The sequence below is a fragment of the Pinus tabuliformis genome, chromosome 5_1, assembly GCF_031772625.1.
Source record: "Pinus tabuliformis cultivar Carrire ecotype Pingquan chromosome 5_1, CPIR1, whole genome shotgun sequence".
Lineage (NCBI taxonomy): Eukaryota > Viridiplantae > Streptophyta > Pinopsida > Pinales > Pinaceae > Pinus > Pinus tabuliformis.
The window spans coordinates 873,259,823-873,404,001 of NC_142305.1; the positions used below are offsets into that span (position 1 = coordinate 873,259,823).

The window sequence follows — 144,179 nt, forward strand, 5'->3', positions numbered from 1 at the left end:
GATAGTGCAACATAAGGAAATCTGCCATGTTGTGGGATTATTGTTGTCTTGTTTCTATATTAGTCTCTTAGTATACATTAGAGTAAATTTAAGGTAAAAAATAGGCTTCAAAATGAAAAATGTACGAATAAAAACAACTTTAAGAGAACCAATAGGATTCAAGATGATGATGCCATCCATAAGGGAGAATAATTTTGGAGGGAAGATAAGAAAACTACTTTTTTAGCCATATGTTTTACTTATCTCCTTGTAGGTTTAATCAAATTTCAAGTATGTACACTCATTGGATACAAAATTAGATTTCACATCCAACAAGTACCCACTCTACATACTTTTGAGTAGATCCACACCAAGAAAAATTCAAGATACATGAAAAAACACATTTAAAACATGTTTTTTCATGTATCTTGAATTTTTCTCACTCTAGATTTACTAAAAGTTATGTAGAGTGGGTACTCGTTGGATGTGAAATCTAATTCCACATCCAACAAGTGTTCATACTTGTAATTTGAGTAAGCCTACAAGGAGATAAGTTGACAATAGAATAAAAATGTAGTTTTTTTCTTTTCTTTTAAAAATTCATAAATCTTATTTTATTATTTTTACTATTATTTTATTATTTTCCTTAAGAGGCCCATTTTAGACTAGAAGATCCCCCTAATGCGGGTAAAATATGCCCCTGGACAAGGCACTAACAATCAAGCAAAGTTTCTTTCTTTATGCATGTTCCTCGCCATTGCTTCACAAGAAAAGGTAAAAAAACATTAGGTTATTGGACACTCAAAATTCATGATCGATTGGGCCAATAACAATATCAATTTAGAGAACATTTATATTTAGCACATACTTCAAGATATTAAAGAAGCACTCTCATCCTTTGATTGGTTATCTTTTACCCACATCCTCAGAGAACTCAAATCCACTACCAACAATAGACTTTCCATAGATGCACTAGATCTACCAACAAGGACCTTTGTTATATTTGACTTCATATATGGTGAGGAACACGATCAAATGGTCATACATGTTTAACATGTGCATAACTCTAATTATACTCGACTATCAATTTATTTCTAAAACGATTTTAACAAGCTTAAAAAAAAAAAAACTTCTATAGGTATACATACTAATTAGGGGAATTTTGAGGTCTAAAATGGGCCTCTTAAGGAAATTATAAAACAATAGTGGAAATAATAAAATAATATTAGATTACATCATCAAATTTTAGAGGGAAAAAAGGAAAAGCTATTTTTTTTCAACACGTATTTTCAGCTTATCTCCCTATGGGTTTACTCAAATTTCAAACAACAACTCTTGTTGGATGCGGAATTTGATTCCTCATCCAAGGAGTACCCATGTTGCATACTTTTGATGAACCCTCCTACATGAAAAATCAGAAATGCATGAAAAACGTGATTGAAATCACATTTTTTCATGTATTTCTCATTTTCCATGTAGCAGGGTCCATCGAAAGTATCCAACATGGGTACTCCTTAGATGAAGAATCAAATTTGCATCCAATGAGTACTCCCGCTCAAAATTTGAGTAAAACCTTAGGGAGTAAGATGAAAATACGAATTGAAAAATTAGTTTTATTATTTTATTATTTTTAATTTTTTTACTTTTTTACTCCAAAAATGGTGAATCATCCCCCATGGTTGAAATCATCATCTTGAATCCTATTGGTTCTTATAAAGTTCATTTTTGTTGTAAATTTTTCTTAGGAGGCCCATTTTAGACCTCAAAATTCCCCTAATTGGCATATTTATACAGGGAGGGATGAATAATCAAAACCTAATTTTCTTTTATGATTTTTAGGTATTAGATGGAGAGATGTAGTCTTCTAAAACAATATCCCTTTTCATATAGTTACTTTGAAGCAAAGAAAATGTGTATTCATACTTATGAATATAAATTTTTTGTTTCCATCTAACAAAATTTTGTTCTATAAAAAATGGCAATTGCCTTGAAATTTACCAAAGAAACCTAGGTCCACAGATATTCAAGATAGATTTGGAATCCTTATGTAGAAAGCTAATGCATGTCATGGGATTTCCAATAAGCATAAAATGCATGAAAATAGTACGTGGTTCTTGATAATCTCATGTATGTGTGCGGTAGATATAGTTGCAAAATATTTTCGATACTTCTACTTTAGCATTAGGGGAGGGAAAATATGAACAAGAATGTTTGAAAAATGATGTTCTCAATAATGTTACTATATGAAGTTGGTTTGTTTTATGAAAAAAAGAACAATATTAATGCATTGTCAATGCATATGGAAAATGGTGCCACTTTTGTTTGCCTTTATTTTTAGCAACCTCCTTTCAATACTTATTTAGGATGTAATAATTGTTTATGTTGTTCTTGTCGATGCTACTAGAATGACACATATCCCTTGTAGCTTTCGGAATGTTTCCACTTTTTATAGTTTCAACAGTTGCATAAGAATCCAATTAGAAGTTTCGTGAAACTTACATGTAAACTGCAACTTTCCATTGTTGAGAAGTGATATTAGAAAGATTAGAAATTGTAAGGAAACCATTCAAGGGGTGTCGGTTATGTGTTATATTCTTTCCATGACTAGCTCCAGGTGGACCCAAGGATGGGGGGTAGACCTAATGGTGGTGGGTGGACTTATCCATGGTTTTTCACATGGTTTTCATTCATGGCTTTGGGAATGATGGTTATTTCCCATGGTATTTTATAGATTCGATCAAGGGAACTACGATTATGTTCTAATCCAGGGTTAATGGATTGGGGTTTATGAATTCTTCAACATGTATATAATCAATTGTAACATTGAAAGCAATATAATGAAAAATCAATCTAGTTTCCCCAATTTCGGTTCCAGGAGAAAATATCTATGTATATTTATGTTCTCGCCATTGTATATTTTTTTGTTTTAAGAATTCATTTGCAGGTAATTTCTATATAGGGTTAAAACCTACAAGGGGCCCATTAAAATAAGTCAAATGTTTCCTTTCTTAAGAATGTTGAGCAGTAAGGATAATACATACATCAACCTCCAAGAGAGAGAAAATAAAGCTAGTTTCTATAATTTTAGTGGACCAAAAACTCTTTTAGTGGAGAGATATGATCCAGGATGATATTCACTTTCAACATTTTAAGGAGGTCCCAATTTCTACTTTGAATTTCTCATAATGAAGAGCTTGCAGAAATTTTTCCCACATAATTTTAACATTGTCAAATGAACTTTGTATGCAAAAGATTTGGGTCATTGAAGTTTAGAGGAAAAAAAATAAAAGTAAAAATAATAATAATGATACTTAACTTATATGCTTTGTAATTATAATAGGAAAGAGCACATGGCATTGGTGTCATAGCTACGTAACATAGTAGTTTTCTTGTAAGAAATAAATTTTGAAATATTCATAACATAGTTGATATCTTTTCTCACTATATCTCTTGAATGTGCCCATATCCCAATTTATTAAATCTATGGAGTTAATATCTCAATGGTTCATTGAGGTAGTTTTCAATAATAAAATTACTAAATTCCATTTTTCCTTGGGAAGAAAAGAAGATACATAAGTTATTTGAAAGAAAACAAACAAGGAAGATTGCTTTTGAATTGTTAACCATTTTTGGTAAGAAATAGATAAACCCATTTTTGGGAGATATTTATAAGCCTTTTACTAGGAGAACTTTGTAATCCCCTAAATGGAAAAGAAACCTATTACTAGGAGAACTTTGTAAGCCCCTTAAAGGGAGAATAAGCCCCTTAGTGGGAGAATAATCTCCTTACTATAACAATGAACCACTTATTGTGAGAATATTTTACCCTTTGTAAAGGAGAGAACCTGCCCCTTATTGGAAGAATATTTCAACCTTTTTTTGTAATGGAGAATCCCTTTACAAAAAAGAATTAATTAATTGGTTCATTGATTGAGCGTATATTTTCCAATTAAAAAATGGAAATGGGAGGTAGCACCTACTAATTTTATTATTAGTTTACCAACTACATCAAGGAAACGTGATTCTAAGATGGTTATCATCAATAAGTTATCCAATCTAGCAAAATTTATCCCTATTAAATCCATCATAAGACTAATGAATTTATAAACATATTTATGAGGTAAATAATTAGATTGCATGAGTTACTTAAAGCAATTGTATTTGATAGGAATACCAAATTTACAACTAACTTTTGGAAGAGTCTTTTTGAAGACATGTGGACCTAGATGAATTTTAGTACCAGTACCATACACAGACAAATGCACAAATTGAGAGACTAAATCAAATAATAGAAGACATGCTTCACATATATTGATCTAGGAGGATCTTTGTATCAACAAATTTAAGTCAACTCTATTTTCCTCCATGATTTCAACACAAGAAATAACTCATAGCAAGCTTTGTAATGCACTTTGAATGGCGCCAGGAGGATTTCATGTGTGAATGATATGACTTGTTGAAGTTTTGGGGAAAATAGAAAATGGATAAAATGAAATGATTTATACTTATTTAAGCTTTGGTGCTCATGTATTATTGCATATGCCAGTTTAATTTGGAACAAGAAACTAATGTAAAATGTGAGAACTATGTAGCTCTGTTGCAAAAGATACATAACATTATAATCATTACGGAAACTTTGAGGCATAAAATAATAGTTAAAACAATAAAATAAGAGCTATGATTTTTTAAAAGAAAAGAGAGAAAACTATTTTTTCTTATTGTATTTTAAGCTTATCTACTTATAGATTTACTAAAAGGTCAAGTGTAGGCACCCGTTGGATGCGAAATTAAATTTCACATCCAATAAGTACCCACTCTACATACTTTTGAGTAGTAATTTGTACACTTTTGAGTAGACCCACACTGAAATAAATTGAAAATACATAAAAAAAAAAAATGTTTATACTTGAGAAACAAGTTTTTTCATGTATTTTCAATTTGTTTCCATGTGGGTCTACTCAAAAGTATAAAAAGTGGGTTTAATCTACATATCTTTGAGTAGTATCCACTCTACATACTTTTGAGTAGACTAATACAGAAAGAAATTGAAAATATACGGGAAAAAACATGTTTCTCAAGGAATGTGTTTTTTTTTTGTATATTTTCAATTTCCTTTGATATGGGTCTACTCAAAAGTATGCAAAGTGAGTATTCATTGGATGTGCAACTTAATTCTACATCCAAAGAGTGCATATTCTTGGCATTTGAATAAACTTATAAAGAGATAAGTCAAAAATACAATTAAAAAATTTATTTTTCTTCTTTTTCCTCTAAAATTATTTACCCCTAGAGATGACATCATCATCTTGAATGTTATTGGTTCTTTTAAAATTGATTTTTTAGTACATTTCAATTTTTGAGGTCTATTTTTGACCTCAAAATTCCCTTAATATTCCTAATGTCAAGGGAAAGATGAGAGTTTCATGGAAAATTAAGATCTTCATGGAGAGTTGAGGTTTTCATGAGCAATGTTGAGAGATTTACTCAAACCAATCATTTGAATAGTTCTAGATACCAAATTGTGGGATATTGAGAGTTTTCTCTCCTTGATATGACGAGGTAGTTCTCAAATTAAGAATTATTTAAACCCTTTCCTAGGAGAAAGGGGTGGATTTATTAAATCCTTTGAATAAGAAAGAAAGCAAGTTTTATTCTTTCATATGTATTCATTTTCCGAATGTAAAGGATAGGAAATATGTTGAATGCTTTCTCATGAATCAATTTTCCCTTTGGAAAGAGGAGAAAGTAATTTGTAGGATTGATTGTGAATCTTCATCCCTTTTTTGAAAAGGAAAGTCCTTGTTTTGAAGGAGAATCATTATAGTTGGTTAGTGTATTGATGTAGACCCAAAAACATAGCCCATGCCGATGAACTCCATTATCAATTAGTTGAGTATTTTGTCTATTTCATTGCTTGTTTATTGTTCTTGAACATTTGATTTATGCGAGTGTGATAAATTGAGATACTTTTTAAATGTAATGAATTAGTATTGAAGGTTGAAGAACTAATTTTAGATCATGTATGTGATGCACAACCCATCTACATATGAAGACTATTTACACTTGGTAGAGTTCTCATATAAAAATGGGCATCATACATCATTGAAAATGAGCGCATTTTAATCTTTATATGACAGAAGATATAGGACATCATGATCTAGGATAATTCAATAATTAGTGCTCAGGCAATTTTCTAAAATTAGGTAAAATTTAAAGGAAGACCAATATAAGAATAAAATATATGGAAATCAAAATAGAGTACATAAATAATTCCACGTTAAGGATAATGTTTTCCTCTAATTGAAGCCAAAGAAGAGTTCCTTAAAACATGGGAATTGTGACAATCTAACACTAAGATATTATAGGTAATTTGAAGTGATTAATAGGATAGGGCTTATTCCATAAAATTGCATTGCCAGCTAACATAAATATAATGATTTTTTCCATGTTTCCTTGCTTAAAATATGTTAATGATGACCCCAACCATATGATTTATTGATATGTGATCTAGATGAAACCATAAGAGAGTTCTAAACAAAGCCATTGTGCATCACCAATAGAAAAGTAACATTGCTTAGAAACGGATCCATCAGATAGGTAAGGTTACAAAGGAAACATTTTGGTCCCTATGAGACTACATGGGAGTTGGAGAGTGTCATGAAAGATACAAACCCATTTTGTTCTAATTTTGAGCACCACTAAGATAGGACTATACCAAGGGGTCGGAAATTTAATGCCCAATTTTTGACCCTCATAATGTATTGTATTACATTATTTAATTGATATAAATATTGTATTATTAAAGTGGATATGAAAGTTGATGCCTAACTGGTGAATGACCAAGAATGCATGATGTAAATATACATATATGGGCCATACCTTAAGAATGATATTATGGATCGAGTCTATCAAAATATTGATGCTGGAATATAATATATATTGGTCCAAAATGGTTTTTTAGATGATTTATATTATATCATTATATTATTTTTCATTATATTGATTCTTTCAGAGTGGAAACATATGAGGAATCAATTTTCAAGGTTATTTTCATTGTGAGGTCCTAGCTTGGAGCATTGGAGCATGAAACCTTCTAGAGTGGTTTTGAGGAATTAATTTATTTTTTTTTGTCCCAAAGATATCTATTATGCCTTACCCTCTACATCTATTCTAAACTCATATACATTTCCAACAATGCAAGAATCACATCAGAAAACGTTTGTATGCAAACTTTATTCCCCTCGCAAGTTAACTTATTTTGTTGACCACCATGGTATAAGTGGATGTCATGTCAAACCTTGTTACTCATGTATATGGGGTTAGAGATATGTGTACTTTGAAGAAAACTCTATTTGAGGTTGGGGAGTCAATCCTTAAACATAGTTGGCTATCAGACTATGTTAAATACCATGCCACTAGGAGGAGTAGTGGTTCCATCATAATTATATTCCATAGTTGAGAAAATAAACTGGGAGTATGAAGTCATAAGCATAATATAAAGGCTTATGATTCTATAACAACATTATAGGACATAGGTCTTAGGTAACCTTATATATGTACCTCTTTCCTTGTACTTGTACCATTTTCATACCACAGAAAATAGAGTAGTGCAACCTCAACTTCTAGCAAGGTTTTCACCCGTAAGGGTTTCCTAATGTAAAACTTGTGCATATTGTGGATGGTGTGTGTATTTATTTGTTTTATCTATTTCTTTGATTGCAATTGTTTCATTTATTTAAGAAGAAAATCATTTAATTGCAGAACTTGAAATCTAAAGGGAAAATTAATTAACATAGTGAATCTATTTTGATTAATTGTTTCAATGAAATATCCATGGTATTTTACATATCATTAGAACATGGGAAGGGTTATGATTCCACCAAAGGGAATGGGAAAATGGAACCTATGGAAAAGGGGGACTTAGTAATTGCATTACCAAGTGTCATCCTTAGAACTCTCCCCTTTTCCACCATTTTCCTTAAATAAAGCTACCTTCCTCTAAAATTTTAAACCAATCATTGGGTGCATGTAAAAGGTTGGTGGGAAAATATTCTCACATAGTTATGAAAGCATGGGCTATGTAAAATCATTATAGGAATGGTAATAGGCCTAAATTCATTTCACCAATAATCTCATTATTATCAACTTTAGCATTTATTTTGATATTCCCATGATTATGCTCCATGTTTTTCATGTGATGTTCTCCAATACCATCTACGTAAAAATATATAAACGAATTTTAATTACCATTGTTAAAGGAAAATCATAGGCATTTGATAAAAGAGTGATGGTTATAGGTGTGACACCAATGTAAAAATATATAAATGGATTTTAATTACCATTGTTAAAGGAAAATCATACACATTTGGTAAAAGAGTGATCGTTATAGGTGTGACACCAACCTCAATTGTTAAAGGAAAATCATAGACATTTGATAAAAGAGTGATGGTTATAGGTGTGACACCATTCGTCAAGCAAAGCAATGTTTGCAAAGAAATATAACACAATGTTTGCATTCCATGATATAATATTTCATTTAAGCATTCTTTTAGAGAATTTATGGTGGATGTTAACACCCCACACATTTTACATACATGTTTACAAACCTTATGCCCACAATAATAGATTCAAATCCACTTCTTATTGTATAACCATGGACATTCTTATTTTTTTGTTAAATGAGTAGGCAAGCACATACAGAAAGGACACTTAGCATCATGGGATTGGATTTTATTCTATATATTTGCATTTCATTGAAGAATTCTATCATAGTGGAAGAGTTGTCATGCTTTTGAATTCTGATGCTAGGTATGATTGAATGCACTCTAATAGAGAATAAAAAAAGTGCACATATACTTTTGAAATACACAAACATAAAAAATATGATTAATAAATTTAAAAAAATAAATTTAAAAACTTCTTAAAATATAAATACAACTAGTAAAATTCTAAAATTAATTATATATTAGTTAAATAAAAAAATTAAAAAAAATTAAAACAATAAAAACATGTAAATTTATAAATTTATTTAAAATCAGAAATAAATTTAAAATGGTAATAATTATATACCACCCAATAATATAATATAACAGAAAAAGTGGTAGAAAACTCTTATAACTGAGATTCTTCAAGTGGTGTAATGAGGCATTTGACTTGTAAATACTTTTCAAGGTCATTAGGTCCATATTCTTTCCCAATTCCACTAGGACAATCAGCACTTCCTACAAGGTAACAATTAAGCCATACCACTCTAGCATGCAAAGATCTAATAAGTCTATTAGCCACATCTATGTTTTTAGTAACAATTCCAACTCCCAAACAATAAATTGTTTTATTTCCTCTTTCTATTGCTTCATCTATATTCCTCTATTACACAAATCAAAAACTTTATTAATTTCAAAATTACAAATTATTTTGTTATATATTATGCTATATATTAATTATTTTTAAAAAATTAATAAAAATAAAAATGTTATAAACTTTTATATAAATTCATAATTGCTTATACAAATTAATAAAATCAAGAGTAAAAATTGTAAATTATTTTATTATATATCATAATAAAAATTCTATAGTCTTACTTGAATTTCAAAATGGACATCATTGGTCCAAAGATTTCATGTTGTGCAATCTTCCTATCATCCTGTAATATATTTTAAAATAATAAAAATCTCCAAAGCATATTCATAATATAAAATATATTTATAATATAATTTTTTATATAAGTATTATTGATTGAATATAAATTAAATTCAAATCACCTGAACATCAGAGAATATTGTGGTATCAATATAAAATCCTGGACCACCTAAACAGCTACCTCCAGTCACTAAATTAGCTCCTTCGTCTTTTCCATGTTGAATATATTTCAGCACTTTTTCCAATTGCAACTTGTCGATCTGAAAATAAAAAGTAAAACTACCACGTATATAAAAATTCAATCGTGTAATATCATCTTTCGAAAGCATAAAATACACCTTCCAAAGTTATCACAATCAGAAAAATTCTTAAACCATCTAGAGCCATTTATATAAGTGGTTTTTTATAAAATTATTGTAATTTATCTGGTTTTTAATTAGTTTTTTTGGAATTTTTTCTAATAGATTTGTCTGGTGACACTAAAAAATATTCCTTAAAATTTTAAAAAAAATAACATTCTACTAATTATATATTTTTTTAAAAATATTATTATAATAAAAACCAAATTAATAATAATTTATTGTAAAACTAAAATAGAATATAAACTAGTTCTTTTAACTTATAATTGAGTGAATGTCAAATTTATTAAGAAAAATATTTTAAAGTGGGAGCAAGTTAGACTTTTTTAAATTACTCAACATATCTCTTGAGTCAATTTTAGTGGATGGCATTCTCAAGTAGCTGAGAAAGGTGAAAGCACAAGACATTGGATTTGAAATTTGAATTCACTTAGACAAACTCACACCACTGTATTTGACTGCAAGTTTTTACACATTTTCATAGAACTGCTAATTTTATCTGAGACAGTGCAATTTATGAGAAAGGTGCATGCATTGTTTACCTGAGGGCCTTGATGGGCCCCTCTCTTAAAAGGGTCTCCGACCACTTGCTTCTTTGCTATTTCCATTTCTTTCTTTACAAATTCATTATAAATGCTTTCTTGAACAAACACCCTTGACCCTGCTAAGTATATTGTTTCTTTCTTTACAAATTCATTATAAATGCTTTCTTGAACAAACACCCTTGACTCTGCTAAGAATATTGTTTGTATAGTCACCATGTTGGTAACTACTGCTAGATGGGCAATATCCACAGCTTCATCAATATCAACATCCTCCATAACAATGAGAGGGGATTTTGCACCCAATTCTAATGTCATAGGGTTCAAGTTTCTCTTTGCAGCAGCCTCCATAATAAGTCGCCCAACTTGAGTTGACCCTGTAAATGATATCTGAGTACAATCCAACACAGAGTTACAAACCCTTCATACTCTTTCACCATATTCAAATCAATGAACCAATGATCCCTAAATGAAGAAAAGATATCATTTGCCATTAATGTATTAGCTTACCTTATCAATATCCATGTGGTTGCTCATGGTAGCACCAACAGTTTCACCAAAGCCAAAGAGCACATTAAGTGCCCCAAGGGTATTCCTGCTTGCAATTACAAATTATGGAGAGACCACCTCCGATTAAACAGTTATTGGATTGGATCTGCAATATCTTGACCCTATTAAAATGATAATATAAATACCTCGCTGGCTAATTGTGCACAATAAAGTGCAGTTAAGGGAGTCTTCTCTGCAGATTTGACAACCACTGTACATCCGCAGGCCAATGCAAGATTGACCTTAGCGAAAAACATCATCAATGGAAAGTTCCACAGTATAATCTGACGAGCAAATCCGATGGGCTCATGCAAAGTATGGGTCTAATAAGGTCCATTCATCTTCAACGTTAGTCCATGGATCTTGTGAGCTGATCCTGCACATATTGGACCTTATCATCTTCAACGTTAGTCCATGGATCTTGTGAGCTGATCATGCACATATTCATAGATACAAAATTAACAATATCTTTAAAAGGAAAATGCATCATTTGGCTTTGAACATGATCCAAATCTAGATGTGTGAACGCCAATTTCCATTACATTATTTAATTTATTACCATTACATTATTCAAACTTAGATTATAAAACTTCAAAATACTAAGAAGAGAAGAGAAGAGGAGAGGAGAGGAGAGGAGAGGAGGGTTGTCCAACTATATTGCTTGGAAGGAAAGTATCAAGTTGGTCTTGCAGGTCAACAAGATTTGGGATTTTGCCGAGAAAGAGATCAGGAAGCCAACCAACCCTAAGGAGATGGAAATATGGGATTATTTGGATGCGAGGGCGAGATTGATCATCCTAGATAGTGTGAAAGATGCCCTAATATCTCATTTGTCCAGGAAGAACAATGCACATGAGATGTGGATGGCTCTTCAGAATTTGTTCCAGAATAAGAACAAGAACCGGGTACTGGTATTGGAGGATAAGTTGAAGTTCGCCAAGATGATAAAAGGTGAAAGTGTGACCTCGCATCTAACGAGATTGTCTAAGGTCGAAGATAAGATTCCTGCCATCGATGTGACTATCTTAGATGGAGATATTGTAATGATTGCCTTGAAAGGGTTCACCGAGGAATGGAAACCCTTCATCAAAGGAAACATTGCTAGGGATAAGCTGGCAGACTGGGATAGGCTGTGGGATGACTTCATTTAGTAAGAGTTGCGAGACGAGAATCTTCATCCAAAGAAGAAGTCTTTCGATGATGGCATGGCACTTGCAGAACGAATAAAGGGTAAGAAAAAGAAGGACTTAAGTAAAGTCAAGTGTTTCAACTATGGCAAGATGGGTCATTATTCATCAAGATGTCCAATGAAGAAGAAGGGAGCTAATGAGAAAATGAAAGGAAAGTAGGTCGTTGGTGTTGCCACTTTAGCTGAGATAGATGATATCTCTAGGAGATTAGAAGAGGAGGACTTTGCTATGATTTCTCATTTCTCACATGGTACTATCAATGAGGATGGATGGTACATGGGTATTGGTGCGATGAAGCATATGACAGAGTCATAAGAGGTTTTTGAGACTCTAGCTGAATGGGACTCGAAGTTGCACATGGTGTTGGGTGACAAGAGTCAGTTGGAGATCTGAGAATCAAGTGTTGTACCATTCAGGATAGAGATAGGACGTGTGATGCGGGTCTAGGATGTATTGTTTGTACTAGGACTCAGATATAGCATGATTTCTGTCTCGATGATCGAGAGGAAGGGGTTTGAGGTCTTGTTCCAGGATGAGAAAGCAAGACTCAAGCATAGAGGCTCTAAGTGTGATGGTATTGTACTTGGAGTTAGATAGCATGGTCTCTACAGGTTGATGGGCAAGCCTATGGATCATGGAAAGAAGTAGGTGGAATAGGTGTAGGTTCCAGAGAAACAGGATCAGGTGAAGGCGCAGATGTAGGCTTCAATGGAGTAGGTACAGGTTCCCGAGAAGAAGGTACGCCTTCTCGAGAAGGTCCAGGTTCGAGAGACTCAGAGGGAGTCTAGTTCGAGAGGGAGCTTGCAGATTCAGAGGGAGACTCTGCATTCCAATAAGAGTGCATGGTCAGTGGGGAGAAAAGGTTCTACTACAATTTCCAACAAGGAATCATGGAGAGAGTGGAAGATGTTACAGCATAAGAAGAAGATGCATGGTGCTTCCAATAGTGACAACAACATTTCCAAGAAGGGCATAGTTCACCATACAGGGGTTGCTATGATTGTGAGCGCCAAGAGCTGGGCAAGTGTTGCGAGTAGTGATAACGAAGATAAAGTACTTCCTAGTCTTGGAAGTACCTCCCTTGATAAGAGGGAGTGTTGATTTGTGTAGCTTGGGAGGTACTCCAAGCCCTACGGTTCAGGGATCGGAGGGAAAAGCACCACAAAGGTAACTTATGGGCTTGGAACCCAAGGATAGGGTTTTGCACCCAATCATGTTTGGGAAATTCAGGAAGCACATTTCTACATGTGATAACATGAGAGGACAGAGGGTGAAAAGGAGAATCCAACACTTCAAGAATGGTCAAATTCTAAGTTGTAGAAGTAGAGAAATGCATTTTTGAAGTTAAAAAGTAATTATTTGTTTTCAACTCATGTAGGCTCGAAATAAATTAGTCCATAGATGTGTCTCTTCATCTATTCATTGGAGCCCCTCTTTTGGCTCTAAATAGAGGGTGATGTGATGTGTTGAGAACATCCATTTGTGCAACATCCTCCCAATTATCCGGATTTAAATAGGAATGCAAAAAACTAAAGATATAACCATAAATATAGAGATGAAGTAGAAATAATACTTCATTTCATTAATGTAAAACACTGAAATATGCTTACAAAAAGAAATGGAAATAAAACAGCTTGGGTGATGGTAGCTTATCTCTGAGAAGAGATGTGGCGGCTACATGCCCCTGAACTATTTTACAATGAGGCTTGAAGGCCTATTTATTGTTGAGAAACAATGGAAAACCCTAAACATCCAAAAACCTAACCCTAGGAGATGAAACACCAAACTGTGGGCCCTGTTTGGGTAAATTGGTACATCAACTTCGCAGGGTCGTAACTTTGGCATATGACTTTGTTTGACACGCACAATACCTCATTAGAAAGATCTATCCAAGGACTACAACTTTGGAAAAAGAAACATCGGTCCATGGACCGATGTTGCTCCCATTTTTCCCAAAAAACGTCATTTCGGACCGCAAAACGACTCCGGAAGTTCAGGACCTGAAAAACTGCTAAAAATAGTAAATTATGCTACAAATAAGGAAACCAAAAAACTAAAAGAGACAGTTGTGGGGGTCCAAGTGGGATAGGTGGGTGGCCACCAACATCCACCTGGATCATTCCTCCCCACTTAGGAAGCAATGGTCCCCATTGCGTTGAGTTCCTCAATGAGATGAGGAAACTTCTGTTGAACTTGGTCCCTGGTGAGATGTTCTGCAACCTCTGATGTGTCCAATAATGATGGGAAGCATGGTCGAGGGTAGTCCACATTGAACACTCGGTGCAAGCGAAGGAATGGAGGAATATTGTGCTCCAAAGCATTGTTCCCCATAGCCTTGGTAATGGTGTAAGGACCATGTCAAAGTAGTCTAAGCTTCTGATGGGCTCTTGTAAGGTGTTCTTTTTGCAGATACAACCAGATTTTGTCACCCACTTGAAACTTATGCTGTAGCTGATGTTGATCATGTCGCTAATGGATTGGCGATAGATAGGCTCATTGGGTAGAGGTGCTCCGGAAGTCAGATCGGCCGAATGCTTGACCTGACAGTGCAATGGTACCCCTGAGGGTGAGGAGAAGATGTCCATGTCTTCTTTCATGACCATATCCATCTGTTGTTGCTTCTGCGTGAAGGAACCCTTCAAAGGGGTCATGGATGTGGTGATTGTATTCCCCTTACTTTGGCAGTGAACCAGACAGAAAATGAATTTCCTAGTCTCAGAGGTGATCTTGTTGCATTTCGTAGCAGAGATCATAAAGATGACGATAGGTTGGGATACCTCTAGTATCATGTATAATGAATTACAAAAAGAAATAATAATAGAGTGAGGCCTTGACTCATACACAACATGTCACCTCCACAAGTATGGTTGGCCTAATAATACATCACAAACATCCAGAGGTGCAATATCACACAATACCTTGTCTATGAAGGGTTTGATGTTGTAGGGAAGGTGACACTGCTGGCAAACTTGGAGATCCCATCCTTGGTGAAGCTACCCGATACTGTACGGATGTGGGTGTGGTGTAGTTGGTAGGTCCAACCCCTTTATTACCTCTACTAAAATGAGGTTCTTTTGGCTCCCACTGTCAACAATGAATTGCAGTGGCAAACCTTTCACCCACATCTATGAGTGGAAAAGGCGTTGCCCCTCCTCTAGATCTTCGGGCTCATTCTTTTGGATCTTGGTGGTGGCAACAGTGGCGCTGTGCTCTGCATCAATGATCTGCTTCCCTTTGTCATTCTTCTTATCAGGTTCTGACTCAGGGTTGGAACATGCATCTAATTCTAAAGCCTTCAACTTGGCCACCAACGACTGCTTGGTCCGACACTCACTTGTGTTGTCAATGGGGATCTTATGGAACTCACACCACTTTCTTATGTTCTTCTTTGACTTCGTGGCATTGTTATTTTCCTACAGCTTTGATGATTTGTCTTGGGTCACACCATCTTGGCTTTGTCCTTGGTGTTGCGGTTTGAGGAAGCCTTTCCCTATTTAAATTTCTTCTCGATTTTGGCAGCATATCGGTACACCATGCCAAGTGAGGAGATGTCCAGGAGCTCCATCTCATCCTGGATGTACTTGTGTAGGCAGCAGCAGTACTTGAGTACCAAATTCATCTCAGAATCCTTGATACCCAACTTTGTGCGAAGGGTATGAAAAATATTTTTGAACTCCGCCACATCTTGGTCCCTTCCCTGCCACAGAGTGGTCCACTTTATGTATTTATCCTCATTTCTTTTGATAGGGTAGTACTACTCCTTAATGGCAACCCAGAATGAATTCCAAGTGGGAGTGGCTAAAAATAGTGAGTTTGTACTTTCATCCTTTAGCTCGTAGTAGGTTTCCCACCAGTCCTTGATGTGGGGGGCTTCTTTGAGAAGAGCGAAAGTAATCTTTTCCTAGCTGGAAAAATCGTGAACGGAAAAATACCCTTCTAGCAGATTTAACAATTTATCTACGACATCTGCATCTATTTGACCCTCGAATATGGGGACTTCAAGGTTAACTTGTACCTTAAATGGTGTGGTGCTTACAGAGTGGTTGTTGGAAGTAGATGCATTGCCCATGGGTAGCCGTTGAAGGATCTGGGCAAAGTTGTCCATCATCGCATTCCTCTGCCACTCAAGGGCTTCTTCAAGCAACACTTTGGTAGGATCTCCTGCCCGCTCGTCTTTCTTTTCAATCGCCATGGGAGGCTATCAGGGTTTGCGAGGATGGTCTTACAAAGGTTCGACTAGTTCAAGCCCTAACTCCTTATATCCCAACCTCGTTGGGGACATGCAAAGAAACACAGAGAAAGAGAAAACCACTCTGATACCACTGATCTAGATTTATACAAGAACGCAACAAACTACATATATAACCATAAATAAAGAGATGTAGCAAAAATAATACTTCATTTCATTAATGTAAAATATTGAAATATGCTTACAAATAGTAATGGAAATAAACCAGCTAGGGTGATGGTAGCTTATCTTTGAGAAGAGATGTAGGGGCTACATGCCTCTGAAATATGTTACAATGAGGTTCGAAGGCCTATTTATTGTTGAGAAACAATGGAAAACCCTAAGCATCCAAAAACCTAACCCTTGGAGATGAAATGCCAAACTGTGGGCCCTGTTTGGGTAAATTGGTACATCAACTTCCCGGGGTCGTAACTTTGGCATATGATCTTTGTTTGACATGCACAATACCTCGTTAGAAATATCTATCTGAGGACTAAAACTCTGGGGAGAGAAACATTGGTCCATGGACCCATTCTCCTCCCAATTTTGCAAAAAACGTCGTTTAGGACCTCAAAACAGCTCCAGAAGTTCAAGCCCTTAAAAACTACTAAACATAGTAAATTGTGCTACAAATAAGGAAACTGAAAATATGAAAGGGGCAGTTGTGGGGGTCCAAGTTGGATAGGTTGGTGGCCACTAACATCCACCTAGATCATTCCTCCCCCCTTAGGAAGCAATGGTCCTCATTGCGTTGAGTTCCTCCATGAGAAGAAGAAGCTTCTACTAAACTTTGTCCATGGTGAGCTGTTTTGCAACCTCTGATGTATCCAGTAATGGTGGCAAGCATGGTTGAGGTAACTCCACATTGAACACTTGGTGCAAGTGAAGGAATGGAGGAATGATGTGCTCCAAAGCATTGTTTCCCACAACCTTGGTAATGGAGTAAGGACCATGTCGGAGTGGTCTAAGCTTTTGATGGACTCTTGTAAGGTGTTTTTTCTATAGATGCAACCATACTTTGTCACCCACTTGAAACTTATGTGGTAGCTGATGTTGATCATGTCACTAATTTACTTGGAATTTTCCATAATGTAGTGGTGATAGATCGGCCTGTTGGGTAGAGGTGCTTCGAAAGTCAAATCAGATGACTCCTTAACCTCACAGTGCAATGGTACCCCTGTGGGTGAGGAGAAGATGTCCCTATCTTCTTTCATGACCGTATCCATCTGCTACTGCTGCTACATGGAGGAACCCTTTGCAAGGGTCATGGATGTATTGATGGTCTTCCCCTTACTTTCGGAGTGAACCAGATAATAAATGAATTTCCTAATCTGGGAGATGATCTTGCTGCATTTCTTAGCAGAGATCAAAGAGGTGGTGGTAGGTGGGGATACCTCTGGTATCTTGTATAATGAATTACACAAAGAAATAATAATAGAACGAGGCCTTGACTCATACATAGCATGTCACGTCCACAAGTATTGTTGGCCTAATAATACATCACAAACATCCAGAGGTGCAATATCACCCAATACCTCATCTGTGAAGGGTTTGATGATGTAGGGAAGGCAACACTATTGGCAAACTCGGAGATCTCATCCTTGGTGAAGCCACCTGATACTGTACAGTTGCAGGTGTGTTGTAGTTGGTACGCCCAACCGCTTGACGACATCTACTAAAATGAGGTTCTTTTGGCTCCCACTGTCAACAATGAATTGCAGCGGTGAACCCTTCACCCACATTTGTGAGTGGAAAAGACGCTCTCTCTCCTCTGGATCTTCTGGCTCATTCTTCTGGATATTAGTGGTGGTAAAAGTGGCACTGGGTTGCGCATCAATGATCTGCTTCCCTTTTTCATTCCTTTTATCAGGTTCTAACTTAGGTTCGGAACATGCATCTGATTCTAAAGTCTTCAACTTCGCCACTAATTACTGCTTGATCCGACACTCACTTGTGTTGTGAGTGGGGCTCTTATGGAACTCACACCACTTTCCTGTGTCCTTCTTTGACTTCGCGGTGTTTTTATTTTCTTGCGGCTTTGATGAGTTGTCTTGGGTCACACTGTCTTGGCTTTGTCCTTGGTGTTGTGGTTTGGGGAAGCCTTTCCCTTGCTTTGGATTCGCAGATCCAAAGTCTCGCTTCTTTTGTTTAAACTTCTACTCGATTTTAATAGTGCATCAGTAAGTCGTGCCAAGCAAGGAGATGTCCAGGAACTCCATCTCGTCCCGGATGTACCTATGTAGGTAGTCGTGATATTTGAGTACAAAATGCAACTCATAATCCTTGATACCCAACTTTGTGTGAACGGTATAAAAAATATTTGTGAACTCCAGCACATCTTGGTCCCTTTCGTGGCGCAGCGTGGTCTACTTTATGTATTTATCCTCATAGCTTTTGACAGGGCAGTACTGCTCCTTAATAGCATCCCGGAATGAATTTGAAGTGGAAGTGGCTGAAAGCAGTGAGTTCGTACTTTCATCCTTCTGCTCGGAGTAGGTTTCCCACCAGTCCTTGACTTGGTGAGCTTCTTTGAGAAGAGCGAAAGTAGTCTTTTCCTAGCTCGAAAAATCATGAACGGAAAAATACACTTCTAGCAGATTTAACCATTTATCTATGACATATGCATCTATCTGACCCTCGAATATGGGGATTTCAAAGATAACTTGTACCTTAAAGGGCGTGTCACTTCTAGAGTAGCTATTGGAAGTAGATGCGTTTCCCATGGGTAGCCGATGAAGGATCTGGGCAAAGTTGTCCATATTCGCATTCCTCTGCTACTCAAGGGCTTCTTCGAGCAATATTTTGATAGGATCTATTGCCCCCTCCTATTTCTTTTCATCTGGCATGGGAGGTCATCGAGTTTTGCGACGCTGGTCTTGCAGAGGTTCGACCAGTTCAAGCCCTAACTCCTTATATCCCGATCTCATTGGGGACATGCAAAGAAAGACAGAGAAAGCGCAGACCGCTCTGATACCACTGATCGGGATTTAAATAGGAATGCAACAAACTATAGATATAACCATAAGTACAGAGATGCAACAGAAATAATACTTCATTTCATTAATGTAAAATACTGAAATATGCTTACAAACAGAAATGGAAATAAACCAGCTAGGGCGATGGTAGCTTATCTCTGAGAAGATATGTGGCAAATACATGCCTTTGAATTGTGTTACAATGAGGCTTTAAGGCCTATTTATTGTTGAGAAACAATGGAAAACCCTAAACATCCAAAAACCTAACCCTAGGAGATGAAACGCCAAATTGTGGGCCCCGTTTGGGTAAATTGGTACATCAACTTCTCGAGGTCGTAACTTTGGCATACAATCTTTATTTGACACGCACAATACCTTGTTAGAAATATCTATCCGAGGACTGATGTTGCTTCCAAGTTTCCAAAAAAACGTCGTTTCGGGCCTCCAAATGGCTCCGGACGTTCAGGACCTGAAAAACTACTAAAAATAGTAAATTGTGCTACAAATAAGGAAACTAAAAAATTGAAAGGGACAGTTTTGGGGGTCCAATTGGGATAGGTGGGTGGCCTCCAACATCCACCTGGATCATTCTTCCCCCCTTAAGAAGCAATGGTCCCCATTGCGTTGAGTTCCTCCATGAGATGAGGAAACTTCTGCTCAACTTGGTCCCTGATGAGTTGTTCTACAACCTCTGATGTGTCCAGTAATGATGGGAAGCATGGCCGAGGGAAGTCCACATTGAACACTCAGTGCAAGTGAAGGAATGGGGGAATGCTATGCTCCAAAGCATTGTTTCTCACAGCCTTGGTAATGGTGTAAGGACCATGTCGGAGTGGTCTGAGCTTCTTATGGGCTCTTGTAAGGTGTTCTTTCTGTAGATGCAACCAAACTTTGTCGCCCACTTGAAAGTTATGTGGTGGCTAATGTTGATCATCTAGTTGCTTGTACTTGGAATTTTCCAGAATGGAGCGACGATAAATCACCCCATTGGGTAGAGGTGCTCCAAAAGTCAGATCGGATGAATCCTTGACCTGAGAGTGTAACAATGCCCTTGTGGGTGAGGAGAAGATGTTCCTGTCTTCTTCCATGACCATATCCATCTACTACTGCTGCTGTGTGGAGGAACCCCTCATAGGGGTCATGGATGTGTTGATGGTCTTCCCCTTACTTTGGGAGTGAAATAGACAGTAAATGAATTTCCTAGTCTAGGAGATGATCTTGTTGCATTTCTCAGCAAAGATCAAAGAGGTGGCAGTAGTTGGGGCTACCTCTGGTATCCTGTATAATGAATTATGCAAAGAAATAATAACAAAGTGATGCCTTGACTCACACATAGCATGTCGCATCCACAAGCATGGTTGGCCTAATAATACATCATAGACATCCAGGGGTGAAACATCACACAATACCTCATCTGTGAAGGGTTTGATGCTGTAGGGAAGGCGGCACTGCTGGCGAACTCAGAGATCTCGTGCTTGGTGAAGCCACCTGATATTGTACAGTTGTGGGTGTGGTGTAGTCGGTAGGCCCAACCGCTTCACGACCTCTGCTGAAATTAGGTTCTTTTTGCTCCCACTGTAGACAATGAATTGAAACAGTGAACCCTTCACCCACATCTGTGAGCGGAAAAGACATTCTCCCTCCTTTGGATCTTCGAGCTCATTCTTCTAGATCTTGGCAGTGGCAATAGTGGCACTGGGCTCCACATTAATGATCTTCTTCCCTTTTTCATTCCTCTTTTTGGGTTCTGACTCAGGGTCGTGTTGAGGGCCCTGAAATCGGGTCAACAACAAGGGGGATACCCACCCAGTCGGGAACCTGGTTGGCGGCTCCGTGCCCGTTTGGTGTAGCGGGTCCGACTGGGGATAACGGGACCAGCTTCCCGTTCTAAGGGGGTGTGTGTGTGTAGAGTTTGGTGATGTGTGTGTGTGTAAGATTTGATAATAAAAATATAGAATTATTTCTAAGCTAATCTAGTTCTAAACTTCTGAGACTAAACTCTATACTACTTTAATCTATCAAGAACAACACATCTAATCTATGCTAACCCGGGATAGAACTTTTTCCATTATGCGATCTAGAAAGATTTCACACAATAACTGGTAATGAAGATTATTCAGCTATCATGAGAATATAAATCAATTTAGATGAACCATCCTGCATAAAAAGTTAAACAAAACGGTTGTGAACAGCATATCGCATAATCAGTTATTCACGTATTAAGCATAAATCAATGACTCCACCGTACAGAAGTGCCAAATGGTAGTCTACTCATTCATACGTTAACATATAAACAACATCAGCTGTATATTACTCTAAGAATGCAAGCAGAAACTCGTCAAGAGATAAAAGTACCATTTATGACTGACTTTATACTCACATACCTGAAGCAATAATGATCTATTTCTACTTAATTCTAATGCCTACTAAGAGTACAGAAGTGCAACATCAGTAGCAGGTATTAAAATGCAAACATAAATAAATCTTGATCCGTCCATTCATCAAAAACCCCCTCCGAGGGTGCAGAAGTGCATGTTCTGAGGACAAGTTTTTTGACAAATTTCCGGACCCTTCTCCAATGCAACGAGAAGGGTTAAATACTACTAACCGGCTAATTTTAATTACACAAATTTAAGGAACGGCTTCAAATGACCGCCCTTCTACTAAAACAAATTTATTTCTAAAAACTGAATCTAATTTCTAACCATTTCTGTATCTGCTCCTTAGTGCTGTAAGCGATGCGTTGTTCGCCGTGACAGAGTTGGTTGCTTGTCCTTTCCTTTTGTTCAAGCTTGAAAATTAGAAATAACAAGAGCTGGCACCTCTTTCTGGCAAACTAAAGGATATTTTTGAAAGTTTTCTTCTAGAGGAGTGTCTTCACGGCGTGTATACTTAGTACAACTCAGATTTGTTTCAAACTGATTGTGTTGTTGCTATTTCGGTTTCCGGCCGTGCGAATGACTCAATGAGCTGGGGATTTTGTTGCCTGAATGATTTTCTCAATTGAAACTTGTTTCCATTCTTTGTTCCAGGCTTTTCTGAGACGTCTTTCCCCTTAAGCGTTTTTCTTTTTGCTTTACCCAATTTGGGATTCAGGATCTTTCATAAACGCTTTGTTTTTGTGCGCCTTTGACTCTGAGTCCTAGATAGCCTATTTCCATCAGCATTTGTTGAGTAATACTCTGGGATCCGCGGTCCTGCTGTATGCGGTATCCATCTGTGACGTCATCTCCTCTCTGTTCTTCTAGTTCTGGCGCTTTTCCTTAGATGTTTCCTGCATATAGATTTATATCAGTTGCTGACTTATAGTTCACGTAAATGAAAAGAGACAGAAGAAAAGATTGACATGAAAGCAATTAAGTTCTAATGAATGCATAATCATGTCACCCATTATGACTTGACTCTTCGAAAAACGCAACATAATCATCTTTGGATACATAGGCGTACAATCATTAATTTCCCGTAAGGTGCGCGCCTAACTTTAGGCTCCCAGATCATGCCGAGGAATGCCTGCGATGATTGGCTTCTGCGATTTGCATCGCAGCATCGAAGATTGCGAGGTAAATAGGTGGCATCGTAGCGATTGATAGTCTCATTTGTCGCACACCATAGATCGCAGGTCGTAATATCACAAGGTCGCGGTTTTGCATGGTCGCAGATCGCATATCGCAATATCGCAAGGTCGCAAGGTTTTTTGCTTTGTCACTTTGTGCTGCTTATGCGACATTGCAATGTGCGACGTCGCATATCGGCCGTCGGCTGCTCTTTAGGTTCTCCTCTTTTGAGCGCCTTTGATGCACGCGATGCGATGAGTTCTCGCGTCGCTCTTCCTTGGTGTGTTTGTGCGCTTTGGGAAAGCGCTCCTTTTTCCTTCGCGACGCGATATAGCTCTTAGGGAGTTGATACAAAAGATTTTTTCAAACAAAAATATTTTTTGGATTTTTTTGGTTAAGGGTCCCCCTTTGCTCGATGTTATTACTAATATCAAACAAAGAGGGGGGTTGTTGGTGACCACAACAATGGCGATTCACTGTGAAGAACCAGTTATCTCTGCATTTCTATTGACCGTTCACTTTCGAAACAGCAAAAATTTTTATATGTCTAGATTTTTTTATGGACAGATAGACTAGATTGCCTCTCACCTTGTCGACGATATTTTGTTTCAACCCTTTTTATATCTCAATTTCTTGCTTCCTCAGGTTTCTTCTTGCATTTGCATCAGACATTACTTGGTTTTGATAAAAGATAAAATAAGGTCTTCTCTGCGTACTGTCTTAAAAGTATGCTCATTTGTCGTAGGTAGAGCCTTTGCTGCCCGCAAGCGTCCATAGCCTCGACAGGGTTACCATGTTATCCAGCAATGTTCCTTTCTCCTGCTTGAGGTTACTCGCAACATTTCAGAGAAAAATCATTTTTAACACACTTTTCCTTTTTTAATTCTCTAAAGAACAATGTCTTGGTTTGGTGGCCAAATTATGACACAGTCATTCACTTGATTTACACTTGTGCTGAACAAGCCGGCTCGTGATGAGACCTCTTATCTTTTGATTGCAACAATCTTAAGTCGTTGCCCTGTTTTGATAGACAGTATTGGCAAAGTCAGCAAGTTATAATATCTGTGATCATGATAAGTCGGTTCGTGATGAGACCTCTTATTCTTTGAGATATAGTGTTTTGCTTGGATTGTTTCTCTGGATGCTGTAGTTTCCTTTTAGCAGGGAGGAAGTCATTGTTTTTCCTTAAGAAAGCTCTGGACGACAATAATAGAGTTTTTGAAAACAACAGCTTTGCAGAGAATGCTTATTTTATTATTGATGATACCCTTCATGGTGGTGATACAAAACAATTCTTTTACCAGAGGTTGCCTTTGTCAAAGTTTTTTAGAGGTCGAAACGAGTATCGTAATCAAAGTGAAGTTAACTCTATTTGTCAATAATAAAATTCAGCTTTTCAAAAAAAAATTGTTATTTGTACAAGCGAAATCAAAATCTGATAGAGAATTGGCATGCTCTTTCATGAATCCTTTTTAAATGATCATCTACAACGGGTTTTATTCATAAAAGAGAAAAACAAAACAAAATAAAAACTAAAAACTAAATCTATCCTACAAAAATTAGAAGATTTCTCTTCTATGGAAAATATAATTAAAGAATCAGTCCATTCACAGGTAAAGAATCTCTCCTTCCTGCCAGATCCTGCAACACGAATGTAGATGGGCCTACGACTTCCACAATCTGAAAAGGGCCAAGCCGCAGCTTCTGAAATTTCGTATGTTTGCCCTTTTCTTCATGAGCCTTATCCCATTTCAAAACTAAATCACCTATCTGAAAGTTTTTTCTGGTTATGATGGCTGAGTCAAAAGAAGATTTTATTAGCGCTTGGTGATGAGCATGGGTTTTCCTAGCTTTTTCTCTTTGTTCTTCTAGTTTGGTTATTTCCATTTGTCTTAATTGTAAAGAGGAAGTAGATACTTCATCGATATATTGCACTAAAGACAAAGAGGGAATGACTAGGTGAGTTGGAAGAACCACTTCTCTCCCATAAACTAAATTAAAGGAAGTGTCGATTGAAGCTTTCTTTGTGATTCTATCAGCCCATAAAGCACTTACCAGCGCTTTGCGCCAATTCCTTTGGTTTTGGTCGACTGTTCTTTTGATAATTCTGATTAGGTTCTTGTTTGTTGATTCAGCCAATCCATTACCTTGCGGATAGTAGTTGGCAAAATATTTCAGTTTGAAACCTCTTTTAAGCGCAAACTCAATCATAGTATTTCCAGAAAAATATGAAGCGTTATCAAACATTATTGCTGTTGGCAATCCAAACCTAGTGATGATAAATTGATCTATGAATTCAATAATATTTTCAGAATGAACTGTCTTGAGAGGAACTGCTTCTACCCATTTGGTAAAATAATCAGTTGCCTTAAGGATATACTTATGCTGCTTAGAAGAGTGAGGAACGATCTCATCTATTATGTCCAAGCCCCATTGACTGAATGGTTGGTCGATGATGACTAGTTGTAGCGGCATGGCAGGTTTCCTTTGTTTTCCTGCAGCAGTCTGGCAGACTTGGCATCTCCTCACGTGATTGTATGAGTCTTTGAATAGCATGGGCCAATAATATCCTGCACGCAAGATTTTATGTGCAGTCGCATCTCCGGCATAGTGTCCGCCCGCTGGTCCATCATGGAGTTCCTGCAAAACCTTTTCGGCTTCAGTTTTCTCAAGACACCTAAGAAGCACAGAATCGTAATTCCTTTTAAACAAGACATCATTTACGAGCTGGTATTGTTTAGCTTTTAATCTCAGAGCTCTTTTCTTGGTATGATCCAGACGTGATGGAGCATACCCGTTCTTAAGAAAATAAATGGTGTCAGCATATGATGATTCTACATCGTTTAGGCTTACCTCGTACGTTTGTACCTCTTCAGATGAGTTCTCCGGGATTTGCGATGCTCCGGCTAACATCTTGCAGAAGCCTTGACCTCTTACGATGTTTGCTGGTTTGATCTCAAGATCATATTCTTGTAAAGCGGTAATCCAATTAGCTCTCTTTTCACCCACGTCTTTCTGCACTAAAAGGTTTGTTACCGCCAAAAACGGTACTACGACTTTAGTGTGGGCTTTAAGCAAGAAAGGTATGAAATATTTGATCGCTTTGAAAACAGCGTATGCTTGTTTCTCTACGTCTGAGTAATTAATTTCAGCACCTTGTAAGTTTGAGCTGAAGAATGCGATTAGAGCTTCCGCTTTCTCTTGATTTGTTTGGGTCAAAATCGCGGCATAGGATTTCTCTGAGGCAAAAGTGTATAAGGTAAAAGATTCTGAAAATTTTGGGGTGGCCAAAGCTGGAGCATTGATGATAGCTTGTTTGATTAAGTTGAACGCTTCGTGCTCATCTAGACCCCATTTGAAATTTGAATTCTTTTTTATCATATTTTGTAAAGGAGAAATAATACGTGAAAAATCGGGGACAAATATTTTGACAAAATTGATCTTTCCAAGGAAGGATTGCATGGCCTTCTTGTTATGGGGTATGGATATTTCAGAAATTTCCTTGATTTTGTCGGGTTCTATGTGAATACCAGATTTCGACACTATGAATCCGAGCAATTTTCCTTCGCTTAACGCAAAGAAAGATTTCTTTGGGTTGAGCGAAATCCCATACCTCAAGCATCTTTGAAAGATTTGCTTCAAATCTTTAAGGTGGTTGTTTCGTTTTTTGGAGTACACTGTTATATCATCCAGGTAAATCACCACTGATTTATTGACTAACCCTTTAAACGCGATGTCCATGGCTCTCTGAAAGGTAGCTCCGGCATTGATCAGACCAAATGGCATCTTCCGATATGCATAAGTGCCCCATTTGGTTCGGAACGTAGTCTTTAACTGATCATCGGGATGCACCAGTACTTGATTGTATCCTGAAAATCCATCCAGGAATGACATTAATTCTGAGCCTGCTACTGCCTGTAATATTTGCTCCATAGGTGGGAGGGGAAAGTTATCTTTCTGACAGGCTTTGTTGAGATTTCGGAAATCGATACAGATTCTAATGTCTCTGTTTTTCTTCCTAACGGGCACCATATTGGATACCCATTTAGAATTCCTTACGGGGAAAATTATTCTGGCTCTCAACAACTTATTAAGCTCAGTTTTTATCTGATTTTCTAGGTTAGGGTGTATTTTTCTGAGCTTCTGCTAGACAGGTTTTTCATTGTCAATCATAGGGATAACATGTTGAATGATAGAAGTGTTGTATGTTTTTAGTTCATCGTAATTCCAGGCAAAAACGTTTTTGTATTGTCTCAGAAGACGGATATATGTTGATTTCTCTTCACGGGCTAGGCCGTGACCTAGGTTAACGTTTTGTGGCTTCTGATCGGTCCTTAGGTTTACTAATTCATAGTTCATGGTAGAACTGCAAAGTTTAGCATTAGCGGACCTTTTAAACCGACTTTTCAAATCATATAAATCTTCTAGCTTGACCACTGATTTCGGTATAGCATTGTCGGAGTCATTTTGCTGTATTTGATGATCGTGATGGTCTTCGTCGATTATCTGATTTGAGTAGGATCCTTCAGAAGTAAGGAAATTTACGATGTCAGGATCGTCGTTGAACACTCTCCAATTGGTGATATTGTCAGGGATGGATGGTCTAAAGATTAATTCTATTGAAAACCTATCAGGACTAAAATCTTCAGAAGGGATAAGTCTAGAGGTTACGTTGGCTAACAGGTCTGCGCTTGCGTTTTGAATTCTTGGAATTGACGAGATGTTGAATGCTACGAAATGTGCAGTGAGATCTTGAACTAATGATTGATAATGCTTTAAATGAATTGACAGGCAATGTATGGTGTTACGTACCTGTTTTACGACGATCTCTGAATCTCCAAAGACTTGAAGATACTTAACGTTCAATCCGATTGCTTTGTATAGGCCTTGAACCAAGGCTTCGTACTCCGCTGTGTTGTTCGTGCAATCGAACTCAAGTCTGCATGTGAGCATAGTCTTATTCCCATCTGGGTTAATCAGAATGCATCCTGCTCCTGCCCCCTCATTGGATTTTGATCCGTCAAAATATAATTTCCAAAATAAAGATGTATTTACAGAATTATCTAAAAAACTAAAACATTTTGAGTCATCAGTTTGGGAGAAATTTTCAACTTGGGATAAAACTGAATTCTCTAAGTATGGTGAAATATGAGCATTGAAATTACCTTGGAAAGAATCTATCGCGTAATTGCCTACAATGCTGCTATTGTACGTTATGGCCTCATTTTCTCCTTCCAGTTCTATCACTATGTATTTTTGGTGCAATTCTCGTTCAACCTTTATCTGATTTGGTTTACCATTGTATGGTAACCACATGTGCGACCAATCGGTTGAAAAATAACCGTGGAGTTTTTCCGACCAATCCCTGCTAAGAATCAAACCATAGAATTCAGGGATATCAGCTACTAGAATGTCGATAACCTGACACACTTTTCGGTTAGACGACAATCTTATGGTCACCTGATTGAGTTCACCAATCACTTCAACTTGGGATCGATCAAGTTGAACTATACGTACCGCAGATTTTTGAGGATGCACATTCAATTTGGCACATATTGACCTGGGTAAAATGTTCGTTGAAGCACCAGAATCGACCAAGCAATTGTGCACGTTTTTGTTGAAGATTTCATATGTGAGAAGAAAAGGAGGAGTATGAGATCTTGATCTTCCTCCAATCAAGGCAATGTCATTTGGATCAATTTTATTGATCGTGTTGGTTGGAGGCCTTCCCAGATTGTGGGAAGCTACAGCTGTAGGTAAAGATGTAGTAGGCACAACATGTAATTCTTTCATCATTATTTTCCGCTGGTGTTTCAATTTACTCAATTCATACAGAGTGATATTAGCCCTAGTCTTCTTCATGTCATCAATGATGTTATACTCCATTTCATCCGACACTATTAGTGTTCTTGATGGAGGTGTTTGATCAGATTGGACTGGGCTAATCTGGGTCGCTTTAGCAGTTGTCTTTTTTGTTGCGACCTTTTTTTTTGTTGCAGGGCTTGCACCCTTTTGTTTTTGGGTAGTTAGGGGAGGATCAAGTTGATTTCTGCTTCTCGTGTTAACAGGAAATGCTTCTTGATCCTCTTCTTGTGGGAGGATGAAGTCCCACATTCCTTGTAGTTCTACGACCTCTTCCTCGTCGGTCTGTCCTTCAATGGTATTCTCTTCTTCTTCGTCTTCTTCAGATTCAACGTTTGAGACAACACTAGGTGGTCTTACCTCCATGGGAGGGTTTCTTTTAAAAGTCCTAAAGGGCTTTTTCGAAGAAGTCTCTGCTACTTGTTTCTTAATATCAATCATCTCATTTGACATGGCTTTCAACACTTTTTGTAATCCTTCCAAATCGAAAGGATCTTTCATTTGCTTCTTCTTGGTGTCTTCTTTGAAAGAGATCTTCTTAGATTTGCGTTCTTCTATAGCGGATCTCTTTTCTAGGGCTACCACACGTTTTTCCACTGCTAACGCTTCTGTCAAGTTGTCAACTAAGGTGGTCTTGTTTGCCCTATCTATGAAGATAGCCAAGTTTGGAGGTAAAGCCGTGATGTACCATTCACATCTTACTTCCTCGCTGGGTTGTGAGGCAGCGGGGATTTTGTTGAGGATCTTATTAAACCTTAAGTTAAAATCTTTAATGGGTTCTCTAGCCTCAGCCTTAAGATTAGATAGGTCATTGATCAATGTCGCCGTGGATCTGTCATCACCAAACTTGGTGAGGAACTGGCTTTGAAAAATGTCCCAGCTTGTGATGGATCCGGAAGGTAACGAAAAGTACCATGACCTGGCTGTTCCTTGCATTGTATAAGGGAAAAGCCGGACAACAGCATCTTCGTTAGTGACTCCGTTGAGATTAACGGAAATCATGAAATTATTGATATGTTCCTCGGCTAGCATTCCTGCTTCTGGATTGAATTTAGGCAGCCATTTCTCAAGATGGGCCGGTATAGGGCTCAGGGGTGGAGGCATTAAAACCGCCCCAGGATTGTTCCATGGAGACTGAGCCATCGTTGAGCTGCTAGTTAATGGAAGTGCAGAAGACGATCTCTGATGCTGAGAAGATGAAGATATTAAGATCTTTGATGTTTGAAGAGGAAGGTTTGTAGCAGATGGGTGAGTGAGTTGGAATGAAAGAGTGGGTGGTTGACTTCGCGGTGAGGGAATTGATATGGACGAAGTGGATGAAGGAGTCTGACTGTCAGACTCTGGTGGTGTTTTCCTTGCTCTTTTCCTGCTGGGGAGAGGGAGTTCACTTGGTTGTATGCCAAATTTTTCACTCTTTGATCTGGTAAGGGGATGAGCATGGTTATACTACGAAGTCACGCTGCTTTTAGATTTATCAGACTTCTGGTTAAAAATAGAGAATCCCTGGAGTTTACGAATCAAAGTTCAAATATCAGGGGGATCAATGATAGATTGGTCTGATATGTTCGAATGTGTAGCAGTGGTAGATACTCGAGCAACTTCAAATTCCGGGTTTAACCGTGTTGGAGAAGTCAAAGGAGTTGATGAGGGTGTATTATTCTCAGAATGGTATTTTGATATTTCTTAATGTGCCATTCATAGTTCGTGCCCTCCTTCTAGCGCCAAATATGTTGAGGGCCCTAAAATCGGGTCAACAACAAGGGGGATACCCACCCGGTCGGGAACCTGGTTGGCGGCTCCATGCCCCTTTGGTGTAGCGGGTCCAACTGGGGATAACGGGACCAGCTTCCCGTTCTAAGGGGGTGTGTGTGTGTAGAGTTTGGTGATGTGTGTGTGTAAGATTTGATAATAAAAATATAGAATTATTTCTAAGCTAATCTAGTTCTAAACTTCTGAGACTAAACTCTATACTACTTTAATCTATCAAGAACAACACATCTAATCTACGCTAACCCGGGATAGAACTTTTTCCATTATGCGATCTAGAAAGATTTCACACAATAACTGGTAATGAAGATTATTCAGCTATCATGAGAATATAAATCAATTTAGATGAACCATCCTGCATAAAAATTTAAACAAAATGGTTGTGAACAGCATATCGCATAATCAGTTATTCACGTATTAAGCATAAATCAATGACTCCACCGTACAGAAGTGCCAAATGGCAGTCTACTCATTCATACGTTAACATATAAACAACATCAGCTGTATATTACTCTAAGAATGCAAGCAGAAACTCGTCAAGAGATAAAAGTACCATTTATGACTGACTTTATACTCACAGACCTGAAGCAATAATGATCTATTTCTACTTACTTCTAATGCCTATTAAGAGTAGAGAAGTGCAACATCAGTAGCAGGTATTAAAATGCAAACATAAATAAATCTTGATCCGTCCATTCATCAAAAACCCCCTCCGAGGGTGCAGAAGTGCATGTTCTGAGGACAAATTTTTTGACAAATTTTCGGACCCTTCTCCAATGCAACGAGAAGGGTTAAATACTACTAACCGGCTAATTTTAATTACACAAATTTAGGGAACGGCTTCAAATGACCGCCCTTTTACTAAAACAAATTTATTTCTAAAAACTGAATCTAATTTCTAACCATTTCTGTATCTGCTCCTTAGTGCTGTAAGCAATGCGCTGTTCGCCGTGACAGAGTCGGCTGCTTGTCCTTTCCTTTTGTTCAAGCTTGAGAATTAGAAATAACAAGAGCTGGCACCTCTTTCTGGCAAACTAGAAGATATTTTTGAAAGTGTTCTTCTGGAGGAGTGTCTTCACGGCGTGTATACTTAGTACAACTCAGATTTGTTTCAAACTAATTGTGTTGTTGCTATTTCGGTTTCCGGCCGTGCGAATGACTCAATGAGCTGGGGATTTTGTTGCCTGAATGATTTTCTCAATTGAAACTTGTTTCCATTCTTTGTTCCAGGCTTTTCTGAGACGTCTTTCCCCTTAAGCGTTTTTCTTTTTGCTTTACCCAATTTGGGATTCAGGATCTTTCATAAACGCTTTGCTTTTGTGCGCCTTTGACTCTGAGTCCTAGATAGCCTATTTCCATCAGCATTTGTTGAGTGATACTCTGGGATTCGCGGTCCTGCTGTATGCGGTATCCATCTGTGACATCATCTCCTCTCTGTTCTTCTAGTTCTGGTGCTTTTCCTTAGATGTTTCCTGCATATAGATTTATATCAGTTGCTGACTTATAGTTCACGTAAATGAAAAGAGACAAAAGAAAAGATTGACATGAAAGCAATTAAGTTCTAATGAATGCATAATCATGTCACCCATTATGACTTGACTCTTCGAAAAATGCAACATAATCATCTTTGGATACACAGGCGTACAATCATTAATTTCCCGTAAGGTGCGCGCCTAACTTTAGGCTCCCAGATCATGCCGAGGAATGCATGCGATGATTGGCTTCTGCGATTTGCATCGCAGCATCGAAGATTGCGAGGTAAATAGGTGGCATCGCAGTGATTGATAGTCTCATTTGTCGCACACCATAGATCGCAGGTCGCAATATCGCAAGGTCGCGGTTTTGCATGGTCGCAGATCACATATCGCAATATCGCAAGGTCGCAAGGTTTTTCGCTTTGTCACTTTGTGCTGCTTATGCGACATTGCAATGTGCGACGTCGCATATCGGCCGTCGGCTGCTCTTTAGGTTCTCCTCTTTTGAGCGCCTTTGATGCACGCGATGCGATGAGTTCTCGCGTCGCTCTTCCTTGGTGTGTTTGTGCGCTTTGGGAAAGCGCTCCTTTTTCCTTCGCGACGTGATATAGCTCTTAGGGAGTTGATACAAAAGATTTTTTCAAACAAAAATATTTTTTGGATTTTTTTGGTTAAGGGTCCCCCTTTGCTTGATGTTATTACTAATATCAAACAAAGAGGGGGGTTGTTGGTGACCACAACAGGTCGGAACATGCATCTGATTATGAAGCCTTCAACTCATCCACCAGTGACTGCTTGGTCTAACACTCACTTGTGTTGTGAGTGGGGCTCTTATGGAACTCACACCACTTTCCTGCGTGCTTCTTTGACTTCGTGGTGCTTTTATTTTCTTGCAGCTTCGATGAGTTGTCTTGGGTCACATTGTCTTGGCTTTCTCCTTAGTGTTGCGGTTTGGGGAAGCCTTTCCCTTGCTTTGCATTAGAGGATCCAAAGTCTCGCTTCTTGTGTTTAAACTTCTGCTCGATTTTGACATCGTATTGGTACGTCCTGCCGAGCGAGGAGATGTCCAGGAACTTCATCTTGTCCTTGATGTACTTGCGTAGGTCGTGGCGGTATTTGAGTACCAAATGCAGCTCAGAATCCTTGATACCCGACTTTGTGCGAAGGGTATCAAAAATATTTGTGAACTCCGGCACATCTTGGTCCCTTCCCTACCGCAACATGGTCCACTTTATGTATTTATCCTCATAGATTTTGACAGGGTAGTACTACTCCTTAACGACATCCTGGAATGAATTCCAAGTGGGAGCGGCTGAAAACAGTGAGTTCATACTTCCATCCTTTTGCTTGCAGTAGGTCTCCCACCAGTCCTTAACGTGGGGGGCTACTTTGAGAAGAGGGAGAGTAATCTTTTCCCAACCGGAAAAATCATGAACGGAAAAATACCCTTCTAGCAGATTTAACTATTTATCTATGACATCTGCATCTGTCTGACCCTTGAATATGGGGATTTCAAAGTTAACTTGTACCTTAAAGGGCGTGGTGCATCCAGAGTAGTTGTTGGAAGTAGATGTGTTTCCCATGGGTAGCCGATAAAGGATTTGGGCAAAGTTGTCAATCATCGTGTTCCTCTTCCGCTCGAGGGCTTCTTTGAGAAATATTTTGATAGGATCTCCTGTACCCTCGTCTTTCTTTTCATCTGCCATGGGAGGTCGTCGGGGTTTGCGAGGCTGACCTTGCAAAGTTTCGACCAATTCAAGCCTAACTCCTTATATCCTAACCTTGTTGGGGACATGCAAAGAAAGGCAGAGAAAGAGCAGACCACTCTGATACCACTGAACTGGATTTAAACAAGAACACAACAAACTACATATATAACCATAAATACAGAGATGCAGCAGAAATAATACTTCATTTCTTTAATGTAAAATACTGAAATTTGCTTACAAACAAAAATGGAAATAAAACAGCTAGGACGATGGTAGTTTATCTCTGAGAAGAGATGTGATGGCTACATGCCTTTGAACTGTGTTACAATGAGGTTCGAAGGCCTATTTATTTTTAAGAAACAATGGAAAACCCTAAACATCCAAAAACCTATTCCTAGGAGATGAAACGCCAAACTGTGGGTCCATTTGGGTAAATTTCTACATCAACTTCCCGGGGTGTAACCTTGGCATACAATCTTTGTTTGACTCACACAATACCTCATAGAAAGATCTATCCAAGGACTACAACTTTGGGAAGAACAACATCAGTCCATCGACACATGGTGCTCCCAGTTTTCCCAAAAAACGTCGTTTAGGGCCTCAAAACAGCTCTGGAAGTTCAAGGCCCGAAAAACTGCTAAAATCGTAAATTGTGCTACAAATAAGGAAACTGAAAAACTGAAAGAGATAGTTGTGGGGGTCCAACTGGGATAGGTGGGTGGCCACCAACATCCACATGGATCATTCCTCCCCCCTTAGGAAGCAATGGTCCCCATTGCGTTGAGTTCCTCCATGAGATGAGGAAACTTCTATTGAACTTGGTCCCTGGTGAGCTATTCTGCAACCTCTAATGTGTCTAGTAATGGTGGGAAGCATGGTCAAGGGCGATCCACATTGAACACTCAGTGCAAGCAAAGAAATGGAGGAATGTTGTGCTCCAAAGTATTGTTTCCCATAGCCTTGGTAATGGTGTAAGGACCATGTCGGAGTGGTCTCAGCTTCTTATGGGCTCTTGTAAGGTGTTTTTTCTGCAGATGCAACCAAACTTTGTCTCCCACTTGAAACTTATGTGGTAGCTGATGTTGATCATGTCATTGCTTGTACTTGGAATTTTCCAGAATGGAGTGGCAATAGATCAGCCTGTTGGGTAGAGGTGCTCCGGAAGTCAAATCGGACGAATTCTTGACTTGACAGTGCAAAGGTACCCGTGTTAGTGAGGAGAAGATGTCCCTGTCTTCTTTCATGACTGTATCCATATGTTGCTGCTGCTACATGGAGGAACCCTTCGTAGGGGTCATGGACGTGGTGACATTCTTCCCCTTACTTTGGGAGTGAACTAGACAGAAAATGAATTTCCTAGTCTGGGAGATGATCTTGCTGCATTTCTTAATAGAGATCAAAGAGGTGGCGGTAGGTGGGGCTACCTCTGATATCCTGTATAATGAATTACACAAAGAAATAATAATAGAGCAAGGCCTTGACTCATACACAACATGTCGCCTCCACAAGTATGGCTGGCCTAACAATACATCAGAAACACTCGGAGGTGCAACATCTCACAATACCTTGTCTGTGAACGGTTTGATGTTGTATTGAAGGAAGCACTGCTAGCGAACTTGACGATCTCGTCCTTGGTGAAGCCACCATATATTGTATGGCTACGGGTGTGGTGTAGTTGGTAGGCCCAACCACTTCATGACCTCTATTGAAACGAGGTTGTTTTCGCTCCCACTACCAACAATGAATTGAAGTAGTGAACCCTTTACCCACATCTGTGAGTGGAAAAGACGCTCTCCCTCCTCTGGATCTTCAGGCTTATTTTTCTGGATCTTTGTGGTGGAAAAAGTGGCAATGGGCTCCGCGTCAATCTTCTTCTTCCCTTTTTCATTCCTCTTATTGGGTTCTGACTCAGGTTCGGAACATGCATCTAATTCTAAAGCCTTCAACTCAGCCACCAGCGACTGCTTGGTCCGACACTCGTGTTGTGAGTGGGCCTCTTATAGAACTCACACCACTTTCCTGAGTCCTTTGACTTCGTGGTGTTGTTCTTTTCTTGCAACTTCGACGAGTTGTCTTGGGTCACACTATCTTGGGTTTTTCCTTAGTGTTGCAGTTTGCAGAATCCTTTCCCTTGCTTTGGATTCGTGGATCCAAAGTCTCGCTTCTTCTTTTTAAACTTTTGCTTGGTTTTTACAGCGTATCGGTATGCCGTGCCGAGCTAGGAAATGTCCAAGAACTCCATCTCATCTTGGATGTACCAGTGTAGGCAGCCACCGTATTTGAATACCAAATGCATCTCAGAATCCTTGATACCCAACTTTGTACGAAGGGTATGAAAAATATTTTTGAACTCCGGCACATCTTGGTCCCTTCTTTGCCATAGTGTGGTCCACTTTATGTATTTATCCTCATAGATTTTGACAAGGTAGTACTACTCCTTAACGACATCTCGAAATGAATTCCGAGTGGGAGCAGCTGAAAATAGTGATTTTGTACTTTCATCCTTCCGCTCACAGCAGGTTTCCCCCCAGTCCTTGACATGGGGGGCTGATTTGAGAAGAGCGAAAGTAATCTTTTCCCAGCTCGAAAAATCATGAACGGAAAAATACCCTTCTATCAAATTTAACCATTTATCTACAACATCTACATCTATCTAAACCTTGAATATGGGGATTCCAAAGTTAACTTGTAACTTAAAGGGTGTGGCGCTTCCAGAGTAGCTGTTGGAAGTAGATGTGTTGCCCATGTGTAGCTGTTGAAGGATCTGGGAAAAGCTTTACATCATCGTGTTCCTCTGTCGCTCGAGGGCTTCTTCTAGAAATAGTTTGATAACATCTCCTTCCCCCTCATCTTTATTTTCATCTGCCATGGGAGGCCATCAAGGTTTGCGAGGTTGGTCTTGCAAAGGCTTGACCAGTTCAAGCCCTAACTCCTTATATCCCGACCTCATTGGGGACATGCAATGAAACACAGAGAAAGAGCAGACTACTCTAATACCACTGATCTGGATTTAAACAAGAACACAAAAAACTACATATATAACCATAAATACAGAGATACAAAATAAATAATTCTTCATTTCATTAATGTACAATACTGAAATATGCTTACAAACAGAAATGGAAATAAACTAGCTAGGACGATGGTAGCTTATATGTGAGAAGCGATTTGGCGGCTACATGCCTTTGAACTGTGTTTTAATGAGGCTTTAAGGCCTATTTATTGTTGAGAAACAATGTAAAACCATAAACATCCAAAAACCTAACCCTAGGAGATGAAACACCAAACTGTGGGCCTCGTTTGGGTAAATTGATACATCAACTTCCCGGGGTCGTAACTTTGGCATACGATATTTGTTTGATGTGCACAATACCTCGTTAGAAAGATGTATCCAACGAATACAACTTTGGGAAGAGAAATATCAGACCATGGACCCATGTTGCTCCCAGTTTTCCTAGAAAACGTCGCTTAGGGCCTCAAAACTTCTCTAGAAGTTCAAGACCCAAAAAACTGCTAAAAATAGTAAATTGTGCTACAAATAAGGAAGCTGAAAAATAGAAAGAGATAGTTGTGGGGGTCCAAGTGGGATAGGTGGGTGGCCACCAACATCCACCTGGATCATTCCTCCCCCATTAGGAAGCAATGGTCCCCATTGCGTTGAGTTCCTCCATGAGACGAAGAAACTTCTACTGAACTTGGTCCCTGGTGAGCTGTTCTGCAACCTCTGATGTGTCCAATAATGGTGGGAAGCATGGTCAAGGGTGGTCCACATTGAACACTTGGTGCAAGTGAAGGAATGGAGGAATTCTTCACTCCAAATCATTGTTTCCCACAGCCTTGGTAATGGTGTAAGGACCATGTCAGAGTGGTCTGAGCTTCGGATGGGTTCTTGTAAGGTGTTCTTTCTGTAGATGCAACTAGACTTTGTCACCCACTTGAAACTTATGTGGTAGCTAATGTTGATCATGTCACTACTTGTACCTGGAATTTTCTAGAATGGAGTGGCGATAGATCGACCTGTTGGGTAGAGGTGCTTTGGAAGTCATATCGGATGAATGCTTGACCTGACAATGCAACGGTACCCCTGTGGGTGAGGATAAGATGTCCCAATCTTCTTCCATGACTGTATCCATCTGTTGTTGTTGCTGCATGGAGGAACCCCTCCCAGGGGTCATGGATGTGGCGACAATCTTCCCATTACTTTGGGAGTGAACCAAACAGAAAATGAATTTCCTAGTCTGGGAGATGATCTTGCTGCATTTCTTAATAGAGATCAAAGAGGTGGCCGTAGGTCGGGCTACCTCCAGTATTGTATATAATGAATTACACAAAGAAATAATAATAGAGCAAGGCCTTGACTCATACACAACATGTCGCCTCCACAAGTATGGCTGGCCTAACAATACATCAGAAACACTCAGAGGTGCAACATCTCACAATACCTTGTCTGTGAAGGGTTTGATGTTGTATTGAAGGCAGCACCGCTAGCGAACTTGACGATCTTGTCCTTGGTGAAGCCACCAGATATTGTATGGCTGCAAGTGTGGTGTAGTTGGTAGGCCCAACCACTTCACGACCTCTATTGAAACGAGGTTGCTTTGGCTCCCACTGCCAACAATGAATTGCAGTAGTGAACCCTTTACCCACATCTGTGAGTGGAAAAGACGCTCTCCCTCCTCTGGATCTTCAGGCTTATTTTTCTGGATCTTTGTGGTGGAAAAAGTGGCACTGGGCTCCGCATCAATCTTCTTCTTCCCTTTGTCATTCCTCTTATCGGGTTCTGACTCAGGTTCGGAACATGCATCTGATTCTGAAGCCTTCAACTCGGCCACCAGCGACTGCTTGGTTTGACACTCACTTGTGTTGTGAGTGGGGCTCTTATAGAACTCACACCACTTTCCTGTGTCCTTTGACTTCGTGGTGTTGCTATTTTCTTGAAGCTTCGATGAGTTTTCTTGGGACACACTATCTTGGGTTTTTCCTCAGTGTTGTGGTTTGCAAAATTCTTTCCCTTGCTTTGGATTCATGGATCCAAAGTCTTGCTTCTTCTTTTTAAACTTTTGCTTGATTTTTACAGTGTATCGGTATGTTGTGCCGAGCTAGGAGATGTCCAAGAACTCCATCTCATCCTAGGTGTACCAGTGTAGGCAGCCACAGTATTTGAGTACCAAATGCAGCTCAGAATCCTTGATAGCCAACTTTGTGCGAAGGGTATGAAAAATATTTTTGAACTCCGGCACATCTTGGTCCATTCTTTGCCGTAGCGTGGTCCACTTTATGTATTTATCCTCATAGATTTTGACAAGGTAGTACTACTCCTTAACGACATCTCGGAATGAATTCCTTATGGGAGCAGCTGAAAATAGTGAGTTCGTACTTTCATCCTTCTGCTTGCAATAGGTTTCCCCCAGTCCTTGACATGGGGGGCTGATTTGAGAAGAGCGAAAGTAATCTTTTCCCAGCTCGAAAAATCATGAATGGAAAAATACCCTTCTATCATATTTAACCATTTATCTACGACATCTACATATATCTAAACCTTGAATATGGGGATTTCAAAGTTAACTTGTAACTTAAAGGGTGTGGCGCTTCCAGAGTAGCTGTTGGAAGTAGATGTGTTGCCCATGTGTAGCCGCTGAAGGATCTGGGAAAAGCTTTACATCATCGTGTTCCTCTGTCGCTCGAGGGCTTCTTCTAGAAATATTTTGATAACATCTCCTGCCCCCTCATCTTTATTTTCATCTGCCATGGGAGGCCATCAAGGTTTGCGAGGTTGGTCTTGCAAAGGCTCGACCAGTTCAAGCCCTAACTCCTTATATCCCGACCTCATTGGGGACATCCAACAAAACATAGAGAAAGAGCAGATTGCTCTAATACCACTGATCTGGATTTAAACAGGAACGCAACAAACTACATATATAACCATAAATACAGAGATGAAAAATAAATAATTCTTCATTTCATTAATGTAAAATACTGAAATACGCTTACAAACAGAAATGGAAATAAACTAGCTAGGGCGATGGTAGCTTATATGTGAGAAGAGATCTGGCGGCTACATGCCTCTAAACTGTGTTACAATGAGGCTTTAAGGCCTATTTATTGTTGAGAAACAATGTAAAACCCTAAACATCAAAAAACCTAACCCTAGGAGATGAAACACCAAATTGTGGGCCTCGTTTGGGTAAATTGGTACATCAACTTCCCGGGGTCGTAACTTTGGCATACGATATCTATTTGACGTTCACAATACCTCGTTAGAAAGATGTATCCAAGGAATACAACTTTGGGAAGATAAATATCGGTCCATGGACCCATGTTGCTCCCAGTTTTCCTAGAAAACGTCGCTTAGGGCCTCAAAACTTCTCCAGAAGTTCAAGACCCAAAAAACTACTAAAAATAGTAAATTGTGCTACAAATAAGGAAGCTGAAAAATACAAAGAGATAGTTGTGGGGGTCCAAGTGGGATAGGTGGGTGGCAACCAACATCCACCTGGATCATTCCTCCCCCATTAGGAAGCAATGGTCCCCATTGCGTTGAGTTCCTCCATGAGACAAGGAAACTTCTACTGAACTTGGTCCCTGGTGAGTTATTCTGCAACCTCTGATGTGTCCAATAATGGTGGGAAGCATGGTCAAGGGTGGTCCACATTGAACACTCGGTGCAAGCGAAGGAATGGAGGAATTATTCACTCCAAATCATTGTTTCCTACAACCTTGGTAATGGTGTAAGGACCATGTCGGAGTGGTCTGAGCTTCGGATGGGTTCTTGTAAGGTGTTCTTTCTGCAGATGCATCCAGACTTTGTCGCCCACTTGAAACTTCTGTGGTAGGTAATGTTGATCATGTGACTACTTGTACCTGGAATTTTCCAAAATGGTGTGGCGATAGATCGGCCTATTGGGTAGAGGTGCTCTGGAAGTCATATCGGATGAATGCTTGACCTGAGAATGCAATGGTACCCCTGTGGGTGAGGATAAGATGTCCCTATCTTCTTTCATGACTGTATCCATCTGTTGTTGTTGCTGCATGGAGGAACCCTTCGCAGGGGTCATGGATGTGGCGACAGTCTTCCCCTTACTTTGGGAGTGAACCCATCAGAAAATGAATTTCCTAATCTGGGAGATGATCTTGCTACATTTCTTAGAAAATATCAAAGAGGTGGCGGTAGGTGGGGATACCTCTGGTATCCTTTATAATGAATTACACAAAGAAAAAATAACAAAGCGAGGAATTAAATCATACACAACATGTCACCTCCACAAGTATGGTTGGCCTCATAATACATTACAAACATCCAGAGGTGCAATATCACACAATACCTCATCTGTAAAGGGTTTGATGCTATAGGGAAGGTGGCACTACTTGAGAACTCAGAGATCTCGTCCTTGTTGAAGCCACCCGATATTGTACAGTTACAGGTGTGGTGTAGTCAATAGGCCCAACCACTTCATGACCTCCACTGAAATGAGGTTCTTTTTGCTCCCGCTGTCAACAATGAATTGCAGCATCTAACCCTCCACCCACATCTGTGAGTGGAAAGATGCTCTCCCTCCTCTGGATCTTCGGGCTCATTCTTCTAGATCTTGGCAGTGGCAATAGTGTTGTTGGGCTCTGTGTCAATGATTTGCTTCCCTTGATCATTCCTCTTATTGGGTTCTGACTCAGGTTCGGAACATGCATCCAATTCTGAACTCTTCATCTCAGCGACTAGTGACTGCTTGGTCTGACACTCACTTGTTTTGTGAGTGGGGCTCTTATGGAACTCACACCACTTTCCTGTGTCCTTCTTTGACTTCGCGGTGTTGTTATTTTCTTGCGGCTTCGACGAGTTGTCTTCGGTCATACCATATTTGCTTTGTCCTTGGTATTATGGTTTGGGGAAGCCTTTCCCTTGGTTTGGATTCATGGATCCAAAGTCTCACTTCTTCTATTTAAACTTCTACTCGATTTTGACAGTGTACCGGTATGTCGTGCCAAGCGAGGAGATGTCTAGGAACTCCATCTTGTCTTGGATGTACCTGTGTAGGTAGCCGCAATATTTGAGTACCAAATGCAGCTCATAATCCTTGATACCCAACTCTGTGTGAAGGGTATGAAAAATATTTGTGAACTCCAGCACATCTTGGTCCATTCCCTGTTGCAACGTGGCCCACTTTATGTATTTACCCTCATAGATTTTGACAGGGTAGTACTACTCCTTAACGGCATCCCGGAACGAATTCCAAGTAGGAGCAGATGAAAACAGAGAGTTTGTACTTTCATCCTTCTGCTTGGAGTAGGTTTCCCACCAGTCCTTAACGTGGGGGGCTGCTTTGAGAAGAGCGAAAGTAATCTTTTCCCGATTGGAAAAATCATGAACCTAAAAATACCCTTCTTTTAGATTTAACCATTTATCTACGACATCTGCATCTATCTAACCCTCAAATATGGGGATTTCAAAGATTATTTATACCTTAAAGAGCGTGGCGCTTCTAAAGTAGCTGTTGGAAGTAGATGCATTGGCCATGGGTATCTACTGAAGGATCTGGGAAAAGTTGTCCATTATCGCGTTCCTCTTCCACTGGAGTTCTTCTTCGAGGAATATTTTGATAGGATCTCCTGCCCCCTCATCTTTCTTTTCATCTTCCATGGGAGGTCGTCGGGGTTTGCAAGGTTGGTCTTGCAAAGGTTCGACCAGTTCAAGCCCTAAATCCTAATATCCTGACCTCATTGGGGACATGCAAAGAAAGATAGAAAAAGAGCAGACCGCTCTGATACCACTGATTCGGATTTAAACAGGAACGAAACAAACTATAGATATAACCATAAATACAGAGATGCGGCGGAAATAATAGTTCATTTCATTAATGTAAAATATTGAAATATGCTTACAAACAGAAATGAAAATAAACCAACTAGGGTGATGGTAGCTTATCTCTGAGAAGAGATGTGGTGGCTACATGACTCTGAACTATGTTACAATAAGGCTCGAAGCCCTATTTATTGTTGAAACAATGTAAAACCCTAAACATCTAAAAACCTATTCCTAGGACATGAAATGGAAAACTGTGGGCCTCATTTGGTAAATTGGTACATCAACTTCCTGGGGTCGTAAGTTTGGCATACGATCTCTGTTTGACGTGCACAATACCTTGTAAGAAAGATCTATCCGAGGACTACAACTTTGGGAAGAGGAAAATCAGTCCATCGCCCCAATTTTCTCTTATTTTTCCCAAAAAACATCGTTTAGGGACTCAAAATGGCTCTAGAAGTTCACGACCTAACAAACTACTAAAAATAGTAAATTGTGCTACAAATAAGGAAACTGAGAATATAAAAAAGAAAGTTGTGGGGGTCCAAGTGGGAAAGGTGGGTGGCCACCAACATCCACCTAGATCATTCCTCCCCCCTTACGAAGCATTGGTCCCCGTTGCATTGAGTTCCTCCATGAGATGAGGAAAATTCTGCTGAACTTGGTCCCTCGTGAGTTGTTCTACAACCTCTGATGTGTCCAGTAATGGTGGAAAGCATGGTCAAGGGTGGTCCACATTGAACACTCGGTGCAAGCAAAGGAATGGATGAATTTTGTGCTCCAAAGCATTGTTTCCCACAACCTTGGTAATGGTGTAAGGACCATGTCAGAGTAGTCTGAGCTTCTTATGGGCTCTTGTAAGGTGTTATTTTTGCAGATGCAACTAGACTTTGTCACCATCTTGAAACTTATGTGGTAGCTGACGTTGATCATATCGCTGCTTCTACTTGGAATTTTCTAGAATGGAGTGGCGATAGATCATCCCGTTGGGTAGAGATGCTCCAGAAGCCAGATCGGATGAATGCTTGAGCTGATAGTGCAACGGTACCCCTATGGGTGAGGAGAAGATGTCCTTGTCTTCTTTCATGACCATATCCATCTGTTGTTACTGCTACGTGGAGGAACCCTTCGTAGCGGTCATGGATGTGGCAATGGTCTTCCCCTTACGTTTGGAGAGAACTAGAGAGAAAATGAATTTCCTAGTCTGGGAAATGATCTTGCTACATTTCTTAGCAGAGATCAAAGAGTTGGCGGCAGGTGGGGCTAGCTCTGATATCCTGTATAATGAATTACACAAATAAATAATAACAGAGTGAGGCCTTAACACATATACAACATGTCACCTCTAGAGGTATGGCTGGCCTAATAATACATCACAAACATCCAAAGACGCAACATCACACAAAACCTTGTCTGTGAAGGGTTTGATGTTGTAGGGAAGGCGGCACTGCTGGCAAACTCAAAGACCTCATCCTCGGTGAAGCCACCCGATACTGTAAAGCTGTGGGAGTGGTGTATTCGGTAGGCCTAACCAATTCACGAACTCTTCTGAAATGAGGTTCTTTTGGCTCCCATTGTCAACAATGAATTGCAGCGGCGAACCCTTCACCCACATGTCTGAGAGGAAAAGATGCTCTCCCTCCTCTCGATCTTCGAGCTCATTCTTTTGGATCTTGGCGGTGGAAATAGTGGCGCTGGGCTCTATGTCAATGCTCTACTTCGCTTGATCATTCCTCTTATCGGATTCTCACTCAGGGTTGAAACATGCATCTAATTTTGAAGCCTTCAACTTGGCCACAAGTGATTACTTGGTCTAACACTCAATTGTGTTGTGAGTGGGGCTCTTATGGAACTCACACCACTTTCCTGTGTCCTTATTTGACTTCTTGGTGTTGTTGTTTTCTTACAGCTTCAACGAGTTGTCTTGGGTCACACCATCTTGGCTTTGTCCTTGGTGCTGCAATTTGGGGAAGCCTTTCCCTTGCTTTGGATTCGAGAATCCAAAGTCTCACTTCTTCTGTTTAAACTTCTGCTCGATTTTGACAGCATATAGATACATTGTACCAAGTGAGGAGATGTCCAGGAACTCCATATCATCCTGAATGTAGCTGTGTAGGAACCCGCAGTATTTAAGTACCGAATGCAACTCAAAATCCTTGATACCCAACTTTGTGGGAAGGGTATGAAAAATATTTGTGAACTTCAGCACATCTTGGTCCCTTCCCTGCCGCAGCGTGGTCCACTTTATGTATTTATCCTCTTAGCTTTTGACAAGGTAGTATTGCTCCTTAACAACATCCCAGAATGAATTCCAACTGGGAGCAGTTGAAAATAGTGAGTTTGTACTTTCATCCTTCTACTCGCTATATGTTTCCCACCAGTCCTTGACATGGGGGGCTGCTTTGAGAAGAGCGAAAGTAATCTTTTCCCGACTGGAAAAATCATGAACGGAAAAATACCCTTCTAGTAGATTTAACCATTTATCTACGACATATGCATCTATCTGAACCTCGAATATAGGGATTTCAATGTTAACTTTACCTTAAAGGGTGTGGCGCTTCCAGAGTAGCTGTTGAAAGTAGATGCATTGCCCATGGGTAGCCGCTGAAGGATTTGGGAAAAGTTGTCCATCATTGCGTTCCTCTGCTACTCGAGGTCTTCTTTGAGCAATACTTTGATAGCATCTCATACCTCCTCATCTTTATTTTCAGCCGCCATGGGACGTTGTCGGGGTTTGTGAGGCTGGTCTTGAAAAGGTTTAACCAGTTCAAGCCCTAACTCCTTATATCTCAACCTCATTGGGAACATGCAAAGAAATACAGATAAAGAGCATACCACTCTAATACCACTGATCTGGATTTAAACAGGAACACAAAAAACTACAGATATAACCATAAATATAGAGATGCAGCAGAAATAATACTTCATTTCATTAATGTAAAATACTGCAATATGCTTACAAACAGAAATGGAAATAAACTAGCCAGGGCGATGGTAGCTTATCTCTGAGAAGAGATATGGCGTCTACATTCCTCTGAACTGTGTTACAATGAGGCTCGAAGGCCTATTTATTGTTGAGAAATAATGGAAAGCCTAAACATCCAAAAACCTAACCCTAGGAGATGAAACGCCAAACTGTGGGCCTCGTTTGGGTAAATTGGTACATCAACTCCTCGAGGTTGTAACTTTCACATACGATCTCTGTTTGATGTGCACAATACCTCGCTAGAAAGATCTATCCAAGGAATACAACTTTTGGAAGCGAAACATTAGATGAGCGACCCATGTTGCTCCCATTTTTCCCAAAAAACATCGTTTAGGGCCTCAAAACGACTCCAGAAATTCAGGAGCCGAAAACTGCTAAAAATAGTAAATTGTGCTACAAATTAGGGAACTGAAAAACTAAAAGAGACAGTTGTGGGGTCCAAGTGGGATAGGTGGGTGGCCACCAACATCCACCTAGATCATTCCTCCTCCCTTAAGAAGCAATGGCCCCCATTGCGTTGAGTTCCTCCATGAGATGAGGAAACTTCTGTTGAACTTGGTCCTTGGTGAGATGTTCTCCAACCTCTAATGTGTCCAGTAATGGTGGGAAGCATGGTCGAGGGGGATCCACATTGAACACTTGGTGCAAGCGAAGGAATGGAGGAATGTTGTGCTCCAAAGAATTGTTTCCCATAGCCTTGGTAAAAGTGTAAGGACCATGTCAGAGTGGTCTGAGCTTCTGATGATCTCTTTTAAGGTGTTCTTTCTGCAGATGCAATCAAACTTTGTTGCCCACTTGAAACTTATGTGGTAGATGATGTTGATCATGTCGCTAATTGTACTTGGAATTTCCCATAATGGAGTGGTGATAGATCAGCCCATTAGGTAGAGGTTCTCGGGAAGTCATATCGGACAAATGCTTGAGCTGACAGTGCAACGGTACCCCTGTGGGTGAGGAGAAGATGTCCCTGTCTTCTTTCATGACCGTATCCATCGCATCACACCACCAACTAATTTTTGAATGCCTTTCTGCCTGCCTTATCAAATCACAACCTTTCCCTACTCGGGGGCCAATTTTTAATGTCAACTCGCCTGCGATTGCAATTTTTGAAATGTGAGGGCCAATGCCAACCTGCCACTTGGCACATCCTCATTCGCTAAAGGACTTTGCCACATAATCCAATCCTGCTATGTGAGCAAGTCAAACCTGAACTGTGACTTGCTTTAACTTTTGAATACAAGCTCAGATTTGAGTGCCAATCACACCGTTAGAATCAGAATGACGAGCTCTTAGATCTGAGGCTAAATTTAACAAGATTCTGACACTTTGATTTTTTAGCATAATTTTGAGCACCTAATCACTCCTCCCTAATAGGAAGTCTTTTGGACCCCAAAATGTCACTTTCAATTAACCAGTAGGTGAGGGTACAGTTCCCTCACCTTTCCAATCTCGATCCATTTATCACTGAATTGGAACTCGTGATCTCCACGATTCTTGTTGTGTGTTTCTGTGTACTTTCCTTTATCCTTTTCAAGTTGTTCTTGCATTGTTTGATGTACAATTTGGATTCATTCAATGAACTCTTTGGCCTTGTCCATGTTACTATCAATAGCAACATCCTTCTTGCCAAGATGATACAATACATTATGATTCAAATGGTAAACAAATTCCTCTACTTGATTCCTTTGACTCAAGCTTGAATATACATCGTGAAAGTATGTATTTTTCTAAACATAAATTTCATGTAAAACAAAATGATTCTTGAGGAAAATAGTTATACAAACTATAGGCCTAGAAAGTACATCAACAAACTTGTCACCAAGTGGAATACCCATCCAATGGAAGTTCCTTTGTCGCTGCAACATAAACACTTTATCATTGAAAATATGTGAATGAAAAGAAATGGGATTACCACATTGAAAAAATATTGTGCCCATGGCATAGTCACATACAACAACCTAAAACATAAATGAATTTTTCAAGTTTAGAAAAGAAAGTATAAAGGTTGAACCAATCCCTTGTCTTAAACCATCAAATGCCTCTCGTTGTTTGCCTCTCCACTAGAAGACCTTTTGCACAACTACCAATGAATGCAAATGAATTACAATAGAAGAAAAATTAACAAAATGTCTCCTCCAGCATTGGGCTGCTCCCAAAAAACCTCTTATCCAAATGACTATCTTGAGCCTGCCTGCGTAAATTATGAGCAGAGAAAAGGCATCTACAGCTTCATGGGGATGTATGATTCCTTCACCTGTGTCTGCAAAAATTGAGCCAATACCATCACAAACTGTTATGGCGTCAATCTTGGAGAGGTCTAGCTTCATCTCACCTTCTCCACGTCTTACGCAAACTACCAAAAATCCTTTGGGACCCTAAACACGCTTGGAAGAACCAATTCCATGGCTCAAGTACATCAAATAATTTTTATCCAACATATACTTTGACATGTTCATAAACAAATGTTCTTGACATATGACATCAAGTATTGTTTTCTCACAAATGACATGTTAAAATTTTCTGAAAATGAAAATGCCATCCAAATAGACTATCTTGTCTAGAAATGGCTTCAACACATCTTTCTTCATATGTGTAAAAGTAGTAGGAGCATGGCAAAGACCAAAAAGAATAAAAATCCATTCAAACAAACCTTGCTTGGTTTTGAATGTCATCTTCCCTATATCTCCTTCAACCACTCTACTTTGATGGAAACCACTTCTTGAATCCCATTCAAGGAAATGCTTACCATTCTTCTTGGGCGCTAAAACAAGAGGTGCACTACATGGTAAAGGAGTAGGCTGAATGATCCCTTTATTCAACAATCCCTAGATTTACATCTTATTTTTGTGCTTTCCATCATTGACATCCTATACATGCCAATCTTAGGAAGAAGACACTTTTGTTGCAACTGAAACTCAGGTTGGATTCCCCTCTTGGGAAGTAATCCCTTTGATTCCTGAAACATTTCATCAAATTGGTTAACAACATCAACCAAATCAATTTTCAAATTCGAATTACAACCATCAAATGCTTCATAATCAATATCATTCTCAGGTTTGATCATGAGAAGCACAAAATTCTTGCTCGAATTCACTAGTCTTTTCATCTGCCCTCCATTGACAATCGAAAGATTTGTTTTTTTGGTGTGATCTCTCACAATATATTCTACTCCATTTTTTAATATGTTATATTTGTTTACAAGTCGATGGAAAATAACTTTTCTATCATAAAGGTACGGTCTACCCAAAATGATTCCATAGATATCTAACATCACAACGTCAAGCTCCACCTCATCTATGAATTTTGCAGTGATTGCGAATTTCAGTTTACACTTTCTTGTAACCTGCAATTGCACATTGTCACATACCCATCCAAGTGAATATAGTTTATCATGTGGAACAGTTTCCAGATTTAAACTCTTGACAATGTTTTCAGAGATAAGATTGGCTTGAGAGTCGCTATCAAACAATGTATCAAGTTTTTCTATGTTTCGATATCACACTTATGTGAAACAATTCTATTCTCTTCTTTTCAAAGGAGTTTCATTTTGTGAGTTTGAAGAACTAGTGCTGGAAATGGATTCGTTTCCTTGAAACCCATGGCTGTGATTTTTGTTTCATCAACCGATTCAGATCCCAAATCCTCTTCTTGAGTGATTGCATTTTTTTATTTTCCTTTGTTGTTGAATTTCTTTGGTTTCATTTTGTGATGAAGCTTTCAATAGTGAGCTTCATCATGACCCTCTCTGGAACAATGTTTACAGATTGTTTTCTCTCCTTCCTTTTTAATGGATGCATTTTTCTTTCCCTTGAAACCCTTTCCTTTCCCTTTACCCTCAAATGGGTTTTTACTACCTTCTTTTGGGGTGTTTTTCCCTCCTCCCTCAAGGTGAGTGGATTGTACACACACATAATCTATATTACTGGGATTAAACATTAGGATAGTATGCCTATGGTAATTGTGGAAACCCCCTATGTACTTTAGAAATGTTTCATGTGATTACAAATCTAAACCTAACATCAAAGACCTTTTTCTAAATTCTTGGGTGTAATCTTGCACATTTTGGCCTTTAAGATGTCTAAAGTTCTGCCAATTCATGATGACTTTTTGCATATAAACTAGAGGTAGAATTTCCTTTTAATTGCAGCAATGAAATCATTCCAATAAATAGAGATCTTAACATGTTTTTAATCTCCTCTTGAGTCTTTGATTCCCACCATACCAGTGTCGTACCCTCCATTCTCAAGGAAGCTAACTAAATCTTTATTTCATCCTCTTGAAGGTTTTGAATCCTGCAATAGACAGATCCAATTATCAAGCTTCTCTACATTCACTTCACCATTATACATGGATAACTCGAATTTAACATCAAGTTTTAAAAAAGTTGATATACCAGTTCCTTTTGAAGAATGATGATGAGTATGAGTAAGGGTTGTATTAGTGGAAGAGTGTGAAGATGCTTGTGAAGAAGAAGATGAAGAAGATGGTGGAGAGGGTGGAGGTTTGTCTCCATTCCCATTACCTCCTTTTCCATTACCTACTCCTAAAGAGCCTTCTCCTTTGGGCGGTTTGGAAATTTCTCCCTGTAACTTGTTATTCCTCTCTTCATAGAGGACCTTCACCATCTCTGTCATATCAAAGAAAGCCTTTTGAAGGTATTCTCATCTTCTATCATGTTTGTAGGTTCTCCTTCACAAGAAATTATCTATGGAGTTTCAACTACAACTTGAGGCTGAACTCGTGTTGGAGATTGTGGCAACCTTGCTCTTCATCCCCTTGACCCAACTTCAGGGCTTCCAACTAGCTTTCCTTCACCTCTTTTGAGTTTTAACCTTGTAAGCATGACATAAAGTTGCAAACAATTGAATCCTTCTATCACAAAGAAAAACCTAGTGGTCTGATACCAAATTGATCTGATTTAGAATATTAGTTTGCAGTGCTAAGATCTTTCTCAGATTATAAACAAAATGCTTTCATTGTGCTTAAGGATTCATCAATTTTTTCAAGTGAAATGAAGAGTTTTTATGTTAATTTTATGAGAAACTTAACACAAATCAGAAATTTAACAACAACATAAACATGTGCAGAACATCACCAAAAATGAATTACAATAAGAACATGATAAAGGAGTTCACCCCTCCTAGGCTATGTCTCCTTGGTCCAGCTTCCAATGGCTTCGACCTCTCTATTATGCTCAAGAGTGTAAAAATTTGTGTTTACAATGATCAAATGGTTCTGAAACCTGCTCCAATGAGCCCAAAATGTTTAGAAATGTCCATATAACCTCTTTTTGCATCCAATTTGGTGGATAACTTAAGGAGTTATAACTTCTCCTAGTTTTCCCACTACTCACTCAACAAATTTCCCCATTTCTGGCATGATCCTACAAATTAGCCTCAAAAATGTGCTAACTGAGCGAAAATTTCACCACGTGGCTGGCCATATTGTGTCGGCCGACTATACATCGAAAATCGCAATCGGGAATCCCATCACAAATCACAATGGACAAAGTTCGGCGGGCTTATGATCTGTGAAAAAAGCGGCGATGTGCGATTGCGATATCGACGAACCTGAAGGGACATTAAACTGCATCTCATAACCTATCACATCTGGGATATCGTAATTGGTGGAGTTCTGGTTGTCTTAAGGTCTGTGACACTCTGCCCTATTGCAATTTTTTATTGTGATATCACATCGCAAACCAAACCTGTCAGGACTAACTTTGTATTGTCGTGTGATATGTTGATGGTTGATTATTCGTAAAGCCTTCCCTTCACCAATCTACAATTGTGATCCATCACATTGCACCTCTGTCCGATATTTGAATGTCTTTCTACCTGCCTTATCATATCGCAACCTTTCCCTGCTCGAGGGCTAATTTTTAATGTCAACCCGCCTACGATTTCAATTTGTGAAATGCAGGGGCCAATGGAGACCTGCCACTTGGCGCCTCCTCATTTGCTGAAGGACCTTGCCACATCATCTAATCTTGCCATGTGAGCAAGTCAAACCTGAACTTTGAATTTCTCTAACGCTTGCATACGAGCTCGGATTTGAGTGTCGTTCACACCGTTGGAATTAGAATGATGAGCTCTTCGATCTGAAGATAAATTTAACAATATTATGACACTTTTATATTTTAGCATAATTTTGAGCACATGATCAAGGTGGCATATCAGCCAAGTGTTTGACAAAGTGACAGTCCTAGTTGGGGATGGTCAGGTCAAGTCCTAATTCTAGTTTTTGTTTTCAGGTACTGTCTTCACATCTTTTATGAGTTCTGGAAGTTTCATATCTTTCTGGGCAGAGCCTAAGCCCCAACCTTAGAAAGTAGCCTTAATTCTCGTAATCGTTCGCACAATACTAGCAGAAAACGGCTGCAATTGCACCGATGCAGGCCTATGGGAGTGAATCGGAACCCATAGTCGCATGGAGGCCTTGGAAAGAGAGCAACTGGGGCTCTAGGTCAAGGAAAATGTGAGATTTCTAAGGGATTGGACACTTGGAGGGGTTGGGTTACTCCTGGGGATCTTGTGGCACCTAAGGGGGGTTAGTAAGGTGTAGTTGTGTCAACTCCATTTCTTTAAGGTCATATAGGAGGTTGAGTCATATCATAGTAACCCTGCATCTCATGTTTACCCTGGGTAAGCCGGTGAAAGTGGGTATATGTGAGAGGAGGCGACGTTACAATAGGAGAGGAAGGAAATTTTATTCTTTCCTATGGATTCACTTTCCCATTGTAAAGGAGAGGAAATATGTGGAATTCTTTCTCATGAATCCATTTTCCCTTTGGAAAGTGGGGAAAGTAAGTTGTAGGATTGATTGCGAATCTTCATTCCTTTTTGTGAAAGGAAAATCCTTTTTTTGAAGGAGAATCATTAAAGTTGGTTAGTGGATTGATGTAGACCCGAAAACATAGCCTTCTAGCGAATTCCATTATCAATTGGTTGAGCATTGTGGTTATTTAATTTATTTTTTTATTGTTCTTGAACATTTGATTTATGCAAGTGTGATAAATTGAGAGACTTTTTAAATGTAATGAATTAGTATTGAAGCTTGAAGAACTAATTTTAGATCATGTATATGATGCACAAACCATATACATAGGAATACTATCTACACTTGGTAGAGTTCTCATATAACAATGGGCATCAAGAATCATTGAAAATGAGCCCATTTTAATATTTATATGGTAGAAGATAGAGGACATCAATGACCTAGGATAATTCAATAATTAGTGCTTAGGCTAGAAATTGCTAAGGGAATGGATAAGGAAGTTGTTAAAATTATGTAAAATTTAAAGGAATCCCAAGATAGACATAAATATATCCAAATCAATAGAGTGCATAGAGAATTCCATGTTAAGGATAATGTTTTTCTCTAACTAAAGCCAAAGAAGAGTTCCTTAAAACTTGTAAATTGTGACAATCTAACACTAAGATATTGTAGGCCATTTGAAGTAATTAATAGGATATGGCCTATTCCATAAAATTGCATTGCCTACGAACATAAATATAATGATGTTTTTACATGTTTCCTTGCTTAAAATATGTTAATGATGACCGCACACATATGATTGATTGATATGTGATCTAGATGAAACCATAAGAGAGTTTTAAACAAATCCATTATGCATCACTAATAGAAAAGTAACATTACTTAGAAACATATCCATCAAATAGGTAAGGTTGCAAAGGAAACATTTTGGTCCCTATGAGACTGCATGGGATTTGGAGGTTGTCATGAAGGATACATACCCATTTTATTCTAATTTTGAGAACCACTAAGATATGACTATACCAAGGGGTAGGAAATTTAATGCCCAAGTTTTGACTCTCATAATTTATTGGATTACATTATGTAATTGATGTAAATATTATATTATTAGAGTGGATATCAAAGCTGATGCCTAACTAGTGAAAGTCTAAGAATGCATGATGTAAATATACATATATGGGCCATGCGTTAAGAAAGATATTATGGATTAAGTCTATGAAAATATTATTTATGGAATATAATATATATTGGTCCAAAATGGTTGTGTAGATGATTTATATTATATCATTATATTATTTTTCATCTATATTGATGCTTTCAGAGTGGAAACATTTGAGGAATCAATTTGAAAGGTCATTTTCATTGTGTGGTACTAGTTTGGAGAATTGGGGTATGAAACCTTTTAGAGTGATTTTGAGGAATTAAAAGGTTTTTTTTATCCCAAAGATCTCTATTATGCCTTACCCTCTATAGCTATTCTAAACTCAGAGACATTTCCAATGATGCAAGAATCACAAATAGAGTTTATATGAAAAATTTATTCCTCTTGCAAGTTAGCTTATCATGTTGACCACCATGGTATGAATGGATGCCACGTCAAACCCCGTTACTCATGTATATGGGGTTAGCCACATATGTTCTTTTAATAAGACTCTATTTGAGGTTGGGGAGTCAAACCTTACACATAGTTGGCTATAAAGCTATGTTAAATATCATGCCACTAGGAGTAGGGGTTCCATTCTATGCTAATGTATTATATTCCATAGTTGACAAAAGAAATTGGTAGTATGAAGTTAGAAAGCATATTATAGGGGCTTATGATTCTATAACAGCATTATAGGTGAATGTCATAGGTAGCCCCATATAAGTACCTCTTTCCTTGTACTTGCACCATTTTCATACTCGATAAAAGAGAGTAGAGCAACCTCACCTTCTAGCAAGGTTTTCACCTGTAAGGGTTTCCTAGAGTAAAACTTGTGCTTATTGTAGATGGTGTGTGTATTTCTTTGTATTCTCTATTTATTTGATTTCAATTGTTTCATTTATTTAAGTAGAAAATCAATTAATTGCAGAATTATCTAAAGGGAAAATCAATCAACATAGTGAATCTATTTTGACTAATTGTTTGAATGGAATATCCATGGTATTTTACATCATTAGAACATGGGAAGGGTTATGATTCCACCAAAGGGAATGAGAAAAGGGTGCATATCTTGGTAATTGCATCACTGAGTGTCACCCTTAGAACTCTTACATTTTCCACAATATTCCTTAAATAAAGCCACCTTCCTCCTTTAAATTTTTAAACCAATCATTGAGTGCATGCAAAAGGTTAGTGGCAAAATATTCTCACATAGTTATGAAAGCATGGGCTATGTAAAATCATTATAGGAATGGTGTTGGGAATGGGATCCCCCAAGGACAGTTTTGGGGCTAAAAGCCCATGTTTTGGGTCAAATTTTGTAATAAAGTTGTAAAGTCTCCACATTTTGTGGTCACGGAGCACGAATGTGTCATAAGTCATAAAGAGTTGTCCACCCTTATTTTGTAAAGTGTAAATTCAGATGTAAAGATCTACCAATGGTCCGCAGACCATGGGATTGTATAAAAAGAGCTAAGTAAGATCTAAGTAGTGATAAGTTCTTAGGGAGTGGAAGACAAGGCTTGAAGTCTTGGTAGAGAGTCTAAGTTTCAGGACCTAGCATAGGTAGAGGCTCTGCAGCTGAGTGCATAGAGGCATAGGGTAGAAGTCCACAGCTGAGTGTGCAGACCCCTGCAATTGTGTGTGCATGGTGGACAGAGTCTGTAATAATTTGAAGATATCAATAAAGAGAAGTATTCCACAATTTTTGTGTATTTATTTCCTATTAATGCATCTTGTTATATTGTATATGGATTTCATTTACAATGCTTATGTGATGTGCGAATGTATGTAATTATGTTGTTTAATTAAACATAAGTGAGAATCTCAGTTTACGCGGTGCTAACTATGATTGTTTAGTAAGATAAGTAAAACACTTAAGATAACTTGGGAACCTATACCATATGCTGTCATAGCATCATGAAAGTACCTGGACCATAGGCCAGGGCTGCGCCAAGGTCAATCTCCCTCCTTCGTGGAGGTATTGAAGGGCGGAATAAAGGGCTAGACTAACAGAGCCCTAGAACATATTCAGCTGCGCGAAGGTAAGAACAGAGAGTATAAACCGACATCATGACCATATCAGGGTGCAGAAACTTGGTTCCAGCATCCCCCCATATTGCTTCAGGTGAGACTTCAGTCCACGCTCCGCGGGCTGATGCTGAAAGGGCCAGTAGTGTAGGGATTTGTTTGGCTAACTAATGTTGAACCTGGGTCAATCCCCATGTAGCCAAAATATGGTTTTGTTTCCAGGACCAGAATCTACATAAGAGATGTGTGATGTCGTATCACTGGAATCCAACTAAGAAAGAGATCGCAGATTGGTTGGACATGAAGATCCACGAATTCGCAGCACAGGAGAACAGAAATCCATGACTAACAAAGGAACAGTGGTTGGACAGGTACCTGTATATAGAAATTCATGAGATATTTTTTTGTTCCTTTCTAGTTGAACTATACAAGTGGATCGTGAAGTTAGCAGATAGCGAAGGAAGGTGGTGACTTGACGGTCCTATTGTCTGGACCCCGTAGTTAGTACAGGGACTGAAAGCCTCTAAGGATAAGATCACCCATGTTGTTGATCATTGGCTTGATCGCGTCATAGGAGGATTTGTGACTGAATTCACAGTTGATACCTCAATTAGCTACAGCGAGGCAGAGCGACGCTTTTTCAAAGGTCCGCGAGGTAAGTACTTGAAGTCTTTGAATACATGGATTAAGATGTTATTGCGCGAAAAACAGGTTATGCAGCTACCTTGATGTTCGGAGCTATGGAAAGCGGAAAGACTTACAGGAATGAAGGAAGAAAGGGTCCTGAATATAGTCCATTGATTTCACCTCCATTGGGTGACGAAGAGGGAGTAGCGTAGCCTTCTCTGCAAAGTGAAATTCAATTGATAAGACAAAGATTCTCACGACTGCCACCTCTGCCCACACCACCTTCAACTTCACCACCATCACCTATGACGTCACCCACACCACTACCCCCTCCACCGTAGGTCAACATGGAAAATTCAGTGAAGCTGCCTTTGTTTAAATGCTTGGGAAATGAGGACTTGGACCGGTTTTGGTTCGTTGTGAAAGCTGTATGGGAAACTCAAGGTGTTACAGATGATCACATGAAGAAGGCAACGTTGGTTAGTGCTTTTTAGGATCATGTGCTAACTTCGTACATCAAGTACTCTAATGATAACCCAAACGTTGGGGTGGCAGACATCCAGACCGCGCTGAATAAAGAGTTCAGTAGGCCCAAATCCGAGGCACAATCGGTTGTGGGGTTCAAGGAAATCACGAAGAAACCATGCAAGACACCTTGGGAATTGGATCAGAGGTTGAAATGAAAAATCTGAGAAGCTAATATGAACTTAACAGATGGATAGCACTGCAAGTGGTTTGTGGCTTCGCTCCTGCCACACCTAAGGGTTGCGCTGTCACAACAAAAGGTTACGACTTAGGCAGAGGCCTTAGAGATTGCAATGAGACTACATGAAACATCGATGCAAGATCTAAATCTGGGAGTTCAGCAAATCCATGTGCAGTTGCAAAATCTTTTCCTTGAAATGCAAAGTTTAAAGCAGGACAGAGCAGTTCTACCGAAGGTGAACAAAGAGGTATGGTGCCTGAAATGTAAAGGTTAAGGGAATGACAAAGACCATTGCCTGGTCTTTGTGAACTATATTGCAGGAGGATGACCGATGCCTTTGAGGCCAAAAGCTCAAGTAGGACCAAGCGCGGGGTCTATGTTTTGGTGCGTTATATGTTAGATAGTAGGGAAACATACGACAGATAACTATCATTTGCTGCAGAAGTTTGTACAAACACTGCAGCAACTGTTCTTAAACTTCTGCATATCGGTAGGGCATGATGAGTGCAACTGCAAAAGTTATGAATTGATGATGGATAGAAAACCCGCCTATAGGGATCAGGCAGAAACATGGCCCCCTAACCAGAGCATAGGGTTTGGCACGAACAGTCTTTTAGGGGCACAGACGAGGCCAAGGTGGAGGAGGACCTGAAAAAGGTTAGGGACAGATTATTTCCTACAACTATGGAGGACCAGGACACGATGCCCGTGATTGCACTAACCCAATGCATCCGTCGTGTAAATATTGCACTCTGTTTGATCATGAAACAGAGGACAGTCCGACACTAATAGTAAGGATATGTGGCAAAGGGGCACTACCACCTTAGCTGACTCAAAACCTGCAGAAGATGAGGTATGAGACTCACAAATAGGATCTGAATGTGAATATAGTGCTCTAAAGTGGAATTGCAACAGGTGATGATAAGGGGAAATGGCCCGAAGACGGTGCATGGGTTCATAAAGTGCCAGTGAAGGAGGTTGAATTTGATTCGGAGCATGCACGTGAAACGTTCATGGAAGCAAAGAAGAGCTTTGCTAAGGCCTGCACCTCATGGAACAAGGATAAGCCTGATCAGGAGATGGACCCTTCTACGCTTACGACCTTTGTAGAAACCTGCATGAAGATGTTGCGTGATAGCAAGGCTATGAAGGGATTACAGGAGCTTATAAATAGATGCATTGAAAACACTCCTGGTTAACTGCATGTGGTATGAAAGATTTGTAAGCATAAAACAAGGATAGGACGAGAGATGAGACTGACTATGCAGATAGGAGAATATGAAATGGATCAGGTTATCTTGGATTTAGGGTTGGACGCAAACATTATACCAAAGAAGACTTGGGAACAAATGGGAAGACCCACGTTGCAGTGGTCTCTGATTCAGTTAAGTATGGCAAATCAACAAAAGATCATCCCCATGGGGTGGCTACAAGGGGTGACTGTAGATATTGAAGGCACGAGCGCGTTGGCTAACTTTGAAGTAATAGAAATTCAGCAACCCCTACCCTACGCTCCTTAGCATTGATTGGGCTACTGACATGAATGGGGTAATCAACCTAAAGAAGCGAAAGATGATATTTGAGAAAAAATCACTCTGCGTAATCGTACCTCTAGATCCGGCTGAAGGATCGCACTATACTAAACCAGTACGTGATTATGATAGTGATGACAACTTGGACTATATATATGAGATAACAACACAAGACCAATATTGGGTGAATCCGATAGCGGATGGACAAATTACATGGGATCGCAAGAGTTCCTGCACCTCAGACTCTGACGAAGAATTAGAGTGCTGGCAGAATCGGCTGCATAAAGTAACCACACTGAGCTGTAACATGATGACTCGGTCGTTGCACTGTGTGTCGTCAAAAGTAAGAAGTTTGTGCACTTATGATGGCCTGAATGATGTAGATGTATTTTTAGATGCATTTGAAAGGGAAGTACCAGAGAAGTAGCACTTCCAGGCTTTGTACTGGGCACTGCGTGTTCTCAAGAGGATGATGAGAACACGCTTTGGGAAGCCAAAGGTACAAATAACAGAAAAATATGATGGGAAGGATGATCCGCGTGCAAACTTGGCCAAATGAGCTCAGGCTTATGGAGCGAAGCCCCAACCGAAATGGGTGCACTTGTTCTATCATACCTTGGATGTCATCCTGATGAATTGGTACTTGGAAACAGAGCTCTACCATGGTATAGGTGAATGGGATATTATGTGCAAAGGATTCATAATGACATTAAACTTTGAATATGGGTTTGACTATGTTGACAAAGCGCTACAAGAAGTGAAAGCAGCAATCTTTAGGATACCATGGGATCCTTTGGACCCGATTCAACCCGATTGGACTACTCAGCTGAGCCACACGCTAGAATGCTATAATGTTGCTTCTGAAGAAGAAGATGAGGACCTGCAAAAGATTAACATCCCTGAAACAGAGGGTCACTAGGAGGTTGAGGGACCACAGATTGAGAATCCTAATATAACTACACCACTGAAAATGAAACAGGTAAATATTGGTACGGAGGCGGAGCCCAAATTCATGAAGAATGGAGATTACTAGGATGACGCGATATTGGATAAGGTCACTGAATTGCTCTGTGAATAACAGGGTTTGTTCCCTACCAAGTTTATGAAGCTAAAAGGGATAATAGGATACCTAGGTGTTATGAAGATCATGTTAAAACTTGACGCAAAACCGATTAAGCAAAGACCTTACTGCCTCAATCCGAAGTATAAGGAGAAGGTCCACTTAGAGCTAGATAAGATGCTCGCGGTAGGAATCATGAGCCTATAGAAGAATCTGATTGGGTAATCCCCATGTTGGTACAGGAAAAGAAGCAGAAAGATGAAATAAGGATATGTGTAGATCTCCGGAAGTAGAATGACGCTTGCGTACATGATCCTTTCCCGACTCCATTTACTGATGAGGTATTAGATAATGTAGGTGGCTAGGAAGCGTACTCCTTCACTAATGGGTTCTCGGGGTACCATCAGATAAAAATCGCGCTAGAGGATAGAAGCAAGATGACCTTCGCGATGGAGGGGGGATGTTTTCAGTACACTGTAATGCCTTTCGGATTGAAGACTGCGCCTGTGATTTTTTCATGCGTATTCATTGCTGCATTTAAGGAATTTATTCATAAATCCCTGGAAGTGTGTTGACTGGACTGTGTTTGGGTTGGTGAAACGCCATGTGGCAATTTTGTGCCTGATGCTAGATACCTGTCGAAGGTACCAGATCGCACTCAATCTGAAGAAGTGCCTGTTTTGTGTTCCTTTTGGGACTCTGTTGGGTCATGTGGTTTGTAGACAAGGACTGATGGTAGATCCTGCAAAGATCGTGGTGATACTTAACTTGGAAGTGCCGAGGAGTGTGAAAAAATTGCGTGTAACCTTAGGACATACGGGGTATTATAGGAAGTTTATTAAGGGCTATGCCCAGATCACCATGCCTACGGAGAAGTTGTTGAAAAAGGATGTCATGTTCTGTTGGAATGGGGCCTGTAAGAAAAGATTGGATATATTGAAAGAAAAGATGGTCACTGCATTGATTTTAGTCTTCCTGGATTGGAAGAAGGAGTTTCATGTACATGTTGATACGTCATGTATAGCGCTGGGAGCACTGACACATATTGGTGGAGGCAAATTGGGCCATCCTATAGCGTTCGCAAGCAGAAGGTTATCCAAGGTTGAGAAGAATTGTTCCACCACTGAGCGCGAAGGGTTAGCCATGGTATACGTGCTCCAAACATTTAGACACTATTTGTTGGGTGGCCATTTTAAAATGTATAGGGACCATTCCGCGTTGAAATACCTAGTCAATAAGCCTATGTTGTGGGGGAGAATCTGTAGGTGGTTGCTATTGTTCCAGGAGTATGATTTTGAAGTTATTGTGAAGCCTAGATGACCAAATGTGGGACCAGACCATCTGTCACACATCGAAACAGGGGAAGAGCCCACTAATTTGGAGGAGGGATTGCTTGACGTGCAACTATTTGCAGTGCATGTCGCAATTGTCATTATGAAGATATCATACACTTCCTAATGACAGGAACTGCCGCGGAAGGTTACACCATCCAACAGAAGAAGGAGTTAGTGGTGCGATAGACTTTTCTGTCATTGCTGGGCATCTGTACAAAATAGGGTCTAATGAAATATTGCGAAGATATGTACTGGAGTTTGAATGGGGTAGTATCCTCGCGAACACTCATGGGGGTATCGTGGGAGGTCATTATGCAGGGAGAGCGACCACGCAGAAGATTATACGCGCAGGGTTATGGTGGCCAACCCTCCATCAGGATTCAAAAGCTTACTACAAGGTGTGCGATTCGTGTAAAAGGATGGGCAAACCATTGCGGAGAGATGAGTTGCCTCTGAATCCATAGATGACATTACAATCCTTTGAAAAATGGGCAATAGATTTTGTGGGACCCATTCAGTCCCAAGGTAAGAAGACGAGAACGCGGTACATTATCACCGCGACAAAGTATTTGACTCGATGGGTGGAGGCACAGCCTGTGAAGGATTGCACAGGCGCGACTACTGTGAAGTTTCTCTTTGAGTATGTACTGACGCAATTTGGGTGTCCAAAGATTTTGATGAGTGATCGCAGTACGCACATTTTGAATGAAACAATCATCGCGTTGATAGAGGAATTTCAGGTATATCAACAGAAGAGCGCGCCTTAGCACCCGTAGGCTAACGAGACGGTGGAAGCATTCAATAAGGTGCTAGAAAACATGCTGACCAAGGTTTGCAACGCTCAGCGAAGTGATTGGGACCTGTGCATACCCGCAGTACTATGGACCTATCGGACAACATGCAAGAAGTTGACTGGACAGACACCCTTTAGACTTGTATATGGCGTTGAAGCAATGATGCCCATGGAATAAATTGTGCCTAGTCTGTGCATAGTCGCACTCACAAGTATAAGGGATCGTGGAGCCCTGGAAGAGAGGCTTGCGCAGCGGGCTGAGCTTGAGGAAGAGAGATTTCTAGCTGGATTTCACTAACAGGTCCAAAAGCAGCGCGAAAAAGCATGGCATGATTGGCACATTAAGCTACGCACCTTTAAGGTAAATGACCTGGTTTTGTTATATGAAAACAAGTTTAATAAATTTCCAGGGAAATTCATAATGAACTGGTTAGGGCCCTATGTCATTAAGGAGATTATTGACAGTGGAGCAATTCAGTTGGTTAAATTGAATGGAGATCCCTTCCCAGGAAAGGTGAATGGTAGCCGATTAAAGCCATACACCAGTGGTCTAACCATGTGACTATATGAGGGTAGCATAGACTTAGCGCTTCAAGCAGCTGAAAGGAGGCACGGGACTATAAACTACACTTCCCAGATTGGGGAGCTGTGCAATTGGAGGATTGTGCGAAGCAAGAAAATGTCATAGGGTTCATGATAGCATGAAGGGAGCTGAGATACCTAGGGATAAATCATGTAGGTCAGCCGGAAAGTGACTGTTAAAGTCACTGTTCATGATTTGAGGGTAGAAATGTGGCCAAATGGAGTGAGCAGTCGACATTTAAGATGAAATTTATGGGTCAAATCCTTGAAAATATGCTGCCAATTCGGCATTAATGAACCGAATGTGGGGGGAACGGTCGGATTTGAATTCAAAATGCCCTATAAATTATAGGTGGCTACCCAGCGAAAAACATTTTGCATTTTGAGAATTGAGTTGTTGGGCTCTCAAGTGCACATGAACCGCGAGAACTTCGAAGCTCTGATAGCTAGTTTAGTATTTGAGACTTTGTTAAAGGCAACACAGGAGTTATTGCAGACCATCATGTCAGAACCCGCAGAAGCTATGGATACCAAAGCAGTGACATCCAAGGAGGTTGTGCCAGAAGTTGTTATGGAGGTAGAGGAAGCTACTCCAAAGGTTGTTGAAATCTTAGCTGAAGTTCCCAAATCACCACGGACACCTAGACGGAAGCTGACCCCAACCAAGGAGAGCACAAAGGATAAGAAATGCAAGCAATCTGCAATATCGGTGCACACATCACTGAGAAGAAACCCACCAAAGGACAAGGCCACCGCACAAGAAAAGGGAAAAGCCATCAATATGGAGTTGGAGGAGGAAGAAATTGAAAACATCCTGATGGATGAGGAGGACATGGGAATAGACGTGGAGGAAGTTGAAGTCCAGGGTACTGACCCTACCACTCAGTTTCCTGAGTATGTCCCTCCATGCAAGGGCAAGACCAAGGTGCCAAAAGATATCAATGAGAGAAAGGTCCCCTTGTAAACCCCTCTGCTACTAGATGAGATATTTTTGAAGGACCGCGCTTGGGGCGGGTTCCTCTGCTAAAGCTCAAATATTGGGACTTAGCTGACCAAGAGAAGTTCCTGCACCTAGCGACCGAACAACTAATGCGCTGCATTATTGACACAACCACCGAGATGACCACATTGGAGCCGCAGTAGTGGCTTAGGGGAGTAGACAAGGCAAGTCTTCTCAACCTGCTATGGGTGTCGCACTACAACCGCACCCTGATTACAGTATTGGTCATCAAGCAGCTACTATGATTGGTACATGATGGGTGTCTGTGGCTAGAGGAGCCAATACTTATCACCGACAGATTGATCCACAGGGTCACGCGGCTGCCCTACACAAGAGAAAATTTGTTCGTGATGTTTGGCAGAAAAGTTGGCGAGCAGACCCTCGCGGAGGCCATGAAGGAAAAATTTAAACTTCTGAAGAAGTCACAGGGCTATGCCATCTAAAGTATCAGTGACCCTACAGTCAAGGTGCCCACACAAATCTTGGCTGGAAAGGTGATGAGGACGTGTCGCGCAGACGAGGTGCCCACACCTATCGTTGCGCTAGTAGTGTAATGCACTGAAGGCGTCCAGTTCAATTGGGCGCACTATCTTTGTGGTGAGTTCCTTGCGAACTATCGTGAGGCCTAGGAGCTCATCAAGACTTTCCACTACACGTGGCTCTTGCTGTCTATTGTGCTGGTAGCATAGGAGTTTCCAGAGGACAGTCAATTCCCTTCGGTCGCGCCAGACCTACCAGAAGCAGTGAAGTACACTTCGTTGTGGGCAACCAAGGATGTGCAGCGCATCAAGGACAACAAGATCTTCTGGATCTTGATGGAGATGAACATCCACATGGCCATCAATTGCAAACCGCGGTTGTCACCCTGTTTTTTCCAACCTGCAGGGGTACACAGAATTCAATGTATATTTTCACCATGTGTCAATCAGGGCGCGGAAGGACCCTGTGCAGACATGGTATGACTTTCTTTACTTAACAACAGATGATGCAATTGATGTTGTGCTTGATCATTGGCCAGCAGAGAGGAGAACTACATAAGACTTGGTGGTGGGGGCGAGCAAGTCCGTCACATAGCGCAAGAAGGAGGAGGTCAAGCTCAAGATGGCATAGCTGGATGATAAAAGGAAGAAGGAGGCCACTGACAAGGCCCAGGCGGAGCGCGATGCCGCTCAGCAGATGGAGAAGCAAACAGGTGGAACACAGCGGGGCTTTGACAAAGGCGCGAAGTCACCTTCACCCGAGACGAAGGAAGAGAAGGACGAACAGACAGAGCAGCACGGCGTGGACCCGTAGGCGATGTCCTCCCACGTCAAGCGTCCAAGGGAACAAGAGAAAGGAGGGTCGAGGAAGAATTCCAAGGCCACTAAGATTTCGCTAGACCCAATCACCCTCACAGGGGCGATTTGCACGACATTGGAGACATGGTGCGAGATGTCACCATGGAGGCCCTATAGAAGTTTGAGCAGTAGCAACAACTAATATTGGCGGCCATCTAGATAGGTCTGCAGGAGCTGTAGACCCACGTGTCACAAGCTGGTACGTGTCCACCAGCCTTGCTATCAGCACTTCAAAAGCTGCCGAGATGCTGTGCACGAAGGTCTCTAGCATGATAGTGCTACCTGATGGAGCACTGACCATGGATAATGAAGATGGCAGGCCCACTATCAGTGCCCTTAAGGGAGTGGGGTTGAATCTAGCAGCACCCCTTAGTGAGGTGCTCCACCTGTTGCAGGATGGAGTGATTGCGGAGCTAAGGGCCCGTGAGCACCGCGCTATACAGGTGATCAGCGAGCAGCAGATTAACAATGAGCAGATGGCCCTACAACGAGACTCTGCCATCACCCCATGACCGAGGTAACCACACAAAACAAGCGAATAATTCATGCCATGGAGGAGGCATGCCAAATGGTCCCAGAGTTGTCCATTCTTGAGGAAGAACGGCCGAGGTGCATGTCCGCAAGATGGCTACAGGGGTGTGAAACGCTCGCACAAAGATGGCTAAGGTTCAAATAGAGTTGAACCTACAGATTACCGAATTACAGTTGAAGGCCCAACCTCAACTCCGCCAAAAGTAAAGGAGCAACATGCAACCGTTGTCACAGAGGCGATAGCGCTGGTTGACAGTGTAGTAGCAGACTCCACACAACTTTTTGAACAATTGTTCGAGGTCCTGACGAGCCTATAGGAGGACCCTAATGTACAGCGGCTAGAGACAGAAGCGCGAGAACTGCAACAGCGCTATGAAAAAGTAAAAGGAACTACATGAACCGTCTCGCTCACACAAAGACTGGCAAAGCTGCAAGAGGCCAAGTAGTTGAAAGAACAGGTAGATGTAGTGCAGAACAAGGAGGCAGTGTTGAAGGTGCAACTGAAGCCCTAGTTGGATGAGGCTTACGCGGTCACAACCTCTATTGAAGGGAAGCTTGCGACTCTGCAAACAACTCAGAAAAAGCTTTAGGCCGATAGTTCAGGATCAGTCACCTAGCAGATGGTTGAAGAAGCGAAGTAGGCAACCACACAGTGCACTGCCGAGGTTGCGGTCATACAGGTTGAGCTGTGAGGTCTTCGCGCTAAGATCTCCACACCCGCAGAGTGACTCGAGGGTGAGTCACGATGTTTGTGTTGGGGGCGTGTTGGAAACGAGATCCCGAAGGACATTTTTGGGGCTAAAAGCCCATGTTTTGGGTCAAATTTTGTAATAAAGTTGTAAAGTCTCCGCACTGTGTGGTAGCGAAGCGCGAAGGTGTCATAAGTCATAAAGGGTTTCCCGCCCTTATTTTGTAAAGTGTAAAGTCGACTGTAAATATCTACCCATGGTCCACAGACCATGGGATTGTATAAAAAGAGCTAAGTAAGTAAGCTCTAAGTAGTGATAAGTTTTTGGGGAGTGGAAGAAAATGCTTGAAGTCTTTGTAGAGAGTCTAAGTTTCAGGACCTAGCATAGGTAGAGGCTTTGTAGCTGAGTGTGCAAAGGCCTAGGGTAGAAGTCTGCAACTGAGTGCGTGGACCCCTGCAGCTGTGTGTGCAGGGTGGATAGAGTCTGTAATACTTTGAAGATATCAATAAAGAGAAGTATTTCGCAATTTCTGTGTATTTATTTCCTATTAATGCATCTTGTTATATTGTATATGGATTTCATTTACAATGCTTATGTGATGCACAAATGTATGTAATTATGTTGGTTAATTGAAGGCAAGTGAGAATATCAATTTATGCGGCGCTAACTGTGATTGTTTTAGTAAGATAAGTAAAACACTTAAGATAACTTGGGAACCTATACCATACATTGTCACAACATCGTGAAAGTACTTGGACCACAGTCTAGGGCTACGTGAAGGTCAATCGCCCTCCTTTGCAGAGGTACTGAAGGGCGGAATAAAGAGCTAGACTGACAGAGCCATAGAACTTAGTGACCTGCATGAGGGCAGTAACTGAGAGTATAAACTGACATCACGACCATCTCAAGGTGCGGAAACTTGGTTCCAGCATCCCCCCATACTACTTTAGGTGAGACTTCGATTCGCGCTCTATGGGTTGATGCCGAAATGGCCAGTAGTGTAGGGATTTGTTTGGCTAACTAACGCTGAACCTAGGTCAGGCCCCACGCAGCCAACAAATAGTAATAGGCCTAAATTCATTTCACCAATAATCTCATTATCACAGATTTTAGCATTTATTTTGACATTCTCGTGATTATACTCCACTTTTTTCATGCAATGTTGTCCAATACCATCTATGTAAAAATATATAAACAGATTATAATCCATTGTTAAAGGAAAATAATAGACATTTGATAAAAGAGTGATGGTTATAGGTGTGATCCCAACCTCAAGACTCCATTCATCAAGCAAAGGAATATGTGCAAAGTAATATAACACAATGTTTGCATTCCATTATATAATATTTCATTTAGGCATTCTTTAAGACAATTTATGGTGGATGTTAAGACCCCACACATTTTACATACATGTTTACAAACCTCATGCCCACAACAATAGATTTAAATCCACTTCCTATTGTATAACCAAGGATATTCTTACTTTTTTCTTAAATGAGTAAATGAGCACACATAGAAATGACACTTAGCGTCATGGAATTGGATTTTATTCAATATATTTCCTTTTCATTGAAGAATGCTATCATAGTAGAAGAGTTGTCATGCTTTTGAATGTTGATGCTAGTTATGGTTGAATGCACTCAAGTAGAGAATAGACAAAGCTCACATATGGTTTTGAAATACACAAACATTAAAATATGATTAATACACTTATAAAAATAAATTATAATTTTTTTTAAAATATAAATACAACTAGTAAAATTATAAAATAAAAAATGTATAAGTTACATAGAAAATTTTCAATAAGATAAAAAATGTAAAACAATAAAAACATGTAATTTTAAAAATTTATTTAAAATCAGAAATAAGTTTAAAATTGTAATAGTTATATACCACACAATAATATAAAATAACATAAAAAGTCATTAAAAACTCTTATAACCAAGGAGATTCTTGAAGTGGAGTAATGAGACATTTGACTTGTAAATAATTTTCAAGGCCATTAGATCCAAATTCTCTCCCAATTCCGCTCATCTTGTATTCTCCAATTGGACAATCTACACTCACTATAAGGTAACAATTGATCCATACCGTTCCAGCATGCAAAGATCTAGTAAGTCTATTAGCCACGTCTATGTTTTTAGTAACAATTCCAGCTCCCAAACCATAAATTGTTTTATTTCCTCTTTCTATTGCTTCATCTATAGTCCTGCATTACACAAATCAAGAACTTTATTAATTTCAAAATTACAGATATATACTATATTTTATATATTAATTATTTAAAAAAAATTTAATAAAAATAAAAATATTATAAACTTTTATATAAATTAATAATGGTTTATACAAATTAATAATATCTTTTATTTCAATTTAAACATATAAAAAATTCAAAATTGTAAATTATTTTATTATATATCCTCTAATGTATTCATTAGTAAAAATAAAAATATTCTAAATTCTCATTAGTAAAAATAAAAATATTCTAAATTCTTACTTGAATTTCAAAATAGACATCACTGGTCCAAAAATTTCATCTTGTGCAATCTTCATATCATCCTGCAAAATATTTTAAAATAATAAATATCTCGAAACTATATTCATAATATAAAAATATATTTATAGTATAATATATTTATATAAATATTGATTGAATATAAATTAAATTCAAGTCACCTGAACATCAGAGAATATTGTAGTTTCAATATAAAATCCTGGACCACCTAAACAGCTACCTCCAGTCACTAAGTTAGCTCCTTCATCTTTTCCATATTGAATATATTTCAGCACTTTTTCAAATTGCAACTTGTCGATCTGAAAAGAAAAAATAAAAACCATCACATATCAATCGTGTAAGTGTCATCTTTCGAAACCATAAAATACACCCAATAAAAATATTTAAACTTCTTATAAGAAGTAAATACACGCTGTCCAAAGTTATGACACTCAGAAAATAAATTACTTTGCCAAGTGGTCCTCCATAAAGTTACTATAATTTATCATAAAGTTACTATAATTTATTCCATAACCATCCTATATAGAATATAGACATAGACATGGAATTATTAAGAGACAGAATTGGCGGAGGATGAGATACTCTATTTGTGTTCTTATTCCAAACCAAAGCGCATATATGAAATCATGCCACTAACTCTTTTTTTATTCCATTTTAGTAATATTCTTTTCGCTTAATAGGCAGATTTTGTTGGTTCTCTCCAAATAATGTCATGAAATGGAATATTAATAAAAATATATTTGAGCATCGATATATACTCTTTTAAGAGGAAGTGATTTTCATCCTTGATGTTCATATTCTCACAAAGATGGCAGATCTTTTTCCATCTATAGTGTTTTAGGCACTGCCCAATGACCCGTTTCAATATGGAGCTCATCAGAGTTGTTTTAATCTTGGCTATATTGATTTTCTTTTTTGAGCTAGTTAAAACAAAGAGATACTTTTGAACTTCTAGGGTGGGGTTGATGACCTCCTTATGATATCTTAATTTTCTTTTAGCCGTTAAATCTTTCTCACACCACATTTTTCTTTGAAATTAAAAGTAACAATACTTTTAATGTTATTAATGTTTTTCAATGCAACATTCTCGTTGATCTCCCAATGGTTTAACCAGGGCCTCGTGTCTTTATACCAACCTCGTTTGAGCCTTAGGTGGTTTTGGCTGGAATTTAAAGCTAGTTTAAGAAGTCTATGGTCTCCTATGTTATTGAGTTTTTGCTTGTACAACAGAAGCCTAGTCATAGCTAGGCCCTCGATAGGGGAAAGATCCACTTCTATAATGAGAATAGGATAGGGAGTATTGCTTTTAATTTTGAGGTTATACGTTATAAAACATTTTTGGATTTGTTCAATCTTTCTCGAGGATTCTCTAGAGATGCTGGAACCCCAAACCTCACATCCATATAAGATAACAAGAGTGACTAAAGTTTCAAAGAGGAAATTCTTTCTGTCCCACATTACGAGGTTTGTTGTTTTACAATTATTTTCAAGACCAAAATAACATTTCCACCCCTCATTTATCCTTTTCTCAATGCTATAGTTCCAGTTGAGCTTGTGATGAATATCAATTCCTAGGTACTTGTAAGAAGGCACTTCCTCCAAGTTACTATTGTCATACATAAAATTAGCATGTCCTTGGATTTGATAATCATAACTTTTTTTTATTAGTGTTAACAGTCATACCCATGGTAGAGCAGAAATTCCTAAGAAGTCTAAGTTGCTTATCAAGATCAGATGAGCACCTTGCGAGAAGAAGGATGATGACTATCCCAGCTAAGATCGTGCCAGCACAGCTTGATTCCTCTAAACAACCTTCTAGCTTGTCGATATAAATACCAAATAGGGTAGGGGAGAGGGGGAAACCTTGTTTAACACCGATATTACACTTAATATCTTTTGACCACCCCTCATTGATCTTTAACTTGGAAATTACATTCGCGTATAACCTTATAGCGAAAGCTTTCAACTCGAAAGGAACCTTTAGCTCTTATAATCTATTCCATAGGTTGTTTCTAGGAACCGTATCGAAAGCCTTTCTAAAGTCCACAAAGTAACAAAAGAGATTTGATTTATCATTGCGACATTCCTCCACAATGATTCTAAGCGTAACGAGGTGGTCCGTTGTTGAGTGCTACCTTCTAAAACCCACTTGGACTTTAGCCATCTGACTTTCACTTTCAAGCCATATGCTCAACTTCTTTTCCAAAATAATACCATATAAATTGGCTAAGAGAGGGCTGATCATAATTGTCCGATAATTAGAGGGGTTATTTGTATCCCCACTTTTAAAAATAGGGATAATGAGGCTCTGAGTCCATGGTTTAGGGACCCTTGCTTGACCGCTTGATTGAAAAGCTTGTGGATGTGGGGGATAAGGATAGGACCTCCAACTTTTAAGATTTCTTCTTGGTAACCTTCAATGTCCTTAGCTTTCCCATTTGCCAGGCGTTTAACCCCAAAATCAATGTTTTCTAATGAGAAAACTTCTTTCGTTGTGAGCAAGGTTTCAAAGTTATCCATGACATTTGGAGATTCATAAAGCATTTTAGGATAGGAATTCTAGTCATGCAAAGCAATTTTATTATTATCTTTAGTCTTACTAGTTAGAATCTGCCTCCAAAATTTATTAGGAGCTACCTTAGGGAGGTGTAAGAGATTCTCTTATCTTTTACGAATACACTGCCTTTTTCCTTTTAGTTAGGGCTTTGTATATTTTTATCTTGCCAATTTTAAGAGATTCATCAACAACTTCCTTAATTGCTCTCCTCGCACTTTTACAATCTTTGTCATACCATGGGTTGGTTTTGCTATTTCTTTTATTACTTGAAACTTCAATTGAGAACTTCTTAATAGAATATGAGAGGGTTGTAGTAAAATTATGATAGAGGTCTTCTATGTTGTCTATATTAGATAAAGGAAGCAAATAAGTTTTTAATTCATTTAGAAAGAGGTTGTTTTTATTTCTATCAAAGATTAAGTTCTTTTGGTTATAAGGATTATCTTCTATGGGATCTCTATGCATGGAAAAATTGAGGGTTATAAGTAAAGGCCTATGATCAGATTTAGGCTCATGGTCGTTTAAGATGTCAAAATTTATTATTTCGTTGTATAAAGGGAGATTGGAAATAACATAGTCTACCACGCTGCTACCAAGCCCATGGATGCAGGTCATCTGGCTAGAATTGGGCCACTTCTTTAGACCATTGCAAATTATGAGGTCCTGATCACTACAGAGCTTGAATAGCTCCGACCTAAACAAACTCTCCCTGAGGTCTTCAGAGCTCCTTTTGTATCAGCTAGCGAAAGTAAGGTCTTCGTCTAACCAAAGAGGATTAGGGTTGGAATGATTGCTTAGAAGAATAGCTTGGTTGCTTTAAGTTCGAGCATTAAAGTCACCCATTAAAAGGATATTACCTTCATTCGTTAGGCTAAAAATATCATTCTCTAAACCATTGTAAGGACTATTTTTATCTAGATTCCTTTTCTTATAGAAGTTAGAATTGATGAGGGGGAAATAACAGATTGCTATGTAGGTCTTTTTATCATTAATGTCAGTAATCTCTATCCAACTATATTGGTTGTAAGGGTTGTTTTTATAAATCCTAGCATGGCGGGAGATGTTCTTCTTAATGTAACAAGCTATACCCCCAATGCCTCTACGGGAGGATCGCTTGTTCCGGGTAGACAATAGTGCAAAGCCATCTATGTTAGGGACCTTAGATTCTTCGTGTTCCCAAGTTTCAACAAGAAATATAATATCAACATCATTTGAGATCCAACTTAGCTTGGGGCCTTTGTTCCATGGAAAGCCTCGACAGTTCCAAGAAAGAATTCGGAGCCTGTTGAATTGCTATTTATTACTATCTTTTTGGTTTCTACCTCGAATAAAGACTTTTCTATTTCTAATTATTGCCCATTTTTCCTTCCATCCTAGCTTCTTTTACCTTTTGAACCTCCTTTCTTAATTCTGCTTGATCTTCTGGAATGAGATCTTCATTTATAAATATTCTCGTTCCTTTTAGACTTGAGGTTTTACTAAGTATGTCATACTTATGGTTAGTAGAGCTCACCTGTATTCGGATCAGCCTTCCTCTATTCTCAGATAATTTCCCTGAACTTGTTGCTTCTGTGAGACATGTTGTTTCAATTTGTAATATATTATGTAATTTTAGCTGGGCTATGGCTAAAGTATCCTCGTCTACCTCCTCTTTCAAACCGGAGATTATAAGGTTCAAGGCCCTTTTGTTACACTCATGGTCTAATTCTATCAATTTTTTCATTTCATCTTTAATTGGTTTGATATCTAATTTACCTGCCACACTATTTAAGGTGAGGTGGCTGTTAACTTTTTCTTCTAGTTCTTTAATCATGTCCTTCATTTTAAGACTCTCTAAAGTATCAGCATCTCCTTGTTGAGATGTTTGGTTCATATCATTGTTTTGTTTTTCTATAACCTGCAACCTAGTCTCCATTACCTCCATTCTATTCTCCAATAGTTCTATTTTATTTTCTATTTGTTTTTGGATCTTGTCTTCAAGAGATGTGAATTTATTTTCCAGCATGGCTTCTAACTCTGTTTGTAACTTGACTTCTCTTTCTTCTCTATGTTTCTTTAAAGACTCTATATACTCATAAAGGCTCTGTAGAGTAACTGTGTTAGGCCTACCTTTGGTAATCTTTGGTAGTTGTGGTGAATTATTCATACTTGAAAATATATGAGAAAATATGTATTAGAAAAAGATAAGGAATGTCTGCACCTAATGTCAGCAAACTAGACCGTAGACCGCACATGCCCCAGATTGGATCGAATAGCAGCTCGCAGCCCATAGTAGCAAGTGCCTATGTATTGTTGTCAATTGCTTGACCCTAAGGTATAAGAGATCTGGCCCAAATGGATCTCTCTGGGATGTTCCCTTCACGTGATCCCCAAGGCAGACTTGTTGCTTCCTCACTAGCGTTTGTTGACTCTCAATAAATCAAAAAATCATTTTTCACTTTTCAATTTAAGCTACGAATAGAGCGACTAGGGATAAGCAATATGGAGCTAGCTCGGTTCACTCGTACAAATTAGTGCTGCAAGAGCAGAAGTCTGATATCCTCAAATCCACCGAAACCCTTTTCCGAGTGTCAAAAGATAGTCTGGATATCCTCATAGCCCGCTGACTATACTGATGTTAGATGAAACCTTATCAGCAATAGAATGAGAAGCTAAACCCTATCCTAGTGAATGAGAAGCGAAATATGTCTATCTCCTAAGAAAAACATCTGAGGGTTTGTTGGACAACCCGGATCTTGAATCTTGAATTTACGTCTTATAGCCTTTCGATAGGCCAATCAGGCACATAATTCACAAGACATTCACATATGCGAACATGGAAAAAGTCCAGAAAAATCAGATGATGTATCCTTTCCGACGGTATATGTTAGCATCCAAAGAAACTCTCCTAGGTTGTATATCAGAGATGCTTGGGAACATTACAAACTCAACAAAATGTTGGAAAAATGGTGGATGAATGAAAGAAATGCTGCATATTCAAGCCAGATAACCACTTCTACTATGCTTAACCCCAGACATGGGTGAACACCCCCAGACTACAAGGCTTTAGACCACCAATTACTCACAATTTAAGGAAAATGTGATGATGGAGAATACTAATCACGCCAGCAGATGCACAGGACCTTGTGATGGCCAACTGCAACTAGTTAAAGGTCTATAAATCTGTTTCTTAATACATAGACAGGATGACAGCTCTCTGGCATTAAAACAACAGAAACCTGCATACATATTCAATAATACATGCTAAATTCTAACACAGAGGTGGGATGACAGCCCCTCTAATGCTAAACATCAACAGCACATGAATAAATGCATAACAGGCATAGCCTGGAACAAAGAAGAAGTGGAAAGTGAGCAATTAACAACAAAAGAAGCTTGTATTAGCTGAAAATGAAGACCAGATGCTGCAGGTATCATAGTAGTTACAGTGTCCAGAAGTTGAACCTTACATCAAAATAACATTCATCAACCCATTACATTCTGTCTCTAGGTATATATGGAGGTTGAATACAAAAATCTCTGCTAACCCATGCGTGGAGGGGTCATAACTGACCACCAACTGCATTTACAATCAGATATGGTCTTTGATACAATTTGATCGTTTTAATGGACAAAATAACCTTTCTGCTGCTCTGATGTACTTCACGAATAGGTGAAATGCCATGCTTATCTGCTCAAGGCTGTCCTTCTCGTCCTTAACCGTGCTGCTCTTTGAATGTAGTAGCTGAGGATTTAATGTGCAGGTCACTGGATCATGGCCTCCTTCCTTCTTTACGTACACAGGACAGGCCCAAAACACAGAAAATGCATTGAAAATTGATGAGGAGCTGAGAAAGAATACTAGCCGTTAGATCTGGAAATTTTGATAGCGGAGATTGAATTACGCGGGCTATCAGAGGTAAACGAGATCGGACGAACGCGGACTGTCGGATCATAGGATGGATGATCTGTTGAAAATGCAACAAGATGATGGAGCTTGGTGAAAAGAAGTCGCCTTCACTAAGTGGGCCCGCATGCTATTTTTGGCATAAAGTCTATTTTTAGACATATGGATCATGTTCTATGAGGTGCAGGATGTTATTTATGGATGATTGGTCATGTTGGTAAAAATAGATGGACCTCTATTTTTAGACATATGGGCGGAGTCTATTTTTAGACTGCCAGTCAAAAAATAGAACAGTCGAATATTATTAGCTCTTAATAATATTTGGACTATAAACATTATCTTATCCTCTTACAACACTTCAATTCGAGCTACAGATGTGGCGCATGCAACTGCCAGAAGGAAACACACTTTTCTTATGGGTTAGATGAGCTATTGCATGATGGACTTCAGTTAGAACTCAAGTGATTGAGTTTGGTGGAGTTGATTGAGGAGTTGATGGAGTTGTGTTCAGTTTGACTTAGTTGAATTAGTTGTATTTAGTTTAACTGCCAAATACACTAGTGATGAGTGATGTGAATTAATTATTAATTCACTAATTATTAACTCATAAATCAACTAAAGAATACATCAGTTAACTCAGTGCATGGACAGTTCAGTGGAGACAAGTGTTAGAGGTGGGTGAAAGGGTGAGACTACTATCAGTTGTGACTATAGTTGTGCATGAGATTTGCACAAACATTGATTGAGATTTCCAATGAGGATTGCGCAATACAAGCCAAGGGAATTCAAACTTTGATCTGATCTATTGTCAACTTGGATTGTGCAGTAGAGGCAAGCAAACAGTGGAGGAGATTTGAGCCCGTGACTTGTTCAAATCTGAGCTAGTTTGTGTGTAGCATGTGGAGATAGTACTGAGTACTTGTGAGGAGTATTGTACTATGTATTGTTACATGTTCTCTATCATTATAATATAAAGATAGTTGGGGGTTTTCAGTTGTATGCTTTCCCCATTACATACTGTGTTGATATGTGTGATTGATGTTTCAATGTGCGCATGCGATTGTTTTTTAATTCAGCAAATTGATGATCAATGGTAGAGGAGGTTATGTATTATGCATGCATTCCGCAAATAGTGTATAATCAGGATAATCTCTGTGAATAAGTGTTATATTATTCAAATTTCTACATGGTATCGGAGCGAAGTTGATCATCAGATCTATTATTCAGAAAGTGATTACATTTTATTTCTTCAGGCAGAGTCTATAATCGGGCCAGGTAGCCTCTGGATTCATCCTTCTTTTGGAAGGTGAGATATCCGGTAAATGCCCATACAATCAATCTCTATACGAGAAATACTTTGTTCTCACGAATTGTAGATCACAAGTGGTTGAGTTTTGAGCTAGTGGAATTCAAATTTGCAGCAGTGTTTTCTTGGTGTCGAAGTTGAAATGTCTTTCAACAGATTGCGATTGGAGTATGCCCTTGAAGGCAACTCGAATTATATTGCATGGAAAGACAGGATGGAGGCAGCTTTAGATGACAATGGGTTGAAGGAGTTCATAGAGGCTGAGGTCCCAAAGCCTACTGATGCTGCTCAAGTTGAGGCTTGGCAAAAGAAGACAGCAAAGTGTCGAAGGATTCTGTTGGAGGGCATGAAGGATCACATTGTATCCAACCTGCATGGAAAGGCTTCTCCATACTTGATGTGGAAAGCGTTGACAGATTTATTCCAAAGAAAGAGCAACTAGAGGAAGTTGGCACTCAAGGATAAACTCAGAAACATTAAGTGTGAGAAAATATACAGTATGCCCAAGTATCTCACAAAGTTCACCCAATGCCGGGATGAGTTGGGAAGTGTGGGGGTGACTGTTGATGATGAGGAGTTGGTGAGCTTGGCTCTCCTTGGTCTTCCAAAGTGTTGGCATTCCTATCAAGACTCTGTCAATGGTTGGGAGAAATTGCCAGGATGGGAGAGACTTTGGTCTGATCTTGTGCAAGAGGAGATCAGGCGGAATACCAGGGATGGATCTTCATCAAAGGCATCTGATGAAGAAAATTGTGCTTTGGCTGCCAAAGCAAAGAAGGGGAAGAACAAGAAAGCTTCTCATTCTGGTGTGAAAGGCAAGAAGCAGGACATGTCCAAGGTGAAGTGCTTTCACTGTCACCAGCACGGACATTATGCCACAAATTGTCCGCAGAAGAAGAAAAATAAGCAAGCTGCTGGATCTGCAGTGGGAGAGGCCTTAGCCTCGCAGTTTGAGCTGGATTTTTCACTGATCGCATGCTTGGTATCAAGTGTGATGGGATCAGTATGGTTTTTGGATAGTGGTGCGTCTTTTCACATGACAGGAGATCGAGATTTGTTTTCTGATCTGGATGAGAAAGATCTTGGAGTGCACATTGAGATCGGCGATGATGGTAGATATAGTGTGATCGATATCAGTACCATTTCCTTTGAGAGGGAGTCTGGTAAACCCTTCGTATTGAAGGAAGTGATGCATGTTCCAGGATTGAATAAGAATATTATCTTTGTGGCGATGTTAGAAGACAAGGGATATGATGTTGTCTTCAGTGAGGGAAAGGTTTTCCTAAGCAATAAGACAACTGGAGAAACCCGAAAGATAGGGGTTCGAGTCAAGAACCTTTATCAATTGCATGTAGATGGCTGCGCAACAATGGCATGCAAGGTAGAAGGATTGGTGAGCCAGGATGATGGCGAGCTCTAGCACTGAAGATTGGGCCACCTTCACCATGGAGCCTTGAAGATACTACAACAGATTTCTACTGGGCTTCCTAAAGGAACTCTTGCGCGGTTAGATCAGTGCAAGGGGTGTACTTTGGGAAAATTTATGAAAGCCACCTTTCACGAGAAGGATAGTCATGCCACAACGATCCTTGAGAGAATTCACACAAACATGTGTGGACCTTTCTCAGTAGCTTCGACAACAAAGCACAAGTACTATGTGATCTTTGTTGATGATTTCTCTCGAAAGTGTTGGATCTTCTTCATGCAGAAGAAGAGCGAGACATACTCAAAGTTCTGTGAGTTCAAAGCACTAGTCGAGAAGGAATCGGGGAAGAAGGTGAAGGCTGTATATATAATCTTCGGCAAAATCACATAACCAATCTTTTGTCGGATGAGGAGAGCTTGGAAACAGAGAAGGCTCATCTCCTAGATGTCTTTGAGAAGAATGGTTACAAGAGGCACCTCGGTCGTAGAGCCTTCCTCAGGGCCAAGAAGGAGCCTTCAATCCGAAAGGTTCCTAAAGATCATATCATGGGTGTGAACCTTCCTTACATCCAGGGGACCACGGACAGGATTGCGAGAATTCTGAGGAAGTACGATGTGCCCGCGAGTTTTAGACCTCTCAACACTATCCAGGGCTCCCTCAGGTCTGTAAAAGACCCGATTGACCCTAAGGACATGAAGGGCGTCTATATCATTCCCTGTTCCTGTGGGACCCCTTATATTGGTGAGACTGGTCGTTCTATCAATCAACGGATTAGTGAGCATTCAGCTGACTTGAGACATGGTAGGACCAAGTCCTCAGCCCTGGCTGAACATGCAGGGAAGACTATGCATCATGTATGTATAGAAGAGGCTCAAGTCATTGCCAAAGTTGCGCAGTTTCACCATCGCAAGTTTAGAGAGGCCCTAGAGATTGAAAAAAGGCCGAATAATCTTAATAGGGATGATGGCTGGAAGATTAGCAGTTGCTGGGTCCCAGCCTTGTCTTCCTAGCCGCCTCATTCCCCTTGTGTTTCCGTCTTCCCCCTCCTTAAGTTTCGTTTTTGGCGGATTAGTCCTAGTGAGTTTCAGGGTATTAACCTTGTCCCGTTTATGATACTATTGGATAATTTAGATTAGATTCTTTGGTTCCATTTTGTTGATTAAATATGCTTCCTTTACTATTGTCTAAAAAACCCCCTTTTAAACCTTATAAGTAATATTATATTTACCTAATGACATAATTAACTTTAATAATGGAATAACAGATTATTGAGTATATATTGAGTATTTAATAAATATAAATCGGTAATTCAATTATTAAAGGAAACCTAGTTACCAAATGACCATTAGGTTTAAAAGATAATTAGATAGTAGTATAAATAAATATATATTTGATATAACAATAATATTAGTTATTCTAGTATTTATAAACATGAACATTACTTTATTCTAATAATAATAATATTTTAATAAGAATTCTATTTGTTTGTTTTTAATAATATTGGAATTATGAAATAAATATGGATTTATATACATAGATTATTATTTTTCGAATGAACCATTATATTTAAATAATAAATAATTAAATGGTATATTAGATAACTAGATTCTAAGAGTAACATTTATTTATATTTAAATCATATTAGAATAATAATATTTATATATTATTATACTTAAATAATAAACATGGATATTATATTATTCAATGATTTTGATCTTAGATATAATTAACTAAGTTACTTGTTTGAATTTCAGCTATTTATATGTTTAGAATTACCTGTTTTAGCTATTATTACAGCTATATATTAATAAACATATATTATTATTTTCGAATGGACCATTATATTTAAATAATAAATAATAAAATGTATATTTTTACCTAAGATAACTAAATTCTAAGAGTAACATTTATTTATACTTAAATAATATTAGAATAATAATATTTATAGATAAATATATGACCATTATATTTAAATAATAAACATGGATATTATTCAATACTCATATTATTAATGATTTTAATTAATAAATTTACCTGTTTTAGCTATTTATAGAAATGTTAATTATTAAATTAGTGGTTTGACCAGGATCATTAGGTCAAATTAGCCGTTGGCAATATAGCCGTTGGAGTCTCTGCACACTCTATTTAATCAGCAAACCAGATTGGTTCTTCAACTTGTCCTGACGATGAACCACACTGGTTGGTTCGAAACGCGTCGACAAAAGATTGGTTATGTGATTTTGCCGAAGATTATATATACAATGTTATGGATCACAGAAGTCTAAATTCCTTAAGGTGAAGGCTCTTGGGAGCGACAATGGTGGTGAATTCATCTCTGGCGAGTTCAAGGACTTATGCATCGCAGAAGGGATTTTAAGAGAGCTCATAGCTCCCCATAACCCACAGCAGAACGGGGTTGCTGAGCGGAAGAACAGAATGATCGTGGGTGCTGCACGAGCGATGTTGCATGATCAGGGCCTACCCCTTCACTTGTGGGTGGAGGCATGCAATACTGCAGTATATGTGCAGAACCGTTGTCCTCACAAGATACTTGGCATGAGTACACCCGAGGAGGCTTATTCTGGTAAGAGGCCTGATATTTCCCATTTGAGGATTTTTGGTTCTCCTGTTTACATGCATGGGATGAAGGATGCCAGGAAGAAACTGGAGCCAATCGCAGAGGTTGGGATATTTGTGGGGTACACTGATACGCCCCACAACTATCGTGTGTATTTTCCAGACAGTCGCAAGACTGTTGTGCGACGGGATATCAAATTTCAGGAGGAGAAATTCATGAAGTGTTCGCTTGAGAGGGAGCCACACTTGCATGCAGATGAGGAGCTATTAGTACCTAAGGATGAGCTTCAGGATGTGGATCAGCCACAAGATGAAGTTCATGGAGTGGAAGAGACCACTCATGCAGCGCCAACCTTCAGAGGGTGAAAGCGCAATACAGAAGCTGAGCGACTGGCTCAAGATGCAGAGAAGGTTGTAGGACCACCTATAGGACAGCGCAAACAAAGACAGTCACCTGATCGATACACTGGATACATGGCTCTTGTGAGAAAATGTGTCGTGACTGAGCCATCCTCTTTCGAGGAAGCTGTGGAGGATCCCGCATAGGTAGATGCCATGGTGGAAGAGTATGATTCGATTGTCAGAAACAGTGCATGGGAGACTGTCCCAAGACCATAGGGGAAATCAACGGTGGGTTTGAGATGGATCTACAAAGTGAAGCAGGTAGCTGACGGGAGTGTGGAGAAGTACAAGGCAAGATTTGTTGCCCGAGGCTTCTCACAGATAGAGGGGATCGATTATGAGGAGACCTTTGCACCTGTCACAAGATATTCTTCCATACGGATGATTCTTTCTCTCTCAGCGCAGATGGGGTGGAACATCCATCAGATGGATGTGAAGATTGCGTTCCTCAACGAAGTCATTGAGGAGGAGGTGTACATAGAGCAGCACGAAGGTTTTGAGATCTTCAGCAGCGAGTCGCATGTGTGCAGGCTCAAGAGAGCGTTGTATGGGTTGAAACAAGCACCTCGTGCTTGGTACACACGGATAGACAGTTATTTCACCGGACTTGGATTCTCCAAGAGTGAGGCGGATCCTAACCTATACCAGATTGTGGTGGAGGGTAAGTTATTGATCATTGTACTTTATGTAGATGATTTGATTTTGACGGGAGATCAGTTGTTGATACTTTCATGCAAGGAGGATCTTACTAGAGAGTTTGAGATGAAGGACTTGGGCCTCCTTCATTATTTCCTGGGATTGGAAATTTGGTAGTGCAGTGATGGACTATTTGTTTCTTAGGGTAAGTATGCCTGGGAGATACTGAAGAAGTTCAACATGCATGGCTGCAAGCTTGTTGATACTCCTCTTCCTAGAGGTTGGAGGAAGGAGGATGCTACTTTAGCGGAGGTAGTGGATGCCACTGTTTATCAACAATTGGTGGGGTCGCTTATGTATCTGGTCAATACACGACCTGATATATGCTATGTTGTTAACCAGCTTTCACAAGCTATGGTTAAGCCAACCAAGCTCTTCTGGAAGGCAGGCAAGCATGTATTGCATTATCTCAGAGGCACATCAAGATATGGATTGTGGTATAGACAGGAGGATGAGGTGAAGCTATGTGGCTTCACAGATGCAGATTGGGCAGGGAGCCCAATGGACAGAAAGAGAACATCTGGAGGGATCTTTGGTATTGGGTCGACAGCATTTTATTGGTACAGCAGGAAGCAGAGATCTGTGGCACTCAGTTCAGTAGAGGCCGAGTATATGGCAGCAAGTTTTGCTGCATGCGAGGCTATATGGATGAGGAAGATCCTGGTTGGGTTGTTCGGGTCACACTTGGAGCCTAATGTGATTTATTGTGATAACCAGAGTTGCATTAAACTCTCAGCTAATCCAGTATTTCATGATAGATCCAAGCACATTGACATCAAGTACCATCATATCAGAGATTGTGTGCAGTGGAGAATCATGTTACTTTCATACATTCCCACGGAGGATCAGGAGGCTGATATCTTGACGAAGGCGCTCACCAGGAGCAAATTCAAATACCACAGAGGCAGGATAGGGGTTGCAGATAATCCATATCTTGTTGAGAGGGAGTGTTGAAAATGCAACAAGATGATGGAGCTTGGTGAAAAGAAGTCGCCTTCACTAAGTGGGCCCACAGGCGTTTTTTGGCGCAAAGTCTATTTTTATACATATGGATCATGGTATATGAGTTGTAGGATGCTATTTATGGATGATTGGTCATGTTGGTAAAAATAGATCGACCTCTATTTTTAGGCATATGGGCGGAGTCTATTTTTAGACTGCTAGTCAAAAAATAGAACAGTCAAATATTATTAGCTCTTAATAATATTTGGACTATAAACATTATCTTATCCTCTTGCAGCACTTCAGTTCGAGCTACGGATGTGGCACATGCAACTGCCAGAAGGAAATACGCTTTTCCTATGGGTTAGTTGAGCTATTGCATGATGGACTTCAGTTAGAACTCAAGTGATTGAGTTTGGTGGAGTTGATTGAGGAGTTGATGGAGTTGTGTTCAGTTTGACTTAGTTGAACTAGTTGTATTTAGTCTAACTCCCAAATACACTAGTGATGAGTGATGTGCATTAATTATTAATTAATTCACTAATTATTAACTCATAAATGAACTAAAGAATACATCATTTAACTCAGTGGATGGAGAGTTCAGTGGAGACTAGTGTTAGAGGTGGGTGAAAGGGTGAGACTACTATCAGTTGTGACTATATCTGTGCATGATATTTGCACAATCATTGATTGAGATTTCCAATGAGGATTGCGCAGTACCAGCCAAGGGAATTCGAACTTGGATCTGATCTATTCTCAACTTGGATTGCGTAGTAGAGGCAGGCAAACAGTGGAGGAGATTTGAACCCGTGACTTGTTCAGATCTGAGCTAGTTTGTGTGTAGCATGTGGAGATAGTACTGAGTACTTGTGAGGAGTATTGTACTATATATTGTTACATGTTCTCTATCATTATAATATACAGATAGTTGGGGGTTTTCAGCTGTATGCTTTCCCCATTACATACTGTGTTGATATGTGTGATTGATGTTTCAATGTGCGCATGCGATTGTTTTTTAATTCCGCAAATTGATGATTAATGGTAGAGGAGGTTATGTATTATGCATGCATTCCGCAAATAGTGTATAATCAGGATAATCTCTGTGAATAAGTGTTATATTATTCAAATTTCTACACAATCGGATGGTTATCGGGAGGGGGAGCTGTGAAACAGTTAATGAGCGAGAGAACAGTGGTTTCGAGCGGTAGGCAGTTTCCCCGCACCGCCTACTGGGCTCGACAGGTTTCGTACACGGCCGCGCGATCACAATCATCGCGCGACATATGGCGGAGGAAAACCGCTTCCCCGTGGGCTAACGAGCATGCAGGTTCGCGAGGCGGGGGCTACGTATGTCGTTGGATTACGACGACGGATGATCTGACGGCAGAAAAAGGTAGAGGGTTAACGGGGGGTGATGTGACAATTGAGGGCTCGCCGATATTAAATTTATTTGTATGGGCGCAACTATAATGGGTTAAGATGTTAGTGCTGAGGGATTATACGACCATGGTTTCGTGGGTTAACCTTGCGCCCAAGACCCAAGGGCACAGGGTTTATAAGGGGTTTATATGGATTATCGGGATTTTATAGGGTTATAAACAAAAAAAGCCTGGGAGCTAAGTAGACAAGGGTTTTATTCCAAATGTGGGTGTAAAACAAGGTAGCGGGAGTTATAAGGAAAAAAGGGAAAAATGAAGGAGAAAGCATGAAAAAACTGCTGCCAGCCTTATGCAACAAAACCAACACTTCTCAACACTAATTTTAATCCATCAAGTGCCAAAGAACATAGCAGAGCTAACACTGGCTCCTTCTAGGGATGAGATCTTCCCTGTGAGGTCTCAAGAACCTGCAGAACAATGCCTTCATGCAAAATTAGCTTTCAAAACTATGCCTAGTATCCATTGGGCATGGAGTCAACTAAGCCTACAATAGAAACCTGTAAAAGGACATGATTACAATCACTAAGGCTTGAGAGCCTTAAACAACATAAATATTCAAAAACTGGCCAACTGATAGGCCATCAAAATTGTTTCTCCTGCTCTCGTCCCCTTCATCATATAGCTGCAAAACAGGATTTATTTGATCCTCTACCTCAAACAGTTTAGGACATTTGAGCTTAATAGGTAGATATGGATCAAATTTCATCTCCCTTCTGTGTGCTTTCTTCCTTGGATGTTCTTCTTGGGAGCCTCTGTACACCTACTGAATAACCATGAATGTTGTGTACTTATCTTTGTCACCTGTGGCCTGCAAAAATAATATGAATGATATACCAATGTGTTTATGTGTGGAGGACACAGAGACCTCATCTGCTCCTGGATCTTGCTTAGGACAGTCCACATCCAAGGAGGAATCCCAAAACTGAGCATCCTCTTCCTCTGTCATCTGATAAGCTGCCTTTTCAATCTGTGTGGAAGCCATCTGAGCAGGTTTCAGAATATCAAGACTGAGATGATCAGTTTCAGCCTTGAGCATTGAATTTTGTTCTGCCACAATGTTCGAGGGGCAACTGTGAGGGATTGTCATTTGAGTAGACATAGGGACAAAAGATGATGGGGAGCATTCCTCTCCCTTATTAATTACTGGACTGGGGACAAAAGCAGGCTGGCAAATTTGTAGATCTTCATAGCCATGTGAAGAAGAGTTGGCTTTGAGCATAGGTTCTTGGAGGATGGAGGGAACAACTGCTGATTGCTGTTGCTGATCAACTTGTTGTTCTGCAGCTACAACAAGCTTACGAGCAATGCCCTTGGATATTGCTTTCTCATAAGCAGCCCTTGTTAGGAAAGGAGCACCTTTCAAACCATGGACCTCCTCCTCTTGTTACACTTCTTCCATGACTATATTCTGTAAAAGGGGCCTCACCCCTTTGTCTTCATTTGTAATGTTATTTCTTTGCAAAATCTGCATCTACTCCTGTGTTCCTCTACATGGATATGGAGTTGGAAAAGAAAAGGAACAATGAGCTCCTGCTTCTTCAAAATACTGCTCAGCCTTTAGTTTGGAAACTTCAGAGGCCAAAAACTCAATCATCCTAACTAATTCATCAATCTCAGGCTCTGAGGATGATGAGGATTCACCTCCCTGACTTCTCCTCTCAGCATTACCTTCAAGTCTTTTTGCAGCAATGATATTTGCTTCTACTTCAAAGGCTGCATTTTTCATATCAGCCAAAGAAGTACATCCTCTTTCTCTTAACAGTAGGCAGAACTGAGAATCGAAAGCATTAGCATAAGTGAGCATAGCAGAAGTAGGGGTGGGCTTCACTTCGACTGGAATTCTGTTGTACATAAGGTTGAATCTTTTGTTGAAATCGGACAGCAGCTCACCATCTTCTCTCTGCAAGTTCCCAAATTCATCATGATAAAAGAGAAGATCTTTATTATTCCCCCAGTGCTTTAGGAACACATCATCTAGGGCCTCAATGTCTGCAATAGACCTAGGGGGTAATTCTCTAAACCATTTTCTAGCTTCCCCATCTAGGCTTTGGACAAAAACCTTCATCCAGGCATCCTCTTCATTGCTATCCAGGTTATCAGCATAACAATAAAAATATTTGAGGTGCTCTTCTGCTGATACTCCTTCAGTACCAGTAAACTTGGGTATGTATTCTTGATAATATCCTGCAGGCATGACATTCAAAGGGGTAGGCAAGACTAAGGGTCCATACCTAGCAGCAACTATTCGTTCTATCTTTGTGAGGGCTTGCTGGCCTACCATGACTGAGGCAAGTGGAAGGATACTGGTAGACTGAGTGGAATGGATCAATGAAAAGAATGATAGAAACAGAGGAATATGATGGGCAAGATGGATGCTTCGTTCAACTAAGGTCCGAAAGGGAAATAAATGACTAAGGAGTTGAATGAATCTCCGAAGGTGACTACTTCACTTAACAGAGATACATGGAATATCTAAGGATTACCTGGTCCTGATGCTCCTTTATGCAATGTTTACTTCTGCTGAATGATCTTCTCAGGATCAGGCACTAATTCAACAGATGATTTCTAAGTATTTCACCGAACATGCCTCACCAACTGCACCAGAACTGCAATGTGGGGTCACCAGATAGATGATTACAACCAAAAACTGTGTTCAAACCTTGTCTATCATCAAATCTTGAAACTGTGTCGTTCTCCCAGGGAAGCTGAGCTTCAATTCTCCTCTCCCCGACAACAGCGCCAATTAATGTTAGCACCCCAAGAAACTCTCCTAGGTTGTATATCAGAGATTCTCGGGAACATTACAAACTCAACAAAATGTTGGAAAAATGGTGGATGAATGAAAGAAATGTTGCATATTCAAGCCAGATAACCACTTCTATTATGCTTAACCCCAGACATGGGTGAACACCCCCAGACTACAAGGCTTTAGACCACCAATTACTCACAGTTTAAGGAAAATGTGATGATGGAGAATACTAATCACACCAGCAGATGCACAGGACCTTGTGATGGCCAACTGCAACCAGTTAAAAGGTCTGTAAATCTTTTTCCTAATACACAGACAGGATGACAGTGCTCTGGCATTAAAACAACAGAAACCTGCATACATATTCAATAATACATGCTAAATTCTAACACAGAGGTGGGATGACAGCCCTTCTAATGCTAAACATCAACAGCACATGAATAAATGCATAACAGGCACAACCTGGAACAAAGAAGTGGGATGACAGCCCTTCTAATGCTAAACATCAACAACACGTGAATAAATGCATAACAGGCACAGCCTGGAACAAAGAAGAAGTGGAAAGTGAGCAATTAACAGCAAAAGAAGCTTGTATTAGCTGAAAATGAAGACCAGACGCTACAGGTATCATAGTAGTTACAGTGTCTAGAAGTTGAACCTTACATAAAATAAAATACATCAACCCATTACATTCTGTCTCTGGGTATATATGGAGGTTGAATACAAAAATCTCTGCTAACCTATGTGTGGAGAGGTCATAACTGACCACCAATCACATTTGCAATCAGATATGGTCTTCGATACAATTTGATCGTTTTAATGGACAAAATAACCTTTCTGCTGCTCTACTGTACTTCACAAACAAGTGAAAACCCGTGTTTATATGTTCGAGGCTGTCTTTCTCGTCCTTGACTGTGCTGCTCTTTGAATGTAGTAGCTGAGGATTTAATGTGCAGGTCACTGGATCATGGCATCCTTCCTTCTTTGCGTACACAGGATATGCCCAAAACACAGAAAATGCATTGAAAATGGACGAGGAGTTGAGAAAGAATATTAGCCATTAGATTCGGCAATTTTGACGGCGGAGATTAAATTACACGGGCTATCAGAGGTCAACGAGATCGGACAAACACGGACCGTCGAATCATAGGATGGACGATCGGACAGCTATCGGGATCGGGAGCTGTGCGACAGTTAATGAGCGGGAGAACAGCGGTTTCGGGTAGCAGGCGGTTTCCCCGCACTGCCTACCGGGTCTCAACGGTTTTCATACATGGCCGCGCAATCACAATCATCGCGCGACATGTGGCGGAGGAAAACCGCTTCCCCGCGGGCTAACGGGCGTGCAGGTTCGCAGGGCGGGGCTGCGAATGGCATTGGATTATGGCGACAGATGATTTGACGGCAGAAAAAGGTAGAGGGTTAACGGGGGGTGATGTGACAGGTGAGGGCTCGTCGATATTGAATTTCTTTGTATGGGTGCGACTATAATGGGTTAAGATGTTAGTGCTAGGGGATTATATGACCATGGTTTCATGGGTTAACCTTGCGCCCAGGACCCGAGGGAACAAGGTTTATAAGGGGTTTATACGGATTATCGAGATTTTATAGGGTTATAAACAAAAAACGCCCGGGAGCTAAGTAGACAAGGGTTTTATGCCAAATGTGGGTGTAAAATAGGGTAGCGAGAGTTATAAGGAGTAAAGGGAAAAATAAAGGAGAAAGCATGAAAAAACTACTGCCAACCTTATGCAACCAAACCAGCACTGCTCAACACCAATTTTAATCCATCAAGTGCCAAAGAACATAGCAGAGCTAATAGTATATATGCCAGTCCTGAAAAATCTCACATCCCTTGAAACTAGGGTTAGACGAAACCTTATCAGCAACAGAATGAGAACTAAAACCCTATCCTCGTGAATGAGAAATGAATTCTGTCTATCCCTTGAGAACAACTCCGAGGGTTTGCTGGACAACCCGAATCTTGAATCTTGAATCTTGAACCTAATATAATAATATTCATAAGCATGGAATTTTTATAATAATATTTATCAAAATATTATAACTCATCATATCACTATCAAAAACTTAAATCTAAATTACCATGATAACACCCATTCTATTTAACCATCCAAAATAACCTCAATTAACACTAAACTCTATATCTTTATAAAATATTTTCAAATATATTTTTCTTTTTTACATTTTATAAATCTATAATTTATATTTTTAATGTTTTTATATATTTTTTTTAAATTTGATACTTTTAATGTCTTAATATTTAAAAAATTTGAAGCAAGAAATTTCTTTTCTAAATTTTATAAATATGTCTACTATTTTAACATTACAATTAAATTTTTACAGAAAGCAACATGCTACTGACTACATTTTTTTTATAAAAATATCTAAATATAAATATATATATATATATATATATATATATATATATATATATATAATATTATAATAAAAAGTCAGATTAATAATTTATTGTAAAAATAAAATAAAATATAAACTAGCTCTTTAACCTAGAATTGGGCGTCCATCAAATTTACTAAGAAAACTATTTTAAAGTGGGAGCAAGTTACACTCTTAAATTGCTCAACATAATATTCTAGAATCTATATTCGAAAAAAAGAAAACTACAAAATATTCAATCAATTTTTAATCTTTACCTGCGGGGTCAATCTTAGTGGATGGGCTTCTCAAGTAGCTGAGAAAGGTGAAAGCACAAGACAATGGATTTGAACCTTTGACCAGACAAACTCACACGACTGAAGTGTACTGCAAGTTTCTACACATTTCCATAGAATTCTCAATGCTATCTGAGACAGTGCAATCTATGAGAAAGGTGCATGCATTTCTTACCTGAGGGCCTTGATGGACCCCAGACTTAAAAGGGTCTCCGACCACTTGCTTCTTTGCTCTTTCCACTGCTTTCTTCACAAATTCATCATAAATTCTTTCTTGAACAAACACCCTTGAACCTCCCAAGCAGACTTGCCCCTGCACAAATTTGATCACAGAAATATCAAAACAACATACTTGATGCAATACCATTTGCGCAATCTAATAATTTTTTACAAAGCATCTGGTTTGTACAGTCACCATGTTGGTAAATACTGCTCGATGGGCAATATCCACAGCTTCATCAATATCAGCGTCCTCCATAACAATGAGAGGGGATTTTCCACCCAATTCTAATGTCACGGGCTTCAAGTTGCTCTTTGCAGCAGCCTCCATAATAAGTCGCCCAACTTGAGTTGACCCTGTAAATGATATCTGAGTACAATCCAACACGGAGTTACAAACCCTTCATACTCTTTCACCGTATTCATTTCAATGAACCAATGATCCCTAAATGAAAAAATTATAGCATTTGCCATTAATGTATGAGCTTACCTTATCAATATCCATGTGGCTGCTCATGGCAGCACCAGCAGTTTCACCAAAGCCAGAGAGCACATTAAGAGCCCCAGGGGGTATTCCTGCGTGCGATTACAAATTATGGAGAGACCACCTCCGATTAAACAGTGATTGGATTGGATCTGCAATATCTTGACCCTATTAAAATGATAATATAAATACCTCGCTGGCTAATTGTGCACAATAAAGTGCACTTAAGGGAGTCTGCTCTGCAGATTTGATAACCACTGTACATCTGCAAGCCAATGCAGGAGCGACCTTACAGAAAAACATCAGCAATGGAAAGTTCTAGGGTATAATCTGACCAACAACTCCGATGGGCTCATGCAAAGTATGGGCCTGATAAGGTCCACTCATCTTCAACGTTAATCCATGGATCTTGTCACCTAATCCTACACATATTCATAGATACAAAATTATCAAGGTCTTTAATAGGCAAATGCATCATAACGTCATCCAAACTTAGATCTAAATATCAATTACCATTACATTATATCAATTACCATTACATTATTTAAATTGAATACCATTACATTATTCAAATTTAGATCCTGATTTCAAAATACTAAGGAGATTATTTAAATTTAGTACCATTAAATGTTTCAAATTTAGATTAGTGAATTTCAAAATACTGAGAAGAGAAAAGATGAGGTGATTTAAGAAAGTTATAAATTAGGTCATTTTTATTTTGAAAGTGGATTTTAGAAATATTTTGAAATCTGAACAGGTAAAGCGTTAAAAAATTGACCACTATATTTTATTCCAAAATATTTTAAAAATAAATAAAATAACTATGTTTTATTCCAAAATATTTTTAAAATAAATAAAATTGGCTTATTAGTGAGATTCCAACTTCTAACACTAAAATATTCCCAAAAAAACTACTAGACATTTTAAAATATTTCCAAAATCAATAATCCAGTTAAATAAAAATATTGCCAGAATCAATAATCCAATTAAATGATTCTAAAATATTCCCACAATCCAGTTCCAAACTTAGAAAAAACAAGCGTACAAATAAGTTCATGGGTTTTTATTCAGGATATTTCACCAGCATAATATCGTAGAATCTTAATACAGTATGGTAAATCCATCATCCGAGACATATCTAGTGGCTTTCCATTGTCAAAAGTTTCAAGAACTGCGAGCTGCTCACTGTGTTGCAACACCAGATCCGCGAACTTGTGAAGAATGCACCCTCTTTCCTGAACCGGCAGCAAGTTAATCCATTAAAAGAAGAAAGAGAAAAAACGCAGAAAAGAAACCGGAAAACAACATAATATAGCAAAAGATGAACAATATTGATAAAGAAAGGGAAAAGAGAAAAAAACGCAGAAAAGAAACCAGAAAGCAACATAATGCAGCAAAAGTTGAACAATATTAATAACAATAATTACATAGCCAGACATGCGAGGCCATGGCCCGTGATCAAATGCTGCGCGAGCGGCTTTTACAGCCAAATCCACATCTTCTTGCCTGGCCTCTGATACGCTCGCTATCACTTCCCCTGTTAGAGGATCCAAAGTCTCGAACTTTTTCCCTGCAACAATACAAATAAATCAGCCCTAAAGATCTAAACACAAATCTTGATTTGACTTTAAAATACTGTACAATGGATCAAGAAATTAAATACCTGAAACTGAATCTACAAACTCTCCATTGATGAAGAGCTTCGTATACTTCACTATAACTGGGGGGCAAACGGTGCCATACGATTGGGAAGAAAGGGACGCCATCTCGGAGATTCTTTTCGGGCAGAAGAGGCTCCGAATGATAATCGAACGTTGCATACCGTGGCCCTCCTTACCATAATATATAACCATAATCATGGAGCCTCGGTCCTCGTTAACCTCAAAATCATTAATGCACTGAAATTTACAAAACACGATGGCTGATTCGTTAAAAAAATTGCATGTTGCATGAGCATGCAAATCCATAACGATTCCTTAATTTTAAATGGCGAAGTCGACAAATGCTCAAGTATCTAGTTGAAATTCTGAAGTTGTATTAGCAGCTCCTGCTCCAAACTGATTGTAGTGACTAGTCAAACATCTCATTCATCCTTATAGCACCCAAAATACTTCCAACCTACCAAAATTTGAATTTACAAATCGAATTTAAAAAAAAAAATCAAAATTCTGTCAGCAAGAAATTGTGGAAAATAGGTCTCCAAGAGACACATGTAATTCCCAAACCATGCTACTTGTGCACAAAATGAGAGATGCTTTTGTTCTTTGGGCCATGTTATACATAATGGCTGAAATAGGAGGAAAATGTAGATTTTTATTTTTTGAAAAATAAACCTCCAAGAGAATTGCATATCTCCAAAACCATAACACCTGTGCAAAAACAGAAGGAGATTTTTGCTATTTGGCCTATTCCTGGCAAAAAAGGTCTTTCATTTTTTCTAAATTATTTTCCATTCAGTTTGAAACCTCTTTTGAAAATGATGACATAAACAATCAATTTCGAATCAAATTCGTAGCAGACCTCCATGGTTGATATGATTGGAAATGGTTCTATGCAAGAATGAGTGTGTATATGTGCTTGAGATGACCTGTTGATGATGTAGCACCCTCTGAGTGATTCCCTCCATGCTTGCATACCTCCAAAATGTTTGTTCTTGGTTTGTGTAGCATTTGCGCAACAACCTCCTTTCTTCTGAGTTTTCAAACACTAGCTTTCAATTCACAGCTTCTTTGAGTGCGAGTTTCAATGACATGTGAATGAGCATAGGTTTTTAACTTTTTTGAATTTAGTGCCTCCATATGCCTTGTTTCATGTCATGAGGATGAATGGTTGAGTGGAAGAAGAGTGAGCTAACATGGGGATATCCCTTACTAATGAGACCAATGATGAGAAGTGAATACCACTAATAGACTTATGATTAATGAAAACCCCATGAAATGACCCCTTGAACCCTCAATAATTCCTTTTCCCTCCATGATTACGTATTTGAATTTATGACCTTATGAACTGTCATGAACTTTAGACTTGATACTTTCACAAAATTCAACCTTAGATTCAAAAACCTCTTTATGACATGAACCTTTACAATGGGGATGATAGCCTGTGACACACACAAACCCCTTCATATAGAAATCTTTAGACTATGAAACTTGTGATTCATAGGCTAAATTTTACAAACATACCTCGAGAATGGAATAGTAAGATAAGCAAAAAATATGAATCCTAGACTATAGGACCCTAACATTGGCTGCAATGGGGATGGAAGCCTCCTAGTGAGGTGCCAAGAACACTGTAGACTAGTAGCCTAACCATTGGGCAATGGAGTCAAAAAATAAATTGACTCAACTGTCTGAATTATTACAAAGCTGAAAAATTTAAAGGAAATAAGAAATTTGACAACACATCACCAAAGTCTTAGGGCCTTCTCCTCGGGCTTCAAACGTTTATGATAGTTGTCCACGCCTACTGAAGATATATATACACTCTTGAAATGATCCCTCCAATATAACCAATCAAGCCAATAACTACTTGATTGCTTTCCGCTTTCATTCAGTTCAGACAGAAAGAAAAAACTGTGAAATGACCCAACAACATAAAATTTGAACCCAAATTCAAAATTTCTCCATTTTGAGAAGCTAAATCCATTGACTAATTTCAAGAATATTGCACATTTCTCATTCTCTGATTTTTGCAACATAAATGCAAAAGAATCCCAAAAATCATGAATATGTCCTTCTTGTTGATGAACACAAGGAAAAATGGAAGCTCCATCTATATTCGTTAGTTGTTCTATGTTTTTAGTTTTAAAATAACTCTAAACAATATCAACATACGATTCATTTTGAATTTCAAAGGAGTGAAGATAAACATGTTCTTACACATGATCCTCTGCATATGTAAGAAGTTACCAACAAGGACCAGTTCACTCCTAAATTTTCCATGCAAACAATTTTAGAGATCTGATTTTCGTAGACTTTTTCGTGAGAGAAAAATTCAGCAGACGAATGACATGAAGGAAAATTTGAAACATTATCTTCATCCTTGTTTCAATCACATGAAAACTGAAATATTACTACAAATCATCATTAAAATCGTGAGATGAAACATGACCTTCATCATGCAAATATGATTGGTCTTCAATCACGGAAGAAAACACTGTTTGTTGGAAATATTCTTGTGTATCAAGGCTACTAAAATCTACTAGTTCTTCCTCCTGATAACTTAAAAACTGACAAGACTGTTGCAAATTTTCTTCAAACTCAGGAGACAAATCATAACTTTCTACATCACGATGTTGATCTATTTAATTTTCAACCCTTGGAGAAACTATTTCTTTCTAGAAATCCACCTAAATATCATGGAAACATACCTCTTCTATTTCCTCCTGGTATTGAAAAGGATTCTCATGAAAAGCTTCTATAATCTCATCATCCATAAATTGATCATCTTCATAAAAAATTTCCAAATGCTCAATAAATTATTCAAAATGTATGCAATAGTCTTAGACCAACAATAAGGAAGGATGGTTTTCTTTATATCTCTCATAAGATACAACATGAAAATATCTAAGAGAATACAAACAACCATTTGGCAAGCTTTCATACCAATATCTCGCTTTTTCCTCCAAGGTAGCCTTGAACATCTTCATAAGGTAGTCTTCATGAAATTGAACTTTAAGTCTATGCACATGAATGTGAAATTTTAACCAAGTGAATTGCAACATCATCTCCTTTCTGATCTCTGGATTTTGGAAAATAAGTTTTACAATCTACACAAGGCATGCAGTTTGGAAAGATATGAATATGAACATGATTCATAGGCGTATACCTTGCAAATGAATTTATTATTTGCCAATAGAATTTCCAGTAAACCTCTTATTTATGGATCATGCTATCTGCGAAGTCTTTGGATTAGGTTGAAATTTCATTGGTGTCGCTAGGTGAATAGTTCAACCTTCATGTGTCTGATTGTTGTCCACCATCAAAAATTAGATCTGAAACTTTGATGATCTTTTCTCGGGGAAGATGGAACCTTTCGATCCCCGAAAATGACACCATTATGTTATCACTTTGTAATTAACCTATAGGATTAAAAAAGGATCACAGGGGTAACCACAAACCTCTTTTGAAAACTTAGAAGAAAGGAGGTCATTGTGCAAACTAATAAAAACCATTTTGGAGGTCTACAAGCATGGAGGTAAGCACTCATAGGGTGCTACATCATCACTAGTTCATCTCAATCACATATACACACTCATGCTTGCACATAACCATCTGCAACCATATCGACCATGGAGGCCTTCTACACTCTGCTACAAATTTGCTCTGAAATTGATTATTTTAGTCATCATTTTCAAAATAGGTCTATGAGCAAATGGAAAATAATTTAGAAAAACTGAAAGACATTTTTTTTCAAGAATGGGCCAAATAAAAAAAAACCTCCTTTCATTTCTACATAGGTGTTATTTTTTTTTTAGATATGCAATTCTCTTGGAGGCCTATTTATCAAAAAATAAAATTCTGTATTTCCTCATGGTTCAATCATTGTTTTTTTGCACACTTTCATAATATATGGTATTGAATTTTTAAAAACAAAAAGATATTTATGTATTAAATGATCCAAACAAAAAACACCTCTATCATTTTGTGCACAAGTAGCACGGTTTGGGAATTACAATTGTCACCTAGAGACCCATTTTCCACAATTTCTTGTTGAGGATTTTTGGTAGGTTGGAAGTATGTTATGTGCTATAAGGATGAATAAGATATTTGACTGGTCACTACAATCCGTTTAGAGTAGGATTTGCTAATAGAACTTCATAATTTGAATTGTGTTGCAAAAATAATGAGTAGCTAGTTTGTGAGAGAAATTCTTGAATTCTAAGAAATATTTCAAAGATGAACACAAAGAAAATTGTTGTATGAAATTTAAAAACTATAAGTAGATCTAAGAATAATACATATCATGGAAACAAAGGAACAAGATACCAATAAGGCAGACACATGTATCAGTGTATAAATATGCACTTGCCTTCTTCAATTCATTCAACAAAACTTACAGAAAAGTAGTCTAGCCTCTAAAACACTCTCAACCCAAACCCTTTTACATCTCCTTTCATCATTAAATAGAATCAGGAATTTGAAATTACCACTCTAGGTGGTCGAGTTCATTGCACAAGAGTAAAATAGGCTAGATACAATGTATTTGAAGAAAAGCATAAACCTACCATATCGAAATTATCACTGACTTAAAACTTTAAAAAACATCAAATAAACATCAACATCAAGTTTGGAAAAATCATGTCTGAACTTATCAACTAAACTAAATTATCCATGCGTATTCAACTATTAAAACACTTCTAGAAGGTCATAAAATAGAGATTTGTAAAAATAACCATAACTGATAAGCTTGCGCATCAGTGTGAAATAGGATTTCAAGATTGACATGGTTGCAGATCATTCTGGACAAAAATGAGCTAATGGGTGTGCCTGGAATGATGTTGTGTTGGTGTAGAACCTCTGAGATATCTTCCTTAGCCTTTGCAGGCCTCCCAACTAGCTACTCATTATTTGTGCAACACAATTCAAATTCTGAAGTTCTATTAGAAAATCCTACTCTAAACGGATTGTAGTGACCAGTCAAACATCTCATTCATCCTTATAGCACATAACATACTTCCAACCTACCAAAACTCCTCAGCAAGAAATTGTGGAAAATGGGTCTCTAGGTGACAATTGTAATTCCCAAACCGTGCTACCTGTGCACAAAATGAGAGAGGTGTTTTTTGTTTGGATCATTTAATACATAAAGATATTTTTGTTTTTAAAAATTCACTTTCATATATTATGAAAGTGTGCCAAAAAAAAATGACTGAACCAGGAGGAAAATGCAAAATTTTTGACAAATAGGCCTCCAAGAGAAATGCATATCTAAAAAAAATAACATCTATGTAGAAATGAAAGGAGGGTTTTTTTATTTGGCCCATTCTTGCAAAAAATGCCTTTCATTTTTTCTAAATTATTTTCCATTCGCTCATAAACCTATTTTTAAAATGATGACTAAAACAATCAATTTCAGAGCAAATTTGTAGCAGAGTGTAGCAGGCCTCCATGGTCGATATGGTTGCAGATGGTTATGTGCAAGCATGAGTGTGTAGATGTGATTGAGATGAACTAGTATGATGTAGCACCCTATGAATGCTTACCTCCATGCTTGTAGACCTCCAAAATGGTTTTTATTAGTTTGCACAATGACCTCCTTTCTTCTAAGTTTTCAAACACTAGCTTTCAATTCACAAATTCTTTGAGCGCGGGTTGCAATGAGGTGGGAATGAGTGTAGCTTTAAAAAAAATGAATTTAGTGCCTCCATATGCCTTGTTTCGTGTCATGAGGATAAATGGTTGAGTGGAGGAAGAGTGAGGTGACATGAGGATATCATTTACTAATTAGACCAATGATGAGAAGTGAATACCACTAATAGACTTATGATGATTGAAAACCCCATGAAATGACCCCTTGAACCCTCAATAATTCATTTTCCCTCCATGATTACACATTTGAATTTATGACCTTATGACCTTCTCATGAATTTTAGACTTTAGACTTTCACAAAATTCCACCTTAGATTCAAAGACTTATTTATCACATGAACCTTTACAATGGGGATGATAGATTGTGGCACACAAAAACCCTTTCATATAGAAACCTTTAGATTATGACACCTTGTGATTCATAAGCTAAATTTTACAAACAGACCTCGAGAATGGAATAGTAAGATAAGAAAACACTATGATTCCTAGACTATAGGACCCTAATAATATCAATAATTGAATGTTTATAGTGATTTTTTTTATGTTGCTATTTATTGAACTCCAATGTTATGATAGAATGAAATAATGAGAATTCTATTAAAAAGAAATACATAAATTTTATTCTATATATTTGATTAGTATAGGGAAATTTATTTTTACATTAAATGGATTTGTTGTAATGTTTATTTTTTTCATAAGTACAAAGTTGTATATTCGATATTCTATACTCCATATGTGAATGAGTCAACACGTGAATGAGTCAACACTTTGGGGAAGGAAGGAAATGAAAAAAAAAAAGAAAAGAAAAAGAATCATAATGTGGATTTTCTGTAAATGTTAATAATTGAATGGTTTATAGTAAGTTTAATTTGTTTTACTATTTATTGAACTCTATGATAGAATGAAATAATGAGAATTAAATATAAAAAGATAACTTTAAAAATAAAAAGATAATTAGGGAGGAAACTTAACTTTTCATTGTGTCACACCAATTTAATTGTAGGAAACTTAACTTTCATTATGTCACACCAATTTAACCAATTTAATTTTTGATGTTGATTATAATTATAAAAAAGCAATAGAGATAAACATGCTTTTAATTTTTGATGTTGATTATAATTATAACGAAACAATAGAGATAAATATGCATTTGTGAAGAGTATCCTCATGTAAATGAGTCGACACTCACTGAGAGTGCCTTATTGAGATGGGCTAAGATACATGCTGGTAAAGAAGGTTGGTAAAGACGACAGAAGCAAACAAAAGCAGGTACATGGGACATAAATGCCAAGCTTATCTCGATTGCAGATTTCTTAAGTTGGTTGACATGGCTAGCAGGCCCCATCCGTCTTCGTTACCAATTCCGTTAATACTGTCAATATTCCGACACTCCACAACTCCGCTGATTTCCGGCACCTCTGACAGCTGACTCCCATAAGCGAATACAGGTGGTGGATAAGACATGAAATTAAATTCATTCAATGTTACCTCCGCACCAAAGGATTTCAAAATTCAAATTCTTTCCCGCTTGGGATTTTAAATTGAAAAATTGAGCGCTGAATTTCTGCAGGGTGTTGAATAGGTAATAGATGCTTCTCTGCTTCATTTTGAGCCTCTCCAGCACCGGCGTAAGCACCGTCCCTCACTGTAACAACATCCAAGGTAACTCCATAATGGACATAAGCAAGAGGCTCCTCATGGCGAGATCTCTTCTCCATCTGAAGGTTGCGGCTGCGGGTGCTCTTTCTCGAGTAGGGGGCGTGGATATGATTTGAGATCAAATGTTTGGCATTCAGGTTATGTAAGCTCCCTTCACAACGCCACTAAAATCCCATCTAATAACATATTATGATTTCAACACTTTTAAATTAAATTTTATATTGGGAATAAAATACTAATTTACTTGATTATGTTCTCTTTTAATTGATGTTGCAAACTTTGTAGGCGAGGATACAAGCAGTAGCGTTGAAAGCAGAAAGTACAATTAATTTGCAGAACCAAAAACATATGGTTATTAAAAGAGGTTTTGGAGGTCGGATACTGTAATGGATTACCATATCATGGAATATCACTTTGGTGAAGCCCATGTAGCTAAACAGAATCACTTTGGTGAAGCCCATGTGGCTAAACAAAATATTCTCAGGTTCGATTTGACTAATTTCAACGGAATACCAAATTAAGGCTGTTGGATTCAATTTCAAATATAAAGCTTTCATGATGTGCAAGTCGAGCAAACCTTCTTGGTAGGAAAAGATGCACTCTCGATGCATTTACATATCATTTGTATCATTTTATTAATTAGGTTGTTGTTTGAGGTAACCTATTTTGTACATGAGTATATTACATTTAATCTATAAAATTAGCCTTAGTTTTCAGAAAAATAAGTTCAAGTTGGTTTTCTTAAGTTTTTAGTTAGATATGTTGACTACTCTAATCCTAAAAATAAGAGCTAGTCCTGAATACAAGCAAGTTATTAATGAATTCTGGAGCCCAGTACAAATGTGTCAATTATTCACAATCTATTGAAAATTTACTAAATCACTTTCAAGACCATTTGTACACTATGAGATTCCATTCACACCATATTTTTATATTGGTGGTAGGAATTTCTCTATTTAGTTGGCAACATTTTTTCGAAATTGTTGGTTCAAATAATGCTTTATTTTTTTTTGTTGAGAGAGAATACTTTAATATATTAGATGTTTTAGTGATTTCTATTGTTGGTTCAAATAATGTGTTAATTTTTTTCGTTGAGAGAGAATACTTTAATATACTAGATGTTTTAGTGATTTCTATCAGAATTGACCTCATGTAAGTAAAAACCTAGCCTCCTTGATTCCAAAACTTCAAAGTAATATTTTTAACAAATTAAATATACAATAAAAAAAATATTCATTCACTACCAAAACTAACTTAACTTTGATTCCATAACTTCAAAGTAATATTTTTGACACATTAAATATGCAATTAAAAAAACTATTCATTTACTTTTATTGCAAGAACTACTACTAATAAATGAATAAAACTCAATCCATCTTTGATCAATAAATGAATAAAAGGAATGAATCCAAAATTCAAAAATTTCCTTTTTTCTTGAAATTTGTAAGACCTTTGGGCGGGTAAATAAAACAAGGATTTTTATTTTTTATTTTTTTTAATGACTAAATGGAAAAAACCAAGATGAATATTTCTTATATTAAACAATTTATTTATTGTTTATCTATCAAATATATTATTTTGAAATTATTATTATTTTTTAAAATATCTTATTACATTATACGTAGTCATAAGAATATGCTTCTTTAAATTTATTTAGCCTCCCAATATGTTTAGTTATAAGATTTACATTATTTCTAGTTATAAGAATATATTAGACAAGGCTTTTCAATAAATAAGATAAATGGGAAAATATTTTAACTATTAAAGGAGGTAAAATATTTGTGGATTTTTAATTGAAATATGCAAGGTCATTCTATAATACTCAATTTATTTTTGTTAGTTTGACTTTAGAAAAAAAGACAAATTCAAAATAAAAATAAAAATTGTTAATACATTGTTGTATGGCAAGGTTCTATGTGGTGATAGGAATGTAAAGATCTTGTTTGGTAATTACAAACTCTTCAACCTGATTGGTATTTAAAATAGTGAAGTATTTAAATCGTGTCTGCCATATTGTGAACTATAATTGTTTTAATTGATGAGTTTAAAATTTGTAAAAAACTTTATAGTAATTCAAATTTGTATAAAACTTAGATACCAACACATGTTCTTGTTGAAAACATACCATTAGAGGTAAATAATTAAGAAAGAAAAAAAATCATATAAATTTAAATAATTTAATAAATGTCTTGCAAAATAAAGATAACTTATCAATTAAGTATATAATAAGGATATAATATTTTCTTTTTAGTTTTTCCCTACTATTCTATATTTCTCTATGTGTGGGGCTGTAGTCATGAAGATGGATTCCATTATGTTTAATTGGGCATGTGGTATTTACATGCCATGGTATTGTAAAAAAAGCTATTTACAAATTAAGAATTTTTATAATAAAGTAGAATAAATACTTATGGATAAAAATAATATTACATGTTTTAAAATGCATATATGATTAACTAATATATTAATTCTTTTTATAAGTAATAATAGTAATAATTTAAAATAAAGTTATATTTTAGCTAAATTTTAGGATTTAAATATTGAAAATGTGAGATTTATCATAGTGTAAGTGTTTTGATGTCTATATTGTAAAAAGAGTTACTTACAAATTAACAATTTCTATCATAAAATGAGGTGAATCTCCATGGATAACAATAGTGTTACATGTTTTATAATGTGTATATGATTAAATCATATATTAATTCTTTTTATAATTAATAATAATAATTTAAAGTAAATTTATAATTTAGTTAATTTTTATGATTTAAATTTAGGCAATGTGAGATTGACTATGAAGTAAGTGTTTTGAGGTTGATCACATTGATTCCTATCATTGTTTACTAAATTATTACGAAAATATTAATAAAATAAGAAATATTAAAATAAATATGTTTTAGAAATATAGATTTATTTTAAGGTATTTTTAGGTAAAAATTTATATCTTACTTGATACTAATAACTGTTATTTCGTAGATTAAATTAGAATTGATTCATGATATATATTTAAAAAGAGTGAAGGGATAATATATGGGAAGTTGGGAGGAATCATTTTATGTACAATTTTTCTTTTGTACTAATATATTGTTTCAAAAGTGACTATATTACTATGGCCATAGATTATTTTCCTCTTAAATATTTTCAATTAAGTATTATGATATTTGATTTGGCTATGTGAGTGGTTGGTTAATACATTCACATTGTGTGGAATACTTTATTAATAAAAATGTTTCTTAGGTTTTGGTATTTATATGGCTTTTTAGGATAAGCTCATTGTTCCATTATGTCAATAAGGTTACTTTTAGTTGTAAATTCTTTGAATATGTCATTTTTTTATTAAGATAATATTTTAAATTTTCTATTTTATTCTTGGTATACAAATGTTGTTTCTCGTGTGCTATGTGTGATCTCAACAAATAAAAAATAAAGACAAATTTATGGTCATGATTCTTGTAAAATAAAGTCATAGTTCCTAATTGACAAGGGAACTATGAACAACAAAGGAATGATTTCTGAGTTCATAGTTCATGAGGGTCAAAGTTCTCGAGGTCATAGTTACTATGCGTCATAGTTCCTAAGGGTTAAAGATCTCAAGTTCATAGTTCTTGTATGTCATAGTTACTATGGTCATAGTTCTTGTCGGTCGTATTTTCTATTGGTTAGAGATCCCAATGATAAGAAAGCTCATAAAATTTATTCAATGAGAGTTGATGAAGTTCTCGTTACAAATTGAGAGGGAGGGAAATATAAATAGAGAGAGAGAGACTAGAAAATGTGTAAATGGGAATAGAGAGATAGAGAGTGTTGGCAATAAATTAGTCATAATGATATAAACAACAATTACATCCATATGATTCCATTCCATCAAATTCCACAATACGAGGGTTTTCAAATTCCATAAAAGCAATGTTTTCAAATTGCACAAAAGTAATGTCTTCAAATTTCACTTCAATATACATCAAAAAACATCACCAACTTGTGATGCATGGTCAATATGGTGTGTTTACTCAGATTTTTTAATTATGCACTCAAATTTGAACTCACTATGTTGGAGTTTCCACATTCCACATTGGTAGGGTTTTCAAATTCCACAAAGCTAAGGTTTTCATAGTGCATAAGACTAACATAATTATATTTCCTAATAATGCACACACACTTTTGAGCAATGCTAATCATGTAGCCTCGTTGGGGTCCTATTTGGTAGCTTGGGCCTTACAGAGCCTAGACAACAAGGAACATGTGTGAACTCCTAAGAACAAGCACACATTATTGTGGGCATGTGTTCCTCATGATAGCCCCATTTCCAATTCTGGGTAATCACTAGTTTTGTCAATTGTGCATAATCCTTCTCAAACTCTCATTATAGAATTTCTCACAACATTCCTTCATACACTTCATGCTAAGTGTTTTCTCATTAGTTTACATAGTTTCTTTCTTTTATCACATATGTGATTCCACAACCACTTGCCACATGCTTATTTACAATATAAAAATAGAGTGCTAAGTTATTTCATCATGACTATTCCCTAATTACAAAAGCCTCCATCATGTTTTCGTTGATTTCTTACACTTGTTTGAGAAACTTCCACATATTTAACTTTATATATCTATATATTACTCTTTTATGTTTATCTCATCATTATAGATTTGTCATGGTTATGAGCATTGCAATAGGTTATCATCATTCATTTCTTAAAACCCCATTTCTTTATACTTATTTTTCTATCTTCTCATAGGTTTATATTCTTTGAGGGGTAAGTTTGTTCCAATTTTGACTTCATTCATATGTAATTTAGGGGGTTATGATACTATTTCTCATTTATAATTTCTCTTATTTCATATTGAATTAATATAGTGTTCTTCATCTATCTCAATTCTTTTAGAGTGGAAGAATTAAATAAATCAACTTGTATGGTATTTTTTTATTAATGGGTCCTAATTTGAAAAATTTATGTATGAATTCTTCTAGAGGCATTAAACTATTTTGTCTGTGGTAAAAACAAAAAATATCGTTTGTGCGATACCGTCTAGTAATTGAAGTTTTTATACAAAATGTATGCCTCTCGCAAGTTGATATACCATACTGACCACCATGGTACAAGTCAATGCCATGTTAATCCCCGTTACTCATGCATATGGGGCTAGCCATGTGTGGAATTTAAAAAAGACTCTAGAAGGTCCAAAATCGTAACTCTAGTTGAGGTTTGAGGGAGTCAAACCTTTCATATAGTTAGCTATTGGGTTATGTTAAATACTAGGCCACTAGGAGGAGTAGGGGTTACATTTCATGTTATTATATTATCTTCCATATTTGAGCAAAGAAATTGGGAGTGGGATGTTAGAGAGAATAAAAAAGGGCTTGATATTTTGTAGAAACTTTATAAGCCATAGGTCTTAGGTAACTCTATAAAGAGTACCTCTTTCTTTGTATCTACACATTTTTCCATACTAGAGAATAGAGATCAAAGCAACCTCACCTTCTAGCTAGGTTTCTCCCATAAGGGTTTCCCAAGGGAAAAATTGTGCTTATTTTGGTTAGTGTGTGTATTTATTTTCACTCTATATTTCTTGAATTTCAGCTAATTTATATTTAAGCATACAAACAATAAATAAAGAATCTGAGATCTAAAAGGAATTAATATTCGTAGTAAAAAAAATCAATATTTGTCAGATCTATTATGATGAATTCTTCCAATGGAATATCCATGATAATTTACTGATCATCTCCACATGTTGCTTGAATGAATAGTGTCTTCTTTACTACCACATGTTACGTCGATCAGTTTAACATATTATGTGATTGTATGTTACATCATCTTTGATGTCCTTTTCTTAATGTCCATGGTTAGGCTTTTATCTCCATTCTTCCTATCTTCAAAATGCAACATCCTCAAAGCAAGAAATCCAATAACCATTAATTAGGAGTTAGGATCAACAACCATCTTGAATCCATTTTATATTTCAACACATCATTCATATCAACTGGAATTGCATTTTCAGACTCTGCCATGATCATGAAAACTAAGAAAACTTTCGGTAAAAATCACATCATCAGAGTTTTGTCGGCGTGTTTCGAACCATCTAGTGTGGTTCATCACTAGGACAAGATAAAGAACCAGATATTAGCATCGAGTTAAATAGATGGAGAAAAAAATTAGTCGTTATAATATAACAATTAGATTTGACTAAATAAATCATATTTTAATATAAGGAAATAATTGTTAGAATATAGTTGTTAATATTGGCCACGATTACCAAGTTGCTACTCTCATTAATCACACAAAAGATTCTATTATGAGGACAAGTATAAAAGACAAATAATACATAAAATAATTACTAAAATTTATTTTCCCACACATTACAACTATTTATTCGTCGTATCTATATTCCATTGCCCTTGTAGCACTAAATAAGGTTCCAAATTCCTTTATCCTCCCTTAATTAACTATATAAACCTCATTGTGTCTAAAATGTAATAATAAACCTTTATATTCACATAAAGTTACTCATATTCATGAAGTCATATAATTTCAATTTACTTTTTTTTTTGAATGGTTATACACATTTATCAATATTAACCAAATTATCCTCATCATAACTTAGTCCAGAATAGTAAAATTAATATTTATACAAAAATATAAATCACAATAAAGATTAATGTAAAATGTTTCCCAAAAATATCATATGAAAACATTAACTTCTTAGATATTAACTTGTTGCATGTCTTACTTTTTTGAACTTGTTATAGAATATTTGAATTCATTTTAATCATTCTTCTGAATTGTGGAATATGCAATTCTCTAACTTTAAAATGTTGTTAAAAACATTACACTAAATTATATCTTAACAAATATCATATAAATACATTACCAATTAAATAAAAATAGAAATAAAATAAATCTCATTTAAAAATATTATTAGTTAAATGAAAATAAAAATAAAACACAAAAACATTAACAATTATACTTTACCAAATGTATCATGAAAACATATAAATCATAATCATTGGAAAATATTAAAAGAACATTACCAAGTGAAAATGTATCACAAGAGATCAATAAAAAGGTACTCATTCACTTTATAAATAATTTATTTTCCTCTTTTAATTTTTCTTCAATATTTTATTTAATCACTAGGTATCTTATATATAAGAAGAAGTTATACAATATGGATGCAAATGGGTTTCCTAAAATTGCTTCTAACTTTAGCCAAAACTGCCACCTTCAATTGAAGTGAGCGTGGCATAAGGATACAGAATCTTGGCTAGACCATTGGAGAATAAAGAGGATATCATCTTGTAGAATTCAGATAATATCAAAAATAATATTGCTTCCAAATTTAAAGATAAATTGTGGGAAAATAAAGAGTTGGAAGGAAAAAAGGAAAGTGCAATATTATAAGGAGGTGATCAACCCCCATCTGGAAAACCAAAATTATCTCTATGTCTTGACTAGTGTTAAGATGAAAATGAACATTTCCAATATTAGAACTAATTCTCATGAGCTTCATAGTGAAATTAGGCATTGGTGAATTCTCAAAACACCATGGGATGAAAGAGTTTGTCACTTGTGTAGGAATTGGTGAATTCTCAAAACACCTTGGGATGAAAGATTTTGTCACCAATAATAGGAGGGTTGAAGATAAAAAACAATTTCTCTTAGATTGTCCATCTTATATTCACATGAAAGAGTTTTCCACCAAGCTTGAGGGTTGAATATTGTACTCACATTAAAACACTTTCTCTTAGATTGTCCATCTTATAGTCACATTAAATTTTTTTCTCTTAGATTGTCCACCTTATACTCACATTCAATCCCATTCAAGCTTATAGGAATTACTAGTCGCACATTTCAACTTATTCATTTTTTTTCCACACAATCTAACATGCCTTCAAATAATAGAACTCAGATGGAAGGGGAATTAAACCCACTAGCTACCACTATAGCTATTGTCCTTTAACAACCTTCTTAAGATTTCTCTCACTTCTTTTTGAGCATGTAAATAAAATGTTAAAGAATCCTATTTAATCTATTACCTTCTTAAGGTCTGATAGACTATATAAGCCTTAGTGGGCATCAATCATCATATTCATCATCATTATACATCCAAATTATCATTTCACTCATCTTAATATTATTATAATAATACCATAAATTTTTATTTTTATTTTTATATATAATAATTCAAAAACTCTATAATTAATCTTTCATTTTTTAGAATTTCATATTACTAGTAATTTATCCGTAGATTATTACTTTAACCATAGTTATCATTAATTTATAATATATTTAACTAATTTGTAAATCCTAAATTTTCAAGAAATTAAAAACATATAATTTAATTATTAACTAGAAATAGTTACATAAAATTTATAATTTATTTAGACAAATTTTCAATTTTTTTTATATAAGTCAATAATTATAATGAAAATATTTAAAATCTAAAATAACCTTAATAAAATAAAATTTATTGAATTATACATTTTTTAAAATATATTAACTTGTACTAGATAAACAACTGGAGTAACATTTTTGGTAAAGACAAATTATAAATAATAATTAATTATATATTATTAAAATATTATAATTAAACAATTTAAAATTCAAATATTAAAATATATATTCATTTCTCTATATTTAATAACAAATAGTTATTTTAATTTATAAGATAATAATATATTAATATAAAATAAAATCTCAAATCAATTATATATATATATATATAAAATTATTAAAAGATTATAATTAAACAATTTAAAATTCAAATATTAAAATAGATATTCATTTCTCTATATTTAATAACAAATACTTACTTTAATTTATAAAATAATAATATATTATTATACAATAAAATCTCAAATCAATTATATATATATATATATATATATATACACACAGAGCAAAACTTAAAAATGGTTACAACTATTATTATTATAGTCATGAACTTTACTACATCTTAATCACATATTGGAAGCCAATATTGCATACTCACCAACTTATAACTTCTTTAATCCTATATATATATATATATATATATATATATATATATATATATATTTACATGACTTTCGTTGATACCGTTAAGATTATATATATATATATATATATATATATATATATATATATATATATATATGGTTATTTTTTTCGTTATTAGATATATATATATATATATATATATATACAGAGCAAAACTTAAAAATGGTTACAACTATTATTATTATAGTCATGAACTTTACTACATCTTAATCACATGTTGGAAGTCAATATTGCATACTCACCAATTTATAACTTCTTTAATCCAATATATATATATATATATATATATATATATATATATATATATATATGTGGTTATTTTTTTGGTTATTTTTCTAAGTGGACAATATCATATGCATTGAGATTCCCATTTCATAGAAACTTAAACCATGTTTTTACATTGTAATAGGGTTTACACTTTGTTAACACTCGCAAAATAACTTACTCCAACCTAACTTGCTCCACCCTGGATTTGTGTGTCTACATAATACTCATAGATAGTCCAAATTCAATGTCTTGAACTCTGCATTAAATGGAGTTATCTATTGTAAAAGTTTTCTAACAGTAAATAATTCTCGTAAGAACACCAACTTTCATCTATTCAAAGAGTGACATAAACGGTGGGCCCGAGCAGAAATGTATGTAGGTTCAGAGAACATGCAATCAAGATAAGGGTTGCCCTTTTATAAAAATACAACCAATTATAATAAAATTAGAATAGAATCAACTATTAAAAAATGACGAAGAAATATATGGTTCCATTTCGCTTTAACGCACTCTAGTGGGATGGATTCTCACCTCTGGACAATTTTATGTATGTTAAAGGGAACACAAAACAATTCATTTAAGTCAGTTGCATCTTTATGTTTTACAAATATATATTTGAATTCCTTAGTCTCCTGGAATCTGCAGTTGTCTCGATCTGGGATCACAACCCTAACTACCTCCATCATTGGTTTGTTGTGCATAAATCCCTCAAGACCCTTCAATTTTTTATCTTATTGGTCATCTGGAGAGCACGTAATGCACTAATCTTTGATTCCTCCTAGCCTTCTATCTATAGAACCAAGTCTTTGATCATGGCATACTTTAAAGAATTTTCTCGTGAGCCCTTCCCTTCTCCTCGCCCCTCTCGCTCCTCCTTTTATCTTTGGTCTTCCTTTCCATTTGGATTCTTTAATGGAGCTAGTTCCTTTGGGTCATGTGGTTGTAGAATGATCATTTATCTAGAACCTGATCATCTCTTCAGATTCCTTTGGTTTGGTGGAAAGGGTTTGAATGCTAGGGCCAAGCTTCTGGCCTTATGGGGCACTCTCTATTGTGCTTCATGGATTGGATTGACAAGCATTGCCATCTTTGGGGACTCTAAAGTTATTATCGAATGGGCCGACAACCGATGTAAACTTCAGAATCTGAATCTTCTCTCCTAGCAATAACGGATCAAAACTCTATCTCAATCATTCCTTCAGATTTCCTTCTCTCACATCTATCATGAGCACAACAAGGAAGCTAAAATTTTGTCCAAAAGTGGATGTTCTACCTTGTTGGGCTTGATCCACTTCCAGAAATTCATCTCAGTCTCTCTTCTTCACTTGGGACAGATCACTTACTAACTCTTCACCTGATCCATTTTTGAGTTGGGCCTCCTACTTTTTGGCACTTAGCATTTTTTATTGTTGCGGCTTTCTCTTGATGTTGCTTTCTCCTACATGTTTACTGCAGGATTATTTCCTTTTTGTTCATACATTGGATGTGGAGTTGGTTATTTCATTGCATCAATAGCTTTGCTGTTATGGATAATCTTCATGTCTTTGTTTCTACTTTCTTCTATTGTTGTTACGTTTAGGAGGATGCATATATGTTACTTAGGCTGCACCCGAGGAATTTCACAAAAGAGCGTCTATTATCCAATGGGAAGGATGACTCTTGCAATCTGTTATTCATCTTTTAGATGCATAATTATTTAGTTAAAATCTAGAGAAATGCACAAGCTTTTAAGAAGGACCTAGTCTATTAGGTGATGCCTTGAATTCCTAGACATATAGTGATAGATGACAACCCAATGGTCAAATCAAATTTAAGGTTCCTCAGATTTTATGTGGATAAACTTTTGAAAATATAGGAACCCATTCAAAATTTAAGGATAAAATCTTAGTAGAAGGCATATCCCTGATAATAAACACTTTTTAATTGAAAGAACTACAAAAGGACTATTTTTTCCTAGTGATTTAAAAAAATCTCATCAAATTTAAGTAATCTTCTTAAATTTGAAGAAGGTTTATGTACTATACCTAAGGTATATTATAAAAAATATTATATAATGCACTAAATAAATATCATGTAATAATTGTTCTATAACTAATCAATATTACATATTAATGATTATATTACATAATAATTGTCATATGACTACTGTTACATAATACTTATTTATTAAATTATGATCATAAATCTAATAACATATCTTAAGTATATTACATTTTTTGAAATAAGAAAAAATTAACTAATGGTTAGGGACATTTGTTTTTTTTTTTGGAAGTCAAATGTTCAAATCTAAAAAGAGTTTTCCCATATTTACATTTATTTTATAGTAGAGCCAAAATGATTGAAATATTTTATTTATAATCTATTTTTTTATTTTTTATAAATATTTTTTAAATGCCACATATTAATTTTATATAAAGAATTGAAAGAATTGCACACCTCCCTTTTATTATTTTTATTAGGAATTCTTGTTAAGAAATAATTGTTATATATATATATATATATATATATATATATATATATATATATATATATATGTTTGTGTAAATATTGTATTGAAATATTTTTAACAAGTATAAAAATTATACATCTTCCACATTTAAAACTGGAAATATATTTATTTTCTATACTTTTAATTATTTTATTTTTTAAAATTGATATAAAATTTTATTATTTCACATTAACATCTAAATATTTTATTTATAGTTGAGTGTGGGAGTGAAATATTTTTACATCTTCTAAGTTGTAATGTAATTTAAAGTAATCAAATAGGTATATTCATTTTTATTTTTAATTATAGTTGACATTATTTTTTATTTAGAAAATATTTCATTTATATTTATATTTTTTTTTGCTTTTAATTACTTTTATCATTTTTTTTAAGTTGATAGAAAGTTATGTTATTTCACATGAACATTGGAATATTTTATTTATGATTGAGAGAGAGTGAAATATTCTTACCACATCTTCTGAGTTGTAATATCGACACAAACTGAACAAGCACAGGGAGAGTGGGATTATTTGTATTTTACTAGTACAACCACATTACAAATATTAATATAGCCTAAGGCTTCATAAATATAACCAAAAAACTATTACAACACAGAATGCTACACATTTACCTGATTAACCATGTATAAAAGGGTTATGGGTCAACTTTAACTTAAAAAAATAAAAAATAAAATATAAAAAGAATAAAAAAAAATTATAAATGAATGTTATAGATAATAATGGGGAACTTACATGGATGAACTTATTAGAATTGGAATAATCTCAAATCACTAAGAAATTGGTGGGTGGGGAGCCACGTGGCACGAATATAATTTTTTAAATTTATTAAAAGTAATGGACCATTTTGCAAAATAAAATTTGCATATATATAAATGAATGTTATAAATAATAATGAGAAATTTATCATGGAGGAACTTATTGGAATAGGAATAATCTCAAATTGATAAGCATTAAGTCTAAGCATATATTGAGCACATTTCCTTGAGACTCAATCTAGGCCCTCAATTAAAAAAAAATAAAAAAATCAAAAGATCCTCATCCACCTTAAGTTGAAATAAAAAGTATTTGGCAATAATGCTTTTAATTAAAACTAACCACAACCAAATAAATATATTTATTTTTGTTTTGAATTATGGTTAACATTGTTTTTTATTTAGAATTTTTTTTTTTTTTAAAGAAAAATAATTACACATTTCTTAAATGTAAAATATTGTTCAACACTAACTTATAAAAAATAAAAATAAAAATACAAATTTTATAAAAAATAATATTACCTCTTTTTAAATTAATATTTTTTAATAAATTTTAAAAATATAAAACTATTTAAATAAAATTTCTAAAATAATTATAATATTAATAACAATTACATTGGTAAATAATACTAATATTTATAATTTTATTTTTAAATACCAATTTTCCATAAATCAATATTTAATATTAACAGTTATTTAAATTTTAATAGAAATTGTAATAATTAAAAACAAATTAATTGATTTGAACGCAGTGTGGTGAATGAGGCAACACCTTAATTTTTTTTAGGTAATTTCAATGCGTTAACCATTTTCTTGTGCATTTATTCCAAGCAGAATATCTAAAGTGGGGCTCAAAGATTCTTGCCCCTCACATTACAAAAATCTTCAACAACATCATACAACAAGGGCTCCCCACAGATTGGTCAACTAGTCTGGCTCTACCTCTTTTCAAGAGCGGTGACGTCAATAATCCCTCCAATTATAGGACGATCATGATAAACCCTTTGTTTGCAAAGCTATTTGGAAGCATGCTAGAAAACAAAATTAGCAAGTGGGCAGAAGAAAGAGATAAGCGTGCCAAAGGGCAAGCAGGTTTTAGACCTAAACATTCCACAGTTGATCATTGCATAACTTTAAGGCACATCATTGGAAAAGTTTGGGAGAAAAAGGAAAAAGTCTTTTGTTGCTTTGTTGATTTCAGAAAAGCATTTGACTTGGTTCCTAGGGATAAACTTTGGCAGAGAATGGAGGAACTTGGGGTTCCTAAACATTTGAGGGTAGCTATGCATAGGCTGTATGAAGATATGAAAGTCAAGATTAGAACTTTAGTAGGCATTTCTGAAAGTTTTAGAAGCGATATCGGGGTCAAGCAAGATTGCCCACTGTCTCCTACCCTTTTTGGTTTATATATCGACAAGCTTGAGGAGCGGTTAAATTCGCAAGGGGGTGATGATATCTATTTGTGCAAGTTTGTTATAAGGCTTCTTTTGTATGCAGATGACCCTATTTTGATTGCTAAATTGGCTCTTGGTTTGCAAGAGCACTAACTATCCCTTGAGCATTTTTGTAGAAGTGTGGGGATGCAAGTCAATATCCGCAAAATGAAAGTAGTGGTCTTCTCTAAGAAAGAAAAACATAACTAGCATAAGTTCTACTTTGAAGGCAACATTCTGGAAGAAGTTGTGGATTGCAAATACCTCGGGATTGAATTCAACAAAAATCTAAGTTGGAATGGTTGTAGAAAGAAAAGAACTTTGAGGGGTTGGAAAGAATTTTATGCTTTTCAAAACAAGTGTAGGGAGGCAGAGTTATGGGACTGGAAGACCACTCAACCTCTTTTTGGGCTTCTAGTGATTCTGGTGATTCTCTATGGTTGTGAACTGTGGGCTAGCAGTACCCCCGACATGCAGTGGAGACAAATTGAGAAAATTCAAAGCATTTGATTACAAACAAATTTAGGATTAAAAGTGCAGCTCCTTATGATATCTTGTTAAGTGAAACAGGGATTGCTCCTATTGAAGCAATTGATATGTTGCGAGTCATAAGGTATTTAAAAAAATTGAGAAATGGAAGAGGGTATGTGGCCTAAGGTTGTCTTTAATGATAGATTGTTATAGGGAAAACTAGTGTCCATTCAGAGCTACTAATCCCACTAAGACGGGTAGCTATCTTAGAAACAAACAAACTAAAGTTACTTTCATTTTCCTTCATGAGAGATAGATGAGAGAGAAGCAGAGAGTACCAACCTCAGTCTTTCGCTTGGCTCCTTGCTTGTTTCCTCTCCCCTTTGACATATCTTTGCCACTCTTTCCTCGCTTGTCCCGCTTCAAAGAACACTTGTAAATTCAAAGCAACATAATACCATCAAAGCATAGAGATCTATAACCATAAACAATATAGGATCAGATGTATATTAACCATACAAATGCATATATCAATACAAGATTCAGAGATACATAAGAATATGGAGGAAAATTCAAATCGCTCTATTGATAGAAGTAGTAGAAGAGAGGATTACAACCTATTGGTCTGATCCAGCACCATCCTCCCAGCATGAAAGCCCTCTTCACCTCATGAAAAGCTTAGATCACCCAACAATACAATGCTTGCACAGAGAAACCAACAACACTTCCTTACAAAATACAAAATTCCAGCCTCTGGATCTCTAGGATGAGGGATCCATATATAGATGTTTGTAGGTGGGTGAGTCAGCTTCTGGGATTTTGATTAGTGTCATCTCTATGATATTTCTTGGTTCCACTTGGAGATTTCATGATCTCTTACTCATCCCTGGGTGAATTCAGAGAGGAAAATGTCAAATGGGCAGTTTCTAGAAGATTCTCTAGGTTTCCACCTAGCCAACTACCTCTGCCATTTGTCTGCTCTCACTCATCGCACCCTACAAAAGGGTTTTCCAGTATGCATCACACTTTTTGCATGTGGCAGGTGAGATGCATCGCACCCTTAGCACTGAGCAGTCTGTATGGTCCTGTTTTGACAATTTCTGAGTAGTTTTTCAGGGAGAACTTCTGGGAGATGATGTAATCAGCTGACCTTGCTCCTTTAGGGTATGAAACAACACTTTTAGGAACTTAAAATCCCTTGGTTTATGGACATATGCGATTGGGGTTGCAGTGCCCAAATATGTCTATAACAATTGCCCCCTAAAGCATGAGGTCGTAAATCCTTTTGATATTAAGTGAAATGCTTTATCATGAGGATCCGAGGTGTTTCGAACTAGAAGGTGACCTGTAATAAGATACAATAAAATACATTATCTTCATAATATTTTCATGATCTAGCTGAGGCGGGCATTCCAATGCTCAGCTTTATAAATTCATTTTCATGTACATAGGACAGACAACCATCTGTGTGGCAGACTGATGATTCTGGTAGAGCCATCATCCTTTGGCTTGGATGATTATCTGTGCAGCAATGATGTACATTTGATGTCTTTATTTTCCTAAATATATCGCAGCCCGGATGGATGAAACTAGATCCAGGGTCTTCAAAACTCGTTCAATCTTTGCCCGAAGTACAAGTCGATCCATGTGAAAAGATGTTATGGCATCGAACATGGAAAGACATCGCCTGATTACCAACCAATGATGTAAGTTGTTAATAGGTGTGAGAGGAATCACCGACAATGATAATGAACCTCAAGGTACTGCAGTACAATTCACATGGTGTGAATACATGAGTCGATGTCGAACACCACACAAAATCTTTCGGTCGAAGGCCATTAATGTAAACCTGTCGCCGGAAGTGAGAAACTTGCCATTGAGGCATGCAAGCTTCAAAGTACTGAAAGTGTTGTTCCTAAGTCGAATTCTTGGATAATGAGCTGATGTCGACAAGAAGTGACCCGTCGTAGGAGGGCCTTAATGAATCCCACATCTACGACATGAAATGGAGCAAATGATTTTGTGGAGGTGAAAACGATCTGATGATACAAGGTTCAGGGTGGCGGTCATGAAAGAATGAAGTGTGAAGGTATTGCAGTGGATGAGACACACGCTGGGTTGGTGAATTCTCTGAGCGACTTCTATCGAACATATCGACGACACTGAAATGGATTGGCAGCATTAACCCCAAAAATGGATGGTACGAAGGACCAATGGCGATATGACCGGTGAACGGAATAACCCAACCCGGCTCGATCATGGTGATGGAGTGAAAATGTCATGTTTAAGAGTGACTTGCTACCCATAAAGTTTCTTCAAGTTTTCTTCCCAATTTTTCCCCAGTCATTACTGACCAGTACCTCTTTATTTTTGTCAAGCTTGAGGACGATAACATATGCTTGTTCTATAATTTTCCCTTCAGGCAAACCCGTCGCTATGTTTTAACGAGTCTAGCAACAATGAAACTCGTCCTTGTCTGCATGGACAAGTTTGTTGCTATTGTTTTAACGAGTTTAACAACAAAGATAACTCGGTTCTTTTCAATTTTAGAGAGTCTGAAAAGAGACGGAAAGGAAACTCCGCTATTCCTTTTTCGTAATATAATCCCTTAAGTCCGAAAAAGTTTAAAATTATACAAAAGGGATGAATTTTTGATAGTTTTAACGAGCCGAACAAGACAAGCGCTTGATATTTTTGTGTAATTATCCCTCAGGTCCAAAAAGATTAAAATCTAGAGGAGGGATAGCACTTCTGATCACTTTAACGAGCTGGAGAGGCCAATTGCTCGGCAATCTTTTCATATTTTACAACTCAAATGAAAAGATCTTAAAGGAGACTCGTCTTTGAGGAACGAGTGATGTTGTCGGGTAGCAGCTGGTTCCAGGTAAGGTTTAGAACTTTTCAATCACGGTAGTGTAAAGAAGGTGGCTAATAGGATCACTCGTCACAACTGTTCCTCAAAAGGGGTAAACAATCAAATTGAGGTGCATGATTGGCTAAAAAATAGTGGAGGTGGTGGTAAGAACATGACCAAGGTTCAAAAGCTGATAATAATGCGATCGAAATGGTTATTTACTAAAGGTGGGTTCATTTTTTAATGAGCTTCAACTCTGGTGGAACATATGCTCATTGCTAGGTTTATTTTTTAACGAGCTTGAACTTCGCATAAAACTTCTCACGCCAGTCGTATAATAAGGATGTCTCATTGATAGGTTCATTTTTTAGGGAGCTTGCCCCATTCGAAACTTTGCTCCAGATCCTTTCATTATGCAAGCTAGGAACGACCAACCTACAAGTTTAAAGGGTTAAGAGCCTACAAACTAAGAAAATAAATGGTCGCTTTTCACTTGCATGCAAAAAATTTTGCATGCCCCTAGGTATAAAGTAGAGTTTCCAGGTCACCATATGGAAGTTCTTGCATTTGCAAGATTGTTCCATCCACATTTGCAGACAAAACACTTCCTTGGCTCTGTCCATCGAAATAGACAAAGGTGAATGGTGGGACACAACCAATCACATAATGTTTCACGAGGGAATCCTTTTCTAGTCTAATCCCATTTTCCTAAACAGACGGGTGTGTCAGACTAGTCATATATCCTCTACGGAAACCTACCCTATACCTAAGGTTTTCCTGCCGAAGCAGACCAAGGCACATGCCCCCTGGGTTTCAGTCACAATCACCAAATCACTCACGCTCATCAAGTGGATGGACTGGAGATTGATGAGACATTCCTTGCGTAAAAATACCAGTTAGGGATGGCATTTGATTAGTAGCTATGTGTGAGCCAAGGAATGAAAGCTGGGCTACGAGCTGGACCACTTTGCCTTCATGCGGAAAACACATCACTCGAAAGAGTGAGGAAACAATGGCTCCCATGCTATAAATATAGTCACGTTCGAGGAGTAGATTGTAATCTAAAGGTCCTTGGACTACCATCACATTTAGATGAATGGTTTTCCTTCTCAAAGTTATAAGCAAATTTGGAAGGATCCCTAACGGTCGACTAGCTCCTTTGTTGAAGCCTGTCAGATTTCGAATCTCAGGCAGAAGCGATGGTGAACCAAGTGCTTTCCAAGCAGTTGAGGAAAGGATACTCACAGAAGCCCCTTAATCTATGATAGTATCAACCATGACCATTCTGTAAGCTTGTACTATGATTCAGAATGGTACATTAGATGGTAGACGGGGTCCACCTAGTAGATTCCAATCGAAGGAAATGACTAGGTTGCTTGGAGGTGGGACCGAATAAATGGTTGGATACATCTCTGACGAACTTCCTTCCTGCGGTAAAGGAATGGGTAGATTGCCCCCATGTTCATCGGAGTCTGTGTTTACAAAGAGAATTTGAATGGTGTCGTTCTCATTCTCTTTGGTAACGGTATCATCTGAAGGTGGATCCTCTGAAGACAAGATTGGGCCGACTGTTGTCTCGACCTGTTGACTTTGGTCTGGTGCAGAATCAGAGGGTTTATCTTCAATGATAGGTGCTTCGACTGACAACAAAGGTGTTTCAGTCAGATTTTCAACTAGTGATGGATTCGGCGAGGGTTTCTTGTATCCAGGAGGAAGTCGCGGTGGTGAAGCAGGTCAGTTGTCCAAGACTCTTTTAGCTTCATCCAAGAAGGGACAACAGTGGAGGGCATGACCACCTTCACACAGTCTACAAGGAAATTTGGATCTTCCTTTCTGTCCATTGACTTCGTTTTCACTAGTCGACAATGTACTCTTAACATGATTATCAAAGGTTGACGACACCAGATTGTGCAAGCGGGGAGACGAGTCCCTTAAGATCCGTGGGATGCAAGGACAATCTCGATGATAGTCATCCCCTTTTAAAATGACACATGGAGATTTAGATTTGGATGGTGCAGTGTATGGATTTTCACCAGACAATGCATGGTTGCCCCCTTTTGCGGTTGGCTTCTTCTTCTTCTTCTCCTTCTCTTTCTTCTTCTTAGCAGTTACTTGGTTTTTAGTTTTACCAGCTTTACCAAGCGAAGAGGAAGAAGGAGAGGGAGAAATAAATGAAGTAGAAGGTTGGGGGGTAACTTCAGTATCATCCGGTTGCTGATTTGATTGCTCAGGAATCACAGTGTTTTTGAACAACAGAGGTCAAGAAAAGCCATACCGGCAGGCCAATTGTCAGTCCTGGAAGGGACAATGTGGCCATATGAGGTGCACCAACATCTCCCCAAGAGGAGAAGGGACTAGGATTTCTCATAAGGGGAAATCCTTGATTGGTGGACTCCATTTTCTCAACCTAAGACCAACGAGGGAACAGTGACGTTGTTGGGTCCCTATAATACTAGTGATTACCCCATTACTATTGTAGTTATACCCCTTATTTATATTGTTGTGCCCCTATTACCCCTATATTGTTATTTCTGTGCCCCATAGAATCCCTCTATTGTTATTTTTGTGGGTTTATATTATTATTGTTAGGTCGGCTGGATTATATTGTGACTCCTTAGACTCCTATATATAGAAAGGAGGTTTTGTCATTTGAATCATCCAAGAATTGTTCATTTATGTAATGTAAAGGAGGTTTCCCCCTCAAAGAGGCTGAATTCTAAGGCGTTGATCTATCTTTTCTATCTTTTCTTGAGCTGGTTTCATAACATTTGGTATCAGAGCTTTGGATTCTAGGGTTTTGCTGCTCCAAACAGGTCATCGTGGAAATTTCGCTATAACTTTTTTTCTGTGATGTTTTAGAATTAAAAAAAAACCATTTGAGAAGAAATCGCGCTGAACTTTGGGTCCAAATTTCAGAGCTTTTCGTGCGATATTTTCGGAGATATGATCTGAGGAAGTTGGTATTTTTGCAGACTCCTGAATTACATTCAAAACATGTGACCTGGGGAAAATTGTCATAAATTTCTCTCTGGGAATCAGATTGAAATTTCGTAAGAAGGTACAGAAAGAGGACAGACAGTAGTTTCTTGTATATCTTTTTTAGAACTAAATATCGAAAATTGTACACGTGGCACTTCATACAACTTCGATCTTCTGGAAAGGTCTATAATCAGGTCATCTTGGGAGATTGTGCATAACTCTTTCTTGGAGAATCCAATTTGGATCAGACTGGTGGCATTAGAAAGAGGATACAGAGAGCTACTACAAGTCACAAATTCAGAACTAGATGATTGGAAAGTACAGAGATACATCAAAGGCAATATCGAGCTCCTACAAAGTGAAAAAAGGTGTGTAGATTTTTTTAAATTTTTGCTTAAGCTTGGTTTGAAAATTTATTTTGAAGGAATTCAAAGGGCATAGTAGAGCATTATTATCAGTAAATGATGCCCCGAGGAAAGAAAATTCAAACACCTAGTAAGGAACCTGAAAGCTCTAGCATGACTCATGAAGAAGAGGAAGAAATGCTACATGATATATCAAAATTACAAGAACAAGTGCAACAAATGTCACGCTCACAAAAGTTAACAGAAGCTAAGATAAATGGCGTGGAAGCTAAGATAAATGGCGTGGAAGCTAAGATGGACAATTTGAAGATAGATTTGAAGACAAATTTGACAAATTTTCTACAGGAAATACTTACTAATGGTGAAAAGGTAGTAAAGGAAACTCATGATGAGAACAAAAGAAATGTTAATCATGATTCCATAGACGCTAATGTTGGATCGAAAAATCACCATATTCCAAAAATCGATATGAGGAAGTTTGATGGCAAGGATCCCGCCACATGGATATTACAGATGGAGCAATTCTTCGATCTCAATAATGTGCAAAACACAAAAAAGGTACGTATGGAAACTGTATATTTGGAACCAAATCAGTTTGTATGGTATCAATGGATTTGTTCTCGTAAACAATTTATCACTTGGGCAATTTTTAAGGAAGAATTCATAGCACATTATGAGGATACAAAAAGCAACACTTTTTTTAGCCAATTGATAAGTCTCAAACAAAAGGGTTCAATAATGGAGCACATTGAGGAGTTCCAAAAATTGAACATAAGGGTAAAAGATATTCCAGAGGAGCATAGGATTTATGTGTTCATAGGGTCTTTAAAGGATAGTATCCAACATGATGTTCGCCTTTGGGAACCTGATTCATTAGAGAAGGCATTCAGGTTAGCAAGAAAAATGGAAAGCAAAATTATGGCAACTAGGAAGCATACCACTCACAACTATAAAGACGGAAGTGTTGTTTCCCCTAGTCTTCCACAACCTACAAGGTTGACACCACAACAATTGGAAGAAGAAAGAGAAAAAGGGCTTTGTTACAGTTGTGATAGCAAATACACAAAAGGTCATAAGTGTGCTGAGAAGAAATTATTCTACATAAATTGTGAAGAGGAAGAAGAAAAGGAGCAAGAAAGGTCAAAAGAAGAGGATATACTCCAGGAACAAAGCCTAGATGAATAACAAATAAATCCGACCATATCTTGTAATGCATTGGCGGGAATTACCACTCCTCAAACCATCAAGATAGAAGGACAAATCAAGAAGAAAAAGGTAATAGTGTTGATTGATTCAGGAAGCACCCACAATTTTATGCATTGTAGGGTAGCAAAAGAATTGAATTGCTTCCTATATCCATCACCAAAGTGTCAAGTGATGATTGCAAATGGAGGAACAATAAATTGCTCTGGAAAGTGACATAATATCAAGCTATCCATGGGAGAATATGTATTGACTAGCCCAATGCTTTCCATTCCAATGGGAGGTGCCGATGTTGTACTAGGAGTCTAATGGCTACAATCCTTGGGTACAATGGCTTTTAATTTTCAAGAAATTTTCATCAAATTTTCTACGGAAGGAAAGGAAGTTGAATTAAGGGGTATTGCAGGGAAACCAGGAAAGATAATCAGCTCTAATGGCATGACTAAGTTTCTTAAAAAGGAGCAAAGAGGTGTAATTGCACAATTATGTTCGCTAGATGTTTCCACATTGGAATCATCTATTTCTACAGATCTCCAAATAGTCCTGGACAATCATTCCAAGGTATTTGAGACTCCCAAAGGTCTCCCACCTATGCGTGATCATGATCATGCTATTCATCTGATTCCAGGAAGTGTTCCTCCAAACATCAGGCCATACAGATATCCCTATGTCCAAAAAAGTGAAATTGAACATATGGTTGCAGAAATGCTAGAGGCTGGTATAATTCAACCGAGTCAAAGTTCTTTCTCAGCTCCAGTAGTATTGGTGCACAAGAAGGATGGATCATGGTGCATCTGTCCGGATTATAGGGAGCTCAACAAGCTCACTATTAAAGATAAGTTCCCCATTCCTGTCATTGATGAATTACTGGATGAATTGCAAGGATCAATTTACTTCACCAAGTTGGATCTTCATTCGGGATATCATCAAATCATAATGAAGATTGAAGACATTCCGAAAACAACATTTAGAACTCATGAGGGTCATTATGAATTTTTAGTCATGCCTTTTGGCCTTACCAATGCACCTTCAACATTTCAAGGTTTGATGAATTCAATTTTCAAACCATTCCTTAGAAAATTTGAGTTAGTATTTTTTGATGATATACTAATCTACATCAAGTCTTGGAAGGATCATGTTGAACATGTTGACAGGGTGCTACAACTATTGGAGGAGAAACAATTATATGCAAAAAGATCCAAATGTTTCTTTGGAGTCCAGGAGGTGGAATATTTGGGTCATATTGTATCTCATGAAGGAGTTAAGGTAGACCCTAGCAAAATTAAAGCCATTAAGGAATGGAAAATCCCCACATCCATAAAGCATCTGCGAGGATTTCTTGGGTTGACAGGGTATTATCACAAGTTTGTTAAGAATTATGGGAGAATAACAACACCTCTAACAACATTATTGAAGAAAGATTCATTTTCATGGACTCCAGAAGCAACAAAGGCCTTTGAACATCTTAAAGAGGCAATGTGCCAAGCACCGATATTAGCTACACCGGACTTCACAAAAACCTTTATTGTGGAATGTGATGCTTCAGGAAACGGAATTGGTGTTGTTCTAATGCAAGATGAAAGACCCATTGCTTTTGAAAGTCGTCCAATCAAGGGAAAGTTTTTAAGCAAAGCTATTTATGAGAAGGAAATGTTGGCAATACTCCATGCAATTAAGAAATGGCGACCCTACCTAATGGGAAGACACTTCAAGGTAAAAACAGACCATGATAGCCTTAAATACTTTTTAGAACAAAGATTATCCTCTGAAGAGCAACAAAAGTGGGTCACAAAGATGTTGGGTTATGACTTTGAAATCATCTACAAAAAAGGGAAGCAAAATGTGGTGGTAGATGCACTCTCAAGAAAGGATGAGGATGTGGAAGCATTGTTGTGTGCCATTTCTATTATCCAACCAGATTGGATAAACGAAGCAAGGGAGGAATGGAAGAATGACGAAGAAGTGTGGGCACTTATTCGAAAGCTACAACAAGATTCCAGTACTTCTGATACATTTAGCTAGCAAAATGATTCGTTATGGTACAAAGATCGCTTATACCTCTGTAAGAATTCACAGCTAAAACAAAATATTCTTATGGAATTGCACACTCCTCCCTTAGGAGGGCACTCAGGATTTTTAAAAACTTACCATAGGTTAAGAAGGAATTTTTTTGGGATGGCCTTAAATCAGATATTCAAAATTTTGTGGCGGAATGTTTGGTTTTCCAACAAAATAAAGTTGAAACAATTAAGACACCAGGTCTATTACAACCTTTATCCATTCCAAGCCAACGTTGGGAGGAGGTTTCAATGGATTTTATCACAGGTTTACCCAAGTCTGAGGGAAAGAGTGTCATCATGGTGGTAGTTGACAGACTTACCAAGTATGCACACTTTTGTGCGTTATCACATCCATTTAAAGCCAGTACAGTTTCTACTGCATTTATGAAAACAGTTCAAAAGCTACATGGAAACCCAAAGATTATTGTAAGTGACAGAGATCCCATTTTCACTGGAAATTTTTGGACAGAATTATTTTCTTGTCTTGGTACTCAGTTAGCTCATAGCTCATCTTATCATCCTCAATCTGATGGGAAAACTGAGATAGTAAACAAATGTTTGAAAGGATATCTTCATTGCTTTGTATCTGATAAACAGACACAATGGGTCAAATGGTTGCCTCTGGCTGAATGGTGGTATAACACTTCCTTCAATACAGCAACAAAACTGACCCCATTTATGGCACTTTATGGGTATAAACCACCATCCATCACATCATATTTAAGAGAAAATTCTAAGGTTCAGGCAATGGAACATTACATCGAACATCAACAACAAGTCCTCCAACTCTTAAAGGATAACCTCGTGTTGGCACAAAATAGAATGAAACAACAGGCAGATCAACATCGCAGTGAAAGAAGTTTTGATGTAGGTGATTGGGTATTCGTATGGCTACAACCATATAAGTAAATGTCCCTAAAGCAAGCTAAGAAGGATAATACAAAGTATTATGGTCCGTACAAGGTGTTGCAAAAGATTGGTACTATGGCATACAAATTGGAGTTTCCTGCAGCTTCTCGATTGCACCCAGTTTTCCATGTTTCATGTTCAAAGAAGGTTATAGGCGACAAGCTCCCAATTCAAACAATATTGCCAGAACTTGACGAGGAAGGAAAAATTATATTGGAACCGGAAGCAGTCACAGAAACAAGAACTCGACAGCTACGAAATCGATCAATTTCAGAGTATCTTATCAAGTGGAAGAACTTATCCGCTGAACATTCCACATGGGAGGATGAGAATTTTATGCAGAAGTATCCAGAACTACTCAAGCGTTGAGGACAACACTTTTTTGAAGGAGAGGGGCATGTTGGGTCCCTATAATGCTAGTGATTACCCCATTACTATTGTAGTTATACCCCTTATTTATATTGTTGTGCCCCTATTACCCCCATATTGTTATTTATGTGCCCCATAGAATCCCTCTATTGTTATTTTTGTGGCTTTATATTATTATTGTTAGGTCGGCTGGATTATATTGTGACTCCTTAGACTCCTATATATAGAAAGGAGGTTTTGTCATTTGAATCATCCAAGAATTGTTCATTTATGTAATGTAAAGGAGGTTTCCCCCTCGAAGAGGCTGAATTCTAAGGCGTTGATCTATCTTTTCTATCTTTTCTTGAGCTGGTTTCATAACAGACGTTATTCCGATTAAAATAAATTTTATGACGCTTTGACACAACTTTCTTTTTCAATTTTTAAGAGTCGAAAAAAGCTAAATATGACTCTAGTCACCTTCGATTTTTAATGAGCATGAAGTGACAAGTGCTCCGATGGACCTTTTTTGTTTTAGGAGTTTGAAAAGGAACGAAAGTGACTACTCTGGAAATCTAGACAGAGGGATTACCAAACCAATCGCAAAACTGTAGAATACTTTTTATGGTACAGCAGTCAATCTTCCTGAATGTTGTGTTCAGTGCATTGCGGTTGATAGGGCGGTAGACATGGCTTCCTAAGGATAAAGGATATAGCCTATTGTGGTCTCCCAATATATACTCAACAATACATGGTAGCACAAGTCCGTACTGGCACTTTCGTCTCAAAGAGGAGGAATCACCCAACCTACGATGAACGCGACAATTACCAGGCTTTACGATGCCGGAATACATCTCTAGCCTAGACTTCTAAGTTTTGTGCGTTAGGTTCCAAAGCATTTTTATGTTCATTGAATTTATTTTATAATTGATCTTTCTTAAGAAGTTTGCTTTTAAGGTTCACCGTGTGATGTAGATATATAATTCCTAAATATGTAATCTAAGATGATAAACAGTCGTTTACTTTCTTTTTGCAATGAAAATCCTAGCTACTAAGGAAAGAGAAGCAAAATTCTTTCAACATAGAGCAGAGTGCACAAACCAAGATGCACTGTCCTAAATCAATATCCACAAGCAGTCTAAATGCAAATGCACATGCATGTATTTGTTTTTCACTTTCTTAATGTGTGAATGACAAAAAGAAAAATAAGTATAGATCTGAACTATTTTTCTTTCAAAGTGACAGTACTAACAATTTTGTTTTCAAAAGAAAAAGGAAGACGAAGACGACACTTTGTGATTTCAAATTCAAAAAACAAAAGGAAGACTAAGACGATACTTTGCGATTTCGAATTCAAAAAATGAAAGGAAGACTAATTTGTGATTTTGAATTCAAAAAACGGAAGGAAGGCTAAGATGACACTTCGTGATTTCAAATTTGAAAAACGAAAGGAAGACTAAGAGCGACACTTTCAACCTCGACTCGAAAACTGCTTTCGACACTTGAAATGCTATTAATTCAAATCAAATACAACGGCAAAAGTGTAATCGACTATCAACAAGAAGAAGGCTCTTTTCTTTGACTGAAAATGACACTTGCAACAATTTCAAATCAAAAGACGACAGTTCGATTAAGCTATTGTTTGCACAAGAGAACTGTAAATGGCGAAAAATACATAAAAACATTCACAATTCTTTATACAATGGAGGCTGAATAATGCAAAGGAAGGGAGTTTCAACAGTGGTATACTGGTCACAGACAGCAAAACTCCTGAATAAAGCTAAAGACAATGAAGAAAAACCCAAAATTTGGAGGCAGAAATAGTCTTATCTAATCATCGCACTTGTAACACAGGGAAACAGGGATGCATCTCACCTACTGCACACAGGAGGTGCGATGCATCGAGACTATCAAAAGGAGACAATGTGATTGTACTTGGATGAGACTTTAACTTGGTTTTTGGTCACAATTTGCAGCTTAGTTCAGGGATTTAGGCTGAGCTAATGATAGTCAGTAAACAAAAAGTACAGGGGCTGATCTAATGAGGTTACTTGAGCCACCACCAGGGAAATTAGGATGTTTGTAAATCAGTTGTTCAGTTTATAAACAAAACACGGAGATGGACTGAAGCAACATTGATCTACTTTGCACTTGCATAGCAAATGCAGTTCGAAGGCTAGCTGGCTTAAATTCAGGCTCTATTTGTAGTTTATAGCAAAGAAATACAAACAAGCAAACAAGCTATTTTCTCCCCAACGGAGTTGCCATTTTGTTATCAGAAAAACTAATATCAATTCAGAGCTGCTAGTCCCACTAAGACGGGTAGCTATCTTAGAAACAAACAAACTAAAGTTACTTTCGTTTTCCTTTATGAGAGATAGATGAGAGAGAAGCAGAGAGTACCAACCTCAGTCTTTCGCTTGGCTCCATGCTTGTTTCCTCTCCCCTTTGACAGATCTTTGCCACTCTTTCATCGCTTGTCCTGCTTCAAAGAACACTTGTAAAGTCAAAGCAGCATAATACCATCAAAACATAGAGATCTATAACCATAAAAAATATAGGATAAGATGTATATTAATCATACAAATGCATATATCAATACAAGATTCAGAGATACACAATAATATGGAGGAAAAATCAAATAGCTTTATTGATAGAAGTAGTAGAAGAGAGGATTACAACCCATTGGTCTAACCCAGCGCCATCTTCCCAGCATGAAAGCCCTCTTCACCTCATGAAAATCTTAGATCACCCAAAAATACAATGCTTGCACAGAGAAACCAACAACACTTCCTTACACAATACAAAATTCCAGCCTTTGGATCTCTAGGATGAGGGATCCATATATAGATGTTTGCAGGTGGGTGAGTCAGCTTCTGGGATTTTGATTAGTGTCATCTCTTTGATATTTCTTGGTTCCACTTGGAGATTTCATGATCTCTTACTCATCCCTGAGCGAATTCAGAGAGGCAAGTGTCAAATGGGTAGTTTCTAGAAGATTCTCTGGGTTTCCACCTAGCCAACTGTCTCTGCCATTTGTCTTCTCTCACTCATCGCATCCTACAGAAGGGTTTTCCAGTATGCATCACACTTTTTTCATGTGGCATGTGAGATGCATCGCACCCTTAGCACTGAGCAGTCTGTATGGTCTTGTTTTGACCATTTCTGAGTAGCTTTTCAGGGAGAAATTCTGGGAGATGATGTAATCAGCTAACCTTGCTCATTTAGGGTATGAAACAACATTTTTAGGGACTTAGAAGCCCTTGTTTTATGTACATATGCGATTGGGGTTGCAGTGCCCAAATATGTCTATAACATAGATTGTGCAAGAGAAAAAAAACTTGGATGCAGCAAAATAACAAATGGTTTAGTAAATGGGGTAGTTGCTTGAACGCATGTCCCATAAACAACAAAGAGATAAAAGCTTTTGTCATGGAAAAGTTCCACAAACGTACTTGGGATAAGGAGCTAGGAAGAAAGAAAAATTACTATATTGAAGTGTTTAATCCCACTCATAATCATCAACCAAAAGCATACATAGAGGCCAATATCTCTTGGAGAGCTAAAATTCTTATTGCTCAGTTAAGGACTAATTCTCATCAGCTCCGTTGTGAAATAGGGTGCTGGAAAAGGCCAAAGGAAGTGTGGGAGGAAAGGGTATGCATTTTTTGGTCTTCCAGAAAAGTGGAAACAGAAAAACATTTCATTTTAGAATGTGAGGCCTTCAAAGACAATAGGGAAAGCTATGCAGATATGTTGGTAGCTAGCTCTTGGGATAATCTATTTAGCGAGGGGTTTGTCGAGAAGCTCGGAGCATTATTGTGAAGCTTCACAGAAAAAAGGTTGAATACATCAAGCAGATGAAGAAGTAATCTGTCCCATAAGCTATCTTTAGCCTCATGAACATTAAAATAATCTCTTTCTTTCTTTCCATTGCACAAGCTAGCATCAGCGGGTGTTGTACATTTATTCAATTGCACAAGCTGCATAGCTGAGTGTTGTAGCCCTCTACTTTTGAATTTAATTCCATGCTTGGAGTTGTTGGCTAGATGACGTTGAGACAACGACAGATGTCACACATAACACAAGCTTCTGGTTGCAAAAGTTTTCCAAGATAAACAATTCTGATAGTGAATATCAACCTCCCTTTATATAAATGAAGATAGAAAGGTGGGTCCAAACAACCACGTAAGTATGTTAAGTGAATCTGCAATTGGGATAAGGGTTGTGGACAGAAACGAGGAATGATATTGTTGAGGTTCACGAAAGTTCGCTAAGTTCCAGGTGCATCTCAAAATACTAAATACAATTTCGCTCACTTGTTTTTTGCATTTCAGTAGTTCCTTTCTTGCAAGTGCAATACACCGAGGTAGTGGTTAATACTTGAACAAGAAATCCCATTAATAGTGAGTTTTTACAAATGATATTATTATGGAAGGAAATAAGTGTAGCAACGAAATAACATTATTACTTATGAGTAGGAATATGGAACAACCATGATTTACACAACCTACATGCAAAATAATGTACTTAGTATTGAATGGCAAGGAAGAGCCGTATTGGTATGTATTTCATTGCTAGGGTTTTGGGAGGAGTTTGCTTACTCTTACAGTAACCTATGAATGTTCCAAAAAACTAATGGTATGTCGCTAGTATGGGTTCCTCCTAAACCCTTAGAAATGATTGTTGGAGTGGTATGATTCTGAGGCAAATCAATGAACAAAGGAGCTCTGACCGCAGCCCTAGAGCACAAAAAATAATTATGTTAGGGTTGTTTCACTTAATAAAACTTTTTCGAAGAATTTAAAAAAAAAATACGGATACCTCGGATGAATGAGGCTGATAAAATGAGACATTTTTTTGGAGAATTTACAAAAAAAGTATGCATACAATTTTTTATTAATAAGGACAATAAAATGAGACAGTTTTGAAAACCCCTAATTAGGAAAATAGGGTAACATAGCCATTCAACAGGAACCTCGACCTGCGAATTCCATGAGATTAGAACAAACCCAAGGAAAATTACTTGTGAAGAATATTGCTTGTAAAAGAAAGTTGGAATTTGTACCTGATCCATAGTGCTTTGTGTTCCTAAACTGTTTACATTTTCTTTCCGAATTAGCTCAGGGAAAACTTCTGGTACCGACTCTGCTACATGTTCCCATATAGTTGATTGTTTTCATTTCACTACATAGATTTAGAAATACCTACCACCCATGCCAAGGAAGTTGTTGAAAAATTGTTACGCACCTTCTGTAATCTAATGTAATCTACCTATCATATACTGAAGAAAACAATGGTAATGGTAGCAGGATCAAGAGTAACTCCTATGTGTATTCAGTAGATTAAGAAAATGACCCTACAACGGCATATAAACCAAGAGCTAAGGTAACACCAGAAGTAAGGGAAGAGTAGCACCAATATGTTGGCATGCTACAACTTCATGTGGCATCATCCAAGTCTTGCATGGTTGTTTTGGATAATGAGGTGGTAAGACACATGGCCCTTAAGTGGTGTCCACAGCCCATGGAAGTCACAGTTTAAAATTTTGGTTTGAAATTATTTCCACAAAGCATATATAATGTGTGCCTGGCTTACACATGCATCATTATGAATTTTAATTTCTAGTTTATTATAGTTAGTTTTAATAATGATGCTCACTAGTAAATTCCAGAGTCCAGTGGGCTTATGGAATTATTATCCTGTTACTGATGGCCATCTCCTTCCTGCTAGCCAGTCACAGTTTGTAGATAAAATCTCGAGTCCTCAAAGGATGCTTCTGAGCTATCAGTGGTCCTAGGTATAACAAAAAAGGATGCTTCTCATCTATCAGTGGTTCTAGGTATAACAAGTAGAACCCAGGAGGTCCTGAACCTTCTTGATATGAAAAAATATAGTAGATTCCGTTTCGTAAAAAAAAAAATTATATATAGGACATATGATAAACTCACTTGCACCTTTCAAGAAACTATTTTGTACAATCTATAACATTTGCTTCCTCTGTCAAGCCCTGTAACTCTTTTTTTAACTATAGGACCTAAATCGAATGGAAGAAGCTGCAACCCAAGGTAATATATTCGGTCATTTTATTAACATGTGGTGCAATGTTCTTATGGGTGTGCTTTGTTTTTAATTATGTTATTACATGTGAGTGATTTCGAGCTACAAGGTCTGGGTCTTTCTTTCACTGGTAGTTCAAGGGATGCCCTCCAAAGTTCGCCTTGCCAAAGGCAGGTTATCAGATAGTTTATGCCCCTTTTGTCATAAGTTTAGAATCCTTGAAGCATCTTTTATGGGACTATAGATTTTATAGGTCATGTTGGAGGTTGGTGCAGGTCTGACATTTTGTTCTGCTTCATGGACATCTTCATTGGTGTGCAAGCCTTCTTGGGGTTTGTGGTGCTTGGTTTCATATTTTAGGCATTTGGACTGTATTCATATTTCATCTTTGATCCACTAAGGTATTGCTTCAATGCAACTATGGTATTGTAGTAGCAGTGCTGTTAACTGTTATCACAAAGTCTGTAGTGAACCTCTATATGCTAATCCATAAAACTTTCTTTTTGCAAAGATATCTTCTTGCTTTATCAATATTGGCATCCATGGAGATGAAGAACACCAACATTTGCTTGCTTTGTCGCATTGCCTTCCTCCCCCCATTTTGAAAAGTCCATGTGCCCTGTGAAACCCAAGACTTTTTAGGCTCTGAATTCTTTGGCTAGCCCTAGAGTTAACCTCTAGTTAGGTTCTCTAAGTGTTTTCCTTGATAGGCTTAACTGCTCCATCCGACTCCATGCAGATTTTCACATCAACGTTGTAGGTCGTGATCGACTGAATACCACTTCTTCGGTAACTCACCTCACCTTTGAGTAGGAGTATCTTTGTTGCGTGCCCCTCCACTTCACCAAACCTTTAGTGTTGAATGAGATGACGAGACTTGTATAGTTTACCCTTATTTTGAATATTTTATACCCCACATCACCTTGAAGGAAGAGTATCTTTGCCCAGGAACTGATTTATGGGGTTCGTAAACAATATATGTTTATACTAGCCTTAGGGAAACAAAGACTTCTACATCCAGAATCTACACTAACTGTAGTCGACTTCATTCTTCTCGAAATTCAAGTAACCGGCATCAAATGACGGTTAGTCAGCTCTAAAAAGGTTAAAGTTACATGCATATGCCTCTCACCAACAGAGCTTAAGTTTAAGCTATTTCATAACTAAGCTTGGGTTTGGTAAGTCTTAGTTTATCTTCGGGTATTTACATAGTTGATTTAGTCAAATATGTAGTTAGGGAGGTTGAAAATACACCAATTTTATTGTAACATATAGTCTGTCCCGTTTATCCTACTTGGTCGGTTGTTACGTATAGGTATTTAGAATTTACTTTGATCCATGTTATTTCAAAAACACTCATGTTATTCACCAAATAAATATACAACTATTTCATTTTGGAAGTAGTCTTGAGATGCCAATTATGCGCTATTTATAAATTGCTTGTATATATGCCAATTATGCGCTATTTATAATTTTCTTGTGGTTTATACGATAGCAATGAAATATTGGTGTTGATTTCATCTGGAATGTACATATAATATATTATAATATAAGGAAATTGAAAAAGATAAAAAAAAAATTGCAGTTGTTCAGTGGTAACGTCAATTTTTTTTAGTTCACATTAATATTGTACTTTTTTCTTCATCAGATTCAGCAATATATTTGCAATTGATGGTAACATATTTTGAAATTTAAATATTATGTGGAAAGAGTGCCGATTGTAGTAAATTGATTCTCATTGCATCGTTCATTCTTTGATTTCATTGTGCACCGGATGACAACATGCGACTTCTTTTGTTTTTTATATGTATGTCAACAAAACTTTATGTTTTTTCAATCATGGTTCCTATGCCAAGAACATTTGCTCTGCCATGAACCACATTTATCTTATATTCGGAAATAGTGATGTGTCGAGAAATATTTAGATGTTTAATGTTAGAGGATTCCAATCACTTCGTTCATATCGTAAGAGATGGGCAATTGTATGTGTAGTGGTTAGCATATTTTTGGAATATCCTATAATATTCTTAAATTTGATAGTTACTAGAGAAATTCTGAATAATTAATAATTAGAAAAGTCAATTATTTAACTTCTCCTCACCTCACTTCTCTCACCATCACCTCTCCTACCATCATATTCCAAAAAACTGCAATTGACATAACTTCAACACAGTGTCAATGACCAAATGCAATGCAAGTTGCCACAGCATGAATGAACCAATGAACCAATATCTCTTGTTGGCATTCAAGGTTGTTTAATTTTATATGCAATGAACCAATGTCTCTTGTTGGCATTCAAGGTTGTTTAATTTTATATGCAATGAACCAATGTCTCTTGTTGGCATTCAAGGTTGTTTATTTATTTTTATATGCAATGACAACGCAACAATTTTCTTAAATCAATACAAATCAACATTGCACAGTATTTTAGCTTTTTAGGAGAAGCACCAGTAATGGATTTTAAGTTTGTTTTGTTTCAGAAATGCATTCCTTGTTTCATGAGGAACAATGTGATACTGCGCAGTATTTTAGCTTTTTGGGAGAAGCACTAGTAATGGATTTTAAGTTGGTTTTGTCTCAGAAGTGCATTCCTTGTTTCACAAGGAATGGTGTGATAGCCAAGGAACCCTTGAAGAAGTTCATGCAAAACTGCAAATGAGACAACAAGGTTCAATCAAATGTGAGAGATCCATTGCTTATGCTTTCTTCAATCACGTACCCAACTACTTTTCAATGTAGAAAAGTCACTTTAAATTCATTTTTCCACGTCCTTGATCCCATGCTCTATTTCTTACAGATTTTAAATGTTGTGATCAAATCCTCTGCACAAGACCTTAGATGTAGTTTCATTACATCTATTATGGGTTTTCTGCTATTGGCATCCGATCAGATATCAAATAATTGTGGCGTGTTTCATTACACTTTATGTGGACAGTTTATTCGAGGCCTTGGTGGGGTGGGGAGACAGTTACCTGCAAAACATGCAAAACATATAAAACTGTTAGAATCTTATTCTTAGTGAGAACTGTAATTGCTAACCAAGCTAATTTAAGATTGCAAATTGGTTCATATTGCAAAATTGCTTCACAACCCACTGAAATTACATGTGGCAGGGACTACCGCAACGCCAGTTGATCTTGTTACATATGAAATGAAACAAAGCTCTCATTTTTTCCTCTTTAAAAGTGATCTAATAATTTTTCTCACTTATTTGATTAAGTTACAAAATAATATGAATTATTGTTTGGTTCTTTTGTATATTAAGAACATTGGTTAACCTTAACCAAATGGAAAAATGGTCTTTTAATACTAAAAGGGAGAAAATATGCACCAAACAACCCAGGAACATTGATACTTTCTATTGATACCTTTAAATAGATATAGAGTGCTAAGAGTTTTTGTTTTATTTCCCTTTAAATAAACATGGGAATAGAATATTGATTCTCCACATCAATATGGAATACCAATGTGCTTAGAAATAAGTGGAGCATTAATATATTTTTTGAGTTATTGGCATTATGGTATGCATCAATCGTAGAGCACCAATGCACCCATAACAATGTGGAGAAATGATGCAAGTAAACCAAAGTCAAGAATTAATTTCCTTTTAGCATGATGTCACTCTAATGCACATATGATTATGGAACATCATTACTCTTATGTATTAAGTTTATTGATCTATGTATTTAAACTTAATGCGTTACAATTGATTTTTTTTTTAGTTTTTTACTTGCCACCTTGTAAAAACATCCACTTATTTTTTTACAAATGAATAACTTCTACTAATATTTTCTTTATAATATAAAGAAACATAATAATGCTAATATTTTTTTTATAATATAAAAAAACATAATAATGCAATAGAAGGCAAAATTAAAATTCATTAAGTTTTATGATATGTGATGAAATGCATTTATGACATTTCTTTTATATATAATTAAAATAAGTGTAATTTAAATATAATTTCCTTAACGAAATGCAAATGATATGGACAAAAATGTAAATCAATATCATTATACGTTATAAAACAAGTGTAATATACAACCTTGTTGTTTAGTACTTTTTTATTATGTCAAAAAGTATTTGATAGCAGAAGTGGAAATAATTATAGGTAGTAAAAAATTGTGTATATTTACTTGTCTACAAAATTGTAGATTTAAAATGTGATTTAAAAAAAAAGGATAATTTTAAATAGTAAGAGTATAATTAAATGTTCACATAGTTTAAATTAATTTTTATGTTTTGTTTTCATCTAAAATTATATAAAACCATAGTAAAATTGTTATATTTGAAACAACTAAGTAAAATTCAATCTATTTTTGACTAAAAAGTGATTATATATTTTTTCCACTGGAAAAATCCGTAACTTTCATTAAGTAGAAAATTACATATTGAAGATGCTATGCGCATATGCCTGAGGTCACTATACACAGTGTGCTTGTTAGTTACAATAATGATTCTGTTCCTATATATCAGATCAGATGTACCTCGCAGGGTCATCCTCCAATATTCTATAAAATACCCGTTTACAAAAATATGTCTTCCGGCTTTTCTTTGCTGTTCAAAAACATGTTTAATATTTACAAAATATTTTTTCTGACATGTACAAAAAATTTCAGATTGTTTATTGCTCAGGTGCATGCTGATATCTCGAATCATTATATGGACGGTGGTAGTATTTGTACTCCTGATGGCCTTGTACCTCTGTGATCTCCCATACTCCTCTGTCCATCAGTGAGGCCTCCTTGGATAGTTTGTCAGCACTCTCGTTATGTTCCCTGTAGATGTGTGAACATGTGATGTTGTCAAAAGCTGCTTTGAGTTCAAGAACTTCATTCAATATGATGCTGAGTGTGTGAATGTGACAAATAGATATGTTGTTGAACCAATTTATGATGATTTTTGAATCCCCCAATATGTTAATGCAAGAGATATGATGACTCAAAGCAAAATGAATTAAATGACGGAGAAAAAGTGAATATATATATATATATATATATATATATATATATATATATATATAATTTGAGCCATAAAATTTTAGAGATATATATTTTTTGATAAAAAGTTTCTATTAATTTAGATTAATTTACATTTTATGTGTTAGAAGCTTAAATAGTACGTCATTGAAGTTACAAAATATTAATAACGATTATTAGAATATTTGGTGTTAGAATAGATTATTAAATAGTTTAAAATAAGTTAAGGGAATATTTTATTTGGATAGAAAACATTTGCATAATGATAATTTGGTCAATGTTTTTGTGAATGTTATTAAAATTTTTAATAAAGATATTTCAATATCATATGGATCAAGATTCAAAAGATATAGATAGATTAAAAAAGAAAATGACATTGGTTAAATACATTTAATCTCATATAAAATTTGAAAAAATAAAAAAATAAAAAATATCAATTTCAATAAATTTACAATTTTTTTTGTTTATAATAATGATAAAAAATATTTATGAAATAATTGGATTGTTAGATTTATCGACAAATTTCTATTTAATTGTAATTTCATTTGATTTCTGTATCATTGAACGCTTTATTATCGAATGAAATTTATAAATAAATAAAGTTTAATTTTTAAAGATATATTCTCCGTTTGATGCTTAATATTTCGTTGAAATTTACAAAGAGAGAATTTTTTCAATTGATTCATTTATTTTTTAATTTTTTATTATGTATAGGATAAGGTCAATAATATCGCTAATGCTTTGTAAAGATAGATGAAAACAAAAAACTAAATCCAAAATGACAATGTTTTTTTATTGGAAATATAGATAATAGTGTCTTGTTGTAAGTGCGAGAGTTAATGCTATATTCATGAGATTTTTTGGAATTTTTTTTATGGCTTTTTCAGGTTTAATTTCTCTAAAATCCAACAGGAATTTATAATTGATTCGAGTAGTTTTTAGTGAGATTTTTTGGAAGCTTTTCTGGTGGCTTTTTTCGGTCTAATTTCTCTAAAATCCAGTAGGAATTTATTGAAATCACAAACTTAATGGGTAACCCCTGCACAATCAAAGTGCCCTAAGGGTTTTCTTGGGTGCTGAATCCATATATACAATTACAAAAACCAGTTTAAATAACACAAATCAAGATTTCACCTCAATTTTTTTCAGCCGAATTTCAGCACCAGAAAGTCAAAAAAATTGCACTAAAGACAAGTCCATATCTATATGTGTCTGTGTTTTATTTTTATTAATATATATAATTGTCTATAATTAAATTTATTAAAATATGTTTTTAATATAATAATAAATCACCTTAAATTGAAAATATGGTGAAAAAAATTATAATTGATGAAAATTGAAAGAATAGAAATAGAAAAAAAAAATAAAAAAGTTAAATAAAAAGGAAATAAAACAAAACACAAAAAAATAGTAATTAATAGAAATGTAAGTTACTAAATAACCCATAATAAGACCACTCAACCAATCACCTTACAAATAAATAAATTTTAATAATATTAAAAAATAATAAAAATTGAGCATAAGTGCCGAACATAGTCACAAGAGTTGAATGAGGGTTTGGTAAGTGGGGTAGTAATAAAAACTTCTCAAACCCTAGTTTGTTTATATATCGTAGATGTTACGCAAACAAATCTCAACTGTCGAATGGTTAGATCAACAATACCATAGGTGATTGATGGGTGTTCAGGGTGGCTCTTGGTAAGAGAGCACCTGGAATGCCCTTTGAAGTGGGAGGGTGCAATGAGCCAATAATAGTAGTAAACACATTAAAAAATCGCGTTGCTATAGCTGCTAAGGTAGCTAGAGAACACAACACGCATCACGCAGCTTCCCCTCAGTAGCCTCCTGCTACTGAGGATCGAGCAACATGGACTCATCAAAGGACGTAGATCCTCTCTCAGATCACCAGCAAGAAAATGAAGGAACAGAAAAAGCTTTCGCGCCTCTCATTTATGCAGTGGGTCCAGCAAAGAATTGACCATCAGTCACCAAGTTTGTTAAAAGATTAGAAGACATCCCTCAAATCTCACTCCCTCCTACCCTTCCTCGTAAAGCAGCACTATCCTTGGCAGAGCATGGATTAGTCGGGCAATTTACTGGGTTAAGGCCATCACCCAAAACTGTCCAAAAATGGGTAGAAAGGAACTGGACTGCATCAATAAATGGGAAAATTTCAATCAAGTTCTGTGGAAGAGGGTACTACACCTTTCACTTTGAAACCAAGGAGGATCGAGATCTGATATTTAGGAATGGCCCTTACTTCATGGATACAAGGGGACTATATTTAAACAAATGGACACTAGACTTCAATCCAGAAATGGATGTACCCAATGTCGTCCCTGTTTGGGTCAAGTTGCCGCATCTTCCCCTCCACTGCCGGGGAGATGATTCAGTTAAAGCCATAGGAAATGCAGTTGGGAAATACATAGACAAGTGTGAGCCAAAGGAAAATATGCATGCATGTGCCAGAATCTATGTAGAAGTGGATCTAGGGAAAGGGCTTCCTGAAGCCATCAAAATCAAAGTGGATCAGTGGATGCATATACAACAATTGGATTATGAACAAATCCCCTTCAAATGCAAGGTATGTCACGAATATGGCCATTTTGTTAATAGATGTACAAAAAAAAAAGAAAATGAAAATGAAAAGATTGAAGATCTGGAAAATAAATGGGAACAAGTTAAAAGAAAGAAGACAGCCAATAAACAACCCACTCATTCTTCTACGCAGCCCACCATATCCTCTGATCTCCACCCTATATCACCAAAAGCAGAAAACAATCCTCTTGCTAGTCTTAATCCTTTTCAGCCATTGGATCCCTCAGCCCCCCCATCTCCCGAACCTAGATCTAGATCCCCCCACCATACTCTCAACCTCCCTTCATCCCCTTTGGTCTCAAACACCCATACTCCACCCCCCCCCAAGTAGACAGAATCCTAACAAGAAACTAGTCAAAGGAAGCACTCCCAAATGTAGAATACCAAAAAAATGCAGGAAGAAAGTCAAACAAAGAGCTGAGGGATGAAGCAGCATCAAAGGAAATGGCATTAGGAACGCAGCAACCTATGGAAACCTTCTTAGGAAGGAGCATAGGAAACAACGAAAAAAAGCCAGAAAAGAGGGAAAGGACCCTTGCACCCCCCAACAAGCACATAATGATAGTGGTCTCCTGGAATTGCTGAGGAATGGGATCATCCTTCAAAGAAAATGCCACAAGAGACATTCTCGCAAAAGAAAACCCATACATTCTTATGATTTAGGAGACCAAAACAAATAGTCAGGAAACTGGAAATATCAAAAAATAAATAAAAAATTATGAAGGGGAAGAAATACAAGCAACAAGAGCGTCAGGTGATATCTGCACAATATGGAAGAAAGGAATCTGGGAATTGATTCAAAAAAAAAAATCAGCACTGGATACAAACGATCTAATGCAAATAAGTACAAAAGAGAAGTATAGTGTCATAAACACATACGCCCCCAATCACTACAAGGAAAAAGAGCAATGTTGGGCCACCATAAAAGAAGCACTAAAAGAAACACAAGCTGGGAAAATAATCCTAGGAGGAGATTTAAATTTGGTGAGAAGTATAGAAGAAAATTTTGGAGGAACATATCACACAGACCCATCCAGGGATGCTCTAGAAGAAATAATGGAACAACACAACTTAATAGACATCCCTCCAAACAATGGGAAATACACTTGGAGCAATAAAAGAGTGGGCGAAAGCAACATTAAAGAAAGGTTGGATAGAATCCCATTACAAGAAAACATAGCAGTAGTGCATAGCTCCATCAAATAAAAAATTATACACATCCTAACATCTGACCATAAACCAATGGCAATAGTCACGGGACAAAAATATAGAAACTAGTGAATTAATCAAGGAAGCATGGGAGCCAAGAGTATCAGGATCACCACAGTATATTTGGGAGACAAAATTAAAAAATGTAAGAGCCAAGCTAAAGGAATGGGCAAGAGCAAATGAAAAAAAGAAGAAGAAGAGTTACAACAAAAAATGGATAGCATGCAAATCGAAAAAGAATGCAAAGAAGAAGACAAGAAAAATTATCTAACAGAGAAGGAATTTTTTTGGGAAATATATAGGGAAAACAGGAAAGAAGAAGAAGAGGCTAGACTGAAATCTAGAAGCCTGTGGCTCAAGGCAGGGGATAAAAATACATCATTTTTACACAACACTATGAAGATAAGAAGAGCAAGAAACCAGATAGAAAAAATACAAGCCAAAGGTCAAGAGGTCAAAGGTGCGAAGGAATTAAAAAAAGCAGCCCACAAGCACTTCAAAAATTTACTTTAAGCAAAAGAAGAAACGAGTGAATATGAAAATTTCCTACAACACACAAAAATAAATAAATCAAAAGAGATCAAAATGCAGAAATGTGCAAAGAAATCATAGAAGAAGAGGTAGTGGCGACTATATGGAGCCTACATCCAGATAAAGCCCCAGGGCCAAATAGTTTTACAATAGCATTCTACATATTCCATTGGTATATAGTCAGAAAGGATTTCTTAAGAATGGTGAAGAATGTCTTCAAAAAAAAGAGATAAGAAGCAATACAAAATCCTCCTGCCTTGCTCTAGTCCCAAAAGACTCAAATCCCTCCACTTTCAATAGGTTTCAGCCCATCTCTCTTTGCAATTCTTCTTATAAGATCATAAAAAAAAGTTGCAAATAGAATCAAGGAAGTGCTTCCAATAATCATATCTACAAATCAAGGAGGATTTGTGCCCAACAGGCAAATCATAAATAATGTAATTATTGTACAGGAAGTTGTACATTCTAGTATACTAAGGAAAGAAAAAGGCATCATAATCAAATTAGATATGACAAATGCATTTGACAGGGTCAGACATCCATATCTAATCGTTGTCCTCAAGAAACTTGGATTCTCAAGAGAAATAATAGAAGTCATTCAGGCATGCATCTTTACCCTATGGATTGCCTCCCCTCATAAATGGGAGGCCTAGTGAATTTTTCAAAGAAGAAGAGGACTCAGGCAAGGATGTCCTCTCTCTCCCTTTCTATATATAATAATGGCGAAAACTTTACGCAGAGCCTTGGAAAAACAAAGAAAAGAAAGAAACATCACAGGGATCAGAATAGAAAAAGGAGTAAAGACAATAAACCACTCATTTTTTGCTGATGAAAATTGCTATTGGGAGGGGCATCAACAATAATAACAAGAAGGTTCAAGAATTTTTTGGATGATTTCTTACAGGTTTCAGGTTGGCTATTAAACAACACAAAATGCAGAATATATGGATGGAATACCCCCTCCAGAATCATGCAAAGTATTTCACAAATCTTAGAAATCCCCATACAAGAAAAATGGACTCACTTCTTTTACTTGGGACTTCTTATCTCAAAAGAGAATATGAAGGCAGAAATATGGACCAAACAGATTGAAAAAATTAAAAATAAAATACAAAGCTGGGGAATGATGTGGCTAAATATGGCACAAAGGGTAATATTAATCAAAGCACTCCTTGCAGCACCACCTATCTACCAATTTGCAATAATCATGGCCCCAACAAGTGCCCACAAACGAATGGAGTTAATCTTAAGAAGCATTTTATGGCAGGGGGGGAAGCAAGAAAACAAAAAATTCAGCCTGGTTAGGTGGGAGCAAGTAGTGCTACCATATGAACAAGGAGGCTTATCAATCCGGATACCTAGGCTCATGAATGTAGCCCTGGGAATGAAAATAGTATGGAGACTGATCACAAGGAAAGAGAGATGGTGGAAAAAAACTCTCATCTCAAAATACATGGATGGCTCCAGGAAAAGACTGCTCAATGGAAATATCCTAATAAGACAATGTACTCAAGCATGGAAGCTAGTAAAAAAGACAATTCCTTTAATGAGAAGCTACATCTCTAAAATCCCAAGCAATGGAAAAACAATATCGATTTGGGAGGATAGAATTACGGGAAAAGAATCACTGAAGACTCACTCAGAAATTGAAGGTATCCAAGAGTGGATGAAAAGAAAAGGTCTCAACGCTTTACACTCAATTTTTCTATGGAACCAAAAGGAATGGCAAGACTGGAAAATTTCAACAGTTCCCACAAACCTGGAAGGGCAATGGAGAAAAATTAGGTAGCTCCTAAAAGGGGCAGCACGAATCAACTATGATGAGGAAGATGATTTCCTCTAGGATCCAAGTGGTGGGAAATACACAGTCAAGACTAGATACAAAATCCTACAAGAACAACCAAACCAACAAGATTGGGATTCTTGGAAGATGGTCTGGAAATCAGAGAGCGTGCCTAAGATCAAAATGTTCATTTGGACTCTTTTAAAAGGGAAGATCTTGACCAGCAAAAACTTAAGAAAAAAAGGCTTTCAAGGCCCATCACGATGCCCATTATGCCTGCAGGCTAAAGGAAAAATTCAACATTTATTCCAAGAATGCATTTTTGCCAAAGAATGTTGGCAACAGCTTATAAGCCCCCTGGAAATAAGTATAAATTTTGAAAAGCCTTTGCCATATTTTGTTCAAAATTTAGAGAAGGCCTATCCATATACAACAAAGAAGAAAGTCAAAATTTAGAGAATATGGAAATGCATTCCAGTAGTTCTATGTTGTCAAATTTGGTTGACGTGAAATAAATGCATCTTCAAAAACCAAAATCCAAGAATAGGGAAGAGCCTCTCAAAAACATGGTGATTAACTTCTGAAATCCTCAACGTCAGAGGAACAACACCAACAGATTATAACACTCTCCAACAAGAAGAGTGAGATTGGCTTAGCAAAGCCATAATAAACAACAATGGAAAAAAAGGACAGAGGAGGATAAACTCAGGAAATAGTTGGAAAATGAGAATGAGTGAAGAGGAACTCGCAAATTGGAAAAAAAATCAGAAAATACATTAGATATACTTTGATGGGGCCTCAAAGCATAATCCAGGAAAGGCAGGGATAGGGGGAATAATCCTTGATCCTGATGGGAAAGAAAATGTCACATATGAATGGGGACTAGGACAAGTCTCTAATAAAAAGGTTGAAGCATATAGCTTGTTGATGGGAAGAAGAATAATTAAAAAAAGATAGATACAAAATCCTATAACAATAGGAGACTCGGCCATAATAATAGAGGCAATGGCTCGAAACAAAAACCAAAGAAATGAGTTCATGAGCAGAATATTTAGAAGAATCAGGAAGAACTTAGAAGGTTCTTGAGATCTAATCTTCAGTTTTCTTGAGAATACACAATCAACAGACAGATTATTTTGCAAATCAAGCAGTGAAAAAAAATGAAGGGAATGTTCGTGAAAATCATGAGGAATATCACAACTTTGTCCAATAATCATCAGCAAAAGATCATAAGTATGAAGTCCATCAAAAACAAGGAACAAAGCACAATGATAAAAGAAATAAAAAACAAATTAGTAGTCAGAAATCAACAAAAGACACATCATTGCAGTGAAAAGCAGAAAATCATGAGAAGGCAAAGGAAACATCACAACAGTTTATAAAATTGCATGAGCAAAGGCAGAAAGGACGATCACAATCTTGGTCACAAGAATCAAGCAGAAATCCATCCCATCGATGGAAGACCTCAGGCTGCTCTCAATCTCTATAAGAACAGAGGGAACTTCAACAATATAGGCAACTCCAGCATAAGGCAAAATCGCGCACATGAAGCGATCTTCATCTCCCCTGTTAAGCTCTCAGTGTCGTCACCCTTTCTAAGCCCCTCCCTGCCTTTGTTTCTCAGTCCACAACTCCCGCATTTAGTCATCCCCTTCAAACAGCTACACTCCATCACAGCGCAAAGCCTCATCTATAAGCAGTTCTTCCTCATATCTGAGCATCCTTGCCTATCAACTGCCCCTCCTTCCATATCGGCCCTTCTCCTTGATTGTCATAATCAGGCCTCGGCTCTCCTCTTTGACTGTCATATACAGGATAACAAAGCTACAACAAGTAGTAAAGCGCAGGATAAAATAAAGGTGGGAAGCATCAGTAGAGGAAGGATTATCTCAGGCAAAACAAGATCCTGGAAGCACAGTAATACAAGGAATAGTAAGCAGCAAAAGAGGAAGAATAAGAAAACAAAACAAATTGAATTCAACCCCATTGAAAAGGCAGCAAGGAATTATGCATGTCTAGCATGCAAAGCGAACAAATTCATGATTCAACGACTGCAAGAGTCACTCAAGGATGTCAGAAATGAAATGAGAATGGAGTATAGCTACCAAAAAAGAAACATGGCATTGCAGAAGAAGAGATCATGGCGCTAAAAACTAAATGAAAACATCTAGAAGAAGCATTGGAATATTACAAAAACAACACTATGAGCAATGAAGGAGAGAACTCGGTCAATTATGATAAGAAGAACCAGTCATCTCAGGAACAATCAGTCTACAGGCCATGAAAAAGTATCAGAGAAACCATGATATTTAAATTTGCTTTCTTAGAAGGTCAGTTTGTTAGGTAGTACTCAAGAATAGTCATAAAAATATATGAAGTTTTAAACTCAAGCATAGGAGATGGGACTGCGCTCCTATCTCATTGCTTAGTTTTTTATTATGCTACAGTCAATTGTAATAGGAGCTTGCTCCATCACAGCTTTTGGTAATATATCCACTATCCGACCTTGTTAAAAAAATAAAATAAAAAAATTAATAAAAATTGAATTCCTAATGTTAAAGTATGGATAAGAGTCATAAATTTTTGGTCAAAGACAAACTAATACCCAGCCAAAGGCAAAACTGGGTGGGTTATAGCATGCCTGGAGGTATAGTAATGGTTTATATATATATATATATATATATATATATATATATATATATATATAATAAAATCACTTTTAAATATATAAAATTATAAAACAATATTAATATTTAATTAGAAATTTCTATATTAAAATAGTAATAACTATAATGAACACTTATCAATATGAAACAAGTGTAACATGTAGTGTTGAGAACCTTTATAGGGTGAATGTGATTATATAACTTAGTTATAATAAGTGCATTATTTAAGCACCACAACTTTGGTAGAGGGAGAATCAAATTGCTAATAATCTATTGGTACATGATAACATAGTTTTATGAAAAAATGGCTTACAATGATTAAATAATTAAACTATAAAAAATATTATGATTAGTAAAATATATTAATGGAAAAAGGTGAAAAAACAATTGTCTTTTTTCCAAAGAAAAAATCATAATTTTATTAATGAAAATAAAAGTACATGTTGTAGCTTCTTACAAGAAGTCCATCATCTAGTCAGAGACACATGATCATAAGTTCATAAATAATCAATTAAAAGATAAAGAGAAAAGTTAGACTTTTCTCCATTTCTTCTTTTCAAC

The 144,179-nt window shown here is 37.2% G+C and overlaps 1 protein-coding gene and 2 pseudogenes across 1 annotated transcript; all 3 read right to left on the bottom strand.

The window, feature by feature from the left end:
• Nucleotides 1-9,556: 9,556 nt before the first annotated feature.
• Nucleotides 9,557-64,829, bottom strand: LOC149167601 (benzaldehyde dehydrogenase, mitochondrial-like; annotated as a pseudogene).
• Nucleotides 64,830-67,683: 2,854 nt separating this feature from the next.
• Nucleotides 67,684-89,501, bottom strand: LOC149167602 (benzaldehyde dehydrogenase, mitochondrial-like). The gene is made up of 5 exons (XM_089431558.1): nucleotides 89,352-89,501; nucleotides 89,112-89,249; nucleotides 68,425-68,562; nucleotides 68,246-68,307; nucleotides 67,684-67,957 (listed from the first exon to the last, which is right to left on the bottom strand). The coding sequence occupies exons 1-5, from the start codon at nucleotides 89,484-89,486 to the stop codon at nucleotides 67,684-67,686; spliced, it is 747 nt and encodes a 248-aa protein (XP_089287684.1). The 5' UTR covers nucleotides 89,487-89,501.
• A 1,205-nt stretch (nucleotides 89,502-90,706) lies between these two features.
• LOC149167603 (aldehyde dehydrogenase family 2 member B7, mitochondrial pseudogene) lies at nucleotides 90,707-91,405 on the bottom strand (annotated as a pseudogene).
• Between the last annotated feature and the right edge of the window lie 52,774 nt (nucleotides 91,406-144,179).

Bases quoted from the DNA above. Each gene is read 5' to 3' on its own strand.
- LOC149167602 (XM_089431558.1), bottom strand. From the start codon at position 89,486: ATGGAGGCTGCTGCAAAGAGCAACTTGAAGCCCGTGACATTAGAATTG. The intron at 89,250-89,351 runs GTGACTGTACAA...AAATTTGTGCAG, and splicing joins GAGCAGTATTTACCAACATG to GGGCAAGTCTGCTTGGGAGG. The intron at 67,958-68,245 runs GTAAGAATTTAG...TGTGTAATGCAG, and splicing joins ATGTCTATTTTGAAATTCAA to GACTATAGATGAAGCAATAG.